Genomic DNA, 144,179 nt, shown 5'->3' with positions numbered 1-144,179 from the left:
TACTTCACTATGCCTAGTGTTTATACCATCTCATTCTGTTTGTTACTACAATCTAATCTACTCTCCCTAGTACATTGCAAAATTCATTCTCTTTAAGGTTGACCTTTTATTTCAACATTCTTTTTGAATACTCCAAATGCATTTGGTTCATTCCAAATGGACCAAAGTGTGTTTTTCTGAGAACAGAGATGACATGATTAAAATAAATTAAAAATAAATATTTCTTCTAGTATAAAGACATAAAAATATAGGATTAATTAATATTTATCTTCTAACTACTTGCATTAACATATAAACATAACATGTTAATGGTTTGAATGTTTTCCTACACATTTAAGGGCATTAAAAAAACTAATAAATTTTTAACAAAGTTAAAATATGTGCAGCACCATAGCAAGTATTTAGAAAGTTTTGTGTTGCTAATTTTTAAATCATCACACTGAATTAAAATATGTAAAATATTTATGAAAATACAACTATTTTTAATATAGATTAGGAGAAAATTTTTAGAATTTGTTTTCAATATTCAAAAAATGAATTATCTGCATACAGAACAAGGGTCTCTGCTTGAAATTTCCCCTTTCTTGTCACTTATTGATATTTTATAGAAAATATCATTTTTGTAATAATGGTTGTCTCATAGGTAACATTCTATTTGGTTCTGTCTTTTCCTAAAATATATTTAGAAGTTGACAAGCAATTAAGATCAGAAAATTGGAGATAAGTTATTTCATGAGTGATTTCTTCTTATGGAAACATATATTGAAATGGTGTTCATCAAAAAGGTAAAGAAAACTCAGAATAAATTGGGTGAGGATTGCAATGCTGTACTTGGTGCATTTGTTTTTCTCAGTAAAATGTTTCAAACTGTAAGGTAGATTAAATTAGTAACTGCACTTCTTTCTGTAGTAACTTGTACTTAGAAATCTATTCAATCATGGTATCTATTTGCATTTGACTAACCCATAAAATTAATCTATAACTAAGAACTCTTTTATACATTGCAGTGAAAGTCTTTCCGTTATTTACACTGCTTGTTTTAATGTATGGGTGGGGTAGAAAAGTCTGACTCCATTTCTGATGTCTGCCAACAGATTTAGAGCCTCTCTCCCTGTTCTCCATCTTCCTCTCATTTGGGACAGTCAGTAAGTCTGTTGCTCTTTCCTTTGACACCGCAGGAAGTTCAACCCATACAAATCTGGCCAGTGGAGGAACACTCTTCCTGCCCTATTCTGTAACTGCAAAAAAGGTCAAAGCCAGTTGTTCTCCCTGGCTCTCTCCAATCATTTTAGACCGTGTGGGATGTTGCCCTGTTCTTTCCAGGACATTTCATGATAGGAGTCATACCAATTTTTCTTACTTTCTTGGAGTGGATGTATTGTCATTGGGCTCAAATCCAGCCTACTAAGTGGGAGGGGCTCCATCCTATATCCATGAGGTGATCACAAAACAACGTATTTTTATGTTACCTATAAAGATGTGTCTCCAATACCTAAAGTAGTCCCCAGATTTATTGTACCCTGTGGATACCAGCATATATGGCATCCCTAAATCTCCCTATTCTCATTTTTCTTGCTGTCTTAGTAACATCGAACTTTATTAACCAGCTTGTACAACACAAGTAAACCATAACTTCAGAAAAATCATAACAGCAGGACTAAGCATAATATTTAACTCTTACCATTGTGTCTAATAAATATCAAATTTAAAAGTATGTTAAAAATGACTGTTGCCCACATATACTGCTACTTCCTTCACCAAAGTTGGATTATACTTCATCTATCATAGAAAAATTTTTTTCTAAATTTTTCTAACTCAGTCTGCCAACAGGTCCTAGAGGCAATGCTATTCCAGTAGCAGTGAGCATTTCCTATGCCCTGATCTTGGTTGTAAATACTATTCTCTCATTAAAGGAATTCAACCTTCTTGGAGAAACAACTGATTTTAGAGCTGGAACAGGAAAAATACAAGATGAGCCTGGAACATCTTCTAGGGCCAAAAATCAAGGAAGTGGTCAAAAAACAAAATGGGGAATGCCAAAGGGGCACAGGTGCCAATTGAAATAGCTTCAAATGGTCAATTTGGAAATAATTTGAGCCACGATCTCTTCTAGAAAGCTAGTCAAATTCACCACACATGTGATGCCTGTCCTCCATCCTTTCTTCCAGCATGAGCAATGGACATGACATCTAAGACGGCCATTTGAGGATTTGATTTAAGAAATAAAATTATGGTTTTCTAAGAAGCCACAACTCTATTGGTTGGAAAGAGACTATATAACATAGAATGCAGAGACAAAGCTCAAAGGTAGGTGGAAATTGATTTTGTAACCTAGTCGTGAGCTTGCCTTTGCTGAGCGACTTCAAAACTACTTGTAATTTTTGCGTCTGATAATTTGCACTTAATTTTTCCCATCTGAGAATAACATTGATCACCTGGTGAACTAGATGAAGCTCTAACATAACTTCATCTGTTAATATTTCCAAACCTTAGCTGAGTGGATCCTCCATCTTTTTTGCTTCTACAAGACCTAAAGTAGTTGGTGTGTTATAATTATTCATGTTTTCAACTAATATCTGGAATCTTTGAGAGAAGGATTTGTGACATATTCACCTTTATAATCCAACTCAATATGTGGAACATAGAAGCCTATTGATGAGTGCTGAAAAAAATCAAATTACAGCTTTTTCTTAATGAACATATGTCTGCCACGGATCCAGATCAAAGATTTTATGTACATTTCAATCAGTAGATCATAGTAAAATGAGCTAGTTAGTCTCAGACCAGGACCAGAATTGAGCTTCAGAATTACTGGTAATTTGCTGTAGGAAATTCTCCTTAAGTAAACTGTCAACTGGCTGTCAGTGTTTATATCATTTTGTAACTTACAGTTTTGTTGCTCTAGATAATATTCCACATGAAAGAAATTGTTTGAGTACTGCTAAAAACAAGATCCACGATGCTCAGACAAGACAACCAAGAAAGCGTTTTCTATGAAAGAAGAATGAGTGGCTTCTTTGTATGTATGTACATCTTTAGAGTTTCAGGAAACCGTCCTTCTACTTCATAATAACCTCACAAATAGAGCATATTCTAAATTTCAGTTATCTTTTTAAATGTTGAAAGTGATTTTAAATAATATATCTTACTTTACAAGTGTCGAAAATGAAGTCAAGAACCACTGAAATCTGCCCCAAATCGCATATTAAATAGATTTAGCTGAGATTAAGAACAAAGGTGACTGACTTTAATTTGGTTGTTTTCATCTCAAATATGTAGCATTACTTATATTTCTTTAATACAATAAGTATAACTATGTATAAGACAGATAATCCCCGAGTACTTACAACTAAATAAAAACATTACTAATAAAATATATATTGAGCAAGTGCCACATTATAAACAGTGCACATACATTCATATATATATATATGCAATTTAAACAATAGCTAACATCAGCTGCTGTTTTCTGAGTTACTGATTTTTTTTTCAATTCATGAGAGCTAGAATCTTAATAAAACTTAGGCATTGTATTTAGCACAGGGTCTAATTTCTAATTTCATGATTTTATTTATTGAAAATGAAGAGCATAGGTTAGGGACTTATTTGATCACCGGTCGGTGTTAAGGCGATGCGGATGTGTAATTTGGAGGTTAGGTATCACTTTTATTTTTGGACTTTCAGCCAGCATGACCTCTGAGCATAAGAAGCACAGGGCTATGTGTAAGGATCATCAACAGAAGGCAATTAAGTCACATGAAGCCAAATAGAAGTCTAGAGATCTTGCTAATGTTTTCCTGTGTAAGTACATTCCCTATGGCTAATTACCATAGTATCCTTGCCTTAGAGTGCAATAATTCCTCCTTTTTCTATAGGAGAGGATCATTATAGCATCTATTTTGTCTACACGCTTTACTTATGCACAAATTTGTGCTGTTTCAGGTTGAGGTTGCTCAAATAGGAGAAAAGGAAAGCTCGCAGGAGCTGCAGTGTTATATTCCTGCTGATAAGGCAAGAAGTTTCTTGACTATAGCTCAGCTGGGATTTTTACAGTTTCCACAGCATAGGTTAAGTAACTGAGTGTAGAAAACGGCTACAGAATTTGCTTTGCTTAACATATACATTTTTTGATAAGTGAACTTAAATGTGTGTAAAGCAAACCTAATAGTATGTAAAATGGGCATCATCATTAACATTAGGTTTTTAAAGAAGATAGCAAAAACATTTAAAGTTATATACTCTTGGAATATCTACTCTTATATTTTAGTAAATATTAATTTTTCTTCCATATAGTACATTGGTATTCATCTTGATATTCATGTGTTGTAAGGCTAAAATGTGTATTTATGTAATTTTCATAATGTAATTTTAGAACCAGCTTACTGAACTCTCAAGAAAAATAGCACCCTTTCATCACCATCAATTACTATAAATTACATATAAATCATTCAAATATTCTCTTACCTCAGCTTCTTAGATCTTAAGCCTTCCTGTGAGAAGCTCTGAAACTAAAATAGCAGCACTTCCGGGTTTTCAAAATTGAGGCAAGGTGGTTGGTCTTTGTATCACAGATTAGATAATCATTGGATTCAGGACACCTGAGACCAAGTTCAACCTTGATTGAGACAATTGCCTGCAGACAAGAGCAATTCTCTGAAATAGATGCAGCTGTGAAGTACTGGCAGCTAATACACCCAGCAACTAAGACAGCCCAGAGGAAGAGATCTGGACAGAACCTGACATTATGTACTATATTCTCCACTTTGTCCCACTCACACCCATTTGTTTATTCTTATCTTTGAATAAAATTCTAGTTGGTCTTGTTACTGCGAAACTTACAAGGAAACAGTTTATGGGAAAAACCATAGCCAATATTGCAATTGATTTCAAGGTAATAATTACAATTTACTATCCCCTTATTCCATCATCTATTCTAGATTTCTCTCCCTCTTGGCTAGCACTTATATGGTCTAGGTGGAATGCTTTGTGACAGGATTCAGGCACATATCCTTAAGGATTCAGCCTCTGGCTACCTTCATTTCCTCATGCCATGATGACTGCATTTCTGTGTGAATTCACAGTTAAAATTGGCCATGTGAACCCAAAATATGCCCTAGTAGATCACCTGAGCACCCATAACATTCCTCCCTTCCCCTGTTGTGTAGCAGCAGCCCTGCTTTCCCTAGTGATGAGAAACACTTACCCTTCCTGTTATGGTGACTCTGTTAGAGTAGGTAGCTAGGCAGACATGAGCAGGGCGGGAGAGGCCCCAGCCTAAGAATGTCAGGCATCAGGTGATGGTCTGGCGTTTGTTAAACTATCCCTTTAAAATAATGATTGGTTGCAGCTGATGCCGAGGAAAGACAGGCTCACAAAAGATAGAAAACACCTGAAGCTGGTGATCAGCAGCTTCTTGATCAAATCTCAAGAGTTGGGTGAGCGGGCTCAAGCATGTGCACTAAGAGACAAAATGTCAGAGTTTAACTGATATATGATCTTCCTCTAGGAACACTCGACTTGTAAGGGAAAATCACCTTAAATAAACATGCGCACAATTTCAATAAACACACTGCACATGCAGCCCTTCCTGCATGCTGGAAGACCACTGCGCATGCGGACAACCTGCCCCAAGAAAAAATCAAGGGAAAAGAAATGCAAACTTCAGAACAATGCCAATGTATAAAACCCCAAATCAAAGGTCAGACAGAGCACTTGGATCTTTCAATTTGCCTGTTTGGCCCTCTTCCAAATGTATTTTACTTCCTTTTGTTCCTGCTCTAAAACTTTTAAATAAACTTTCACTTCTGCTCTAAATCGTGCCTCGGTCTCTCACTCTGTCTTATGCTCCTTGGCCAAATTCACTCCTTCTAGGAGGCAAGAATCGAGCTGCTGCAGACCCGTACAGACTTGCCACTGGTAACATCACTATACCTCCCATTAAAAGCATTTCCCCTTTGGGAAGTAGGACAACTAGAAGTATATTGCTTTAAGCTTGGGGAATGGAAAGTACAATCCTCAATGGGTCACCAGAAGGATGGTGCATGATTAATCCTATTTCTACTCCCACTCCATTGGTTCTCAGACACATGGAGAGGCAAATGAAAAGTTGAATTCCATCCTGCCCACAGCTCAGACAAAATCAGTCCATCAAGGCCATGACATTGCAGTAAAGAAAGTTTAATTGACAAGAGGCTGTCCAAGCCATGCAAGAGAGGGAGTTAAGCCTCAAATCAATCTCATGGAAGGCTCAAAGGTTAGGAGTTTTTCAAAGACAGTTTTCTGAGCAGGGAGATAGGCTATGAGTGCTGATGATTGGTTGAGGATGCAATCTTGGGGGTGGAAAATGGTCCTTCTGCACTGAATCTGTTCTTGGGTGGGATTGACAGGACTGGTTGAATCACAGTTCTCGGTGGGGCCACCAATTGAGGGAACTGAAAAAGCCTGAAAAGACATCTCAAAGGCCAATCTTTGTTTTTACAATAGTGATGTTATCTATAGGAGTAATTGGGGAAGTTGCAGATCTTGTGACCTCCAGAATAGCGGCTGGTAATCATTTAACTATGCCTGCATCTTAGTAGAATTCAGGCCCTTCTCATTCTCGTAACCTGGTGGCATTTCATTAGTTTTTCAAGACTGGTATAGTTTTGTGGAAGGGCTATTATCATTTAAACTATAAACTACATTTCACTCGAAATTAGCTTGGCCCATACCCAGGAATGACTAAGGGCGGTTTGGAGGTTAAAAGCAAGATGGGGTTGGTTAGGTCACATCTCTTACACTGTCATAATTTTCTTCGTGTTATCATTTTTGCAAAGGTGGTTTCATCCTCATCAGCATCAGATATTTAATAAAGATGAATGGGATCTTAAGACTCAGAGCTTAAGATAACTCTGCAGAGATGCAAAGAAATAGGCCCTTTTGTTAATTGAGAAAATGTGACCCAAATTGAGAAAGGGGGCGATTCCTTTGCATCTGTGCATGAAAAAGTTATTGTTCACCACCAACTCCAGAAGCTGATAGGTGGGTATTTAAGCTCTTAGGATATTTCAATAGAGCATCACAGCACCCTTAGAGTAGTAATATTTAATTGTGATTTTTAGTTTGCATTTCCTTATTGACATAAATTTCAGCATCTTATTAAAAATTTCATTGTATTTTTAAGATTCTCTACATGCTTACTTATTGTTTGTAATTTTTTAGCTATTTTACTGATATATGAATGATTAAACTAGGATTGTGAATTTGTATTTTTATTCCTTAATTCTGTTGAATTTTGCTTTGTACAATTTTAAACTATGTTTTGAAAGCAAATAGTCTCAGAATTGTTAATATTCTTGTTGAATTGATGCCATTTAAATATATTAATGTCATATGACTATACTTATCTATGTAGTTTTGAACTTTGTTTTATAATGTAGAGCTGTAGTGCATATGCAGAGGGAAACGAAGCTAGACAGATTTTATATTAATTTGAACAGGGAGCTATAATTTTGGAATTGTAAATGTAAATTTTATATCTAGGTCAAGTAATTCAAATGCTAAGTAGGACAGTAAAAAAAAAAAAGTAGTAGGGCAAAATGCAATTTCAACAGTTAAATTTCAGTGATTTAAAAAATATCCCCCTCCCTCCCCTCCAAAGCACAACTACTCTATTTTGCTTCCTGCCAGCAGCTAAGCTTCTTAAATTGACACCAGATTTTTTTTTTTGAAAATGCAGAAAGGAGAATAAAAATTTTCCTGAAGAGGAAGTAAATAGAAAATAATTCTACACTTTAATTTAGAAATCATTTAAACACTTTTATCTGTGTTTTTGCGATGTGTACATACTGGTTCAAAGTAGGTAATTGTGTATTCTGTGAGTAATCAGTGAGAGAAAATATAGGATAGAAATGTTTGTTCAGTGCTCAAATTAAAATTATGGAGATGGAACTATGGTTTTCATCAGTGTTCATTTTAATTACCATCTCCTTAAAAAAATCATTACCACACTACAAACTTCAAATGTTCCATCTTTCTCCTATTAGAGACATTATAAAATATTTTCTGTGCTTTCAATATTTTTATGTGATTAGATTCCACGTATAAACACCAGGTTTAACAATGAGAAAGAAACCATTGGCATTAATTAAGTTAGAATTCCAAATAGCTGGTTGTATATCATTTGTTTCATGGAAATTAATATCAAATTAACAATATATCCACCACTTTTTTTATTTTGATACAATTGATACATCAAGTTTACTGTTTACTGTTTTCTTGTTAAAAGAGTAATAGAAGAAAATTATAAAATATTAAATAATTAGCTCTGCCTGAAAGTCATGTCAACAATCTGTAACATTTGAAGGATTTCTGAAATGCATTGTGGCAGAGACCTGGAAGTACACTGCTCAGATCTCTCTTGCAGAAAAAAAGCTGCTGTGTGGAGTGGAATCAGCTGACAGCCCCAGCTCCTGTGCCTTCATATGTAAAATTTACTTCAAAAAGGTAAACTGAGGTACAATAAAAATTTTAAAAAGTTTATTTGAACAAGTAGCAATTCATGAATTGAGCAGCTTTGAACTGGAAGTGGTTTAGGACCTCTGCCAAGGGAAGGCAAGTGGAAAGCTTTTGTAGCGGAAAAAATGAAAAAAAAAATTAAAAAAAAAGTATACAGTTTTTTTATTTGGTCTACTCCGCTAGAAAGTTCCTAGTTATATATGGTGGTGTCTCATAAACTTTTTTTTTTTTTTAGTTTGTTTTCTGTTGCTTATACAGAATACCTGAGACTGAGTAATTTATTAAGAAAATAAATTTATTTCTTACAATTAGGGAGACTGAGAAGTCCCAGGTCAACGGTCCACATCTGGCCAGAGACTTCTTGCTCTGGTGGGATGGGGACTTTCTGCAGAGTCCCAAGGCAGCTCAGGGCATCACATGTGAGGAGGCTGACTATGATAGCTCAGGTCTCTCTTCCTGACTTCTTATAAAGCCACTAGTCTCCCTCCCATGATAACCTATTAATTCATTAACCCATTGATATATTAATCCATTAAAGAATAATCGACTCATCAAGGCAGAGTTCTAATAACCCAATCACCTCTTAAAGGCCCACCTCCCAATACTGCCACAAGGGAGATTAAGTTTCAACATGAGTTCCGGAGGGGACAAACATCCAAACCATAGCACCATTCAAACAGACAAGAGGCCTGTAAAGTCAGTAAAGGTGCACCTCATATATCTCCACTAATTCATAAGCATAAAGTTTCTAATAACTCCATAATGGAATGAACTTCAATAAGACCTACAGAAAACTCAGAATGTTTAAGAAATTTGTATTACTGGGAACACAATTACTTGGACTACAAAGGAAGAGATAGCACAACATAAAAAATGCTTTGGACCCCCAAACTACTACTTGCAGGAAGGAAGCTGAGAAAATTATTTGGCTGCAAACATGGGCACATTTTATGTTAAAGGAAGGTGAATTTAAAGGCTAGAACCCAAAGCCCAGAGAGTAGAGTAAAGATTAAAGGGGAACATCCCCAGAAAAGAGTGAGTACAAATTAAGAGATTGCCAACACGTGCCCAGCTGGCTTTCAGAATTGCTAACAGACAGTGACTGCTTTGTGCCTCTTTTCCCCCTTTTAGAATGCTAGGGTCCGAGGTGGTTTCTTTATATTGATGGCATTATTGGATGTTGAGATCACCAGCAGTAGATACCTTGACAGGACTTCCAATGAAGAAAAATGACATTCGAGAAACAGTATCCCAAAAATAGTACCCAAGAAGCATCTTCTGTCCCTAAATCTGAAATACATGACAGGATCCTGAAGCTCAAACCTAAGATTAATGATGTAATAGACAATAAATTATCTATTACATTATACCAATGATGTAATACATAATACTTCTGAGGATCTTGGGAGGGTCTGAGTCTATTGAGCATGTGGATAAATGTAAATAATTTGTGGTCAGAAAGCAAACTGTGATTGTTTAAAAATAATTGGTAAATCTACTGATGTTCTTTCTCTCAAGATGGGGTTTATCTCCCCTTGAAAATAAGCTGGCCTAGTGACTCACTTTACCCGATGGCAGGTAGCAGAACTGACATGGTGTGACTTGCAAGTCTGTGTTGGAAAGAGTGAAACAGTTTCCATCTTTCTGTTGAGAGAGTTTTCCTTTCTTTATTTTCAAGTGGCCACATATTATTCATCTAATTATCCTTATTTTATACCACAATAAACATTTCAATAAATTCTAACAGTTCAAAATAGCAGATATCACATTCTCTGAGGTTCAATGAATTAAAACCAAAAATGTATATTTTGAAAATATACATAGATTGCTTACAATTAATTGATATAATATGAATGTGGTAAAGGTGACATTAGATATGAATCCTTACCTAAGTATAGAGACTAATGTGCCTGCTACTTTGGAGGCAAATAGTCAATAAAGATTTGCTGAATAAATCAATGCATGCGTGCTTGATGGAGATATGAAGGCATCTGAGGTGGTATAAACTTAAATAAATAAGAAATGAGCTGGGAATGCCTATGCCATTACCATGCCGAAATATAAAGAAGTTCATATTCTGAAAAGAAACATTTTTAAAGAGTTTTCTTCTTTTTTGACCATATTAATTAACAAATCAAAGCACAGATATGGAAGCAGAATGTGCTATTAACTGACCTAATATAACATTTATTTGACTGACCAATTTTAACTTACTGAAATTTGTAAGAGTGTGCACAATTTTGGGTCTAATACAACCAAGTATGAGTAAATAAATGTTATTTAACCCAACGCCCTAAACAAGTACAAAATAAAAAAAAAAAAATACTTTGGACCCCCAAACTCCTATGGTCAGAAAGTAAAGTTTCACAAATCTATCTTTTTACATATTCTTCCCACCCCATTTTCTAACAAAAGGGATAATACATCCTAATTCAGAAGAGCCAGCACATTTACATGTTGTGTAAGTATCTTTCGTAAGTCTTCATATTCATATCTGGAGATACTTCAAACAAATTATTTCAAATAAAGTGTAAGTAACATCTCCACACAAAAAGAATATATAATCTAATTGTTTTGCTCACAAGCTTCCTATTTAAAGAAATACTCTATTTAAACAAAACAAGAACCTCTTTTCCTGTTTCAGATTACATAAAAATAAAATAAAATGGGCAAAACTGTACACATGTTCATTTTATCTGTTAATGTTCTCAAATAGAAACTGGTTTCTCCAGTTTTGATTGTTTCCCCGTCTGTGGAGACATAATGCTTCAAAGAAATGAAAAGATTTCTAGCACAAAATACACAGCATGAATCCATTCAACTGACCACAGGATGCTGCTACATCTCTGCTGGATTGAAATTTCAAACCCATTAAATAGAGTGGAAGCATTATAACTTCTGAAGTCCAAAGTTCAGCAGGGAGTGTTTCAAGATGCTTCCTACCTCTAATTTTCTCTAATAACACAGAGGCCGTTGTCATCTCGTAGGGCACAGTGGTCAATAACTGCCGAGATTCTCTGCCTGTAGTCAGTCAGATAAGAACCTATTTGCTTCATTAATTGGTGAAACAGCAGCGGCTCTTAGGGGGGATGGAAAAAGAAAGAAATATTGCTTTGAAATATAAAGTTATATGTTTTTATTTTGAAGTCAGAAAAGATTATGTTAGGAAGTTTTGTGTGATAGTGTCACCTTTCAACCCCTGCTTTTCCCTGAAGATTGTAGATAGCTCTAAGGTGGGACAAAATAAATAAGTCACATTTTGTGTAACTGACCCTTTCTTCTCTTGCCACAGAGGATAACTGAAGTAACGAGGGAGTGCTTTCTTTCCAGTTTTCCAGCTGTGTTTCTAGCAAGCACCCTTCCAAATGCATTCATATTTGAAGATGTTAGAATGATCACATTTTCTGAATAATCTGAATTACAAAGGCAATGGTTTAAAAAAATGTTTTTTTCTATCTCTGTCCCCAATTTCAATGTCTATATATTATTAATTTATATGTATGTATATATGTTTCTGTGTGTATATATGTGCATGTGCGTTCTATCTGCCCAGTGAAAACACTGATTTTTAATTGCTGGTAAGGCCACTGCATAGGCCCTAAGTACCTGATAGTTGAATTACTTAAGCAGATTAATATTGCCGCTTTTATTCGGCACTAGATTTAGAGATAGACAGTGTATAAAGATATATACTTTTTGGTGAATACTCAATCCAAAGTCAAACAATACTTCCTTGTTCTGATTTGGATAAAAAATATTCACCTGTGAAAATAAGTTCAAAGGGTATATCTATCTATCTATATATATATATCTCCATATATATCTATCTCCATATATATATATCTCCATATATATATCTCCATATATATATCTACATATATATGTCCATATATATATATATCTCCATATATATCTCCATATATATATATATCTCCATATATATATATCTCCATATATATATATAGTCAGGCCTCTGAGCCTAAGCTAAGCCATGGCATCCCCTGTGACCTGCATGTATACGCCCAGATGGCCTGAAGTCACTGAAGAATCACAAAAGAAGTGAAAATGGCCTGTTCCTGCCTTGACTGATGACATTCCACCACAAAAGAAGTGAAAATGGCCGGTCCTTGCCTTAACTGATGACATTACCTCGTGAAATTCCTTTTCCTGTCTCATCCTGGCTCAAAAAAGCTCCCCCACTCCTGCCCACCAGAGAACAACTCCCCTTTGACTGTAATTTTCCTTTACCTACCCAAATCTTATAAGACGGCCCCACCCCTATCTCCCTTCGCTGACTCTCTTTTCGGACTCAGCCCGCTTGCACCCAGGTGAAATAAACAGCCTTGTTGCTCACACAAAGCCTGTTTGGTGGTCTCTTCACGTGGACGCGAGTGAAATACATATATATGGATATATATAAAACCACTTGTATATTTTTGTTAGTTTTTTTCTAATTATATTCTTGTTTGCTTTTTTATCATGACAAAATACATATAATAGGAAATTTACCATATTATTTATTTCTAACTATATTCCTAATTGTTACAATAAGACCCTCAGAAACAGAAGGTGTGATCTTTGGAAAGGCATCTTTTCTTTGCACAGTGAAAGTATTCACTAATAAAACCAAATTAATCTTATGGAGTAGTATGCAACTTTTAAAAGCAAAGTGTTGGAGGGTAGTAAAATAATACATGTTCTTGAATTTTAAATTTAGGTTAAAAATTAAGTTTTTCTCAATTTACATATATAGATAAGATACGAAATATAACTAAAGGCATTAATAAAAATTTGATTCCCATCTACTCCTCCCTCATATCATTCAAACATTTGCCAGAGACAAATTAAACTCTTCTTTATTTATAAATATATAAACTTGCAAAACCATTTATTGGTTTATAAATTTTAGATTATTTTCTAAGGAACATCTCCAATGAAAGTTGAAAATTTACTTCTGAAATCCCTACTCTCTACTTCCTCCCGATCCCCTCCCCCAAAAATATTTTATTAAATAGTCAGACTTCACATTATTTAGGCTGAGCAGTCAACTATGATCTGAGAGCCTTCATGAGTAATGTTTTGTTTTTCCTGAAGTTAATAATTATTAGGTTTACATTTTTTCTAGTTTTGTATTCAATTATTACTCATTTTCTCAAATGCACCAACATTTAATCGTAAGGTAATACAAATATTTTCATATTCACACACATTAGTTGTGTGATTCTCCAGTGAGAATACACTGTGGAGCCTTTCGGTTTCCCTGTTCTGCAGATTGTTTCCCCTCTTATTCTTTTATGCAAAAGTTGTCCTGGGATTTCACTTTCCTGCTTTTCATTGACCTATTCTCTGTTTTGTTGATCACTTATTTATCTTTCTTGAATACATGTGAATATAATATCTGCAATAACTTCCTAACTAAGGGTGTTTGCAAGGCACAGTTTTTTGCGTGCTAATTCAACAATATTTTCATTCTCCTCTTACACTTATTATACGGTAGTCCCTGCTGTATTTGAAATGAATTTATTCCAAAACCCCCAGTGGATGCCTGAAACTACAAATTGATTTTCATCAATGGGAACATGCTTCTATTTATGTCTTCCATCCACAAATTTAATGTCTTTTCTGTCTTAACTAAGCAGTTATCATACACCATAGCCATAATTTTTGCAGTTTGAGGTATGATAGAAAAACTGGCATGAATTTCTTTTTCTCTTCTTCACAAATTAATGGATAGAAGTTTCATTCTTACTGTAGATCTTGGCAAACTCAGCATATTTTTTTTTCTTTCTTAAGTAGAGAACTTTCCCCTTTTCAGTTAACATAAGCACTTGATGGCTTCTCTTTGGTATAAATGAATTGCCAGCATTACTACTCTTGCTGCTTTAAGCCATTATTAAGTAAAATAAAGGTCACCTGAACACCAGCACTGCATACTGTGACAATCTGAGAACCAACGTGGCCACTCAATGACTAACAGGGTTTAATACGCTGGACAAAGGGATGATTCCTATCCTGGGTGAAAGGAAGCAAAGCGATGTGAGATTTATCATGCTATTCAAAACAACAGGCAATTTAAAATGTATGAATTGTTTATTTCTGGATTTTTTCATTTAATATTTTCAGACCACAGTTGACCAAGGGTAACTGAAACTGCAGAAATGGAAACTGTGGATAAAGACTACTACTCTGTATACTTAGCATAGATTACTAACATAAAAATCATTTTCACCCAAGAATTTTACCACATTTGAGTTATCTTCTAGCTTGTGATGTTAAGAAATTTTACTATATTTTGATTTTTGGTGTTTTGTATGTGGCTCAGAAAATATCGAGATCTAAATACTTTCCTTCTCTCCATATTTTTGGCCCCTCTGTCTTCTTTGATTACCCTCGTTTCTAATTGTTTGTCTCCCCAACCTCATGACATTTACTAAAGCTTTATTGACTTCTTTGACCCTTGATTAACAGCTCGCTACTTTTATTTACACCAAGAAAAACTAAATGTCCCGAGTGAAAACCCAACTGAGATGCTCTCTCCTGTGTCTTTTCTCTACCTGATCTTGGCCTCTAATGTTCTGACTATCTTAACATATCTCTAAACCTTCAAATAGATATACATATTTTTAAACATGTTTTTATACTTTCTAGATCTTTTTTGTCAGAAACTAGTTTGTTAAAAGCTGTACCAGCAAACCTTTAGGCACTGATTAATGCTGGAATGAGGCAACAAGAACGAATTCATGCACTCTGATCCAGGTTAAGATTATTCCTCTTGCAGGATTCATTTATTTAATAATTGTTTTTAAAAAATGCTCCAAGTAGCAGCAGGGAGTTTCAATTATATCTTACAAACCTTTTCCTTTCATCCTATTATTTACTTAGTTTTTCTAAATACTTACAGTACAAAAAATATGCACATGGATTTTTTTTTAACTCTGTTAAGCTGTGTTTTTGTATTTATAAAACCAGAAAATGTACAATTTGGATTATGCATACAGGTTAGTCATTGAGACTCTCTGGCTAAATTTACCTAAGTTGTGACAGAAGACACATGACAAAAAATTAAAATGCATTTTTCCTGGTCACATTAATCAGGGTACAAAGGACAATATCATTTTAAAGATATAAAATGGCAGATAATTCAGTCATCCCATCATTTAGAAATATTTTAATAATTTGCCTCTAAAATATTTCAGACTATATTAAGTATATTATCACATATATTAAATATATTTTATGTGATTCTGTCACTGTTTATATAGACTGAATAAAATGACAAGCACACAGGAGTGAAAAACATATTGTAAGTAATTATATTTTTTATTTATGGAGAAAATACTTTTTAATAATTCAACTTTGTTGATAATGCTTAATATCATCAGCATCCAATTTTATAACAAAATTTTACAATTTGACAACATTTCAAATATTATACCATTGACATTTCAAATGGTATATATATATGTATGTATATATATTTCAATTCACAATGTCAACAAATGTACCTTTATAATAGAGCAAGCAAATAGAAGTCTTTAAATGGAAATTGGCTCTACTGAATAAATTCCACTTATAGAGTCATTCAGAAGAGTATTTCTATTATAATTTCCCATATGATTCTCACCTCAAGAAGAATAATGAATTGTAATATTAATGTATTAAAAAATAAAATTCTAGTTTTAAGTATTTAAGCCATAGCTGTATTAATCCATTCTCATACTGCTATAAATAAATACCTGAAACTAAGTAATTTATAAAGAAAAGAGGTGTAATTGACTCATGGTGCCACAGTTACAGGAAGCATGGGTGGAGAGACCTCAGGAAACTTACAATCATGGTGGAAGGTGATGGGGAAGCTGTCACATGGCCATTTTCACATGGCCACAGCAGGAGAGAGAGAGAAGGGGGAGATGTTACACATTTTTAAAAAACCAGATCTCCTGAGAACTCATTTACTATCATGAGAGCAGCAAGGGCAAAGTCCACCCCTATGATCCAATCACCTCTCACCAGGCCTCTCCTCCAACACTGGGGATTACAATTCAGCATGAGATTTGGGCAGGAACACACATCCAAATCATATCAATAGCAATGTAACACACTTTCAAATTTTGTTCAAGTTTCACATAAATAATTCTCCAGATATCACCATTTCCAAATCCTGATAACCTGATGATACTTAGTTCCTCACCTTCAAGAGAAACGAACACTGCTACACAGGATCTTCATCAGTCAACATATTAAAAATGTGTGTATGTGAGATTTAGAGAAAACACTAATAATGGTACAGAGGTGCAAAAAAATTACCAGTGGAGCTTTGTAAAATAATAATAAAGTTTCATGTTAAACATTTGAACCCATGTGTGTATTTTCATACCTTCTAGAAACCCACTAAAGTTGTATTAAGGGATAGGAAAAAATATGTACAAGGACATACAGAGACACAGTGAAGAAAAAACAATGATGGACTAGTGATACTGACCACTTTTTGAAGGATGAAAATAAGGAAGGGAAGTAAATCACCCCACAAAATCTAGAACCCTGTAAGTTTCATGGCTAGGAAGCCCAAGGAAGCATAAATCATGATTTTAAAGTTTGGATAGGAATAGAGTTAATGCTGTATGATGAGCAGCTTGGATCCTCATGTTCCTTCTCCATCCTTATGCTGGAGATAAAAGAGTATGTGTCATGAGCAACTTAAAGAGCCTTCCACCTACATACAGTGTATGTAGCAGAGAAAGTGGGTGAACTGCATGTCGCTTCATGGAAATCCTCCATCTCATTCTGTATTCCACTGCAATCTGGAATTCTGGCAGTTGAGTTTACATGAGCATTTATGCATGTACACACATTTGGGAATAAACAAATTGGCATTCCCCTCACTCACCTCCCTCAGAGAATCAGAATTGCCCATGAAAAAAGACCTATATCTATTGTCATTTGGGAATTTCCTTAATGAAAGCAATTTTCTGCCCAGTCATTTTGCTGAGTCACACCACTCTATAATTCTCAATATTATGCAATACACTCCAATTTCTTTTTAATGAATTTCCTTGAATGTCTGCCAGCAGCAGAGAAACACCGAATGTTAGAGTAAAGATTAACACATGAAAAAGAGACCAAAATAAATGAAACAGAAATTTGGCATAAACATAGACAATTCAGGAAGCCAACAAAACAAACAATCCAAAAACACCTTTAACAGTTTTATCAGTATACCAGAGATACGAGAGAAGGTGCATATATAAAACAAGAGCATATGCCTATTTTTGTTATTTTTTTAAGGCAATGCTAGAATGCCATTTGGATAATGGAAAAAAAAAAATGATTAAAATGAGGGTCAAAAGGAAGTCCGGAAAATTTCTTTCTCCTAGAAACTAGACCAAAATGTCAAAAAAGCTAGAAGGCTAGAAGGGTATACAAAAGAAAAGTAGAGAATTTATTCAGAAAGTTTACAAAATAGAGAACAGAAAATTCAGAGTAATATATCATTCAGATAAGTCAATTAAAAATATTTTTCTTAGGTGAAGACATGAGTTTCAGAACTCAACCGATACACTGAGTTTCCAGCATATTGAAAGAAAATAGACATGAAATAAGGTATGTAATGGGGCATTGCCCAGGTCAGCAATCTCTTCAAGACTGAATTGGACATTTCTCCCAGTGGCTATGTGCCTTGACAGCTCACAGCTTGTGGAATTCCAATATCTGACAATTACCTTTGGCCAAAGGGGGCCACCTTACTGAAATGTCCACTACCTCCATCCCACCCTGCTTCCTGGAGACAGCGCTCACTTAATGCTGGTCAATACAGAAGTTATAAAGAATTTTTCCTCTTGTCACAGTTGGAAAACACTGTGCAGGTCTAATTGCCTTGAAGGTAGTATTTTTCCATTTTTTTCTCTTTCATTTGCTCCCCACAATGTGTTAATCCAGAAAGCATTCCTCAATATACTTTATGCAAATAAATTCTGATGTTACAGTCTGCTTTCTAGAGCTCTTGCCTTGCAACTAACACAGTATAATTTTAGCAACAAATGGTAGAGATCCTGATATTTTTATTGCCAAATGCAATATTAATTCTTACTCAATAATAAGAGCAAGAACACTAGGAACTAGAAAACAATTTAAAATGACCCTGGAGTTCCTCGTGAACTTGACTTTCAAGCTGGAGATCAATACCCAGTTTATATATCAATTCAACGAGAGAGTAAAAATACTTTCAAATCAAGATTCAAAATTGTGTCTTCCACACATTGATATTAGAAACTTATTTGTATGCATACACACACAGATAAATAAAAAATAGAGAGGGAGATAGAGAATCAGCATAACAAAGAATCTACCACAGAATAATTGAAAATAGATTTCCATAGATTTCCATATTCAGTGATTTTTTTTCCCTAAAGGCAATTGCTGAATTTTTAAGGGTATGACATCCAGCTAGAGAAAAACCAAAACAAAGAACTAAAAAAACAAACCTCAATAGATAAGTAGCTTTCATAAACTCTTGTTTATTATGAAAATGAAAAGATAAGACTCAGAATAGGAGAAAAATATTTTAGATCAAGTTGTAACAAGAAATGGAATGCATACTGTATATAAAGAATACTGCAGTCTCTGCAGTAAGAGAAAAAAATAACAAAACTGAAAATGGGCAAAAGAAACAGAAGCTTCACTAAAGAAAGTACATGTATAGTAAATAAGTGCATAAAAGATTTTTCAACATTAGTCATATGACATATGCAAATTAAAATCATGAGATACTACTACATATCTATCAGCATGGCTAAAATCAAAATAATGACCATGCTAAATTATGGCAACAGTGTGGTGCAACTGAATTTCTCATGTATTGCTGGCATGAATATAAAAATGTGCAACTACTCATAAAACAGTTTGACATTTCCTTACAAATTAAATATATAATTAAAATTACCGTCTAGTCTAAAAATTCCACTCCTGATTGTTTACCCTAGAGAAACACAAATTTATGTTAATCAACAACCTATACTAAAATATTTAAAAGAAAACATTTCTTCATAATCTCACCAAACTGGAAACAAATCAAAAACAAACGTGGTCATCCATTTAATCCAATACATTTAATGCAATACTGTTCAGCAATAATAAGGAATGAATGGTTGATACACACAATAACTTAAATGCATCATAAAGATATTAGATAGCGTAAAATATGTCGGTAGAAAAGGGTTATAATTTGTATGATTCCATATATGTGACATTCTCAATCTTCCCCAGAAGATAAAACCAGGGTGATGGAGAAAAGAGCAGTGGTTATTTCTGGGGATTAGGGATGAGGAGGGGTGTTACTATAAAAGGGTGACATGAGACATGGGGGTGGTTTGTGGAGTAATAAAATTGTTCTCTATTCTAATTGTGGCGGTCGTTACACAAATCTATTGATATGTAAAATGTATAGAACTCTATACCAAAAAGTCAATTTTATTAGTGTGATACAAAAAAGTTAAATTAATGGCAACGAAAATAAAGAATAAAAGAGGAACAAAAGTAAAGAAAAGAAGGAGATAAACAAAATAGATACTAAATAGCAAGGTGGAAGATTGAATCCAAACTACTAATGTTATGTTGCAAAAAATGAAATACTGTCATTTTTTTGAAGAGATTAATTATATACACTTTATAAAGGAGACCTTGGAATAGAAGAAAACTAAAAAGTGTAATTAATATCATGAAACACTAAAGAAAAGAAAGCTGAAATATCTTTTTAAATATCATATGTGGCACACTGACCAAGGCTAGAAACATAGAGGGATATTTCATAATGATAAAAAAAAGTAATTCAACCAGAAAATTGTACTGATAACTTCAATATATATGAAACAAAGTTTAGCAAAAATAAAAATAGAAATACATGTATTTACAACCACATTGGCAAAATTTAAATATCTCTGTCAATCGTTGATTGATCAAGCTGACAAAAGATCAATGGAAATATAGATCTGAATGATTTAATTAATAACAACTGTTAGATTCAATCAATAAATTTTCCTGATTGACACAAAGTCAACACTACAGCAAATGAAAAAGTATACAATGTTTCAAGTTTACCTAGACAATTTATAAATATCAGTATGAAGAAGTCCTAGCTAGAGCAATCAGGTAAGAGAAAGAAATAAAGGGGATCCCAGTTGGAAATGTAGAATTCAAATTATCCTTTTATGTAGATGATACAATCTTACATTTGAAAACAACTAAAGACTATACCAACAAAGTGTTAGAACTGATAAACAAATTCAGTAAAATTGCAAAGTCCAAAATTAACATACAAAATTTAGTAGAATTTTTTGATGCCAACAGCAAACAGCTATTTGCAATAGCTACAAATAAAATTAAATATATGGGAATTAACAACCAAAGATGTAAAAGATCTCTACAATAAAAACTATAAAATATTGATGCAAGAAATTGAAGAACATACCAAAAAATGAAAAGATATTCCATGTTCATGGATTGGAAGAATCAATATTGTTAAAATGTCCATAAGACAAAAACAATCTAAAGAATCAATGCAATTCCTATCAAAATAGCAATGACATACTTCACAGAAATAGAACAAAAAATTAAATGTATATGCAAGCAAAAAAGACCCAGAATGGCCAAAGCTATCCTAGGCAAAAAGAACAAAACTGTAGCAATCACAATATCTGACCTCAAATTATACTACAGAGCTTTAGTAATCAAAATAGCATGGTACTGGCATAAAAACAGATATGTAGACCAATGGAACAGAATAGAGAGCCCAGAAATAAATACAGATATCTATAGGGAATTAATTTTCAATAAAGGTGGCAAAAACCTACACTGGGGAAAGGACAGTCTCTTTAATAAGTGGTGCTGTGAAAACTGGATATCCACATGAAGAACAATGAAACTAGACCCCTATCTCTTGTCATGTAAAACAATAAAATCAAATGGATTAAAGCTTAAACCTAAGACCTCAAGCTATAAAACTACTAAAACAAAACACTGGGAAACTCTCCAGGACATTGGTCTGGGCAAAAATTCCCCACAGACACAGGCAACCTAAGCCAAAATAGACAAGTGGGATACATCAAGTTTAAAAGCTTCTGCACAGCAAATGACACAATCATTAATGTAAAGAGACAACCTACAGAACAGGAGAAAATATTTGCTAACTATTCATCTGACAAGAGATTAGTAACCAGAATATATAAAGAGCACACACAACTCAATAGGAAAAAAATCCAATTAGAAATAGGCAAATAATCCAATTTAGTAATAGGCAAAAGTTCTGAACAGACATTTCTCAAAGGAAGACATACCAGTGGCATACAGGTATATGAAAAGGTATTCGACATCATTGATCATCAGAGAAATGCAAATCAAGACTACAATGAGCTATCATGTCATCCCAGTTAAAATGGCTTTCGCTCAAAATACAGGCAATAACAAATGCTGGTGAAATGTGGAGAAAAGGGGAACTTCGTACACTGTTGGTGAGAATGTTAGTATAACCACTATGGAGAACAATTTAGAAAACGATTGTCTTCAAAAAAACTAAAACTAGAACAACTATATAATACAGCAATCTCACTGTTAGGTACATACCCAAAAGAAAGAAAATCAGTATATGGAAGAGAGATCTATACTCCCACGTGTATTACAGCACTGTTCACAACAGCCAAGGTTTGGAAGCAACCTAAATGTCCATCAACAGACAAATGGATAAAGAAAATGTGGTACATATATACATTTTTTACTATTCAGCCATAAAAAAAATGATATCCCGTCTTTTGCAAAAACATGGATGGAACTGGAAGTCATTATGTTAAATGAAATAAAGCAGACACAGAAAGACAAACTTCACATGTTCTCACTTATTTGTGGGATGTAAAAATCAAAACAATTGAACTCATGGATATAGAGTAGAAGGATGATTACCAGATGCTGGGAAGGGTAGTTGGTGGGAGTGGGAGGGATCGGTATGGTTTATGGGCACAAAAATGTAGTTAGATACAATGATTAGGATCTAGTATTTCAGAACACAACAGGGCAACTATAGTCAACAATAACTTATTGTACATTTTAAAACTAAAAGAGTATAATTGGATTGTTTGTAACACAAGGAAAGGATAAATGCTTGAGGGAATGGATTCCCCATTTACACTAGTGCTATTATTTCATGTTGTATTTCTGTATCAAAATATCTCATGCATGCCATAAATGTATACATCTATTACATACCCACTAATTGCTTTTTTAAAAAAGTATGAGCATGACAGGGCATAGAAAGTAAATCTCAGCAAATTACGAAATATGGTAATCGATTAGAAAATATCCATCCACAGTGGAATTAGCCTGTTCATCAAAACAGGCAAACAACATAAAAAATCATCAATGATTAGAGTAAAGCAATATACTTCAAAATATACTAAGTGGCAAAGAAACCACAATAGGAGAGAGAATATTTTGAATTGAAAAATAAAGAAAATCCAGTGTTTTAAAATTTGTTAATTAATTATTAGAGGAAAATTTTTGCCTTGAATGCCTATCACAGAAAAGAAGAAAGACTGAAAATCATTACTATAAATAAGTAACTTACGATGCTATAAAAGTTAAACAGAAAAAAGTGTTAGGAAAACAAAGATATATAGAAATATGTTCATAACCACCTTACTATATGCTTCTCATAACCATTAGCAGAAACAAAGACCAAATGGCCATTAAGGCTACATTAATATGTTGTAGTGTATTCTTTTTTTCTTTTCTTTTCTTTCTTTTTTTTCTTTTTTTTTTTTTTTTTTTTTTTTCTGAGGCAGAGTTTCACTCTTGTCACCCAGGCTGGAATACAAAGGCACAATCTCAGCTCACTGCAACTCCCACCTCCCAGGTTCAAGCAATTCTCCTGCCTCAGCCTCCCAATTAGCTGGGATTACAGGCGCCCGCAACCACGCCCAGCTAATTTTTGTATTTTAAGTAGAGACGAGGTTTCACCATGTTGGCCAGGCTGGTCTTGTACTCCTCACCTCAGGTAATCCACCCACCTCAGCCTCCCAAAGTGCTCAGATTACAGGCATGAGCCACCGTGCCTGGCCTGTTGTGGTGTGTTCTTGCAATGAATTGTAGAAAGAAATGGGAATTAATATACTGATGCTATACATAACAACTGGATGAATCATGCAAATGATAAAGGTGAATGAAACACAAAAGCACACTCAAATTGCTCTAATTCAGCTTACGTCGTGTTAAATGTAGCCAAAACTAATGTGTGGTAACAAATCAGTTTATTAACTAGCTCCGAAGCCTTAATAACTGAGGAGCTGGGCTTCTGTTATGTTTGGAAATATTCTTGATCTTTCTGTTTACATAAAATACTTCTGAAGTTGTCCAATTACAGTTTACTCGTGCATTATTTTGCATATATTTTACACTTCAAACAAACATATACATACTATAATTCAATAAAAATGCTTCCTTAAAGCAAAAACTAATAATTTTCACTATTCTCATGGACCTGTATTTCAAATACTGCATTTTAAGGCAGATAATGTGAAATGGACTCTCTAAATCTGGGAAAAAATCTCTGTAGCTCTTTGTTGGTTACACGATAGGACATGAAAAGAAACTTATTTGTGTTATATAGTCTACTCATGTAGTTGTATAATAAATAAGGACTATATAATTTACTGAATTACTTTGAAATCAAGTTAATGATTATCCCAATGTGGTCTGTTTACAATGAGGTTCAATATTTCCAATTAGGTTGAGTAGCTCTCATGATGTGAAAAAAAGCACTGAAACTTTCAGACATTCAGTTTGCTTCTCTATCCTTTAACAATTAGTATTGTTTTGAGGGTGAGAAAGCGCTTAACAATTCTGTAACCTTCTACACCAAAGAATATATACATAAAATATTTTTCTATATAGGAGCAAGCACCATTTCAAGGGACACAAAACAGGCTACTTCAGCATCGCCTCTGCCTTCACAGCCCTTGCCGATCAAGTAAGTGGAGCATGCTGTTTACATTGGTTTATTCACTACAGGGAGGGGTGGTTTCCAGTTGATGTGTGTGATTGCTTTTCTGTATACAATTTAAACCCTGGAATTTTGTAGCTTTTAAACGGCAACCTAAGGTAGATTATGTCTTCCCCAGTAAGCCTGCCAATTTCAGTCTTTTTGAGAGGATAAGAGATAAGACACAGGGGTGAGAATCAGGGGGAAATCATCAAAGAAGAGTAAAGAGAGCCAGGGCAGAAAAAAGAGGAGTGAAAAATAGAGATCACAGGGAAAATATTCTTGTTATGCATCAGCTCTTTCTTAAGTGGGTAAGTATGTTTTCAACTTCAAATCCTGTGTTGAATCAAATACTCTTCTCAGAGATGTTTCCTGCTGATGATATTCTTGTTCCAGACTCCTGTTCCTGCTGAGTGAGTTTTGCATTTTTATAAGGGCTGATTATAAAATGAGTGGCCTTAAATCTGTTGCTACCAAGGGATGCCTGCTAACGGGTTTAGTCTGAATTATTGTAATAGCAGGATAAATAGGTCCACTCAACCATGTGTTTATACCTTTCTTCGTTTCATTTTATATCTTATTGACAAAATGGTGCCAGATTGTCAGGATTCACAGCAAATTATTTGGCATTCAGGATTCTCTAGTCCTACCTGTTAATACCCAAAATTTCAGGAGCATGTTATTTTTCTGAAAAGTGAAAATATATCTAAAAACATGAGGTATTTCAGAAAATGTGGAATTATTTTTTTTCCTTTAAAGCGCTCAGCTAAAATGATTTAATGTTCTTTGTGGTTGATGTACTCTCTTAAATCTGCCTTTTATTTCTATGGAAGGTGTCACATAGCAAAGTGATAAATACAGTTACTGAGTTTGTTAACTGTACAGTAATTCACAACTTGAAGAAAATAATTAGTTAAAATAATAAAGCATGAACTATGGAGCAGGTAGGCTTTAAGATGGGTAATGAGTACAATTCGCATTGATTTTCAAATTGGCGGCCACGTACACCAATCTCTGCAACAATCGTTAGTGGTAATAAGATTAGCCGCCCCTCTTTTTTTTTTCTGCATGATAGTGTTTGCCACAGTGCTTATTTCAATTGGAATGTGGAGAAACATTAAAGTCCTGCTACGTTACTGCCAAGGCAAATGTGAAAAATGGGCAGAAGATTCTTGTCCCCTTCCTCTCTTCTTATATCAGCAGGTAAAATTTCACATAGCACATTGCAGAATTCATGATCTTACTAACATTTTAAAATTAAAACCTTAATGTGAAAAAAATCACTTTCTTAAAATGTGTTAGTATTTCTTACTCTGTGATATAGTGTATATCCCTTACCATGTTAGGACACATTCATTTGTCTCTCTGTATTTTATTCTCATCTCATCACCTGCTGCAAAGCCAGAATATTCCACAGGTTCCAACTTCTCCATGTTCTTGAAAATGGCGTAACTGCCACTTTTCTCCTATGTTGAGTACCACTAAACACTTCTAAAAACTTGGCTTAACTGTATTCTCCCATTTAACAAAGCCAAAATATTTCCATTTACTGTTTCTATTCACTCTAACCATGGAATTGAATTCATTAGTTTCCATTCTATCATTCATTTTTTCAATGTCCTGTAATGTAATTTTTGTCATAAATCAGTTGTTCATCTATGTGAGGAACTACATCTCAAATATCTTTATTGTTCCCTTGCTATATTTCCTTGGACTTTTATTAACATTCTATCTTTAACTTTTATTTGAGAAAAAAAAAAACCTTTTATTTGAAAATTAGAATAAAATTTCCAACTGTTGTTCTTCATGACTCTCATGGCTCTTGCTGGCTGGCTTATACTTTGCATTCTATATGTTTCAGAAACAATGTGTGTATTTGTTGATATATTCAGATTTTCTTTGAGATTAAATTGACACTCTAGGTCAATTTGAGGAAGATTGATGTCTTTATAGTATTGTGTCTTTCAAATAATTAATGTAGAAAATCTATGTATTTTTCTTAATAAAGGAATTAGATTGTGTATTTTGTGTAAGTATACTACAAAGGTTTTGCACATTTATTAGGTGTATTTTATTAAATGATTTTTTCTAGCAATATTTCTTGCTTTAAAGCCTTCTCATATACTATGATAGCTACATCAACTTTAGTCAGTGTGGGTGTGCCATACTTTTCAATTTATCAATAAAATTTTTGACATTCTTGCATGTAAAATATGTTTCTTGTAAGTGAAAATTTTTAATGTAAGATGAAAGCCTTTGTCCTTGAATACTTAATACTTATGCATGATTTGTATTTCTGACATATTTATATTCAAATCTATTATTTCAGTATATTATTTTTATTTCTTTATGTCCTGTGTACTTTTATTTCTTACCTTTCCTGATTTCATTATTTTTTATTCCATCTATCCCTCATAGTTTTTTGTTTCGTGACTATTTAATTGATACTATTTACTTGCTTTATATATTAAAATATAATTAGTACTTTTGCCACTTCTCTATTTTTTTTTACAACCCCTCAACTTACATACTTCTTCTAACACATATTTTCTGTGTGTTATAACCCAAAACATATTATTGTTTCAATTATTACACGTTTTTGTTGTCACTGATACAATTTTTATTTAGATATACCCACACATTTATATTTCCTCTTGCTCTACATCCCTTTATCTCACACCCAAAATTCTATCTGGATTATTTTCCTTCTGATTAAAAAATAAAAAAAACGCTTTGAAATTTCCTTCAGCATAGATCTATTGAAGAAAAAGTTATTGCTCTTATCTGTGTGGAAATGTCTTTTATTTATTTCATCTCCTTGTCTTTTTAAGCATATTTTCTCAATATATTGCATTCTGTTAGTGGTTATTTTCATTCAGCATTGAAAAATTTTCATTATATGGTCTTCCAGCTTCCATTGTTTCTGCTGAGAGATCAGATCAGACGTTGTTCTTATTACAGGCCATAGGTAGACCATTGATCCTGTGAAGGCATTATATGTTTTCTATTTGGCTAATCCTAACACTTTATATTCTCTTTGTTTTTGTGTGCTTATAATTTGATATGCCAAGGTGTGATTTTTTTCTTTAATTTGTTTCGGATTTATGGTTACACTTGATTCTCGATTATCTTCAGTGTATTTTAAAATATTTTCAGCTACTGTTTTTGTTTCAAAAAGTCGAGACACTGTCCCATTGTCTCTCAGGTTTCATTATGGCAATGCAGTTACAGATATTTTAAATTTAACTGTAGTATACACCAGTTTCGAACATGCAAGCTTCATTGTGGATATTCCTTCCAGCCTATCTTCCAAGTCACTAATCATCTCTTCCATTGTTTAATCTCTTATTCCAGTTTTTATTTTTTCTTCATTTGCTTCTTATATTTTTCAGTTCCAAAATTTATGTGATTCTTCACCCTAATTGTCATCTTTCCAAAATACTCCCCTAACACTTAATTTTTTGACCGTATCCATTAGAAATATAATAATTTTTATATATTTTATATATATATATATATATTTTTTTTTTGAGATGGAGTCTCACTCTGTCGTCCAGGCTTGAGTGCAGTGGCGCGATCTCAGCTCACTGCAACCTCCATCTCCCAAATTCCAGCGATTCTCCTGTCTCACCCTCCACAGTAGCTGGGAATAGAGGTGAGTGCCACCGCACCTGGCTAATTTTTTGTATTTTTAGTAGAGACAGGGTTTCACCATGTTAGGCTGGATGGTCTCCATCTCTTGATCTCGTGATCCTGCCGCCTCGACCTCCCAAAATGCTGGGATTACAGGCGTGAGCCACGGCGCCCGGCAAATATTTATATTTAATACCTGTATTATCTGCTTTTACGTGTATATCTTCTATTGTTTGGTATGTGTTCTTGTTTCTTTTTCAATTATACCTTGTCATTACACAATTCTACTTATTTTTAAAGCAGTACCAGATATACAATCTGACACATTATGAAGATGTTTTAAGACTCTGAATAATGCCATCTCCCTTCAAAAAGGATTTTTGTTTTGGGCAGGAAGCTGGGCTCCAGTTGGTTCACTTCAGGGGTGTTCAGTCTTTTGGCTTTCCTGGGCCACATTGGAAGAAGAATTGTCTTGGGCCACATATAAAATACACTAACACTAATGACAGTTTATGAGCTTAAAAAAAAGTTGCAAAAAAAAATCTCATAGGTGCTTTAAGAAAGTTTACAGATTTGTGTTGGGCCACATTCAAAGGCTTCCTGATGCACATGTGGCCCGCAGGCTGCAGGTTGGATGAGTTTGCTTTAAATCAATAAATGATTGAGTGTTTTAAGCTAGGTTATTTACAGTTCACCTTATTAGTAGGCTTTACCCCTTTAAGGTTCTAACTAAAATCATGGATTCTTACCAGTTCCTTACTTTTCTTAAATCCTGTGAACGTCAGGGTTTTTTATTTTTTAATTTTCTTAGTTCTTTGAAATTGATAAAATTCAAATGAATTTTTATAAAACAATTTTTTAAATACATAGTACTATAGAGTGAAAAATGCAATGATTTCTCGGTTCCTTACTATTGTTATACCTTCACTTCTAAATCTGAGCCCTGCCAGTTCTCTCTGCCTTGGTATCCTTTCCAATAACTTTTAAAAAGTGCATACACACAAAGAGACACATTTTATTCATTTAAGCCTATTGTCCTCAGTTTAGTGGGGTTTTCAAAAAGAACATAGTCCAACATTACCAAAAGTGAAATCTTATCAAATGTGATCAATATGTTACTTCATGATTTTGCTTTTGACTTTCATCAAATTCTAGTGTTTTTTAATTAATTAATTTCTTTACTTATTTTATTGTTAGCTGATCTTCAGAGATGACTTTTAAATTTTTATTTCATTTTTAAAAAGAGTATTATATGTCGTGGCATGGTTTTAGAAGCTTTATTAGTATGTTTAATAATTTTTAATAATAAATCATTATTAATTACCAAAGTGATGTATTTTTTCCTGTCATGCTTTCCAAGTGTACAATCAATCTCAAAGGAATATTTACATTCATTTATGGCCTGTGGATTCTGATCTACTGTGAATGGGTCTAATCTAACTCTTAATAGTTAAAAGAGACTGTGGAATGGGATTTTGATATCCCTCAGAAGACATTAACCCATCAAAACAGAGACTTTGCTTCCTTGCTCTTTCTCTGAAATGGCGGTAGAGTTGTAAGTCTGTTAAACTGAGAATTAAGATCTCTGATTTTCTAAGTTTTCTCAAGCGCTACGTTTCCACTGCCAATAGGAAACTAATAGATAATTTAATAGAGCTGCGTTGGGAGATGTCCCAAAAGTTCATATAACCTGAACTGAGTAAGGGTTAATAGTTTTGGCTTTGATAGGCTGTTGCCTGAAGCATGGCAACTGTCTAAACTCCACAACCTGTGAAATTAAAATTTAACTGAGAAAACTGTTCTATCATGAGATTAATTTTTAATTTTCTGAAAATGAACTGTTATTACTTAAGTAACAAGAAAATATTTTAAGAACAATTTTAAAGGTTAGTTTTTATACTAAGTTGCAGTACCTTGACACAAGAAGCTATTATGTAAACCTTTTTTTCTTTTTGAATGTGGCATTTAAGTGTTCTGTTTTCTGCATATTTTGAACATTTTAGGCTTGTCACTTCTAAATATTAGACATTTCTGAATGGACACTCTCTTCTTTAGTGTACATTTTCTATATTTGAAACTTCTGGTTCTTTTTCCATTCATCTTCTTTTCTTAGTAATACAATCCTAAATTGAATATGTGCTTATCCAGTATATCACTCAAGGTTTCTTCCAAACAGAACCCTAGAGGATTAAAAAAAAAACGATAACCAAACAATCAAGTGAGCAATGTTTATGCTTCTGTACTGCCATTCTTTTGTCTTTGTGGTTTTTTTAATTGCCACCAGATCTCTAGATTACTTAGCTGCAAGGATTGGCTAGTAACGGTGCTATCCAAGTTTCTTTCTCAGAATCCCAATGAAAAATAATATATTATCTCTCTATGCACATCCAAGTGTCCTCTACTTTTTGCAGTTTTTAAATATGGCAAACACAAGTATCCCTTTCTGCCACCGGCTTTCCTGCTCCATGTAGGAATGGTTCTTTCATCTGGATTAATATGCTAGTCACTCAGCTCCAGATGAGAAACATGATAAATTGGAAGTGCCCCTGGAAGAACAAATTCAATACTATTCACGAGTTCAAAAGCCTTCATGTTAGTGCTCTATCTAGTTTAAGGCGAGCTTGATCTTCTTCCAAAAATGTCCCCAATAAAACCAGTTCCTCCTTGCTTCATTCTGCCCAACAGGCCTATAAATTCATCTGTGTTATGTGGTCTTAAACAAGACCAATTATGATTGTCCTGCATGAACTTGCCTCACATATGCCATCCTCTTTTAAAAGACTTCCTTTTCTGCAAAATAAAATGAAGTGCTAGATATAATGGATTTAAACAAATTTAAAGCATTATTCTGAATTCTTAAAGTAAATGTTGCTAACGAGCTAGCCACATAGCACCAGAAAAAATAGCAGCAAGGGATAATGGTTTCCAGGAAATAATGCAATTTAAAATAATACATACAGTACAAAATTTAGAACTCTGTGTATTTATAGTTTTCAAATTTAGAACTTAGAGAACTCAATGTCTAGAAATAAAACTGATTTTCTATTAATAATTATTTTATTTCTTGATGTTGAGTACAAGATAATAATCATGTATAGTGAAAGTAACTGATTTTCTGTTTATTTTTAATTTCTCTATTTTCTTTTACTGGTAACTAGAAAGTGTCAAATGCATTCACACAGAAGATAAAATCTATGTGGAAATAAATGAAGTCATTTTAAAACAGTATGCTCTAGGGCTGATTTATGGCAATTTAAGATGTTTATCACTCTTCCTTAGTTCTTATTCTCTTTTCATTTTTATATTGTGATAATACTGACCACACAGCTTCTAGGTAGGCATGTCAAATTGCTGGAAGCCCAGATAATATTAGTAATTTATCCTTGGTAATCAGCTTCACACATTCTGCTGAATTCAGTTCACTATAGACTGGCTGGTACACAGTGTACCTTGTTATTGCATGTGCAAGTTGAAAAATTACTTAGCAGAAATAAGCTTTCGCTTGCTGAAAATGTTGGTTTAATTTGCACTATAAGGCATAGTCTATTTGGTTGAAGGAGCATTATTTAATTTTCCTATAATTAGAATTTATGAAAACCTAAATTTACTGGCATACTATATGTAAATTATCCAAGTGATGTATAGATTGTTGTCAGGTAGCTGACTGGCTAGCTGCCCTGAACCCAACATGGCTAGGCTAACACTACCTTTCCTGCTGGACTTCAGGCAAAACCACTCAATATTAATAGCTCAACAGTTCTACAGATCTGTATTTGATTTTGTGCTTTATGAGTCCAGCTGGTTGTTAAAAGTCGAAATAAATAACTTTGCCTAAATTAACGGCATTCTTGACAATCTGTTTTACGATATTTACCCTTGAATCCCACTATGCCTTATAAATTGGAGAGGGTTGATTTACTCTGACAGGGGAAGGGAGAGAAGGAAGTAGTAAGAAGATAACTCACTAGCTCCAAGTAAAGGAGCATGACTAATCAAAGCCCAAAGTTGATGTTATTGGCCATGTTTTCAGAAACCCTTGATTTACCTAACTACTTATTTCAGGATTTCTTATCTATTTTATGCTTCATAATATGTACTCAAGATAAAACAAATGTCGTGAAGTACAGATATATCTGTGTGGAAGGAGATAAAATGAAGAAAGGAACTTAAACAAAAAGGAGCCAGAACTTAATGGTTTTGAGAATTCTATCCTCCTCAGAGAACGAATTATGCTAAAATTAAGTAATGGCTTTAGAATAAAGATCAAATCCAGAATACTGCCAGGAGAATGTGGTTTAAAAAGAAATCTATATCCAGGTGTGGCAGCTTATGTCTGTAATCTCAGCACTTTGGGAGGCCGAGGCAGGAGGATCGCTTGAGGCCAGGAGTACCAGACCAGCCTGGGCAACAAAACAAGACACTGTCTCTACAAATTCTTTTTTCTTTTAAATTAGCCAGATATTGTGATGCACACCTGTAGCCCTAGCTACTGGGGAGGCTAAGATGGGAGGATCTCTTCAGTCCAGAAGTTGAGACTGCTGTGAGCTATGATTGCACCACAGTTCTCTAGCCTGAAAGAGACCCTGTCTCAAAAAAAAAGAAAGAAAGACAGACAGACAGACAGACAGACAGACAGAAAGAGAGAAAGAAAGAGAGGCAAGCAAGCTAGCTAAGTGTGTAAGTGCAACTCTACTTTTTTTCAAATACCTCAAAATGATTACAGGTGGAATCTTGTGCCTCAGGATCTTCTCAAAACATGAAACTTGAGAATGGTTTACCCTGAAGAGATTTGGAGGATGGGGAAGCAGGATTTTGTATAATGGGTGGAATCCCAAGCTCATGTTCAAGAAACTTAGTGCTTAAAAGTACTATATATTCAGGTACATTCCCAGTTCAGGCTGAAGAATAACAGTCAGTGTGGAATAAGGAAAGGTCTTTGGACCCCATAATGCTACATGCAGGAAGCCAGCCTGTCTCACCACTATATTTTTGATGTCTAGAGGCAGGTAATATACTCCTTAGTTTTACAAGTACAGACTAAAAGGATCTGTACTTACCGTGTTATAATTCAGGAACTAGAATAGAGGCAAATTATTCACACTGGGATCTGACGGATGGAAATATTCTCAGCTTTGAGATGATGGTATAATGAGAAGAGGTTTTGGTGGACCTGAAGTACAGGAGTGTATAGTTTCTTTGTGGAAGGAATGTGTCATTTGGGGTCAGAGGGATGACTATGGTAGGTAGCTTCTAACACAGCCCTATGATCATTGCCTCCTAGTATTCATGCCTTTGAGAGCCCTGGATTCTATGCCTCTGTCTAACAAATAAAATAAGGCAGAAATGATGAGTGTCGCTCTTAAGATTAGATTATCAAAAGACTGTGGATTCTGTCTTTGGCACTCTTAAATTTTCTTGAGTTGCTTGCCCTGAGAGAAACCAGTTTCAATGACACATGAAGAAGTTGATGTGAAGGACAGAGACCTGAATAATTAATAAAACAATTAATATTGCTGAATGTTCATATAAGCCAAAATGATCTATAGATTAACTGTGGTCCCTAACAAAATCCAGTGTAATTTTACACAATAATGGAAAAAACAATCCTACAGTTTGTATGAAACCAGAAAATACCCCAAGTAGCAAAAGCAATCTTGAGCAAAAAGAAGAAAGCTAGAGGTATCACATTCCCTGATGTCAAAATATATTATAAAGCTAATGTAATAGAAACAGCATGGTACTAGCATTAACAAGAGACACATCAACAAATGAAATGGAATAGAAAGCCCAGAAATAAACCTAGGTATCTTCTATCAATTGATTTTCAACAAAGATATCAGAAACACTGACTGGCAAAATGACAGTCTCTTCAATAAGTGATGTTGGGAAAACTGGATATGCACATGAAAAATAATTGGACCTTTATCTTTTTTTTTTTTTTGAGACAAAGTCTCACTTTGTTACCCATGCTGCAGTGCAGTGGTGTGATCTTGGTTCATTTCAATCTCCACCTCCCAGATTCAAGAGATTCTCCTACCTCAGCCTCCTGAGTAGCTGGGATTACAGGCGCCCGCAATCATGCTCACGTAATTTGTGTGTGTGTGTGTGTGTGTGTGTGTGTGTTTAGTGGAGGCAGGGTTTCACCATGTTGGCCAGGCTGGTCTTGAACTCCTAACCTCATTGCATCTGCTGTCTACCTTGGCCTCCCAAAGTGCTGGGATTACAGGCGTGAGCCACCTTGCCCAGCCGGGACCTTTATCTTATGCCATAGACAAAAATCAAATAAAAATGGATAAAATACTTGTGATAGCTTGAATGTTTATCCTCCTTAAACCTCATATTGAAATTTGACTTATTTATTACCACTGAACTGTACACTTAAAAATGGCAAAGATGGTACATTTTATTTTTTTTAATAGCATGTTGCCTTCACTAACACAAATTATTTTTAAAAAGAAATTTGATCCCCAATTTTGGAGGTGGGACCTAATGGAAAGTATTTGGGTCACAGAGATGGATCCCTCATGAATGCCTTGGTGCAGTCCCCTTGATAATGAATGAGTTCTTCATCTTTTAGTTCCTGTGAGAGCTGGTTGTTAAAAAAAGCCTGGCAGCTCTGCCCTTGCTCTCTTGCCAGCTCTTTTACCATAAGAACTCTGCACACTTTGGCTCCCCTTTGCCTTCTGCCAAGTGGAAGCAGCCTGAAATTCTCACCAGGAGCAGATGCTGGTGCCATTCTTCTTGTACAGCCTGCAGAACTATGAGCCAAATAAACATCTTTTGTTTATAAATTACCCAGTTTCAGATATTCCTTTATATCAACACAAATTGACTAAGAAAACACTTAAATGTAATACTTGAAACTTTAAAGCTGGTAGTAGGAAACATAGAGGGGAAGTTCACAACATTGGTCTGGGCAATGATTTCTTGAATAGAACTCCAAAAGTACAGGCAACAAAAGCAAAAATAAATAAGAGTGCATCAAACCAAAAAGCTTCCGCACAGAAAAGGTAACAAAAGACTGAAGAGACAACCTACAGATAGGGAGAAAATATTGACAAACCATGATTCTGTTAATGAGCTAATATCCAAAATGTATAAGAAATTTCAACTCAATAGAAAGAAAACAAATAACCCTATTAAAAATGGGCAAAGGATTTGAACAGACATTTCTCAAAAGAGGAGATATGAATAGCCAATGGATATTTGAAAAATCCTCAACACTTCTAATCATAAAGCAAATGTAAATTAAAACAAAATGAAATATTGCCTCATACCTGTTAGAATGGCTATGATAAAAAAGGAATAGTGACACATTGGTGAGGATGTGGAGAAAGAGAATTTTTGTATACTGTTGGTGAGAATGAAAATTAATTTATTTTGGAAAATAGCATAGAAGTTCTTCAAAAAACTAGAAATAGAATTACTATATGATTCAGCAATCCCACTTCTGGATATATATTCAAATGAACTGAAGTCAGTATGTTGAAGAGAAATCTGCACTCTCTAGCCGAGTGTGGCAGTGCGTGACTGGAGTCCCAGATGCTTGAGAAGCTGTTGTAGGAAGATCACTTGAGCCAAGGAGTTTGAGGTTGCTGTGAACTGTGATCATGCCACTGCTCTCCAGCCTGGGCAAAAGAGCGAGTGAGACCCTTTCTCAAAAAAGAAAAAAAAAAAAAAATATATATATATATATATATATATATATATATATATATGTACTCTCATGTTTATTTTAGCATTATTCACAACACGAATACGTGGAACCCACCAGAGTGTCCCTCATTTCTTTCATGTATTCATGTCCAGCAATGAATAAATGAATGAAAAAATGATATGTATATATATACATACACATGATAAAATTCTATATAGTCTTAAAATGTAAGAAAATCTGTCATTCATGATAATATAGATAAAACTGTAAGACATTAAATTAAATGAAATATGCCAGGCACAGAAAGACAAATACCATGTGATTTTACTTATATGTGGAATCTAAAAAAAAGTCAGCCTCATAAAACCAAAGAGTAGAAAGATGGTTACCAGAGGTTGGGGTGGGGCAGGGGAAGAAATGGGGAAAGGGGATATGTTGTTCAAAGGGGGCAAAGTTTCAGTTATACTGGAGGAATAAGTTCTACTGATCTATTGCACTGCATGGTGATCACTATTAATAATAATAGTTTGTATATTTCAAAATTGCAAAAAGAATATATTTTTAACTTTCTCACACATAAAAATAATTTGATGGAGTGATAGATACGCTAGTTAGCTTAAGTGAATCTTTCTACAGTGTATATATAGATCCAAACATCACATTGTACCCCATACATATGCATAATATTTGTCAATTAAAAAATAAAAATAGATAGGTAAGTAAATTAAAAGAAAAATGTTATATTTATTTACTACCTAAAATATATTATAAAATTAATTTTGCATGTTTATTTGTGCTTCTTTTAAATATGGCCACTATAGTGTGCTAAATTATAATTGTTTCTTGTTTAATATTTCTACTGAACTACCTTGGTCTAAAGCATAAATTTCCATAAAGTTTAAAAGGGAAAGAATGGAAGTGATGACTTAGTAACAGAAGCTTGCACTTTGTTTAGAAAGCAAGAAAGAAATAGAAGACTAGGGCTCTGGCAAAGAGAGGCTAATACAGTGCTTCCTGATGCTAATTCATCTTGGCTGTATAAATAACATACAGGTTCCTAGATCTCATGCTAGACCTATGAAATCAGCTTATATAAACTCTTCCCTGTTATTCAACTGATTATATTATATTAATCTGCAAGCTTTAATAATTAGCAATCTGCAAGCTTTAATAATTAGCAGAGTGTTCCAAATCCAATATTCTATGAACCAAATCTTTTTGAGGTGCTTCAGTGCATATTAGTCTGCGAAACCTGTTATAACAAAATACCACAGATCAGGTGGCTTATACAACAGACATTTATTTTATCACAGTTCTGGATGTTGAGTATCCAAGATCACAACTGTCTTCAGGTTAGGTTTCTCTTAGGATCTCTTTTCTTGGCTTGCATATGTCCGCCTGCTTGCTGTGTTCTTACGGTGCCTTTCCTCTGTGTGAGAGCAGCCCTGGTGTTTCTTGATCGTCTTAGAGTGATATCAGTGATATTAATTTAGAATTTCACCTTTATGACACCACTTAAACCTATTAGGTTGGTGCAAAATAATTGTGGTTTTGGCCATTAAAGGTAATGACAAAACCACAGTCATGTTTGCACCAACTTAATAATTATCTGTTTAATAGTTTTGTCTCCAAATACAATTGTATTGGGGCTTAGGTCTTCAGCATGTGAATTTTGAGGGAACAGAATTCGATCCATAACCACATGTATTTAAAAAGATGTCTTACAAATAACAAACCAAACCAAAAAAGCAAACAAACAAAATCTAACTCTCTCTTCTAATTATTCCATCTATATAGTGCTTATCATTTACTAAATTTTGCACTAGCTCCGTTGTCAATAAGGAAAGACACATTCACTTTTCTATTTACCAGTCATAACTATACTTACTGAATTTTCAATTAATAAGGCCTAGTCTCAGGCCGTAAAATGTAGAGTCAAATGAACTAGTCCTACAACCAGCTAATACCTGAGGTTTCTAATCTTTAAATTAACATATTTTCTTTCCTTTTTCTTAAATCAAATGAAATAATACTAGTAAAAGTGCCTTGGAAATATTGCTTCACCTGGAAATAATTATTGCTAAAATAAATAAATAAAAAATTTCAGAAAATGGTTTTGTCATAAGTATATTGCTGTACTTACTCTTAGAATTGTGTATTAGACTCTGCTATGCATTGCTATGAAGAAATATCTAAAGCTGGGTAATTTATTTAAAAAAAATGGTTTAATTGCATCACAGTTCTGAAGGCTACACAGGTAGCATAGCTCCAGCCTGTACTCAGCTTCTGGTGAGGCCTTCGGCTGCTTACAGTCATGGCAAAATGTGAATGGGGAGCTGGCATCTCATACATCGAGAGTGGAATCAAGGGAGGGGAAGATGCCACACTCTTTTAAACAACCAGATCTTGAAAGAACTCACTATCACGAGTACAGCACCAAGTCATGGGAAATCTGCCCTCATGACCCAAACACCTCCCTCCAGGTCCCACCTCCAACATTAGAAATTACAATGCAACATGACATTTGGCAGAGGCACATATTCAAACTATATCACATTGTACTGCTATGTGTGTGCATGCATGCATGCATGTGCCCATGATTGCTTGTGAAATGAAGAAGCGTCTTAGGTTGAGTTCTCCAAAAGCATGTCCCAAATAAGAATTTGCCTTTAAAGGACTTCTTAAGAAACTGCTGGAGGCAAAACTGATAAGGAGGTGAAGGAAATAGGACAGAAAATAAGAAATAGCTGAGCAAATTTGTGGTTTGGCAAAGTCCCAACCTCAGGTACTTCCTGCTCCTTGCACTTGCAGGCACAGCAGATTAGTAGTTAATGGGTAATCCAGAGAGAAGGATAGAGACAATTAGTAGCAAAATACTTAGAAACCAGAGGATGAGTACACAAAAAGAAAAAGAAGGATTAATGTGGATGTGGGTGGAGGACTGAGGTTGGCTTAACTTTGTAGATGACCGTGGAGAATATCTTTATTGACTTGAAATGGCATTAACTAATCATGGCCTTCCCACTCAGCAATGCAGCATTGTTCTTTACTCAAATCTAGATGAAAAGGTTTAAATACAAATATTCTCAAAGAAAGATGAGAAGTTGACTAGAATATTCGCGCAAATTTTCCTTCTACCAGATTCATTTAGATTCTTTCTTCACATACACAAAAGATGGAGACAGAAAAAGAGAGGAACATTAAAGGAGTAAGGCTTTCACAAGCAGCAGTGTCTTCACAATTTGCCTGGAATTTTTTGGTCTCATTTATCATTAATTATAGATATGGAAGTATTTTATATTTGTTGTTGGTTGTCTTTGCTGTTTCATACAACAGTTGGCATTTAGTGTGCATTTTGCACTAAAATTCTTTGCTAAGAAGCAATTCAGAGGAAGTTTAAAATGCACACTCTAATTAAGTCATATTATTCATGATAGAGTCAATAATTAAAGGAATTGCAAGGTAGATTATAGTCTTAGGTTTTCTTTAAAATCTAAATGCTAAATTCAATAAAATGTCTTCATTTTGATGTGATCTGTTTTCCACAAAGTATCCATAGTCTGCTAAGCATAGAATGTTAGTGTTGAGGCTTTTTCGTTTCCATAATTCGGCAAGTGGGAGGGACTGGTGCCCAGCAGTTTCTTCACTCCTGTAGCTCGGCGAGTGGACAAGAGTGTTACAGCTCTTTTACTCCCACCGCCTGCAGCTCAGTGAGTGAGAGCATTACAGCTCTTTTACTCTTGCAGTTTGGCAAGTTCCAGGTTCTTGTCCTGCAACCAGTAGGAATAAGGTACGTGGACACCAGAGAGTGAGTAAGGCAGAGTAGAATTTTATTGAGTGACAGAAAGAAAGCTCTCAGCAGCGAGAGGGGGCCCAAAAGTGGATTGTCGTCTGTGAGGCTGAGTCCAGGATTTTGATGGGCTTGGGATGGGGGAATGTGTGCTGATTGGTCCATGGGTGGGCTTGGATAAGGCATCATTTAACTGGTTAAAAGGCATCATTCAGAAGGAACCAACTGAAGGAGAGTGATTAAGACAAGTATGAAAGTTCTCACTCTGGTCATGGACTTTATCTGAAACTAGCAGCTTGGCTTTCAGGCTTTCGTCTTTGGCCTGAAGGTCAAGTTTCTGGACCCGTCCCTGTCTGCCTAGGAATTTGTCTGTCTCCTGTCACTATCATTAGTCAACTAATAAATGGACAAAATGGCTGAGTTTTTGTAAAGTCAAGAATAACCCACAATGGACTAAATAGGTTTCTGCCAAATTCATTGGTTGAAATCCTAACTCCTGCTGTGATGGTATTAGGAGGTAGGGCATTTGGGAGGTAATTAGATGATGAGTATGGAACTCTCATGAATGGGATTAGTAGTTCTTATACAACAGGGCCCAGAGTTCTCTCTAGCTCTTTTGTTTGTTTGTTTGTTTTTTTGTTGTTGTTTTGTTTTTTTGGCCTTGTGAGGACACAACAAGAATGCACCAGCTGGCATCTTGGAAGAAGGTCCTTACTAGATCATGACCATGCTGGTGCCCTGATCTCCAACTTCCAGCCTCCAGAATGTAAGAAATAAATTTCTGTTGTTCATAAGCCACCCAGTCTATAGTTACTTTGTTATAGCTGCAGGAGCTTACTAAGACAATATGATAAGCTTATTTTTAAACATTATCTTAGTTACACATTCAACTAATAAAGTCAGTATTTTTCTTTTACCCTCCAGACACTTTTTCAGTGGGAGAACTTTTAAAATATAAAACAATGGGCTCAACTGTTAACCTGCAAAGAACTAAACTTTTTTATTGTGTGTCCAAGATTTTTGTAATTTCCATGTTCAAATTTAGTTGAAATGGTATTGTGATTTATTAACTAAAATAATTTAATTTATAAAATTAGAAAAATATATTAAAGAATATTCTAGTTGGGTATGTTGGTTGATAAATGGAAACCCACTGAAATCTTTCTTAAAAAAAGAAAGATTTGATGTATATGAAAACTCATCTCCTGAACTTCAAAGTACAGGTCTCAGAGATTAGAACTGGAAAGTAGGAACTGAGTGACTCCAACTTTCAGTGTCTAAGTGTTTTCTCTTATTTTCTTTTTTCTATCTTCATTAGCCTTGTATATTGCCCAATATTGTCCCCATCCTGACTTTACATAATCATTGTTTCCCTTGAATAGTCATTTTCTATCAGCAGTCATTGCTGTGTCTCAGTACAAATACTAAAGAATGAGGAATTTTACATCTTGACTATGAATCAAATGTCCATCATTTGTTCTATCAGGTAAGCTGGAGGCATAGATTTGGCCACATAGCCCTAATACTCCTTAATTTATTTTTTATTTCCCCTTGATACAAAAAAATGTGAAAGATTACCCTGGATCAACAGTCACACAAAGCTATAGATTCATTTCTGACCCAGAGAGACCTGAAAGACATATCTAAATACAGGAAGGTTACAGAGCCAATTCTTTCTTAAGTAAAAGCCTAATTGCAGTTGTCCTTAATGTACTTTTTTATATTTCACTTTTTAAATAATTTGGAAAATATAATTTTAATTCCTATGTCAAGTACCCAGCAGTTATTATTATTGGTACATTATTCTCTTAAAGTGCATTGAAAGCCAGTGAACTAATATCTGCCCCAGCTTTCTGTAATACCTGCTCCATTTCAGTCTGATGGAATGTAAAGCTACAACCTGAATTTTTATAGCATAAGCCTCAATTGATATAAATATCAATAACATATAACTGAAATATAGATAATGAAGATTTTTTCTTTTTATATTTTCTCTTATAATGTCAAAAGACACATGAATTGATATATTCTTACAACAACAAAAAGATCTATTTCATTATCTCCTAGAAACATGTTAATATCTTTGTCTGTTGTTTCAAATATAAAGAAAGAAGTTTAGCTTTGGTGAACAGCTTTCCTTATAGAGTGCTTTAAATCATACAGTGTTAATTAAATGTATATTTGCTATTTTATTTAAAGAACTCCATAGCAGTAGTAAAGGGTATTTGGATTTTTATACTTTTTTTTTTAACTGGCCTCAAAACTTTCTTGAGAAGATGGTGAGCTATTATCAGGACTTTTTAAAGAAGATGTATAATTTATTTTCCTACTTTTGATTATATTGACTAATATAATACAAGCCTGTAAAATAAGAGTATTTGGGCTTCTTGGTAAAATGGAATAGAATTATATTACTTTTCTATAGTACAGCATGAGATTTAATTGTGTTCACTTCGTAAAGGTTTGCAATTTGAAGATAAAATCAAGGACAAAGACGTAGTAAGTTTCAGAAAATACATTTTATTTAATTTATTTAATTCACTGAGCTACATAGTCATGTATTCTCTGATAATCTTAACAAAATTTAAACTGCCTCTTCTATAATGGCCTAAAAAACTTTCAAGAACAGTATTTCAAAAAATGGATATTTGGATAAATGCCCATTTTAAACAGTCAACATCTTGTGTTTGAGATCATAAATTATTTATATGACTGATGGCTTACTTCTTCCTTGTAAATTTATACTCAGCTGTTACTTTATTGATTTGCTTAAGGAATACTTAAATATTAATCCCTTTATGTTCAATTCTGATAGAACTTGCAATGCTTTTGTATCTATTTCAAATTAACAAGGAACTTTTTCCCCAAATTTCACACAAATAGCCTAAGCGACTACTTTCTATTTTCTCTGAAAGAATAACTGCTAATTAAATGGGGGGAAAATCCTCACAACTTATCCCAGTTAAAACCATTTCTTTTTAAATTTAAATATTTACTTACTAGGCAGGTTTTACAAGATGGTGAAGCTATATCAAGCCATATGCCTGGGAGAACTATACAGTTGGGTATTTCTCATATTGGTTTGATACTGGGAAATAAATACAGACTATATTGGATTCTCTGAAAGTCATGATGCGGCTTAGATGAACATTACATGATACTACTATTCTTTTTTCCCCTAAGTCAGCCTCTCCTGAAATTTCAACAAGCTGTTCTACTGGCCTCTATACAGAACTTGGCAGGGGTTACAGCTAGCAGTATGCAGCAGCGGAAGTCATTTCTCTTAGAATCCATAAAGCCAAACACTGTAATAGCTTTCCTGATGGAATTTTAGTGGGAAGCTCTTTGTCTTGTTACCATTGCCATTTGCACTCAAGCTGGACCTTCACCTGTGGGGAATGATCATGATGCTCTGTGGTCTCTGTTTCCACCTGTGACCCCTGATCAACTGCAGAGTGGCAATTTTTCCTCAAAATGAATTTGATACTGGGCAAAAATGCTGTCAGAGAAAGTTCTTATTCTCTAAGGACCTCTCTGAATTGTAGCAGTGGCCTTCGAAAGTAACAAAAGGCAAGCTCCTGAGTTACTGGATGCTTTTTTCCCCGCTCTAACCTTTAGAGTAGGCCATTGGAATGTGTGTATAATCTACAGTGGCCACCTACAACTTCAGAATAACATGCTAGAGAAGAAAAGAATGTAACATTGGAATAATTTGGATCTTCTCTTTCCTTCCTAGGCTTGATTTTAGCTTTATATATGTTCTTCTTGTAATTGAACCATAGGTAATGTTCAGCAGTGATTTGGGAAGTTTTATTCTGAAAATTTAAAATTGTTCCCTGAGAAATCCTTGTGACTACTTTAAATTCAGAAGCATTCAAAAAACATTAGCTTAGACTACATTCCATTTGAATAATTGATTACCACAAATGTAAAATAAAATTAAGTACAATAGTATTTAATCTTCAAGGCATGTATTTCTAAGCTCACAATGTTGTTTTGAGGCTTTAAATCACATCTGATATTGCAATGATGCCCAGGTCCAAGAAGCTCTGTGAACTGGGCCATGCCAAACCACATTAAAAAAAAAAAAATGGTTTAAGGAGAACATGCTTTATGTTCTAAAAGGTTTACATATAATTATATATAATATTTAAATGTATATAATAAATTATATGTGTGTGTATGTGTTTGCATACTTTTTTAAAAAAGAATGTTTATTCCTGGTCACCATGAAATCAGTTTTAATGTTACCACATTTCACTTAGTATTTTATTAGGGCAAATTCAATGAGCAAAGTTTAGATCTGGCAATGCTGTTTGATATTATAAATATTGGCTTGACTTAATTGAAAGTTATATGTACATATCCAAAAAAGTAGAATTCAACCCAGTTTTATTACATCGGCAATATAGTAATGGATCAAATATAATAGCATAAAATCTAAGTCTTGTGTGGGTGGCAAATTGGCTATGCAATTAATGGATAAAAGTTCTAAAATACAACAAAATTGATCAATATGATAACTGACCATTGGACCAGCTATTCTATTTATAAAGTTAAATGAAGAAATATTGATAACATGTCACAGAAGTGCAGGAAAAGTTAGTATACTTACATAATTTTAGAAGAAAAATAAAGCTGAAGTTTCCTGTTAAATCTAAATAATTGAAAATCGATTAAATTATTCAAATCAAAGACAACTGATAATAAAACTGAAATATCGGCCGTGGGCAGTGACTCACGCTTGTAATCCTAGCACTTTGGGAAGCCGAGGCGGGCGGATCACGAGATCAGGAGATCGAGGCCATCCTGGCAAACACGGTGAAACCCCATCTTTACTAAAAATACAAAAAAATTAGCCGGGCATGGTGGCGGGTGCCTGTAGTCACAGCTACGCAGGAGGCTGAGGCAGGCGAATATAGTGAACCCAGGAGGCGGAGCTTGCAGTGAGCGGAGATCTCCCCACTGCACTCCAGCCTGGGGCTACAGAGCAGGACTCCGTCTCAAAAACAAAACAAAACAAAACAAAACTCTGAAATATCAGCATGAGAGATAAGTCTATTTTATGTTTTAAACAAAAATCCCAAAATTAAAAATTTTAAATATGGACCTGAACATTTACTAGTTCATTTTATAAATATTAAAGTTACTAATTATTATAATTATTGAAATTAAATATAAGTTAAACTTATGCCTGAGTATTATATTGTAGGTTTACCAAAAAAAGTTCTACCACTACTTAGAATAAATATAGAACTATAACAATGATGCTATGTTGTGAAACAGCAAGTAATAGTAAAACATAAATTACTTTAAAAATGTGTAAAAACTTATTGTTCGAGGTTTAACCCAACTTTACCTTACTTTAAGCTGCTTGTCACTAGGGGAGAATGATAATTTGAGGGAAATATTATTAAAATAATTTTAATAATATTAGTGAATGTAGTAACAATAAAAGTCTGTCTCCCAAATGACTATGTCTATATTCTTTTTTTCATCACCTCCAATCACCCTTCTTTTATCTCACAGAAAATGACAACACTGCAAAAGCTTAAAATCCTTCTTTTGAATTACTTAGAGCTGTATTCTCAATCTCTCAGTCTTTCCAAATCCCAAAGACATATTTCTACCCTCATATGCATTTCAGTAACTACTTGCTAAAGTCCCATCTTTCATAATTTAATAATCTATGCCAGGAATTACATTGAATATAGAAAATGCTCTCATCTCTCCCTTCTTCAATATTTTGAGTTTTAAAGAATGGGAAAAGCTAGAATTTTCCCCTAATCCACAGAAATATCATATAATAATATTCTTCCATTCAATTTGTATCCTCTGAATCCTTTCCTGAGTAAAAGCGGGTGTATATGGTAGCTTCATAGCATTTGTGAAGTTATTCTTTTTAAATTTCATTTACTTTGAACGTTAAATATCGAGAAAAAATGTTTATATTGCTAGCTTGAGGAAGGCGTGGGAAGAGTCCAGGGAAATCACATTATTTATTTTTATCTTGTTTCTTTCAAGATAAACTCTTAAGCTTTAGTTTGAAGCCTGTGGGCTATCATACACCTGACCATACTTACCTCTGAATTTACCCTGTTTCAGATTCCCTAAGGTTCTTGAATCTATAAATGTAAGTCCTTCACTAAATATGGAAAAATTTCAGCTATTATTCCTTACATGTGTTTTTTTTCTGCCCCATTCTCTTTCTTCCCCTCTGAAACTCAAATTCCATGGATGTTAGATATTTTGAAATTATTTCATCCATCTTTGAGGTTCTGTTGCTTATTTTTCTTCAATCATGTTTCTCCGTTTTCTTTATATTGGATGTTTTCTGTTGACTTATCTGGAAGTTAACTTTCTTCAGTCATGTCCATTCTACTACTAGGCATGCCCAGTGATTTTTTTGTTTTTTAATTTCAAGTGTTTTATTTTTTGGTGTAGAATTTCATTTTTTTTTTTTTTTTTTGAGACGGAGTCTCGCTCTGTCACCCAGGCAGGAGTGCAGTGGTGCAATCTCGGCTCACTGCAAGCTCCGCCTCCCGGGTTCACGCCATTCTCCTGCCTCAGCCTCTCTGAGTAGCTGGGACTACAGGCGCCCACCACCACGCCCGGCTAATTTTTTTTTGTATTTTTAATAGAGACGGGGTTTCACCGTGGTCTCGATCTCCTGACCTCGTGATCCGCCCGCCTCAGCCTCCCAAAGTGCTGGGATTACAAGTGTGAGCCACCGCGCCCGGCCCATAAGTTTTAACATACATAAAAATGATATGTTCCCAAAGTTTTTATCAATTAACATTTTATATTATTTTTGTTAATGACAACAGTATCTATAGACATTTGACAAGTAATATATAGATCTGATAATTCCTTACCTAGATGATATGGTTTGGCTGTGTCCCCACCCATATATCACCTTAACTGTAACTCCCATATTTCCCACATACTGTGGGAGGAACCCAGTGGGAAATGATTGAATTATGAGGGCAGGTCTTTCCTGCACTGCTCTTACGATAGTGAATGAGACTTACAAGATCTGATGGTTATAAAAACAGAAGTTTTCCTGCCCAATCTCTCTCTTTACCTGCTGCCATCCATGTAAGATATGATTTGCTCCTCCTTGTCTTCTCCCATGATTGTGAGGCTTCCCCAGCCACGTGGAACTGTAAGTCCAATAAACTTTCATTTGTAAATTTCCCAGTCTTGGGTATGTCTTTATCAGGAGCATGAAAATGGACTAATACAATAAAATATTATTTTATGTTTTCCAGTTTCATATGTATATCTATTCTACTTTGTTTAATAAATTATAAATTCAACTAGTTTAAATGCAAAACTGTTTATTGAAAACAATTCATGATGGGTATTTGTGCTTAACTGGCATATGGACACTTGGAGGTCTTATAGATCAATTTAATGGGAATTGTGGTCTCCCAAAAATCATTTGCAAAGTTTATTGTATATGTGGATTTGTCTGTGGAGATATTTTTTACGTTTATATTACATTGTTAAAAAGTATATTACATTTTTCAAAAAGTATTGGAACAATTGTTAGCTCAACTTTCTTTAACCGCTACCCCAAGTTAGTTTTTTTCCTGGTACAATGGAAAAACCTTATTTTTGTCATTATACTTTGCACACTCTCTATGTAAATTTACTATGCATCACAACACACGCATGTGTTTGTATGTCTATGTTAGTTTGGTTCTTTTCATCCTTAAGATCATATCTCTGGTGTTGTTATTTCTTTCTAACTCATTGTGTTAGGCTGTTCTTGCATTGCTGTAAAGAAATATCTGAGGCTGGGTAATTTATAAACAAAGAGTTTTAACTGGCCCACAGTTTTGCAGGTTGCACAGGAAGCATGACACTGACATCTGCTTGGGTTCTGGGGAGGCCTCAGGAAGGTTTTACTCATGGAAGAAAGCAGAGTTGGAGCTTACACATCACTTGGCAAAGGCAGGAGCAAGAGGGAGTTGTGAGGGAGGTGACACACACTTTTAAGCAACTGGATCTCAGGTGAACTCACTCATCACGAAGAGGGTGGAGGTTAGCCATTCATGAGGGATACACCTCCATAATCCAAACACCTCCCACCAGGCCCCACCTCCAACACTGCAGATTACATTTTCAACATGAAATTTGGCAAGGACATAGATCCAAATCACGTCACTCACCAATACCTATTTTTTAACAATAAACTTGTATCATCAAAACTCACAAGTTTGTACCACCAGTTGATATTTCAGCTATTGACTTTGAGAATTACGCATTGTAAGGAAGGAGATATTGAGATGAATACCCATGTAGTAGCATATACAATATTGTATTTTAGATCAGCTCTGTGCTTGTGGAATATACAGACGCATTAAAACAAAAGATGTGATAGCACTGCAAAAACTTTTTTTACTTTAATATTCCTAATTTGGGCCAATTATACTGTAAAACAAAAATCCATTTGCATTTTATCTTGTTAACTGTTAATACAAAATATTCTCTTTGTGTCAATTTTTAAATTTAAAATAGTGCACATAGGCAAGGCATAGCGGCTCATGCCTGTAATTCCAGCATTTGGGAGGCCAAAGTGGGTGGATCATTTGAGCTCAGGAGTTAGAGACCAGCCTGGGCAACATGGCGAAACCTCATCTCTACAAAAAAAAAGCCAGGAGTGGTGCTGTGCCCCTGTAGTCCCAGCTCCTTGGGAGGTTGAGGTGGGAGGATATTTGAGCCTGGGAAGTTGAGTCTGCAGTGAGCCATGATCGCACCACTGTGCTCCAGCCTGGGCAACAGAGTGAGAACCTGTCTCAAAAAAATAAATGAATAAATAAAAATAAAGTAGTGCACATAGCAGCTGGTTCTCCACACAAACTCTGAAAAGTAGGTTTTGTGAAATATTCGTGGAAAGATAAATCATCTACTAGATAAAAACTACATTGCAAGCATTAAAACAAAACGTATATTCTGAAAAAATTTAGAATGTTATTTTATGTAAATTACTTTTTACATTTTAAAAAATGTAAAAAAATGTAATTCTAAGCACATAGTAAGTATGCAGAAACATCTATTCGTTGACTGTTCATTTATGGTTTGGTGGAGTTCTAGTAAATATAGAATACATGCTTTTCAACTCATATTTTCAACTAATCTTTTAAAAGTATTTCCATTGCATATTAAGGATAGTATATCAATTCAGAAAATATCATTTCAATCCAATTAAATAATAATGGCATTAATATATAAAATAAATGATCATTTCAATCACTTTAAAATATTTCAAAATGCTAATCTATTATCTGAAAAGAGCAGTGCACGAACATTAGTTTCATATATTTATATTAATATAAGAGATCTAAAAATGTGGTTTGTGTTTAATTAAAGATATTGACTATCTCCGTGTGTATTTGTGTCTTTGTATGTGTGTAAGCTTTTCCTCTATGCTTTTTTGCTCTAAGTGTTCAACCTGCAAGTTAAAATGTTTAATATAATTAATGTTATATTAATTAATATTTAATAATGTTAATTAACTCTCACTTTAATAAATAGCTTTCCTTGTTTGTTATTCCTCTAATTTTCCATTAAAATCTAAATTTTCATAAAGAACATTATGCATAGTTTCAATGCTACTAACAAGTTGGGACAGCTTATGTTCGTGATAACCTGCCTTGTTATTTTCATTAAGTGAAGTTCTGTAAGAATGTGATCATCGACAATCTCCAGTAACTGGGCAAATAGCATAGCTTACTGGAAGAATGCATAAAATGTGGTGGAATCATAGCCATTATTGTTTTGCCAAACAAAATATTAACAGCATTTATCTTACTACCTTGAAACATGCAGATAAATATTTCTTTTATCTACTGTATCATCTTTCTTTTTTCCTCCATTCCTCCCTGTCCTCTACTTTTTATTATTTATGGAAACAAATTACTGACATTTTCAAGATACACTGGTTCTGATTAATAATTTGATCAATATCAGATGAAATGCTACATGCAAGAGAAATACATTTTGATTTAATCTCTGCCTTTTTTTTTTTTTTTGGTACAGCAGCTTAGCCTTTCGCCTAACATATAAGTATCCTAATTTTATAAGTTGGAAAATGACAGGCATGTAGAATAACTTTGGCAATATTTTCCAGCAACTAGTAGGTTGTTACTACTTACTAGTGGTGCTTTGAACACATCTGTCTGGCTGAAATCCCATGTTGTGAGACACTGCCTCTCATGTGATATCTATGAAAACAATTAGAAAGGTAAGTTCACACCTCGTCAAACTCTTGGGCTGCCTCCTATCCTATTTTTGTGATATGATAGTAATGTATGAAAAGAAAAACTGAGGCTTGTATGAGTAGTTCACTTATGCTATTGCAAGGTATCAAGTTGCAAAGAATTCTTATCTTTCACTCTTCTCTACTTATTATTCAGAACTACAAATCTATTTCAAAAAGAAATGCTGAGTGACCACTCTTCTTTGGTAGTAGTTTTAATATCTTTGCTTATTCCTAGTACTCCATAGTAATACCTCAAACCCACAATGGCTTGCAAGAATTTCTGAGTACCAGGCAACATTGAGATCCTTGTCTAACCCTGCTGAGAAAATTTACATGTAAAAGCCTGAATGTCAGTTAGCTGAGAGGCAAATTGTATCTTTTTATCCATTTTTATATTATCTACTTAACAACCAATTCATACTCAATTTTAGCTTAATAGAAATGTTTAATATGAGCCAAATGTGAAAAAAAATTTATATTTAAGGTATGATAATCTTTACCACTCTCCAAATTAAAACAACAACTAAAAAACCAATTTCCCCGCCAGGCGCAGTGGCTCACGCCTATAATCCCAGCACTTTGGGAGGCCAAGGCGGGCAGATCACAAGGTCAGGAGATCGAGACCATCCTGGCCAACACGATGAAACCCCGTCTCTACTAAAAATACAAAAAAAATTAGCCAGGCGTGGTGGCGGGCGCCTGTAGTCCCAGCTACTCGGGAGGCTGAGGCAGGAGAATGGCGTGAACCCGGGAGGTGGAGGTTGCAGTGGGCCGAGATTGTGCCACTGCACTCCAGCCTGGGCGACAGAGCGAGACTCCATCACAAAAAAAAAAAAAAAAAAAAAAAAAAAAAAACCAATTTCCTCAAAGAAGATGCTATAGTAAAATTATATATATTTAATTTATCAATGAAAATAACAAATAATATATTTCAGAAAACATTATCTTCTCAAATTTGTCAACAAATTTAATTTATAGTTCCTGTATAAAAGAATTACATGGGTTCAACTTCTTCTTTTTTTTTTTTTATTTTTGAGACAGAGTCTCGCTCTGTCGCCCAGGCTGGAGTGCAGTGGCGCAATCTCGGCTCACTGCAAGCTCCGCCTCCCGGGTTCTGCCTCAGCCTCTCCGAGTAGCTGGGACTACAGGCGCCCGCGACCACGCCCGGCTAATTTTTTGTATTTTTAGTAGAGACGGGGTTTCACCGTGGTCTCAGTCTCCTGACCTCGTGATCTGCCCGCCTCGGCCTCCCAAAGTGGTGGGATTACAAGCGTGAGCCACCGCGCCTGGCAACTTCTTTTTATTTCACTGTAAAAAATGACCTTCAGAGTGTAATGAATAATGGATTACTTTTTAAGAAATTGTTCAATGATTACCTATTTTCCTTCTATAGGCCATTATACATTGACTAATTTATTTTGACAATAATTTAAAATATTTAATATATGCTACAACTGATTATATATATAAAATAAATAAATATATAAAAAGAATATATACACATTCTTCCCCAAAACTCACATTAGCAATTTTAATGTTTGAGAAAATTAAAGCTATCATTTGCCTTAGTTTTAGTTTAAAAATGATACAATGCTTTCTTTTTTTTTTTTTTTTTAAGACGAAGTCTTGTTCTGTCGCCAGGCTGGAGTGCAGTGGCTCCATCTCGGCTCACTGCAAACTCCGCCTCCCGGGTTCAAGCGAGTCTCCTGCCTCAGCCTCCCGAGTAGCTGGGATTACAGGCGCCCGCCACCACGTTCGGCTAAGTTTTGTATTTTTACTAGAGACGAGGGTTCACAGTGTTGGCCAGGACAGTCTGGAACTCTTGACCTCGTGATCCGCCCTCCTCGACCTCCCAAAGTGCTGGGATTACAGGCGTGAGCCACCGTGCCCGGCCGTTCAATTTTATAAATATCCCCAAATGTTTACTATTACTTCATGATTAATCATTTACGTAATTTTTCTTTCTCTCTTCCATATTGGTTTGTTAAATTAATTGAAAACAACAGAGGCGTCCTCCCGGGGATGGGTAGCCGGCGCCCACCTGCCCGCGGACAGGGGAGCAGGGGTGTCTGCGAGCGGGGGACGCCAGGCGGGGCCGGCGGCGGGACGAGGAGGAGGAGAGCGCGGGTCGGCGTTCGCTGGGGCGCAGCCGGCGGGCACCCAGTCGTACTTCCTGTGTGAGCGGCGGCCCAGCGCTAACCGCCACCCCTCCCTTTGTCTCCCTCTCTGAACCCGCCCGCGTGGGTAGGACACTCAGCCGTCACCGCCTGCTCTGCTGGACGCTACCTGCAGCAAGATAGGGCCGCCATCGCCTGGCGACGACAAGGAGGTGGTGGCCACCGGAGCCGGGGCCCCCACAGTTGCTGGAGCGACAGGTGCTTTGGCTTCTTCACAGTTAGGAGGAGCACCAAACCGATGGGAGGTTTTGTCAGCCACACCTACAACTATAAAAGATGAAGCTGGTAATCTAGTACAGATTCCAAGTGCTGCTATTTCAAGTGGGCAGTATGTTCTCCCACTTCAGAATTTGCAGGATCAGCAAACATTTTCAGACGCACCAGGATCAGATTCATCAAATGGTACATAGTCCCATCAACAGATGGTCAGCAGGTTCAAATTGGTTACACAGGCTCTTCAGATAATGGGGGTATAAATCAAAAAGACAGTCAAATTCAGGTCATTCCTGGCTCTAATCAAACCTTACTTGCCTCTGGAAAACCTGCTAACATCCAGAATCTCCTACCACGTACTGGTCAAGTCCAGGTTCAGGGAGTTGCAATTGGTGGTTCATCTTTTGCTGGTCCAACCCAAGTAGTTGCTAATGTGCCTCTTGGTCTGCCAGGAAATATTACGTTTGTACAAATTAATAGTGTCAATCTAGATTCTTCGGGACTCTCGGGCAGTTCTCAGACAATGACTGCAGGCATTAATGCCTATGGACATTCGATAAACACAGGACAACGTACGGATAGTTCAGACAATTCAGAAAAGACTGGTGAGAGAGTTTCTCCTGATATTAATTAAACTAATACTGATACAGATTTATTTGTGCCAACATCTTCATCACAGTTGGCTGTTAGGATACATAGTATAGGTATATTACAACAAAACACAAATAGCTTGACTACTTCTAGTGGGCAAGTTCATTCTAAACATCTTTAGGGAAATTATATCCAGTCACCTGTTTCTGAAGAGACACAGACACAGAATATTCAGGTTTCTCCAGCACAGCCGGTTGTACAACATCTACAACTTCAAGAGTCTCGGCCGCCAACCAGTGAAGCCCAAATTATGCAAGGTATTACACCACAGACAATCCATAGTGTGCAAGCCAGTGGTCAAAATACATCACAACAGGCTTCGCAAAATCTTCAGTTGCAGCTAAATCCTGGAAATTTTTTAATTCGGGCACAGACAGTGACCCCTTCTGGACAGATAACTTGGCTAACGTTTCAAATACAAGGGGTCCAGAACTTGCGGAATTTGCAAATACAGATAACTGCTGCCCAACAACTAACTTTGACGCCTGTTCAAACACTCGCACTTGGCCAATTTGTGGCAGGTGGGGCCTTCACTTCAACTCCAGTTAGTCTAAGCACTGGTCAGTTGTCAAATCTACAGTTACAATAAACTCTGTAGATTCTACTGGTATACAGCTACATCCAGGAGAGAATGCTGACAGTCCTGTAGATACTAGGATCAAGGAAGAAGAACTTGATCCTGAGGAGTGGCACAACTGTGTTGTGACCACAGTTAAGATGTACACATGGTAGATGAAGAAGGGGACCAACAACATCAAGAAGGAAAAGGACTTCAGAGGGTAGCTTGCACCTGCCCCAACTGTAAAGAAGGTTGTGGGAGAAGTACCAATCTTGGGAAAAAGAAGCAACACATTTGTTTTATACCGGGGTTTGGTAAAGTCTATGGGAAGACCTCACATCTGAGAGCTCATCTGCACTGGCATTCTGGAGAACGCCCTTTTGATTGTAACTGGATGTATTGGGGTAAAAGATTTACTCGAAGTGATGAATTACAGAGGCACAGAAGAACACATACAGGTGAGAAGAAATTTGTTTGTTAAGAATGTTCAAAATGCTTTGTGAGAAGCGACCATCTTGCCAAACATAAGAAAACGCAACAGAATAAAAAAGGTATTCACTCTAGCTGTACAGTGCTGGCATCTGTGGAAGCTGTGGGAGATGATACTTTGATTACTGCAGGAGGAGCAACACTTATCCTTGCAAATATTCAATTTGCAAGCTTCTGTTTCAGGAATAGGAACTGTTAATACCTCTGCCACCAGCAATCAAGATATCCTTACCAACACTGAAATATGTTTACAGCTTGTCACAGTTTCTGGAAATGAGACAATGGAGTAAATATTACACAAATACATATTCATTGTGGTTATTTTTATACAGTACTGAGAAGAATATTGTTCCTAAGTTCTTAGATACCTTTGTATTGATGTGCAAAAATTTTGGGATTGACAGTAACTTGGTTATATGTGACAGTGAAATGCCTTATTTTGTATGATATTCCATAGTATATTAAAATGGTAAAATTGCATGGGTTTTGTAGATACTTTTGGAATCTAGAAGAAATGAAATTTTACCATGTTATATAAAGGGAAAATTGAATTTAACAATGTGAATGGTAGTCTCACTAAATGCGTCAATCCTGTGTGGTTTAGTGTAAAAATGAGAACGTTAGTATTTATCTATTGTGAGATAAAGCTGGTGGGTGAAAGAAATCATGTTATGATAAAAGTTTTGTAATTTTCTTGATGACTGGAATTTTTATTATGCATAACTGACAAATCAAGTGTCCAGACAAATGTTACACAGTGTAAGTTTTACTTAGCTTATCAATTTGTCATTTTAAAGCTAATTATTTTAATTAGGTTAACTATGTACAAATATTAAGCATTACTCTGGTAAGATTTTGAAAACTACATTTTAACATGGAACTCTAGAGATAGTCACCTTTTAAATCCTGTTGAAAGGCCATGTTTAAGATTTAATTTGCCAAAACAATGTCTTGTTAATATTATTTCAATAACAAAATTGGGCAACATAACCAATGTTTAAGAAAGTTTAAAATGTATAGCTTGAGGCATTCGGATGGTAAGAAAATGTTATAGTGAATTATCCCTTTTCTTGAATATTGGAGGACCAAAACAATAAGGGGTATTGCACCTTAGCCGTGATTTTTATCCAATCTCGTTTTCAAAAACCATATGTCTGCCAGCACCTTAAAAGCCATCATGTAAATTACCAGTAAAGTATAACATATGCAAACATAACTTCCATAGTGACGATACTCCAACCATATGGATATTAGTCATAGAAAAACTAAAGGTTTTATCATTTTTTTAAGTCCTCTTTTTTTTTTTCTTCTGTCCAGGTAGTCAGTCTGCACTTAAATATCAATCATTTTCCTTTTTTGCTTCTTCCCTTAAAATTTATATGTATCCAGTACATTTAATTGAGAACGTATTTTTTATTATGCTGTATTTTCTTTTTATTTTTAAATTAGTGTATATTTTCAATTAATAAAATGTACAAAATAAAGTTACATTGCTGGTCTTGGAAGAGCTATACAATTTTCCTAAATGTATACCTATAACTGCAGCAGTTCACCTATTGCAAAAATTTGGAATTCCATTCATTTGTTATTCTTAAGACCATCTCAAATTTAAAGGCTACCTTAATGCATGTTTAAAGTGTATTATAACAGTGTGGTGTAGTTAACAAAACTATTATTTTATTCTTTTTTCTTTTGAAAAAAAATAACAGAGGGATACGGAGTCCAATATTTATTTTAATTGTGTACTTTTCTGGTATTCAGCAATAAGTATGTTTTATATAGGCCAAGGCAATTTGCAAAAACTACACCAGACATTCACTATATTAGAAAAAGGCAGGACAATTTTATGTTGTTGTAGAAATATACTTTATGGAATACCCTATTGAATCTAAGCATTAATGGCTATTGCTGCTTCTTAAATTTTCATGCCATACATTCAAAAATACCTTATATATTTCCTTTTTTTAGTGTTCCAGTAGTGGATAAAAGATCCAATGAAATGAAACTAGGTTGGGTATCAAAAATTTAAAAGTTTTATTGACAGAATGGTATTATTCTACAGTATATAATTTCCCCACTGAAACTGATAGTGATTTGTTAAAATCTCATTTGAAGTATTACAGTGTACAAATAAATTCTGGTGACTTTTTTCATTGAGAGTAAACTCATGCTATTTGAGAAATATAATTTTTTTTTTTAAGTGGAGTCTTGCTCTATCACCAGGCTGGAGTGCAAGGGTGCAATCTCAGCTCACTGCAAACTCCACCTCCTGGGTTCAAGCAATTCCCCTGCCTCAGCCTCCTGAGTAGCTGGGACTACAGGTGCACACCACCATGCCCAGCTAATTTTTTGTATTTTAGTAGAGACGGGGTTTCACCATGTTGTCCAGGATGGTCTTGATCTCCTGACCTTGTGCCTACCAGTTTTTATAATTATATAAGTGAATAAATTAAATTCAAGGATTTAAAAAAATTTGTAGATGCTCATATACACTTAGTTATGTATACATTTCTGTACATCAGTTCTGTATGTTACACCCCTCATTTGAGTCTCATATTTAATCTTTAGATGTTTCATTCTTTTAGATGTTTGAAATATGAAGGAGAGTAGATAACACTGTTAAATGATTAAATTAGCCATAACTACTGAGAGATTTGTGTATAACCTGAGTGTAATTTGCAACTCACATATGTCTTTTGCCAAAATCCCTTGGTAAAATAAATGTAAACTAAGATCAGAATAGAGGAATCAGGGCTTGGACAAGATGAGACCATTAAGGTGCAAAGTTTAAGGCACAAGATTCAACAGAATGCAAAAACATCTGTCATCAAAATAGTGACTTTTCAGAGGATGAGACGACCAGATGTCTCCAATCTGGAATTGACCTTAGCCTGTTGTGCAGATGTGGGTTGATTACATGGGATTGGGCAATAGCAGACGGGGCTTCATATTCAGTAAAGAGCCTGAGCATTAGAATCGATCTGGATACAGGCTTTTGAGGTGGTGCATCTGTGCAAGGTGGGAGAGTTGGTCAGGACCTTGAGGGGAGGTGGAAACAGAATGCCTGTACAATGTTTCTTATTGATACTGTTCTAAATAAAGAAAAATATGCTAACCTTACTGCCAAATCCTCGAGAAAGAAGTGTACTCTTTAGGTGAGGACTTCTCTGATAACAGAGAGTGTAAACCTAAGTTAATGATCAGCCCGCATGAAGTTCCTCTTGTCAAATTTTATGATTCATTACACCTGAAAAGAGAGTATTTAGATAGCAAAGAGAAAATGAAACTAAGTTGAATTATTGAACATATCTAATTAAGCAGTCAGCCAGTTGTTGGCCATTTAGGTCATTCCAGGTTTTCCTTGCTATAAACAGCCTAAGGATGAGAGAACCAAAAGCTTAACTCAAATACAGTCAGAAGGAAAATTCTTTCAGTTGAAGGAATGAACATTTTTATCCCCATCATAATGTGTAACAAATTTTAGTTCTATATCAAAAATGGAAAATTGGAGTTCTTTACTGATGATGGGAAAGAACAAAAAGACAACGTCCCCTTGTGGTTCAGAGTGATACTGAAACCTGAAAAGGAAAGGAGAATCCCCTAAACATGGGTGCAGGAATTCCTACTTTCCCTTTCTCTCCTCTTATTCATTTTCCTTCTTGCCCTGCTCTGCCTAAGCCAGAGTCATGGACTTGTGTGTTCCCCACGCAGACTTGCCCCAGGCTGCCATCTGGCCCTGGCCCTGGCCCAGTGGGCACCTAACTCTCCTCAGCAGATCTGGCAAGTCCTTCTTGGCATGTGTCCTCCCAGTCCATGCGTGGTATTTAATGATGTGAACCTCACTTTTCTGAAATTGCACCCTCCTCTTCTGGCTTCTAGGATAACTCTAAGACCACTCTCTGTTCTTCCCATCATCAAATGCTGCTGTTCACCACGGTGCTTTCTCTAACTTTCTTGACAAATTCTGTCTTTAATAGGGCCAAACCTTAGCCACGTGATGATGACTCCAACTGAATTCTCTATAGAGTTCCAGGACAAAATTTTCAGTTTCTAATTGTATGTTCTCTATCTTGCATTTTAAAAATTTAAATACATTCCTTTCTCTCCTGATTCAACTAAAAAGAAAAAAAAATTATCCCTTTGCCAAGTTCTTTCAATTAATGTTATCCCATTCATTCAGGTTTGAAATCTCATAGCCGTCTTTAACTCTTCTTTATTCCTATATCTGATCAGCCATCATCTCCTGTCAGTTCTATTTCCCAAAAAGGCTTACATTTTGGTTATTTGAGGTTGAATTTACGTGGTTGAGGCTGAGCAGCGAGCTGGGACCCCTTTACCTCTCCAGCTGAGAGCATTTACTGGCCGACTGTCAAGCGGAGAAGCAAGAACCCAGGAAGCAGAAGAGCTGCCTTTGATGTAAGCAGAGAAGAGAAATCAGAACTCTCAGCCTCCTGCCTCCACCCCAAGTCACAAATACTCCCAAGGCTTGACCCATTCCCAAAGTGAATGATCAGCATTCATCCACTAACCAGAAGCATGTCCCAGCTCTCTTCTGTGTCCCACCATTAGAAAATCAAAAGCTGATGTTAGATTTGATTTAGTTGTATTTAGGAATTAATGACATCTTTGTCACTACCAATTTCTCCCAGTTAATGGAATATGAATGGTAATTCTAGAATCTTTTATCTCCTTTCTTACTATCATAGCCCCTATTAAAATCTTCAGATTCTCATATCTAGATGATTGTAGAAATAGCCTACTGGTCTTCTCTGCTTAGAGTCACATTCCAATTCAGCTCCCACCTTGCATTATTCTAACATACACCTTTCATCATACTGTCTCTCTACCAAAAGCTTCAATGGTCAAGTACTGAACATTGCTTCTGTATCATTTACATTGCTAGTATCCCTGCTATAACAAGTTCTTGCTTACTCAGAATCAGTTTAAAATGTAGTACAAAACACACACAAACTGACAGTAGCCTAAGTGCCCACCAATAAGGAATTGCTAAATAAATTCTAGTATATCCACGACATGGGATAATAGGGAGTCATCCATGATATGGAATAATAGGAAGTCATTTGAAAGAATGAGATGATGGCTTACAAATATATCTACCACATATCTTCCTTGTTTTTATGTTTTACAGGAAAACAAAAATTTAGGAAGAGCACACACCAAACAGTTATAACCTGTAGCCACCTGAGGAGTGAGACTGAGGAAAAGAAGGCTTCTATGTTAATTGTTTTATAAGCATCTGTGTTCTTAAAATGTTACAGCATGCAGGTATTATTTTTAAATATCTAAAGCCAATAAGGGTTTATAAATGCATTTGTTATCTGAGAGCTTCATTTAGAAATTATCATTATATTTTTATTTGGGATACATTAACATACGTGTATGTATAAACCTAAGATTTAATAATATGATGTGCTCACTAGACTGTGCTCATTAAAGGCAGAGTTTATATAATCAAAAAAAATAAAAGGGGACAATAATATTGCAAGGGTTTGGGATGTCTAAAGAGGTCTGCAGAAATACTTAGATTTGAATCTCAAGTTTAGAAAGTCCTGAACCCCATATTGAGATCATCTGGGGACTTGCTCAATTAGGAGAGGCCATCTCACCGTGTGTGTCACTGAGGCAAAGATGGCCTCAAAAGCGTCCAGCCTGTGCAGTTGCCCTGGGTTCCATGCTCAGCAGCGCCACATGCTTGATTTAAAGCTCTGCTGTCACTATCTTGACATTCTTGTTGGATCTGAACAAGGAGCCCCACGTTTTGCTTTTGCACTGTGCACTACACATTACATAACTGGTCCTGAATAGAGACGGGATGTGGCCCTGTGCAGGAAGGTGAAATAGGAAGGATGATTTTCTACATATGCAGCAAACATGGAATCATACTAAGTGATACCTCATGTTATTGAAATTAATAATGTGAGAAAAATACACTTAAAGTTTTAAAGCTAATTTTTATTGTTTGAGAGCAACATCCTCTGAGATGTGGTGAAGGTGATAATGTAGTCAAGTGGATATAAATCCTGCATATTTACCTACAGATCATACATTAAGATATGAGGCCATGCAACATAGTTAAAAGGGAATATGGAATTAGATGATATTTCTCTAAAATACTAGCTCAAGCACTTACATGCTTCTTGACTTTAGGCAAGTTCTGTGTTTCCTCTTGCTCCACTGAAAAATTGAGTACTAACGCCCATTTATGAGGCAGCAAACAGGTAGCCAACAAAAATGTGTCCTATGATGTTGGCCTCATAAGTGTCTTAAATTATTTAATGCTTTTCTAACATTAAGCAGAAGTAGATTTTAATCCCAAATACAGATTACTGGCTTTACTGAAAAGAAAGAAATTTTGACAAAATTGGGCCAGCATGACAGGAATCCCCTGAAGCTAATGCCTGCTTGCTTTACAGAAGATTCTACTTTGAAACTTTTCCAACATTCCATGTTACTTCTCCTGTCCTCTTCATCCAGGTGCCGGATTATTGTAGACATCTATGTTCTATTCCTGACCCAGTTTAGAGGGTTTGGGAGAGAATTAACTAGATAGCAAAAGGGACATGCTCAGCATATATTTAATGCTAAACAAAGGAAAGCACAGAAAATTGTGAAGGCAATGCTGCTGCTGCTGCAGCTATTTGATAATGACATCCTGGTTGGCTAATATTATCTAATCTTCATAACAACTCTAAGAATTAGACACTAATAGTGTCACCTTTGTAACAATATGTAAAACGATTTTTAAAAGAGGTCATAAAAACGATTTTTAAAACAGGTCATATAACTTTCCCAAACCCACAGAGCTAGTAAGTGCCAGAGTTAAGATGAAAACTGAGGAAGTCTGATTTGAGAGTTTTTCATTCAAGTTCTGCTGTTACTACCCCTACTCTAATTTAGTAGTTATGGACATATAATTTCAAATTCTGCACAATGGTAGAATATTCTAATTTTAAATGAGTATTAAGCTGATTCTTATTAATTTAAAGCAAACAAATAAGTGCAAATGCAAGGGCATTTATTATTGAATACTTAATTTTTATTCCACATAACTTCTATGCAAATTATAGGCAAAAATGTGTGTTATTGAATAGAGGTGAGAGAATATCCAGTTTAAACCCCTGAAGTCTTAATATGATATATCTCAGATGATCATAATAGTTCCATAGAGCTTTTGCATATAATTGTGCATAAAAATGCAACAAGCAGCTTATTGCAGGTTCTGTTAAACTAATTTTCAATAATTGTTCTGTTCCTACTTCTAATATTTCTCTTGACTGCACCCCTTCCTCTGCTGTCTTTCATTATGATTAAAGAAATAGTTTTAATTATAATTTTAATCTGCTTTAATATAAGACTCCATGCCAACCTATTAAAAACTTGTTAACGAATACAGATAATAATGGAGAAAATATTGCAAAATTTAATGTAAAAAGTTTAAGAAGTAAAAGCTTAATAGCCTGATATAGAATGGAAACCATAGTATTTTTGTATGCGGCAATCTTAAAGTAATCCTCAAAATCATAACAGGCTGGTTTCTATGGTTTGCTCACTTCCTGTATGAGCCGATTGTTTTCATAAATGTCAATAGTGATATGGCTGAAATACTGTAGCAGTGCAAGTGTCTCAGTTTTCTCTGCATTGTCTTGATTTTTCTATTTGTTTTTTCCCTTTAGTATCCGATCATCAGATAGCAGGAATGATTCCTGTATAATACTCATTATTGGATTCTGACCGTATCCTGTGGTGCAGGTCAAAGTCAATCAATACATTGTATCTTGAATACCTCAAAGGATTTCAGCTTTAATTAGCACATTCATCATTTATAAAGAATTGAAGCATTAGCAAGTTCATAGTAGTGGTCAAGAAATATAGGCAAATAATTTGACCTTGATGATACCACAGAAAATTAAAATAATAACAAAGTTTAATCAAGGCCAAAGGAGAAAATTGGGCCTTCAGAGTTTAGTATAGTCTTATTTACAACATATCGCACTAATGATTGCACATACGGTAAAAGCGTTTTTTTCCCCCTTCATAAGGAAGATGTATTTTTTTCATGAATACATTTTGATGCAAAAATCCTGTTGTATACAATCTTGTAATTGATTACTTTACTTACTGAATTATTAGCACATAATTCTGGATTAACAGTGAAACTCCAAACTAGTTTTATATGTATTGACACATTAATGTAGTGTTTCTATTGTCTCTTTTTAACAACTAATGCCTTAATCAACCCAAGCTGTGAAAAATAAAAGACACTATGTTCACATGTAAGGAGTGTTGCTTACGTGCAAAAACAATAATTGGCTAATTCTTCAATGGGAAAACTTTTGATAGAGAAAAAGTATCAGAACCAACCATCCAAATAATAAACATGAAAACAACTGTGCTGTTTATTTTTCTGCCTAAAACTTTTGTTTTAGAAAGGTTTATTTCAGACTTTTCAGCCAGAATAAACTCGAATCAGCTCCCTAACCTTTCTTTTCTTCATTTTGTCCCATTAAATGCAATGGGGCCCACTACTCTCGTTATAGCTACTACTCTAGAATGAGAACACAAGAAACAAGAAGCAACCTTTAATGGGTTCTTGTGCCCTAGGAATTGATAAAAATAATCAGTCAGCTGCTGATTCTCTTACCTTTTTTTCTTCTGATGTTGGCAAGTTTGCTTTGATTTGGCCTTTTCTTGCATCAGAGACTCACATTTGAGCACTGGCAACGGAGAGCGGGAGGGCAAAGGTTGGCAATGGAGAGTGGGAGGGCAAAGGTTGGCAAAGAAGGCCCCAGTGTCTGCTGTAGTTTTAGACCAGCCAAGCCCCTTGGGATTAGAGAGCCTTTCTCATGGTGCTGACTGAGTTCCTACAGTTCTGGGTTGGACTGAGAAACAATGCCATGTTAAATAGTAAAGTAATATTATTTATTTTAGCATCTTTGGTTTCTGTTTTTTCCTTAGTTTTACTCCTGTTCAAGCGGTAAACATGCTTCTGAATTCCATGGCTAAATATCACTTCAGTATCTACTCTTCTTTCATTACTACTTTGTAATAGGTTAAATAAATTATGATATCTTGAAAATAACCAATTAAATGAGTACTTTTTGCATGCAATGGTCAAAATAAGATCCTTTGTTTTAATACTAGAGTGATACTAAATTACTCATCAGAATCACATGAAATAATAAGATCAAGTATTTTCCCTTATATACAGGCAAAAAATTTGGAAAACTGTTACAATTTAAATGCACTGTAATATATTCTAGTGTTGGGGGATATCTGAGTGATAGAAATACTACTTTATCCACAATATACAAAAATAAAAAACAGGTAAATTTTGTAGTAGTGAAAATTTACCTGTCATTCTGAAAGTAATTAAATCAACCAAGAGGAACATTTTTATTTGTTTCAAGGTCACAATTTTGATTTTGTCGATGAAAAGACAAACTCTCTCTAATATTTGAAAAGATTTATTCTGAGTGAAATGTGAGTGATCATGGCCTGTGACACCACCCTCAGGAGACTCTGAGAATGTGTGCCCAAGGTGGTCTGGGTGCAGCTTGGTTTTATACATTTAAGGAACACATGAGACTTCAATCAAATACATAAAAGGGATACATTGGTTAAGTCCAGAAAGGTGGGACAACTTGAAGTGGGCTTATAGGTACTCCAGCTTACAAGCAGTTCTAAAAATTTTCTGGTTGACAATTGGTTGAGTTTATCAAAAGACATGGGATTAATAGAAAGAAATGTCTGTGTTAAGATAAGAGATTATAGAGAAATTTTAATCATGCAGATGACACCTCCAGATAGCAGGCTTCAGAGAGAATAGATTGTAAATGTTTGTTAATGCTTCTTAAAGGTCTGTGTTGATGTTAGTGCTGGAGAGGTGTAATGAGGCATATCTGACCCCCCACTTCCTCTCATGACCTCAAAGTCTCTCAGGTTAGATTTTAAAAGAGTGCCCTGGCCAAGAGGAGAAAGTCCATTCAGATGGCTGGGGTGGGGTGGGGGCGCTTAGAATTTCATTTTTGGTTTACAATTTCCATACACCTTTGGCTTTTAAAAGTAATGAGCCATGTGTCAAAGAAATAAGAAAACATTGACTTGAAGAAGGGGTAACAACATAATTAGCTTCTAGATATCCAGAATTAAAATATTAAAATTTAAAAACTATATACGACTGTGTTACCTATGGGAGAGATCAGAGTTACTCTGAGTTACCAGCGGCATATCTGCATGGGTCTGCAGCAAACTTCAGTCCTTGTCTCCTCAGAAGAAAGAGTTTGACTGAGGTGCATCAAGCAGAAAAAGAGACCAAGACGAGTTTCATAGCAGGAGTGGATGTTTATTTAAAAAGCTTCAGAACAGGAAAGAAAGGAGACATCACTTGGAAGATATCCAAGAGGGTGCCTGAAGGTCAAAGAGAGAAACAAAAGGGTGTTTAACATTGATCATGGGGCTTTATAGGCTTGCCTGTTTCCCATGATTCTTCCCCTATGGTGGGCTTCCCGCATGCACAGTGCCTTCCTTAGCCTTGGGAAATGAGGGCGCTCAGTGTGTTTAGGATGTTTATGCACATCCATTTGAGGTTTTCTTCCCTTTTTTTGGTAAAGTTTACCCAGAAGCTCATATTTCACCATTTTGTCTCTTAGTGCACATGCTCAGTTTCTTCTCCCTGGCATCTGCATTCTATTAACACTTTCAATCTTAATAGCTGTTAATCATCAGGAGACAGCCTCTCCCTGGCACTCTGGGTGGGCTGCTGAATTATCATTTTTAGACAGGCAGTGTGATAATTGTCAAACAATCACCTGACATTCCTACTGAGTCGAGGGAGAGCCCTCTCTTACCCTGTTCATGCGTATCTAGCTACCTGTAACAACTGGGCTTTAAGTTGACTGTTAGGACCTTATTTATTCACTTACTTATTAGGACTTTATTATTCACTTATTTATTTAGATGTCACTTTTTTTTTTTTTTTTGAGACAGTCTTACTCTGTTGCCCAGGCTGGAGTACAGTGGTGTGATCTTGGCTAATGCAACCTCCACCTACCGAGTTCAAGTGATTCTCCTGCCTCAGCTTCCCCAGTAGCTGGGGTTATAGGTGTACACCACCATGCCTGGCTATATTTTACATATATATATATACACACACACACACACGTGTATATATATATATATATTATATATACACACATATGTGTATATACATATATTATATATACACACATGTGTATGTATATACATTATACACATATTATACACATGTGTATAATGTATATATGTATATACATGTATGTGTATATATGTACATACATGTATGTGTATATGTGTATATACATGTATGTGTATATGTTTATACATGTATGTGTATATGTGTTTATACATGTATGTGTATATGTGTTTATACATGTATGTGTATATGTGTATATACATGTATGTGTATATGTGTATATACATGTATGTGTATATGTGTATATACATGTATATATGTGTATATATGTACATATGTGTATATCTATGTATATATATCTGAATTTTATCTGTATTTATATATATTTTATATATATCTGTATTTTATCTGTCTATATCTATCTATATATCTATATATCTATATATCTATATATATCTATATATCTATATATCTGTACATATCTATATATCTATATATCTGTACATATCTATATATCTATATATCTATATATATCTACATATCTATATATCTATATATCTATATATCTATATATCTACATATCTATATATGTCTATATATCTATATATCTACATATCTATATATCTATATATCTACATATCTCTATATCTATATATCTCTATATATCTATATATCTCTATATCTATATATCTCTATATATCTATATATCTCTATATCTCTATATATCTATATATCTATATATCTATATATCTATATATATCTCTATATCTCTATATCTATATATCTCTATATCTCTATATATCTCTATATCTCTATATATCTCTATATCTCTATATATCTCTATATCTCTATATATCTCTATATCTATATATATCTATATATATCTGTATATCTATATATATCTATATATATCTATATATATCTATATATATATCTATATATATCTATATATCTATATATATCTATATATCTATATATATCTATATATCTATATATCTGTATTTTGGCAGAGATGGGGTTTCACCATGTTGGCCAGGCTGGTCTTGAACTCCTGACCTCAAGTGATCCACCTGCCTTGGCCTCCCAAAGTGCTGGGATTACAGGCATGAGCCACCCTACCTGGCCAGATGTTACTTTCTAAATCATATTATTAGGATTACATTGAGTTATTAGATTACATTTGTAAAATTAACTACTTAACAATATTGGATCTTTCAATCCATGATCATTGTATACATCTTCATTTTTAAGAGTGTCTTTGTTTCTTGCATCAACATTTTATAGTTTTCAGTGTGGTGATCCTGGCCATATTTTGTTAAATTAATTTCTAAGTATTTTAAAGTGATACTTGACGTTATTGTAATTGATTTTTATTTTTATTTTCAATTGTTTTCTGCTAGTAAGTAACTATGAAATTTAGGCCTGTATATGAATCTCATAGTCCATTACTTTGTCCAATTAACTTATTAGTTCTATAACTGTTTTGCAAATTTTTTAAGATTTTGTATGGACAGAATCATGTTATTTGCAAATACAGAGCGTTTTCCTTCTTCCTCTTTGATGTTTACATACTTTATTAATTAATTTATTTATTTATTATTTTTATTTTTATGTTCCTGACTAGAAACTGCAGAACAAACCTGAACAGAATTGGTGAGAGCCTACCAATATCTTGTGCTTGATCCGAGAGGGAAAGAAGTGAACCGTTTATTGTTGACTATGTGCTATAAATTGTTCATAGATCTTGCTAGATAAAGAAAGTTCTCTTCTATTCCTAGCTTGCTGATATTTTTAAAAATAATGAATGGATGATATTGTTTTCAAATTATTTGTATGCATCTATTAAAATGATTGTATGGGTTATACTTTATTTTGGTATCATGGTGAAATGCTCTGATTCCATTTCATTTGTCGAATTGATCCGAATTTCTAAGAAAAACCTTACTATGTTTTAATATAGGGCTCTTTTTATGTGTATCTGGGTTTGATTTGCTAATATCCTGTTCAGTATTTCCGAATCTGTATTCACAAGTGACATTGCTCTGCATTTTTGTCTCTATCAGATTTTGTTACTAGGGTTATGATGAACTAATAAAACAAGTTACAAAGTTATTCTATTTCCTGAAAAGTTTTATATAAGATATTTTTTCTGTATTTTCTAAAAGGAATTGTATAAGAATTATGACAATTCTCTATTAATGGTCTGACAGAATTTAAGCAGAAAGCCATGTAGTTCTGAAGTAATTTTTTTTAGAAAAAAATTTTGATAACAAATTTAATTTATATAATGTGTATATTTGTAGGAATGGTGTGCTTATGGGTGTGCACATTTATGCATATGTGTCGCTATACAGATGTTCCATGACTTACAAGGGTATGACTTCTGATTTTTCAGCTTTTTGATGGTGAGAAAGCAATATGCATTTAGTAGAAATTGTACTTTACCTTCTATATGACCATCCTGTTTTTCACTTTCAGTATAGTATTTAATAAGTTACATAAGATATTCAGCACTTTATTATAAGATAGGTTTTGTGGTAGATAATTTTACCCATCTGTAGGCTAATGTAAGTGTTCTAACCATGTTAAGGTAGGCTAGGCTAAGCTATGATGTTTGGTAGGTGATTGATACAGTCTGGCTGTCTGTCCCCACCCAAATCTCATTTTGAATTTGTAATCTGAATTGTAATCACCATGTGTTAGGGGAGGAACCTTGTGGGAGGTGATTAGATTATCGAGGTGTTTCTCCCATGCTGTTCTAGTGATATTGAGTGAGTTCTCATGAGATCTGATAGTTTCATAAGGAGCCTTTCCCCTCTTCACTCTGCACTTCTCTCCTGCCATGTGAAGAAGGACATGTTTGTTTCTCCTTCTACCATGACTGTAAGTTTCCTGAGGCCTCCCCAGCCATGCAGAAGTGTGAGTCAACTAAACCTCCTTCCTTTATAAATTACCCAGTCCTTGGTATTTATTCATAGCAACATGAGAAGAGACTAGTACAGTAGGTTAGGAATATTAAATACATTTTCAACTTGTGATATTTATAGTTTAGAATGGGTTTATGGATAAGTAGCAATATCATAAGCTGAGGACTATTTGTATAGAGATTTTTTTTTCTTCTTGCATGGTTTTTGATAAATTATATATTTTTAAAAGTATGTATGTCATCTAATTTGCTAGATTGCTGTCATAAATTTATTCATAATATTCTATCACTTTAAACTTCTGTAGAATCTGGAATGATAACCCTTCTTTCATTTCCAATATTGCTAATTATGTTGTTTGCTTTCTATTTATTTTTTAGTATATCGATTTTGTTAATTACTATAAAAATTGTTTTTGTTGTTTATAGATTATTTGCTTTTTTAAATATTTTGTTGATTTTCCCTTTTATGTTATACTTTACCTTTCTTTAACTTACTTTGCTGTTTCTTTTCATACCTTTTAAAGTGAAAGCTAGGATCACTGAAATTTAGATATATCATTATTTCTAAAACAGGCATTTAAAGCTATATTTTGTCCTTTATACAATTCTCTTGTTGCATGCCACAATTTTTATGTTATATTTCAATTAGCGTTTATTTCAATATAGTTCTATTTATCACTCAAATCATCTGCCTCTTTACTTTTTTGCAGTTTCTCTTTGACTTGATGACTAACTAGTTTTTCAGTCAATTTTTGCTTAATATATTTTGAAACATTATTATTAGGAGCATACTCATTTATAGTTGTCTTTTTCTTAAATTTACTTTGGTATCATTGTGAAATGTCCTTCTTTATTTCTGATAATACTTTTTTTGATATTAATATTCTACTCTACCTTTCTAATACTTATTGTTTGCATGTTTTATCTTTTTCTAACTAGTTATTTTTCAAATGTCTCTTTATATTAAATAGCATCTTTTATTGACAGCGTATAGTTGAGTTTCACTATTTTATCCATTCAGATAACATCAAACTTTTTATTCCAGTGTATAATGTAGTAATGAGACAGGAGGCAATTGGGGGCTGGTTAGGTAGATTGAGAAGGAGGGTCTCGGGAAAAGACAGAGATGGGCAATGTTCACAGGAACAACCGTGGGACAGTACCTACAGTACCTACCTTCCTCTTGTGCCAGGACGTTCCTCAGAAGAGATTGTCCCAACTTAGGCACAGGCACAATAAATGAACCTAAATGTCCTTAACTTAACCCAGCTTATTATAATGTCATTAACATGACAATAACATTGTGGTTTTAGCCCCCACCATGGGTTTTGCTTAGGCAAAATAACCAAGATGTAATCATTCTGGCCAACTCCTGGCTTGCACAAATACAACACCCCAAGGAGGGAATTTACCCCTCTGATTCTGGCAAAACCCACAGAAAACTAACTGGCTTTTGCCATATAAAAGACCCAGAAATCAGTCCCATTTCTGGCAACCTGCCTTCAGGCCCCTTCTATTTGCTGAGAATTTTCCTTTTGCTTAATAAATCCTACTCTACTCAGTCTCCAGTGTCCACGTGCTGTATTTTTCTTGGTTGTGGGAAAAGAACTTGGACCTAGGTAAACTAGGGACTAAGTAGACTGTAACAGTGATATTTACTGTATTTATTCATATAATTGGATTTAGTTATACTTAAAAATTCGTTTTGTCCCTTATGTTTTTATTCTTATATATCTCTTTTCCTGTGTCATCAGAAATTCCTTTAAAATTTTTTATTAGCTTTCAATCTATATGTCTTTGCATTGTTTTTAATATTTAGTCTGGAATTTGTATCATACAACCATTACTTTTCACATTTTAATTGGGGTTCATATTGTACAACTTTTAAAAAAGGGAGCAAATGAAATACACACAATCAAACACATGCATATGATGTATATACATTCTCTCTCTTGATATATATACACGTAAGAGATACACATAAGTATATCTATGTATAAGTATATATATACTTATATAGATACATAGGTCTACGTAGATCTATATGTTATTGATATAGATATCTACAGATACATCTATATAGACACATCTATAGATATATACAGATATACCTAGCTATAGATATCTATAGATACATCTACTTATAGATGAACCCAAGTGTCCTTAACTTAACCCAGCTTACTATAATGTCATTAACTTGACAATAACATTGTGGTTTTAGCCCCCATCGTGGGTTTATAGATGTATCTATAGATATATCTATCTATATATAATTTATTTCCCCCTTCAAGTAACACATCCATTCTTGAAAAACGTATATATCTATAAATCTCTATAGATATAGATATATATAGATTATAATTATAAACACACTATTAACAGAAGAAAAAATGCTACTCCAAATATATAATAATTTTACTTTGAAATCAGTTTCTATTTTAATTATATAATTTTTAAAATTTTACTCATATATTTAGAAACATAGCTATAGATCTATATGTTTTTCAAGAATGGGTGTGTTATTTGAAGGGGGATAACAAATTTTTCTGTAATATATTGACTTATTTTTATACGTGGATATGCAGTTTTGTGATTTATAGCAAGCTAGTAATATATGAGTAAAAATGTAAAAACTATCCAATTAAAATATAAATTGATTTCAAAGTAATAATATTATATATTTGGAGTAGCATTCTTTTCTTCTGTTAATAGTGTGTTTCTAAAATTATATTCTTTATTTGGGAGTATTTTACTTGCCTACATTTAATTATTTTAATCCTTTTATTAACCTTTATGAATATTTTATTTATTATCTTTAATTGTCCACATAATAGTGAATCAAGATTTTATAATATAACAGCATTGTAACAAAATTGGATATACGAATGACTATTTTCTGACAGTAGCACATTGATATAATTTTTATATACATTATTATACAATAAAAAGTCAAGTTAATTGCAAGTAGCAGAAGTTGAAAATCAAGTTTAAATTAATCAAACCTTTAATTAAACTAAATCATATTTGTCTAGCAGCAGTTTTCTTGGCTGAGTGTTAAAAAATAAAACCCTAATAGAGAATTATTTTTTTAAAATGGAATCTAGCTGTGTTGACCAGGCTGGAGGCAGTGGTGTGATTACAGCTCACTGCAGCCTCAACCTGCCAAGCAATCGTCCCACCTCAGCCTCTTGTATAGTTGGGACCACAGTTGCATGCCACCATGCCCAGCTAATTTTTATAGAAACTGAGTTTTGCCATGTTGCCCAGACTGGTCTCAAACTCCTGGGCTCAAACAATCACCTCGCCTTGGCCTCCCAAAGTGCTGGGATTACCGGTGTAGGCAATGATGCCTGGCCTAATAGAGAACATTTTTTTCTGGACTATATAGCTTTCAATATAGTGGGAGTAATAGACAAGTATAAAATAATCAATTTGATATAGGGAAGATTAGGTTACACATGAGAAGAATATGTAAATTAGACTGAAGGAATAAGTATATTTTGTATTATGTTTAAAACTTTGTGTAAGGAGACAGGAATAGTTGAATAAATTACTTGTACAAGTATTAATATCATGTCCTGCATAATGAATTCTCAACAGATGGAGACATATTCCAAAGTGCCTCTGTCTTAATCTTAATAAGTAGTGGAATTCTAGACTTCCACAGGTCAATTCTATAACTAGCCCATTATTTCTGCAGTCTTATTATTTTTTTAAATATAAACACATTAGACTTTTCTTTGTTGTGTAGATTATGAAAGAAAACTAGAGAAAATTAATTCAATACAAATAAAAACAACAAAATGCATTTCTGTATTTATATTTAACTTAGTAGTCATTTCAAAAAATCTGTTAAGATTTGTTTTAAAAATAAATTCAATGCGTGAACTAAAAGAGTGCTTATTAATATAGTATTAATATCCAACAACACTGACATAAAGGCATTTTTCCTTAGGGATTATATGTTATTATTCTGAGATCTAATTTCTAATTTTTTTTAGTGTTTAAGTTTTGAAATTGTGCTTGTGTTGCTTCTTGCTTTTCCTTGTTCATTTTGTTTTATTGATATTTGTTAACAAGCATATTAGACTGGCTACTTTAGCCTAACTTTTCTTCTTCTTACCTAGCAAACATCTTAAAATAACTTATATTCTCATCACTCAAATCAATATTAAAGTTATTTTATGAAATATACATGCTACAGACCCTTTTTGACCCTGGTCCTATTCATATAACATTTACAAGTCCTTTCTACAAAAAAATTGCTAGGCCTTTACCCTGAAAAGAAAGTGATATTTTTAGCAGCTGAAAATAACAGGCTTTGCCTTATGATTTGATTTCATCTTTTGTTTCTTAAATAAAACTGTACTATTTTCATAATGTTTTGATCAACCTGTATAGAACAATGAGCACCAACTGACTAATTTTGTCTTCAGGACTTCCGTTATTATATGCTCAACAGAGACTATTTTATAGATAATTTCAGCTCCAACAGTTTTTTTTTTTTTTAAAAAAACCTCTGCTTTATACCTCCTATACCAGTAGATCTCAGTCCTTCTAAATAATGTCTCCTTGTAATTATAAAAACTGTGTAGTTTTATTTAGTGACATGAAATCCATGTGTTCTAATGAAGGGATAATGAAAAAAAAGGCCCTCATTTAATAATACCACAAGGCTAGCACTCTTGCAATATTTGTTATTATAATATATGGTATATATTAGTTTACAATATATTAATGATATCAGTGTTTCAGGTATCAGGTATCTGCATCTCCCACTGCATTCTTTGATCATCTTGAAACAGATATGTTATGAATAAATTGACTTCAGTTCTCAGAACATGACAGATAACTTTGTCATTACTCATAGTTTTGGTGTTCCCCACCTACTTTTTTGTCTAGTGCATATCTACTCATGGTTTAATATTATGCTCAAGGGCAGCCCCCTTTATATTTTATTTAAATCCCAGATAGATTTTACTGCCACATTATTTTTTATTTCTCCTGGATTTTACACAATGGGGTTCTGAATGGCCAGTAACTATCACCCTTTAATTTCTTTCTCATTCACAAATATCCGAGAACAAACACATGAAAAAGATACAGAAGAGAGAAGATAAGTTGTAATACTAATTGAGCAGATTAGAGTCATAGCTTTGGATATAGAGATGGCTAATATTTCCATCCCTTCTCTCAAAGGGTTGCTGACACAGCTGGACATACACGATGCCCTTGCGAGGGAGAGTCACCAAGGTGAAATTGACACAAAGGGTGAACCAATATATTCTATGCCAAACACACACCTTTTCGTTTCCAAACTCAACAATCAGGTAAGTCAAAATGGAGAAAGAAATGCTAAGTCAAAAAGACACCAGTGAAAAATAAAAAAAGTGAGGAATGAGGAATATATGTTCATGGTAAAATTTCATGCCATCGATAAGGCGGAGAGAGAATTTAGATAAAGAGAGGGTTATGATCAACTTTCTCCAAGATATACAGCTTAAACATGCAGCAGTCCTTCAGCCAATAGAAGAACAGAGTAGAGCTGACCTTGGCCAGCTGACCTGGGCAGAATGAGGCATCTCCTGCCATAGAATATCATTTCATCCTTGCATCCTACATTGGGGCCATCATGTGCTTTTGATGAAAGCCAAGACTAAATCCTAATCCCAGCTCACACAAGACATCAGAAGTGCCTTTTTCTGCTATTCCTACTCCCATTTAATTGTGTCTTTTGACATTTGGCTGGGGGCTTTGGCCTGGATCCCTGTGGAATTTGCCTGATTCGTTCACTGTATCATCCAAAGCTAGACACACACACCACACACACAGAGATACACAGACACACACATGTACACAGACACACACACACACAGAAAGACTCTAAGCACACACTCTGTTTATTCCACAGGTGGTTGTGCCTGCCCTGCCTGGGTGTTTTTTCAAAATCTTGTGGATATGAAACTATAGATGCTGTTGTGACCTCTGCTGTAGTGGCTTGGAAATTCACTGGCAGTGGGCACAGATGAGGTTGTGGGAGGGAAAAAGCAGCTTACAGATTAGAGTATCCTGAGTAGCATATTTGGACATCTGGAATTATTTCATAAACTATTTTTTTTGGTGAAGTCCATATTACTGAAATCAAAACAAATTAATTAATAGTTGGCCCTAGTAAATTATTTGGTAGAGAAGTAGAAGTTTGGGTGTATGTAACACTGACAAACTGGATGTTCTGCATTCAGGCATTTTTGAGCACAAAATATGAAATCCCAATGGCACGTGCATGTGTATAAATAATATACTCCAATGCATTTGTGGTATAAATATTTGTAAACCATTTACATTGTTAAAATATTAGATATGTGTGACTAAATTATAAAGATCTTTGCCAAACTTGAAGAATTTTAGGGTACAAAAGAGTTAAAGATTATTTCCTCAATAATATTTGAGTTTAGGCATGCTTGTTTTCGGAATATGTTCTTCAAAAAGAAAGAAAACATTTGTTCAATTGTTTGTATCAATTATTTTCAGTAATTGTCTTTGAACACTGTGTATAATTCAGCTCTGTGATAGACATGGATACACTATAGAAAAGAAAATAGTGCCTTTAGGGATTTATAGTCAAGTGAGGGAAATCAATATTAAAAGTAATCTCTCTCTGTCTCTGTTTCTCTCTTGCATATCCACACTCACTCTCACTGGTGTCAATTTCATGAAAAATATAAAGTGATGCAGAGAAAATATTGAAGGGGACCAATTCAGTGTGGAAGTCAGAGAAGGCCACTCTGGAAAATTACTTCGTATGCTAATATACGAGGTGTGAATGGAGGTCCGTCAGTCTATGATAGAGAGAGCTTCATCACTCTGGAACAACTCTCTTCTGGAGATGAAAAATAGGAGGTTCAATAATGCAGTTATGGAAGGGACATAGGCAAATGTCAGTTATCTTGGTAGATTTCTTTAAATAATTATTGGTCAAAAAACTCCAGTTCTACTTCACAGACTATAGATTGCTCCAAAGGTCTGTGTAAGCAGAGACAGGGAGACTGTGTAATGGAGAGTAGGAGAGCCAAAGACAATGAGGTGTCCCAGAATAGAAATGGAAAGAAATTAGACGCTTTGGTGTAATCTTGATTGTAAAATATAAAAGAAAAAGACATTATTATCGAATAAGAATTTGAAAGAAATGAATAAAAAGAGTTAAATATGTGTGATATAAAGCAAATTCATAATTTTAAAAATGCTTCTGGGTGTAAGATACATTGAATATTGACAAGGAATTAATAGATGTTAGGTCAAAACTTTCAAATCATTAATTTTATACTTTAGGCAAATTCTTTCTTCTGAAAAGTTCTCCAAAAAATAGTAATATGACATTTGGAGAATTATGTTTAAGATATTATTGTAGAAATGATAAACTGAGATTTCAGTCAGCAAAACAATTGCAAGGGTAGCAAAAATATAATAAGTCTTCTGAAGAAGACAATGTTCCTAAAATAATTGGTCTTCATATTGAATTCTCATAAAGTAGATCTATCAATTACTTACATAAACTTTGACAGTTTTTCAATGTACATTTACAGAGAAATGAAATATAAATCTCTATTAAATAAGTGAATTTGTTTGAAATTACTCCATTGTTTTGGTAGCATAATTTTAAAAAATTGACAACTAGAATATAACACATTTCTAAATTTCTTAGATTTACTTTGTAAACTTAACAGTATACAGAAACATTATTGATTATTAATCATTAAACTTGGGAAAATTTTTGAGAAAATAAATCATCTTTTTTTGATCTTTTTGAGACCATTGGCTTACAAAACAAATCTAATTTTGCTTACATAGAAAATAAAAAAGGGAACAAGCTTTCAATGCCATAGGTTTTGGTTTTAGAGCTTTTTAAACAGAGGTGATTGCAGACACAGGGAAACGTAAAACGTCTGAGGCTGGCTCCAGCACTTCTCATTGGAGGATTGTGATATTAAGATTTTAGAACTCTATGTGATTGACATGAAATTATCAGGTAGAAAACATGAATTTATAGCATGTCATGATTAGCAACAGAGGCAAATAAAAACGGCAATATTATCTTTTTGAAGGAGAATTTTTTTCTGTTTTTCTTAAGTTTTAGAATAAGAAAAATAAAACTTGTGGCCTGTAAATTGGCACAGTATTCAGAACTATAGTAATCCCTGCTGGTTAAGATTGTTTAGCTGCCCCAAATTCTTCCCTTCTGGTCTCAATGAGATGACAAAGTAATTGAATATGCACTTCATTACCCTTCTTCAGGTAGGAAATTGATGAGCAATAGATGGAATATGCTCCATTTCAGAAGTAAATGTATCAGTTAAGCTTGTTCAGAAATGTTCATGTTTGAGAAACAATTCCATATAAGCAATATGAAAATATGAATTTGCATGTATAAAATATACATATATATGTATATTGTGTGTGTGTGTGTGTGTGTAGTTTAACCTCATTATTCATGAATTCTGTATTAGTGAATTTGCCTATGTAGTAAAATTTATCTGTAATCCCAAAATCAATACTTGCAGTGTTTTCATGGTCATTTGTGGACATGTGCTAAACAGAAAAAAATTGTCTCAGAAGACACACAAGTCTTGTAACATTGCTGAGAAGAGGCTAAATTGGTACAAATACTGTGGCAAGCTTCTTGGCAACATTTATTGAATTTGTATATATGCATATTCCTGCAATATGCTCCTCAAAGATACTCAGCAGGCATGCATATCTGTATATAATAAATGACATTGATAAGAATTTCCATATATGCATTAATTATAAAAGTCTCAAATTAGAAAAAAACCCATCCACCAATAGATGAATAAATACATATAGTTAGGTATAATATATTAGTAATGAAGAATAAAATATAGCAGTGAAAAATAAACTGCTACTGCACAAATTTTCTCTGCTATGTTTTATTCCATATTATTAATATACCAAGATGTCACAGGTACACTTGGGAGTGTCTTTTGATGAATATCAAATGTTCTTAATTTTATGATAACCCACATTATCAATCTGTTTTTTTAGGATAGGTTCATTTGTACCCCATTTAAGTGTTTTATGATGCCAGTGTCCTGACAATATTCTATGTTTTCCTATAGAAACTTTAATGTTTTATATTTTACAACTAGATAATATTGCATCTTAGGTTGACGGAAGTAAGACTAATTTTCACTCATGGTCCTATTGACCTGGCTGTATTCACTGAAGGCTTGTTTATTCCCGTGACTGTTCAATATCCATTTGTTCTAGTCAAGACTCTGTATGTCTGGGCTTGTTATTGATCCTATATTATATTGTGTTGGCCTATTTTTTTATATTTCTGCAAAAAGTGATTTGTTAATTAAAGTAGGTTTTCATGGGTCTTGTTATCTGGAACTTTAATTTCTCCTGCTTAATTTCTTTGTGTTAAATTTTCTAGGCCTTTTAATTCTCAAATAAATTTTGGACTCACCCTCTCAGTTTTCACATACATAAAACTATTGAGATTATATTCAATATATGGATCAAATCATAGAGAATTAACATTATAATATGATGTCTTATAATCCATAATTTTTATATATCTCTCAATTGTTTTGCCCTTTTAATAGTTTTAATAATATAAGTTTTCCATGTAGAAGTCTCATACATTTTTATTGGATTTATTTTCAAGCATTTTATATTTTATGTTGTCATTTCAACTTAATTGAATTTAATTTTTGAATTGTTTATTATGTACAATGGATTTCTGTATATTGAACTTTAACCAACGGATGTTGCTGATCTCACTTTTAATTCTTCTTTTTTATGTACAAAATTATGCCTGCAAATCATAGCAGTTTTATTTGTTACTTTTAACTTCTTATAAATTATATTTACTTTAATGTATTATTGAAATAGCTAAAATCTCTGGAAAAATGTCAACATTGAATAGTAATTGCAGTCACTATTTTCTCCTTTTTTATTCCTAATATCAGTAATTTCTACTTTCTCACATTTTAAATCTTCCTCAAAATTTGGGCTTAGTTAACTTTTATTCTTTGGTTCCTGGTATACACACACCTTTCCCAAGCATTCAATGAAACACTAATTTTCTGCTGTTGTGAAGGAATTTTGCATTTGTAAGTAAAGTCCAAAGTCAGCTGATTTAAGACAGAGAGGTTATCCTCAGTCTCTCTGATCTAGTCAGTGATCATTTTAAGAGTACCCTATTTTTCCCAGAAAAAAGATATGAATGATGAGAGAGATTTGATGTGAGATTCTCCACTGCTGGTTTTGAAAATGGAAGAGGCCTCACATGGCAAGGACCTGAAGTAGCCTCTGGGAGCTAAGACTGACTGACCATTGTCCTGTGGCCCCAAGAGTATCAGGAGTTCAGTCTGCAACCACAAGGAGCTGAGCTCTGCCAACAACCTCAGGGACACTGGAAGAACACACTGAACTCCAGAGAACACAGGCCCGGCCAATACATTGATTTTAGCCTTGGGAAACCTATCGTAGATAACCCAGTCGTGCTGTGCTTAGACTTTTTTTTTTTTTTTTTTTTTTTTTGAGACGAGGTATTGCTCTGTCGCCTAGGCCGGAGTGCAGGCAGTGGCGCAATCTCAGCTCACTGCAACCTCTGCCTCCTGGGTTCAAACGATCATCCTGCCTCAGCCTCCTTTGTAGCTGGGATTACAGGCGCCCACCACCATGCCTGGCTAACTTTTGTATTTTTAGTAGAGACAGGGTTTCGCCATGTTGGCCAGGCTGGTCTTGAACTCCTGACCTCAAGTGATCGCCTGCCTTGGCCTCCCAAAGTGCTGGGATTACAGGCGGGCGTGAGCCACTGCGTTCTGCCACTGTGCTTAGACTTCTGACATAGAGAACTGCGAACTAATAAATGGCTTTTACAGCACTAATTTTGTGTTAGTTTATTACACAGCAATATAGAAGACTAATAAAGATCAAGTGATAATGAATTGTTTGCTTCTAAACACTTGATTTAGATAAATCCTACAGGTTTGTTCATGTAATTAAAACTGTGCGTAATTTCCATTGTAAGTTCTTTATTCTTTTTTAGTGATTACTCAAGAGATGATAGTATGCATTTTTAAACTGATATTGATAACATTCTTTACTATTCCCTTGATAATGCTAAGCTCTTAAAACAGTAACTGCATTCCACATCCTTTGTCTGTATGCCACTGTTGACATGCATTGTAATTCTGTATATATTTTAAATACAATAGCTATAATTATTATTTTTATTTCACCAATTAGCATTCATTTAGATATTTCCAAATCTTTAAGCATTATCTTAGTCTTCAGTCATTTCTGCCTTTCTATTATTTGTTCAGTACCAGCTTTCTTAGGATAGGTTCTTATTTATTAGTACTTATTAGTATTTTTTTTCTGTTAACATATTCTCTCTAATATTGTTTGGATGGAATACATTTTTTTACCTTCACTTTGAAAATATATTTATTTTCTATATAATGAATTGTCATTTGATATATTCTCTGTCAATACTTTTAAAATGTTATTGCACTCTTATTTTTTCCAACATATCTGTTGACAGCTCCCAGTCTTCCTGCTTCTCCTTTAAAGGTACCTATGTGTTTTCTCTGGCTCCTTTTAAGATCCTTCCCTCCCCTCTTTCTTGAAATTATTAGCTTTTTTTTTTTCAACAATCTATCCCTCCTTCTTGGAATTATTAGTTTTAAACTGTTCTTTAATAACTCTAATGAATTTTGAAAAATTCCTGCCCCAAATCCGTCTCAATATTGCCTCTGCATCATTCTTCCTTTCTTTTCTTCTATGGCAAAAATAATTAAACAAATGCTATATATATATATTTTTTTTAGACGGAGTCTCGCTCGCTCTGTCGCCCAGGCTTGAGTACAGTGGCGCCATCTCGGCTCACTGCAAGCTCTGCCTCCCGGGTTCACGCCATTCTCCTGCCTCAGCCTCCCGATTAGCTGGGACTACAGGTGCCCACCACCATGCCCGGCTAATTTTTTGAATTTTTAGTAGAGATGGGGTTTCACTGTGTTAGCCAGGAAGGTCACGATCTCCTGACCTAGGGATCCACCCACCTCGGCTTCCCAAAGTGCTAGGAGTAGAGGTGTGAGCCACTGCGCCCGGTCAACAAATGCTATTTTTGCTTTGACCCTTTTCCCACTTATATTCATTTTTGCTTTTTACTTTCCACCTTTTGTTTTGAACTTATCTACAAATTCACTCTCTCTTCTGCATTCCTAGTCTACTGTTCAACCTATTTGTTATTTATTTTACTCATTTTACTTTTCATTTATTTATGTTTTAAAATAAATTCATAATAAATTCATGTATTAAATAAAAATTGTCTATGAAAGTTTATATCCTATATTTCTTTTTTTCTTTTAATAGCTAAACTTTATTTTGTAAAGTTACAACCCCTGTCCTTATAGACAAATACAACCTCCCCCACTATCAACATCCCATACCACAGTGGTACACTTTTTACTATTGATGAGCCTACCTTGACACATCATTATTACCCAAAGTCTGTAGTTCATATTAGGACTCACTCTTGGAGATGTACATTCTGTGGGTTTTGACAAATGCATAATGACATATGTCACCATCACAGTATCATACAAAATAGTTTTCTTGGTCTAAAAATCCCCCATGCTCTTCTTATTCACCTATTCCACCCTCTACCAGCACCTGCAACCCAACATCTGCAACCATTGATCTTTCACTGTCTCCTTTGCTGTCCTTTTTCCAGGATGTGATATAGTTGGAATCACACTATGTACTCTTTTCAGACTGGCTTCTTTCCCTTAGTAATGTACATTTAATTTCCTTCCATGTCTTTTCATGGCTTTTAGCTCATTCTTTTCAGCACCAAATAATATTCCACTGTCCATTTGTACCATTCGTCTACTGAAAATAGAAAAACATATTTTCTTCCAAGTTTGGCAATTGTGAACAAAGGTGCTATAAACTTCTATGTGCAAGTTTTTAAGTAGACATAAGTTTTTGACTTCTCTGGGTAAGTACTAAGGAGCATGACTGCTGCATTCTTTTTCTTTTTTTTATTTGTTTTTCTACAGAGTCTCTCTCTGTCCCCCAGGCTGGAGTGCAGTGGCGCCATCTTGGCTCACTGCAACCTCTGCCTCCTGGGTTCAAGCGATTCTCCTGCCTCAGCCTCCCAAGTAGCTGGGATTACAGGCGCCCGTTAGCACGCCTGGCTAATTTTTTTGTATTTTTAGTACAGATGGGGTTTCACCTTGTTAGCCAGGATGGCCTCCCTCTTCTGACCTTGTGATCCACCCACCTCGGCCTCCCAAAGTGCTGGGATTACAGGTGTGAGCCACCGCGCCTGGCCGACTGCTGCATTCTGTAGTAAGTGTATGTTTAGTTTTATGAGAAAATATGAAACTGTCTCCCAAAGTGGCTGTACCATATTGCGTTCTCACAAGCAATGAACGAGAGTTTCTGTTGCTCTGCATCCTTGTCAGCCTGAAGTGTCAGCGTTCTGGATTTTAGCTGTTCTAATATGTGTGCTGTAGTATCTTGTTTAATTTGTGGTCAAAGACAATCCCCCAGTAGTGGTGTGACATTCTTATATCATCCACATTGGTGTCATGGTCTTCTTTTTCTTTGTTTTAAAGTGCTATTTGGGGTTCAGGGGTACATGTGCATGTTTGTTATATAGGTAAACTCATGTCAAGTGGGTTTTGTATACAGATTATTCCATTGTGTGATCAATTCAATATCTGGACCACCTGTCCATCTTTTTCTGTAGTCCATATGACTTATTACTTTCTGTTCATTAATTTCTAATTCTAGGTGTCAAGTAACAATTGCTTAGACTAGATGGTGTGTTTGAAAAACTGGTAATTTAAGGTTTTCTCTGGTATGTTCTTTCTCCAGAGAAAATTTATTTTTACTCTCTACAATATACTTAGGCCATTTTATTCAAACTTGATAATGAGCTTGTTTGATGTTACCTATCATTTGTTCCTAAGTGGTCACACATTTCTAGTATTCTATTTCACTGAGAGCCTCAACTCTTTAGCCTGAGCTTTCTATTAAGACTCTACCTCATTGATAGGCACTGTATGCTCATTCTTGTCCTCCCACATCGTAACGCCGTTGCAATATTATATAGGATTTCTAACTTCTTATTTTCCCTATTTTCTCTTTGCATTCTTACAGTTCTGTCTTCCATTAGTGAAACAAACAAGCAAACAAACTGCAAACATTTCAAAGAATAAAGCACCAAAGATGACACCTACTCTCAAATGACTTTTATTTTTTTCTGAAATCTTTGGTTGCCCTGTTTACTCTCTGGTGCATTCAAATAGATATTTATGCTGCTGGTCTTCAGTTTATTTCTCAAAGAAATATTGATATGAAATAAGCATAATTTTCTTTTTTAAAGAATTGATTCTCTTTTCTCCCCCCACCATCCATCTCTGATTTCTGGGGAAAGGTGATACACAAGACCTACTTCAGGTGAAATACTTTTGGATAAAGCTGATCAGGGTTCACTCAGAAGTATCTGAGTTATAAATTTCTTGTGTTATCTTTTGTATACTGGAAGGGAAAAAAGAGAACATTGATGGGAATAAAATTAAAATACAGGCTTTTTATCTACGTCAAAGAAAATGGTCTAATTATAACATGAAAGAAAAAAACTTGATAGAAACATTCAGAAGGGGAAGGTTGATCAACCAATCAATATTAAAATGACATCCAACTTAAAAAGCCAAATCTACTGTCAGTTAATTGTCCTTTTCTTTCATTTGAAAGCGTTATTTAAAATGGTCTGATTCCATATAAAATTCTTCGCTGCTGTTTAGAATCTGGGAATCTCACGCATGGTATTTGTTTCTATAAATAACATTTATTATAACAAACATTTCTAGTTTGTATTTATATTAAACAAATGTATTGGATTAGAAGCTAAGTCAACAGTTTACCCAAGTTTGATAATGGAGAATACCTATACTCTGAAAATATTGTCAATAGGATCCTGAATGCATAGACTGAAACATGCAAGAAAAGAATCTAAAAGTTCTATTATTTATACTGACAGTGTTTATACCTGAGTAGTTTTCATTTGGGTCAGTCATTTCATTTTTCTGGGCCACATATTTTCACAACTATTTTATAATAAAAAAATACTGAACCAGATAATTGTACAGTCTCATTCAGTTCACACATTCCATTGCTTCCTGGATTGATGCCTAATTCAATAATATATTAATCACCACACCCCAAGCCATCAGGGAGTGCTAACTGATGGATGAAGGAGAAGCTGAAAAGTGTAGGTTCCAAAAGCATAATTTTATACAGTAAAGAATTCACTGTCTCCTTAGCTTTGGTCTAGAAAATGAAAAGCCCACATTGAAGGGCTGCCAAAACATTTATACATAAAAACAAAACCCAGACACTTTGATTCTGTACCTACACAGAATCTGTTATAAGCTAATATGGAATGTAGCTATTTCTTGATACAAAATACTAAAAAAATCTATTTTAATCAGAATTCTTGGTTATGTGATAAATGCCATGAAACTTCATGGTACTCCATATAAAATTATATTTAATCTCTTTTTAATAGTGTGACTTTTACTTTCTCATATTTCTTTTAGCATCCCCTTTAAAATATTCTTATTTATATTTTATGACTGATAATGTGTTGTTGCTAAAGTTGGGTTCTTATTAGGAGACTCATTCAACATTTTCGTTATCTACTCAAATGATGTTTTGGTGACTTTCTATCAAAATATTGGCATACACTACAACAGCATCAATGGAAATACCTAATGAAAAAATCATTATGCACAGCTTTATATGTTTTATTCAGATTAGATATTTTGGAACAAATAATATATATTATCTAATGATTCATATATGTGAAATTATAGTTACTTTTTCAACTAAACATTTGTCAATATTTTAAGGTCTATGATCAAAATTAATATTTATTATAAAAGGGTTGTATAATAGTTACAATTTTTGCTCTTAATATCATCTAATAATTAAAATATCTGCATATTTTTGGTGACTTAGTCATTGGAGATATATTGTTATTTTTAAATAATAGCATTCTCCTTCTTTCCCTTAATTAAAACATTCATGGTTTCCTCTGATTAAATCCACCTTTTATATACTTAAACATAGAAGGCATAGCTCTTTGGGGAAATAAATAAACAAGGTTGATTAATATTGTTTTCATCTAGATTCTCAAGCACATTCCTTCTTTGCCCAGTGAACTGACTTTTTAAAGACTCTAGGAGAAGATACAGGATGACTTTTTTTGTATTTTGCATTTTGAGGCAGTATATTTATATAAACATGAGCATATATATGTAGAGCCTGATTGTTTCAAACTGAACACATCCAGTACCTAGATAAAAAACAAGACATAATTAGCATTGAAGGAACCTGGCATTACATCCAAGGGTTAACTTTATGTTGCTGACATAGACTAGACTTTTGTTTCCTTGTTTATGCTTTACATAAACAGAGCCACATGCTATGTACAGTTTTGTGTGTCCCTTTTGTGCTCAATATTATGTTTCTAATCATGTATTTGTAATTTACATTTTCATTGAATCCCATTATGAAAATATATCACAACTTATCCATTCTACTGTTGATGTGTATTTGGGTCATTTTAAAGTTTCGGTTACTATAGTAGTAGTACTATGAGCATTTTAGAGCACTTGTTTTGGTGAAAGCAAGTCACATGGCCAAAATTAGAGTTGATGTTACAAATTAAATACTGAGAGGCATGATTCACTGAAAGCCATCCAGACATCAATCAACAATATATCATGCTTTTTTTTTCTTTTTTCTTTTTAGAGACAGGGTCTCACTCTGTTACCCAGGCTGGAGTGCAGTGGCACAATCATAACTCACTGTAACCTTGAACTCCTGGGTTCATGGGATTCTCCCACCTTGACCTCCCAAAGTGGTAGGATTACAGACATGAGACATCACGTTCAGACCTACAGTGCTTTTGATTGACAAGAGTGAGAAAATAGCATTTCTGAAACTGGTCATCTAAATATCTATATTCCAAGATTTTTCTATTACAAAATATAATGAGAAACATATTTAGAATAGCAACAAGAATATTTAAATAACTTAGAATTATTCTAAAATGCAAAGCAAAATGCAATGCAAAATATAAATTTATAAAAGGCAATGAATATGTATACATATATCCATGCAGTGTATGTATGTGTCTGTATGTGTATATATATACATATCATATATGTATATTATATATCTGTGATACATATGATATATACATCGCATACATATATATCACACACATATATATCACACACATATATAATATATATACATATATACATATATATACATATATATGTATATATATTATATATGTGTGTGATATATATGTATGCGTATATACATATACATATACGTATATACATATATACACACATATATATGATATGGTTTGGATCTGTGTTCCCACCCAAATCTCATGTTCAATTTTAATCCCTAGTGTTGGAGGTGAGGCCTGATGGAAGATGATTGGATCATGGGGACAGGGTTCTTGTGAATGGTTTAGCACCATCCCCTTGATAGCTGTCCTTGAGACAGTGAGTGAGTTTTCATGAGATCTGGTTGTTTTAAAGTGTGTAGCACCTCCCACCTCCTTCTCTCTCTTGCTGCTGCTCCTGCCGTGTAAGATGCTTGCTCCTGTTTTGCCTTACATTGTGAGTAAAAGCTCCCTGAGGCCTCACTAGAAGCAGATGCTGCCATGCTTCCTGTAGAGCCTGCAGAACCATGAGCCAATTAAACCTCTTTTCTTATAAGTTACCCAGACTCAAATATTTATTTATAGCAATGAAAGAACAGACAAATACTATATCCAACTTTAAAACTCAAGTTAAAGATAATTTCTAAGTTGAGTATCGCATAGGTATCCAATACTGATGGTTTCTTTTCCATATATATATATACACACACACACATATATGTGCGTGTTCATATATTTGATTTTATTCTTATTGTATTGAATAGGATGTTAATTACAGTTATGTGCATATGTATGTGTGCACATACACAATCCCAAAGACTAATTTTAAAAATAATTGTATTTTGTTTTTTCATAAATACTCAGGTCATCATATTATCTTTATATTTTCTATTTTTATGCTTGCTTCCTTTGTTTTTTATACAAAGAATTCTCCACCTAAACAAATGATGTGGAAAACATACCACTATTTTTCTTTAGTCTGAAACAAATAATTCCCAAACAATCAATCCTTCATGGTTTGATAAATACTCTTTGACTTCTCAGCCTGAGTCATTTTTATGTGATTATTTTTATTCTATTTAAATTCATACCTTGACTACATCTATACTCAAGTTACTTGTTTTGAATTCTCTTTCAGTAAGTGAATTATCCATGGAAATTCTTAATTTCACCGGATTTCAAATTGATTGTTAAAGATCCATATATACATTCACAAATCATTTTAATCCTCCACTCAATCTTATGCATGTCTCCTACTCCTTAAAAATGTGATAATTGTGTTTTCTTTCATTTGTTTTTGGTAATATTTAACTATATTAATAATCTTTTAAAAATATTTATGCTATTGGTAATATATATTATTTACGTTTTCTATAGGGTGACCTCAGTAGAGGGAGTTTAAATAATCAAATGGATAGAATGACCTGCTCTGTGGATACCGGTCATCCTCTTTCCCCAGCCACCCCTCTCATCGCCCAGTGAGCTCATGAACATGGTGATCATCGTAGCAAGGATGGTAGTTACGTGTGGGCTAAGCAACATGGACTTCTACTCACTAAGGCTGATGTGGTGCAGCCACTGCTGAGTGCCCCGGTTGCCAGCAGCAGAGACCAACACTGAGTCCCTGATATAGCACCATTCCATGACAGGCTGATTACATTAGACTAATTAATCATGGAAGAAGCAACATTTTGTTTTTATCAGAATAGATACTTGCTCTCAATATGGACTTACCTTCCCTTCATGTAATGCTTCTGCCAAAACAACCATAACATATTATGATAATTCATAAATACTCAGGTCGTCATATTTTAGGCATTGCCTCTGATCAAGGAACATAAATAACCCCATGGTTGTTGAATTTATTCATTTTACTATGTTCCCCACAGTCCTGATAGTGTTTGATAGAAAAGTGGCATGGCTTTTCAATACTAAGTTACAATGTGAGCTAGCTGGCAATATCTTGGAGGGCTAGGATAAAGTTATCCAAAAGGCTTATATGCTCTAAATCTACATCCAACATAGAGTACTTTTCTTCCCCATAGCCAAGATTCACTGGTCCATGAAAGGAGGGCTAGAAATGGGAGTGGCGGGGGTGGAGCCAAGATGGCCGAATAGGAACAGCTCCGGTCTCCAGCTCCCAGCCCGAGCGACACAGAAGACTGGTGATTTCTGCATTTCTGCTTGAGGTACCGGTTTCATCTCACTAGGGAGTGCCAAACAGTGGGTGCAGGACAGTCAGTGAAGTGCACCGTGCGTGAGCCGAAGCAGGGCGAGGCACTGCCTCACTCGGGAAGCGCAAGGGGTCAGGGAGTTCCCTTTCCTAGTCAAAGAAAGGGGTAACAGACGGCACCTGGATAATCGGGTCAGTCCCACCCTCATACTGCGCTTTCCCAATGGGCCTGGAAAACGGGACACTAGGAGATTGTGTCCCGCATCTGGCTCAGAGGGTCCTATGCCCACGGAGTCTCGCTGATTGCTAGCACAGCAGTCTGAGATCAAGCTGCAAGGTGGCAGTGAGGCTGGGGGAGGGGCGCCCGCCATTGCCCAGGCTTGCTTAGGTAAACAAAGCAGCCAGGAAGCTCGAACTGGGTGGAGCCCACCACAGCTCAAGGAGGCCTGTCTGCCTCTGTAGGCTCCACTTCTGGGGGCAGGGCACAGACAAACAAAAAGTCAGCAGGAAATTCCAGAGACTTAAATGTCCCTGTCGGACTGACAGCTTTGAAGAGAGTAGTGGTTCTCCCAGCACACAGCTGGAGAACTGAGAACAGACAGACTGCCTCCTAAAGTGGGTCCCTCACCCCTGAGCAGCCTAACTGGGAGGCACCCCCCCAGTAGGGACAGACTGACACCTCACTCGGCCGGGTACTCCTCTGAGACAAAACTTCCAGAGGAACTATCAGGCAGCTGAATTTGTGGTCTCATGAAAATCCGCTGTTCTGCAGCCACCGCTGCTGACACCCAGCCAAACAGGGTCTGGAGTGGACCTCTAGTAAACTCCAATAGACCTGCAGCTGAGGGTCCTGTCTGGTAGAAGGAAAACTAACAAACAGAAAGGACATCCACACCAAAAACCCATCTGTACATCACCATCATCAAAGACCAAAAGTAGATAAAACCGCAAAGATGGGGAAAAAACAGAGCAGAAAAACTGGAAACTCTAAAAAGCAGAGCACCTCTCCTCCTCCAAAGGAACGCAGTTCCTCACCAGCAACGGAACAAAGCTGGATGGAGGATGACTTTGACGAGTTGAGAGAAGAAGGCGTCAGACGATCAAACTACTCTGAGCTACGGGAGGAAATTCAAAACAATAGCAAAGAAGTTAAAAACTTTGAAAAAAAATTAGAAGAATGGATAACTAGAATAACCAATGGAGAGAAGGGCTTAAAGGAGATGATGAAGCTGAAAGCCAAGTTTCGAGAACTACGTGAAGATTGCAGAAGCCTCAGTAGCAGATGCGATCAACTGGAAGAAAGGGTATCGCTGATGGAAGATGAAATGAATGAAATGAAGTGAGAAGGGAAGTCTAGAGAAAAAAGAATAAAAAGAAATGAACAAAGCCTCCAAGAAATTTGGGACTACGTGAAATGACCAAACCTACATCTGATTGGTGTACCTGAAAATGACGGGGAGAATGGAACCAAGTTGGAAAACACTCTGCAAGATATTATACAGGAGAACTTCCCCAATCTAGCAAGGCAGGCCAACATTCAGATTCAGGAAATACAGAGAACGCCACAAAGATACTCCTCGAGAAGGGCAACTCCAAGACACATAATTGTCAGATTCACCAAAGTTGAAATGAAGGAAAAAATGTTAAGGGCAGCCAGACAGAAAGGTCGGGTTACCCACAAAGGGAAGCCCATCAGACTAACAGCTGATCTCTTGGCAGAAACTCTACAAGCCAGAAGAGAGTGGGGGCCGATATTCAACATTCTTAAAGAAAAGAATTTTCAACCCAGAATTTCCTATCCAGCCAAACTAAGCTTCATAAGTGAAGGAGAAATAAAATACTTTACAGACAAACAAACGCCGAGTGATTTTGTCACCACCAGGCCTGCCCTAAAAGAGCTCCTGAAGGAAGCACTAAACACGGAAAGGAACAACCGGTACCAGCCACTGCAAAAACATGCCAAATTGTAAAGACCATCGAGGCTAGGAGGAAACTACATCAACTAATGAGCAAAATAACCAACTAACATCATAATGACAGGATCAGATTCACACATAACAATATTAACGTTAAATGTAAATGGGCTAAATGCTCCAATTAAAAGACACAGACTGGCAAACTGGATAAGGAGTCAAGACCCATCAGTGTGCTGTATTCAGGAAACCCATCTCACGTGCAGAGACACACATAGACTCAAAATAAAGGGATGGAGGAAGATCTATCAAGCAAATGGAAAACAAAAAAAGGCAGGGGTTGCAATCCTAGTCTCTGATAAAATAGACTTTAAACCAACAAAGATCAAAAGAGACAAAGAAGGCCATTACATAATGGTAAAGGGATCAATTCAACAAGAAGAGCTAACTATCCTAAATATATATGCACCCAACACAGGAGCACCCCGATTCATAAAGCAAGTCCTGAGTGACCTACAAAGGGACTTAAACTCCCACACAATAATAATGGGAGATTTTAACACCCCACTGTCAACATTAGACAGATCATCGAGACAGAAAGTTAACAAGGATATCCAGGAATTGAACTCAGCTCTAAACAAAGTGGACCTAATAGACATCTACAGAACTCTCCACCCCAAATCATCAGAATATACATTTTTTTCAGCACCACACCACACCTATTCCAAAATCGACCACATAGTTGGAAGTAAAGCTCTCCTCAGCAAATGTAAAAGAACAGAAATTATAACAAACTGTCTTTCAGACCACAGTGCAATCAAACTAGAACTCAGGATTAAAAAACTCACTCAAAACCGCTCAACTACATGGAAACTGAACAACCTGCTCCTGAATGACTATTGGGTACATAATGAAATGAAGGCAGAAATAAAGATGTTCTTTGAAACCAACGAGAACAAAGACACAACATACCAGAATCTCTGGGACACATTCAAAGCAGTGTGTAGAGGGAAATTTATAGCACTAAATGCCCACAAGAGAAAGCAGGAAAGTTCCAAAATTGACACCCTAACATCACAATTAAAAGAACTAGAAAAGCAAGAGCAAACACATTCAAAAGCTAGCAGAAGGCTAGAAATAACTAAAATCAGAGCAGAACTGAAGGAAATAGAGACACAAAAAACCCTTCAAAAAATTAATGAATCCAGGAGCTGGTTTTTTGAGAAGATCAACAAAATTGATAGACCGCTAGCAAGACTAATAAAGAAGAAAAGAGAGAAGAATCAAATAGATGCAATAAAAAATGGTAAAGGGGATATCACCACCGATCCCACAGAAATACAATCTACCATCAGAGAATACTACAAACACCTCTATGCAAATAAACTAGAAAATCTAGAAGAGATGGATAAATTCCTCGACAAATACACCCTCCCAAGACTAAATCAGGAAGAAGTCGAATCTCTGAATAGACCAATAACAGGTTCTGAAATTGTGGCAATAATCAATAGCTTACCAACCAAAAAGAGTCCAGGACCTGATGGATTCACAGCTGAATTCTACCAGAGGTACAAGGAGGAACTGGTACCATTCCTTCTGAAACTATTCCAATCCATAGAAAAAGAGGGAATCCTCCCTAACACATTTTATGAAGCCAGCATCGTCCTGATACCAAAGCCAGGCAGAGACACAACCAAAAAAGAGAATTTTAGACCAATATCCTTGATGAACATTGATGCAAAAATCCTCAATAAAATACTGGCAAACCAAATCCAGCAGCACATCAAAAAGCTTATACACCATGATCAAGTGGGCTTCATCCCTGGGATGCAAGGCTGATTAAACATACGCAAATCAATAAATGTAATCCAGCATATAAACAGAACCAAAGACAAAAACCACATGATTATCTCAATAGATGCAGAAAAGGCCTTTGATAAAATTCAACAACCCTTCATGCTAAAAACTCTCAATAAATTAGGTATTGATGGGACGTATCTCAAAATAATAAGAGCTATATACGACAAACCGACAGCCAATATCATACTGAATGGGCAAAAACTGGAAGCATTCCCTCTGAAAACTGGCACAAGACAGGGATGCCCTCTCTCACCACTCCTATTCAACATAGTGCTGGAAGTTCTGGCCAGAGCAATCAGGCAGGAGAAGGAAATAAAAGGTATTCAATTAGGAAAAGAGGAAGTCAAACTGTCCCTGTTTACAGATGACATGATTGTATATCTAGAAAACCCCATTGTCTCAGCCCAAAATCTCCTTAAGCTGATAAGAAACTTCAGCAAAGTCTCAGGATACAAAATCAGTGTACAAAAATCACAAGCATTCTTGTACACCAATCACAGACAAACAGAGAGCCAAATCATGAGTGAACTCCCATTCACAATTGCTTCAAAGAGAATAAAATACCTAGGAATCCAACTTACAAAGGATGTGAAGGACCTCTTCAAGGAGAACTACAAACCACTGCTCAATGAAATAAAAGAGGATACAAACAAATGGAAGAACATTCCATGCTCATGGGTTGGAAGAATCAATATCGTGATTCTTCTATAAAAGTAATTTATAGATTCAATGCCATCCCCATCAAGCTACCAGTGACTTTCTTCACAGAATTGGAAAAAACTACTTTAAAGTTCATATGGAACCAAAAAAGAGCCCGCATCTCCAAGTCAATCCTAAGCCAAAAGAACAAAGCTGGAGGCATCATGCTACCTGACTTCAAACTATACTACAAGGCTACAGTAACCAAAACAGCATGGTACTGGTACCACAACAGAGATATAGATCAATGGAACAGAACAGAGCCCTCAGAAATGATGCCGCATATCTACAACTATCTGATCTTTGACAAACCTGACAAAAACAAGAAATGGGGAAAGGATTCCTTATTTAATAAATGGTGCTGGGAAAACTGGCTAGCCATATGTAGAAAGCTGAAACTGGATCCCTTCCTTACACCTTATACAAAAATTAATTCAAGATGGATTAAAGACTTACATGTTAGACCTAAAACCATTAAAATCCTACAAGAAAACCTAGGCAATACCATTCAGGACATAGGCATGGCCAAGAACTTCATGTCTAAAACACCAAAAGCAATGGCAACAAAAGCCAAAATTGACAAATGGGATCTAATTAAACTAAAGAGCTTCTGCACAGCAAAAGAAACTACCATCAGAGTGAACAGGCAACCTACAGAATGGGAGAAAATTTTTGCAACCTACTCATCTGACAAAGGGCTAATATCCAGAATCTACAATGAACTCAAACAAATTTACAAGAAAAAAACAAACAACCCCAGCAAAAGGTGGGCGAAGGACATGAACAGACACTTCTCAAAAGAAGACATTTATGCAGCCAAAAAACACATGAAGAAATGCTCATCATCACTGGCCATCAGAGAAATGCAAATCAAAACCACAGTGAGATACCATCTCACACCAGTTAGAATGGCCGTCATTAAAAAAAACAGGAAACAACAGGTGCTGGAGAGGATGTGGAGAAATAGGAACACTTTTACACTGTTGGTGGGACTGTAAACTAGTTCAACCATTGTGGAAGTCAGTGTGGCGATTCCTCAGGGATCTAGAACTAGAAATACCATTTGACCCAGCCATCCCATTACTGGGTATATACCCAAAGGACTATAAATCATGCTGCTATAAAGACACATGCACACGTGTGTTTATTGCGGCACTATTCACAATAGCAAAGAGTTGGAACCAACCCAAATGTCCAACAACAATAGACTGGATTAAGAAAATGTGGCACATATACACCATGGAATACTATGCAGCCATAAAAAATGATGAGTTCGTGTCCTTTGTAGGGACATGGATGAAACTGGAAAACATCATTCTCAGTCAACTATCGCAAGGACAAAAAACCAAACACCACATGTTCTCACTCATAGGTGGGAATTGAACAATGAGAACTCATGGACACAGGAAGGGAAACATCACATTCCAGGGACTGTTGTGGGGTGGGGGGGAGGGGGGATGGACAACATTAGGAGATATACCTAATGCTAAATGATGAGTTAATGGGTGCAGGAAATCGACATGGCACATGGATACATATGTAACAAACCTGCACATTGTGTACATGTACCCTAAAACCTAAAGTATAATAAAAAAAAAAAAAATTAGAAATGGGAGTGGCACTACTCACTATTTTACCCAGTGACCAAGTATCAAAAGTTTTGCTTCTTGTGAAATTTTATGTTCTGCTGGAGTAGAGGTCTTAGTTCCAAAGGGAGAAATGATTTCACCAGGAAACACAAAAATAATTCCATTAAATTAAAAGAAAGGACTATATGTAGACACTTTGGCCTCTTCATGCCTCTGAATCAACAGGCAAGGAAGGGAGTTATAGTGCTGACTGAAGTGACTGATCCTCACTGCCAATGGTAAATTAGACTTACTGAACAAAGGAGGAAAGAAGTGTATGTCTGGAATACAGGAATTTTTATTTTTTATTTATTTTTATTTTTATTTTTGAGACGGAGTCTCGCTCTGCCGCTCAGGCTGGAGTGCAGTGGCGAGATCTCGACTCACTGCAAGCTCCACCTCCTGGGTTCACACCATTCTCCTGCCTCAGCCTCCTGAGTAGCTGGGACTACAGGCGCCTGCGACCACGCCTGGCCGGAATGCAGGAATTTACAAAATTTACAAAAATTTTTTTGTATTTTTAGTAGAGACGGGGTTTCACTGTGTTAGTCAGGATGATCTCGATCTCCTGACCTCGTGATCTGCCCGCCTCGGCCTCCTAAAGTGCTGGGATTACAGGCGTGAGCCACCGCACCCGGCCGGAATGCAGGATTTTTTTATCCTGTCTATTAGTATTACCTTGCCTTATGATTAACATCAATGGAAAACTAGAGCAATATTATCCAGGCAGGACGACTAATGGCACAGACTCTCAAGAATGAAGGTTTGGGTCACCCCACTAGGTAAAGAACTGTGACCAGCTAAAGTGTTGCTGAAGGAGAAGGGAATACATAATGTTTAGCAGAAAATGTAGTTAAAAATACCAGGTATGACCATCTGACTAGTTAGAGAAATGAGGACTTTAATTCTCATGAGTACTTTTTCCTTATTTCGTTATGAATACGTGTGTGTATGTATATATGTAGATGTGTGTGTATATGTATTTTATTTCCTCTCTTAATCCTTTATCAGATGATTTAAGATGTATTGACTTTATGCCACAGTAATTAAATATTGTTAATTTTACATCACAGAATTTAAGTTATAGATATCAAAGAAAATCAGGAAATTTACCTCCTCTTCTGGGGAAGGACTAGTGCATTTTTGTTATATGAAGAATATTTTGATTATGTTAGGAAGAACTGTGATCTTGTTATTGGCTTTATTTGAAGATTAGGCAGGGTATAAAGAGATATGTATAGGTGCCAAATTGACAAAGGGTGGACTTATATTGGTTAATCTTATCTGCCAACTTGACTCGGCCATGGGAAACCAGATGTCTTGTTGAACATTATTTCATCCTGTCTCTGTGTGTTTCCAGAATAGATTAACATGTGAGTTGATGTACTGAGTAAAGGAGAGGCCCTCTTCGATGTGAGTGGATGTCATTCAATCTGGGGAGGGCCTGAAAAGGCCAGAAATGAGGCATATGTTCAAATAAACTCTGCCTGATTCTTTAAGCTAGGACATCAATCTTCTCCTATCCTCAGGGATTCTGCTTCTCAGTTCTCAGTCCTTCAGACTTGAACTGGAAACTACACCATTGGGTCTCTGGCTCTTAAGCAGTCAAACTAAACCACCGGCTTTCCCAGATCTCCAAGTTACAGATGGCAGAATACATGACTTCTAAGTCTCCATAATTCCTTGAGTACATCCATACACACAGATGCACACACACACTATATATATTTGTATAATCTCTTACTGGTTTTCTTCTCTAGAGAACCCTGACTAATACGGCTACCCTAATGAACAGGAAAAAAAAAATGGAACAATCATAATTGTTTCACTCACAAGAGACAAAAAGTTAGTTGGTAACAACTTGTTTATGGTTTCCATAGTACTGAAGTACATGAGCAGGCAAAATTTTAATGGCCAGGTCCAAAGAACCCTAAATTGAGGACTACAGTGGAATCCCAGATCCTCTTCCAATTGGAAACCAGAGCCAGTCCATGGGCCCTTTTAAATAAAGAGAAGGCTGAATTTTCTTAAGAAAGAACTCAGTGGAAATTGCAAAAGTAATATTGCAGATGGCCTTTTCCAAAGGAACTTCAGATATTTTCACAGTGGAAAAGCATTGGAAAAAAAAAAAAAAAGCATGTACATGTTATCTCAAAGAGATGCTGATGCTTAGGGACCCAAAACACCACAATAGTGCACCAACCAAAATGAGGATTTTTCACTAAGATGATAATTGAAATATTTGCCTGAGTTTATCTCATGATGGGCCAGCTATTCTGTAATCCCATCCTGTTATTGAGTGATATGCTCCATATGCATACTTGCTAACTTGTAGAACTCCACATTATTCCTTTACCTTTGGAGTGAAGTTCATTATAATAGGATCAATCAAGTGAACTTCCTTCTTTACTAAGGCAGTACAGCGAAAGTAATATCACATTCATGGAGAAATTGTAGAAAGAAATGTCACAATCAGAGACTTGAAAGGTATAAGGCTACTGATTTTTCTAAAATGTGTATTACACTTCTTTGGCTAATGCAAAACTGTTTGAAATTATTTTAAGTTTAATCAGGTGCTGTCCCTAATTGAATCTGCAGCTCCAGATGTACTACAGAAAACTGACATAATCTCTGGAAACTTGTTTGAGGCTATCCATCTGTCAAATACATTTTTTTAAAAAATTTTAACGGTAAATATCATCAGGCATTCTTTTTGTTCACCTAGCAAGAATAACAATAGACCTTTATTGTTTTAATTCACAACAACAATACCTTTTAGGGACTAAAAATTTCACAAGATATTAAATTGTTTCACTGTATTGATGAAATTAAGCTACCTGGATTTTATGAGTGGGGGTTGCAGGCAACTTAGATAAACACTAAGACATGTAATTTCCAGAGCATGAGAAAATTCCCAATAATATTCCAGGGTCTGGCACCCCATTTAATTTCCTGGATCTCAGAGGTTTGCAACAGCTGAGATATAACCTTTAAATAATAGGATAAACAGCTCTGACTTGGACATCTTACTACTATGAAACAGAAATATTGTGTATATCATGGCAAGGTAAGGTAAGAAATCACAGTGTAGACCCTAAAATCATTGAATGCCCAATTTTAAACAGTAATTCTTCAGAGAAACTGATTCTGTCTTATAGCTAGATTCTCTTAGGTATTGAATGCCTGATTTTGGCTTGCTATGAGACCCAATAACCTTAGCTGCACATAATAATCATCATTTTAGATGTTGTATGATCAAAATCGCCATTAAACTGGGTATGGTCATCAGCTCCCCATCTTTAAGTGGAAGTGCTATATATGAGGTACTTCCTTCTGTTGTATTGTCAAATTTCCCTGTATTCATCCATATGTCCTCCTGGGCAGTTCCTTATAACTAGAAAAGCTAACATTTGGTTTACAGATATTCCTATGAGATATTCTATCTCTTACTGAAAATGGAGAAACTGAAGTCACTGTAGAAATAGCTTGAATGACAGTAGAGAAAGTAAAATTTCCCATCAGCCAGAAATTCAAGTCATTCATGAGGTTGTCCACTTTGAATAAAAAGAGAGATTGCCATAGATAGAAATCTACGCTTGTTATGGTTGAGGGTCTCCAGGTTCTTGGTGTATTGAACAAAGAATTGGACAAAATGCACAAACAAAGCAAGAAAAGAATGAAGCAACAAAAGCAGATATTTATTGAAAACGAAAGTACTCTCCACAGAGTGGAAGCAGGCCCGAGCATAGGGGCTCGCGAGCCCTCGTTACAGAATTTTCTGCAGTTTCAATACCTTCTAGAGGTTTCCCATTGGCTACTTGGTGTATGCCCCATGTAAATGAAGAGGATAAAGTGAAGTTACAAAGTCATTTACTCAGTATGCACTCTAAGTAAATGGAGAGGATGTTAGTCAGTGTGTATTGTCCATGTAAAAGGAGAGGATAAAGTGATGTTGCAAAACCATTCACATTCCTGTCATTGCTGAAGTGTTTCCATTTGATTTAGTTCTAGGAAGTCATTGTAAATTGGCCTTATGTTCCCTGCCTCCAGACCCTATTCTCCTGCCTCACCCTCGTTAATAGGCAAAAGTGATCTGACCAAGATGGCCTGACTACTTCCCTCAGCTTGACGAATTGTAGAGAGGTGTCTTTTTGCCTTTACAGCACTTACAAAATCTAGATGACCTAATCACAGAGATCTCTCACCTCATTTTTTTCAAAGCATTTAGTTTAGAAAACTTGTAATTGCAATTTTTTTCTGTTTTTTTGAAATATAAATTTTTTTGTTTTGTTTTGTTTTTCAAAAAGCCTTTTGCCAGTTTACAACCCAGTACTTTCTTTCTCAAGGATCTCAAAGCCATCCCTTTGAAACGTAACCCTTAAAAAGACAGTGTTCCTATACTAGTCTCTGAAGGAAGGTAGGGGCCTAACTCCAGAGGGCCCCTTGTTCTGAGTTGTAAAACTATCTCCTGTCATGAAGATAAAAGAAAGTTTACTTTACCTTTGGGTAAGACCAATTACCAAATATGAATGACATATAATACCCCCATACCAGCTTTTAAAAATTCTCCCATTATTTGTGTCAATTGACTTCAGTTCAGACTGCTTTTTTGTTTTTCTCTTTCATTGCAATAGCCTTAAATAGTTTTCCTTAAATGTTTAACTTTGTCCAGTAACATTTTTACTTCCACAGGTCAGACTTGGAACATTATAAAATTTAATAACAGAAAGTCTGAAAAATGCGGTCTGTGGAAGAAACTCTGTGAATGGCCGTATATTTTCAGAATATTTTTGCCTATGTTAAAGTACACACACAAACACACACACACACACATCTTCAGAAAATGCTTTTAATAACTAGTTGAAGAAGACTCCATTATTTGAATGTCAGTCAGCTTTTTTTTTTTTTCTACCTGATACTGGGCTTAGTCAACTGGCTCATAAACAAAATGATCATGTTGATAGTGATGGATCTTATTCACAAGATTAACCACATGGATTACCTTTTACAAAAGCTTATCTAGTTATCACCAGTGACATTCCTGACTATCCAAATGCAAAGGCTAATGCTGACCCTCAACATAACACCATCCTCTGAAAAACATTTTGTCATCTCTTGGCAAGTTGATGAGTTTGGGATCTTTCAACATGGAGAAGTGTGAGTTTTCCTTTTTTTTTTTTTTTAATACTTTCCTCCTGGAAGCCTTTTTCACTTAAAACCAATATTCACATGCCTTATTCTCAGTTATTTTGCTTTACTGGAAAATGCTTCAAATCATTTACAACAAAGGAAGTGAGGCAATGTACTGACACCGGTCATAAGTGATTGCCGAAAGACGTATAAAAGAAGCAATTATGTTGTCAGGTGGTGGTTGGAGTGCTATACTACAAGATAATACTCTTTGAATAACGGTATGGGTCTGAGAACAATGCGGTGGAAATACAAGCCGTAGAACTCTAAAAGCATTATAATGCAAATACGAGGGTGTACACATGCCCATGAACTCGCAGACAAAAAATAGTTGGGAAATATATCAAGTTATGTCTCCATGAGTGTGTCTGTGTGTATAGAAAACATTTGGACCTCTATATAAGTGTGTAACTATCCATTTTTATTAGATATGTATTTATTTTAAATTAGAACCTGCGTGTGTTAAAATGCAGGTGGGTTTGGTAGCCATTAACACCAAATCCACTATGTGCCAAGTTTCTTTTGTTCTAGCGTGTCACTTCATACACATTAGATGCTCATTCACTGTTTCTGGAAATAAGATTAAAGGTGGCATATAAGAGAATAAATTATAGCAAATCAGTAGTTATTTTAGAACACTTTGTTTATTAATTATTTTATATATTGTTTTGGTTAAAAAATCTATACTAATCATACTCTGCAGTGACTCAAAGGCAAGATAATCACATACAAAAATACTTACTGTGAACCATATGATTCTTTTACCCCCTGCGTACCTAACAGTTTTCCCCACTTTGCAAACCTAATCGTTAATCAGCATGGATCTTTTTGAAATTACTTGTTTACACTAGTGGCTATTGAGCTACAGAGTGCGCATTCTATTAAAGTGACCCAAAGCCCTCACAGCCAAAGCTGAAAAATCAGTGCAAAATTGCATGAGAGGGAACTGATAAATGCCTGTCTAGACACCCTGGGAACATTGGCATCATAATGTTACTTATTAGTTAGACCCCATGACATCAATGATGACACTAATAATAGCTCTGGCCTATATAGAACTATGTCTTTTTAAAGGTGATATGAATACATCATACAAAGAATAACTAGCTTCATATTTAAGTACAGTGACAACTGTATCTTGAAGAATGATCCGTGATTTTCTCCTCTGTTTTCCTGTGGCTCTCTATTCTATCACTACAACTCCTAGCCTTGTGTATTTTCTTCTCCTAACACATAATGAGATGCCAAATCTAAGATTCAAAGAAAAGACAGGGAACTGAACTTTTGAGAGAGAAATATTTGCATAATTGCAATAAGTAGGTTTTTTCCTTGATACTAGATGTGACTTTGCTTGGAGAAAGAAGAGGTCTCATTTGAGGAATCGGGTAAACTGAAGAGAAAAGATATGAGAGGGACAGAAAACTGCAGGGAGCTGATACACAGTGCGGCTGTTTTCTATCAATGAGCTCCATTTAGCCAGAGACAAGCCTTGAAACCACCAGATACCTGATGGGTTTCCTGTGGATAGCCCCCTATGTGATAGTCTTGCACATTGCAAGCAGCATCCTTTTCCCATAGCAAATGGTAGTCTTAGGAAACGGGAGTATGGTTGCTACTCTAGGAAGAAGCAAGAGAAATGTTCCCTATGAGTTAAAAAACAGAATACCCAAAGTAATAATGAATAAAATCATAACCAGATTATTTGAAACAATTGGCAGGAGTGAGGAACCCTGGTTAATGCCATGAAAGACAAATAGAACATAAATAGGCAAAATTTAAAAATCAAGGTGAAAATAACTCTGGACAAAAAAGAAATTCTTAAAAATCCCAAGTAACAGTTTTGTACAACTTAAAGCAATTAAAATGAAAATGTGAATTTAAAAGATTTTCAGAACAAATATATAATTCTAACCACTAAATTGAAAACAGATAACTTTGCACTCTATGAAAGTTAAAAATAAAAGAATAAGTATTTGTAGGCATTCAAATTTAAAGATAAAGAAAGCAAAGTTGATTGGTTAACTGATTTATCATATTAGGTAGAATTAATGCCTAAAACATTTCATGAGGTAAAGACTGAACTTTATTCTACTAAATGTTACAATTCACAATTAAAAAAATTATACCTAACTATGCAACAAAGGCAACACTTAATTCCTATTAGAATGGATTAATTGAATCCATTAATTAAGGAATTAAGTGGTCAACAACAAAAAAACTGAAAAGAAGAAAAACTGAAAATTTAAGAAATGTAACCAATAAGGTAGATTGATGAGATGCTATCTGTGCATACGTAATATGTGTATGTCTATGTATACACAATAATTACCAAAAAAACAAGAAAAATAAGTGTTATATAATAATTATAATACAGCAATATCTTCTTAACTAATTATAATAGAATTAGAAATCAATAATGAATCAGAAATCAAATACAAGCTTCTATCTGAAATTTAACACAAATCTTTCTTTTTCAATGGCTGTTATGTCAAAGGAGGAATACAAACCTAGAAAGAATGATAATTGAAATACTAGTTACAGGACATTTGGGTTGAATGCACAGAAATACTCACAGAAAATTCTGTACCTTGTATAGTTCTTTCAATAAAAATAAATTATGAAATCATACAGATGAGGCGTGCAACTCAGATTATTGAAAAGAGAGCACACACAGAAAGAAAAAAGAATGACAAAACGATAAATAGAAATGCAGAAATTAAGAGTTACAAAGGAGAAAAAAAATACATAATTAGTTGAGAACCAAAAATCCAGATTATTTGAAAAATAAAATTAGATAAATTCTAGCTAACCTAATCATGCAAAAGGGAAAATGCACTAATATACAAATGTAGAAAATATTCTGACAAAAAAAAAAGAACTGAACTAACTTTAAAGATGACATTCCAGTTGACACAAGAATGAATCACATTCAGAATTTATCAAAATGAAGTAAAAACAATCATCCTATCAGTTTGCATCACTAGACATTGTCATCTTTGGCATTTATTTGCCAGGGAACTCTAGCAGCACCATCATTTATTTTCTTTCTTTCTTTTCTTTCTTTCTCTTCCTTTTTCTTTTTCTTTCTTTCTCTCTCTTTCTTTTTTCTTTTTCTTTCTTTCCTTCTTTCTTTTTTTTTTTTTTTTTTTTTTTTTGAGACGGAGTTTCGCTCTTTGTTGCCCAGTCTGGAGTGCAATGGTGCGATCTCGGCTCACCACAACCTCTGCCTCCCCGGGTTCAAGAGATTCTCCTGCCTCAGCCTCTTGAGTAGCTGGGATTACAGATGTGCACCACCACGCCCAGATAATTTTGCATTTTTAGTAGAGACAGGGTTTCTCCATGTTGGTCAGGCTGGTCTAAAACTCCTGACTTCAGGTGATTAGCCCGCTTAGGCCTCCTAAAGTGCTAGGATTACAGGCGTGAGCCACTGTGCCAGCCAGCACTGTCATTTTCATAGTGTTATATGAAATATGCTTCCCATTGGTAAAGTGACTATAAAAATTCCTATGCATATTGTCCACGAGAGCAAACTGGAAGTCATCTCTGGTTGTGATACACCAATTACTGATGGCTTAAGAAATGTGCTGAGACATATGATGGCCGGTTGCAATACAACACTGGAAATTACTTCTCGAGAATATGGCTGTGTTCAGAATGGAACTATTTACAATTGGCAACGGAGTAATTTCTATCACTATAGTGGCAAAATAGTAAGTAACTATATCCACAGTTAGATTTTTTCAATGTTCGATAATCATTTGTATCCTTAGGGGCTCTTTTAAAGCATATGCCCTTAATCATGTAATTCAAAATATGGAATGGAGCCTTCAAAAAACTTGTTTTTTAGAAAAGGTAATATAGTGTTAAAACATTTAAAAGGTTCAAAATAAGACAATATAAAATATTATAAACTGAAAACCATCTTATACACATTTCTGTCTATCTCATATCTACTTCCTTGACCATGGAGAAAAAAAAAAAAAGTAAGTTTCAGAAATTTTCTTCTAATATTTCTTTATGCAAATAAAACATATTTTTTATTTCCTCTCTTTGTAGTGTATAATATATGCCGTTCTCTACCATCTATATGCCCTTTATTAATGTATCTTGATAATTTCCATACAACTATAGTGATCTTCATTTTTTGGCGTGTAGCTATTAAGCATTCTTTTTTTTTTTGAAATGGAGTCTTGCTCTGTTGCCCAGGCTGGAGTACAGTGGAACGATCTTGGCTCACTGCAACCTCAGCCTCCCAGGTTCAAGTGATTTTCCTGCATGAGCCTCCTGAGCAGCTGAGATTACAGGCACCTGCCACCATGCCCAGCTAATATTTGTGTTTTTAATAGAGATGGTGTTTCTCCACGTTGGCCAGGCTGGTCTCTAACTCCTGGCCTCAAGTGATCCACCTGCCTTGGCCTCCCAAAGTGGGATTACTTGAATATTCTAATTAGTGGTTATAGTGTAGTATATTTTAAAATACCCTTAAAGAGAAGCACTTTAATTTTTGACATTTTGTTACTTCAAAGAATATAGCAATAAATAGTGATGTAAAAATATAATTTTGTGTGCATATGGGTCTAATCATAGAATAATTTTTAGAGGAAAAACTACAAAATAAAAAGGAAAATTTAATTTTAATTATAATAGAAGTTGGCAAATTCACCTCATTGAGAGTTATATCATTTTCCATTCTCAAAAGCCATATTTGAGAGTGCCTGTTTCTCCACAACTTCATGAATAGAATGTGCTGTAAACGTGTCAACTTTTGGATACCTACTAATCAGATGGAGGAGAAATAATTTCTCTTTGTAGCTTTAATTTTCATATATTTTATTATGAGTGAGGTTGAGGACCTTTTCATGTTTTCCTGTGATTCATATATTTTAATAATGGTCAGTTTATTCCTCTTGTATACATTTTATTAATGAGCTATTTGTTCTGTTGTTATTGATGCCTAAGAGCTATTTACATTACAAAAACCAATCCTTCATGGCATGGGTTTCAATTTTTTTTAGGTTGCTGCTTATTGTTCATGATTTCATTTTTTTAAATATGTAACTTTAATTAGTCAAATATATCAATATTTTGTTGTTCCTGTTTTTTTTGTTGTTGTTGTTGATTTTTATTGAGACAAGTTCCTGCACAAGACATGATCTAGTTCTTTTTTATGGTTGCATAGTATTCTATATTATGTATGTACCACATTTTCTTTATCAGTCTATTACTGATTGGCATTTAGTTTGATTCCATGTCTTTGCTATTGTGAATACTGCTGCAATGACCGTATGTGTGCCACCGTAATTTCTTTTGTGTGTGTGTGTGTGTGTGTATATGTACAGACATACGTATATGCATGTAAATATACACAAGCACATACATACATCATACAAAGAAATATTTACTAATACTAGTCTGTTTAAGAGCTTTATGTTTTAATTAAGAATTATTCTGTTTTGCCCAATGATTGCAAAAAACTACATTTTCAATCTTTAGATCCACTAGTATCATAAATTGTGTTTAAATATCTCTAATATTTAATGATATGAAAATACACAGTATTCATGTAATTTTATGCTACTTACACATATATTTATATATGTATTTACATATATATTTATAGCTGGTACTGGTACTGATTCACGGTCTCTATCTCTCTAACAACCTTTGTCAGGTTTTGGCATGATAGTAAGGGCTCTAATTTTTCCTTGAAGCCCTCATTCTCTTAATTCCTTTGAGCAATATACGTCTCTTCATCCCTCCTTCATCTTGGACCTACTAATTTTTTGTTTATTTCTATGGTATTGAGTGCTCCAATATAACTATGCTTTTTAAATAGACTTAAAAAATAAATGATTAGTCCAGATACTATTAGAGTTTTCAAAACATGTGTTGTAACTCTGTAATATAATTATCAATTCTGTCTAGTTCTGTTTTAAAATGTGTAATTTTAAATTTTAAATTAAGGCAAATGATTCTGTTGACAGCTATTCTTTAAAACGTTACACACATTTTTCAAATGCTTAAGGTATGGGGGAAAAAAGCTTGTAGCTTCCATGAATAATCAAGAGTGCAGAAAACATACTTTCTTGCCTTCCAAGCAGTCTTTCCAAGACTTCTTCCTGTTTTAAGATACAAAAAAAATTCCTAATTTTAGAATTCCAGTAAATCTATCTCAGGGCTTTCATTTTAAATACTGGTTGGTTAAGTTTGGTATAAAGTTATGCTCATAATATTTGCATCCCTGTGGTATTTGAAAGTAAATATGATTTCCTACTTCATCTGTTTTAATATTACATTACATAAAAAACGTGCACATCTACAAAATTATAGAGAATAGTTTGGAAGGAAGGCAACTGGACATGATCAGAGCAATGCCATTTTGTTTCTGTTTGCCATTTTACAACTGCCTGACCTCAGAATGTACTTGATGCTGCAGATGAAAATTGCTGACACTGATAAAAAGACTTTATGCTGAGAACTGAATTTTTCTAAACCTCAGATTCAAGGAATTTTTGTCTAGAAGCCAATGAACTGTTATGGTAACACTTTACCACCAATCAAAATAGTAGGTTTTGAATGAGCTGTTGAATACTAACTTCTTACTTCCTTTAAAAGTCTGACTAAAAAATAGCTGGTCAGGACACAATTTCAGATACCTCTGGAATCTGTGTTTCTCAGTTGCCATTCTAAGACCAACAATAAACCCCTTTATTTGGATTTCAGTCTCTGTTACTCTTTGGTTCAGAATAGTGTAATGTGGCACCATTTATAGACTCCCCAGTTCAAAAATCATTAATCATAGCCAATCATCAGTATCTTTGCTCACATTCTTCCATTATTTTATGTTAAAGTAAATCCTAGATATATGTTTTAAACTATGGATAATGCAACAATTATCTCTAAATTTAAGGACTATTAAAAAATAACCAGAATGTCATTATCACCCCTAAAATATTTAATAATAATTAATTGATATTTCTTAATACATTTCAAGTAGTGTTCAATATTCAATTGCATGATTGCCATTAGTATATTAAATATAGTTCATTTATCTTTACAAAACTCAGATTCTTATAATCACTCCATAGAAGAATATAAAAATATTGCTTATTCGTCCTACGGCTGCAGAACCTATTGTTGTGTATAGGTTTGTTCAACCAACTCTCTTCGAGATAAAGATTTAAGTTGATTCCATCCTTTTCTATGAAAAATAGTCCTGTAATGAAGAGATTTGTGCATTTGCCTTTCTATATATTTAGATTTTATATTTACATAATCCCTTGAGGTAAGATTGTTGCAACAAATGGTAAAGGATATGTAAGATTGGTAAATGTTAACACATTCCCTTCATTAGATATTTATAGTATTTCAAGAAAGAGCTGTTTTCTCACCTCACCAGTAGAGGATGAGTTCAAACTTCTGACTTTGCCAATCCAGTATGTAAAATTTGGTATCACAATATTTTTTAATATTTATTTTTCTTACTGTAGAATGTGGAACAAGTTTAGATTTTGGTGAAGAACGACTCACATTGCATTTCTTTTCCTGTGAATTGTCTCCTTCCTCTTTCCTTCCTTTCTTTCCCCTCCTTCCTTCCTTTTTCTTTCTTTCTTTCTTTTTCTTTCTATTTCTTTTCCCTCCCTCCCTCCCTCCTTCCCTTCCTTCCTCTCTCTCTCTCTCTTTATTTCTCCTTTTCTTTTTTTTTGGAGTCTTGCTCTGTCTCTCAGGCTGGAGTGCAGCGGCAAGATCTCGGCTCACTGCAACCTCTGCCTCGCGTGTTCAAGCAATTATCCTGCCCCAGCCTCCTGAGTAGCTGGGACTACAGGTCATGCGCTACCATGCCTGGCTAGTTTTTGTATTTTTACTAGAGACACAGTTTCACCATATTGGCCAGGCTGGTCTCGAACTCCTGACCTCAAGTGATCCTCCTGCCTTGGCCTCCCAAGGTGCTGGGATTACAGGCATGAACCACCAAACCCTCTGTCTCTTTATTTCTACAGCTCTTGTTCCCCCTCAACTCCCCACTGGGTTGATGGTTTTCTGTGTTTATTTTTAGAAGCATTTCTAGGTAGGACTATAACTGTTTGTCTGTGATATATTTTACAATTGTGTCTTTCCCCAGTTTGTTCTCTCTTTACTCTGCATATTCCTTTTTCATAATTTAAAAACTTTAATTTATCAAATTTATTTATAATTACCCTTAGTGCTCCAGAGTTTTAATACGTAGTTATGAAGGATTATATTTCATTTTCAGGTTTGGTAGGTTATAAAAATGATCAGGAATTTGCACTCCTTTCATACAAAGATAAATCTGTTTCTCATTCCTTCTGTCTGAAACAACAAAGTGACTTGCAATAATTGTCAATGAGGCATTAGTGAAGGTGAGTGATAGAAGCAAGAGCAAAACAATCCTCATATCCTGGAGGACCATCTTCTTGCTGTAGGAACCCAGACAAACCTGGGTTAGCTGGCTTGTTGCTGAGAGACTATTACCCTTGCTGACACTGAGTCAGCCTCCAGATACAGGGTTGAGTCCATCTGGAACCAGCCTGTCCCTAACAGACCCACCAACTGTCTGAAGATACTTGATCAAGCCACATTGAGAGCAGCTAAGCCCAGCCCAGATACGAAAAACTGCCCAGCAGAAGCAAGAGCAAAGCATGATTGCTATTTTATTATTACAATTTGAGGTTCTTTAATATTCAGTGATATAAAATTGCTACTTCTTGCATGTTATAGAGGAAATAAATTTGCAATTTATCCCAGGTTTTTTATGGGTGCCTTCTTTTTTTTTTACATTTAATTCTGATCCGTCTGAAATTTGGCCCTGCATAGAAATGGGTTTAATTGGTAACATTTTGTCTGTATGTGTACATCAATACCTCACTGATCCGAAGTGTAAACTCTGTGGTGGTGAGATACACAAAATTGGGAAATTTTATGAATTTTGTGTTCTGTTTCACTGATTATGTCTATTCATTGCCAATGCCATACTTCTGTAATTATATAGGTTTTAAAATATGTTTTAATATCTGACAGCACTTACTCCGCTTCTCACTCTGCTTTTGCAGTATGTTTCTGTTCACTCTTTTGTGTTTGTTCTTCCAAATAAACTTTATAACAAAGTTACTTAGATCCAGAACAAAACAACTCTCAGCATTTTAAACAGGTAACACTCAATTACAGATTACTTAAGGGAGAATTACTATTTCTTCAGACTTTATATTCAAGAAAATAAGCTGATTTTGTATTTGTTTATGTCTCTTGTGTCAGATAGTTATCTGGATAAGATAATTTTATGATTTTTCTTGTTAAAATTTTGAATGTTGTATTAGTCTTTTCTCACACTGTTAATAAAGACATACCAAAGACTGAGTAATTGATAAAAGAAAAAGGTTTAATCAACTCACAGTTCCACATGGCTGGGGAGACCTCACAATCATGGCTGAAGGAGAATGAGGAGCAAAGTCACGTCTTACATGGCAGTAGGCAAGAGAGCTTGTGTAGAGGAATTCCCCTTTATAAAACTATCAGATCCTGAGACTTATTCACTTTACAAGAGCAGCATGGGAAAGATATGGCCCTATGATTTAATTACCTCCCACTGAGTCCCACCCACAACACTTGGGAATTATGGGAGCTACAGTTCAAGGTGAGATTTGAGAGGGAACACAGCCAAACCACTGAACCATATAAGATGTCCCATTCTATTCTGCTTTCTTTTTAATATATGACTCCTTCTTAACCCTAATATAAACTTCTGCAGGATGTAGGACTTTGAAAATTTTTTATGAAGATGAGGGGATAATATAATTATTGAAGCTCATAAACATGAACCAAAAGCAACACTTGGGTTAATAAATATTATCTAAATCAACTCTTATTTAACTTTAGGGCATTCTGATATTCACAATGGTGTAAATATATTTCGGACATTCAGTACAGTCAATAAATATTTTGAAGACAACCTATAGATACATAGGAATGTTTACTGTTTTCTGGGTGAGAAGAACACTATTTTAGCAAACATAATATTTTCTGGAATTTTTCTAGCCTCAACTGTGTTTATGCTCATTAGTCTGTGCTCATATAATGAAGAAGTTATTAGATAAAATGAATGTCTTTACAATAATGGTTCAGAACATATATTCTGCTCTAGGAAGCTTGGATACAAACATTTTTATTCCACACCAGATGGTACAGGCTCAGCCCCATGACAGTAATTATAGATGCATTTTTGCACCATTATGGGTAAGCAAACAAGTATTAAACAGCCTCAACAATAGATTTGTGACAAAAAAGAAGCATTTCTGTACTAATGTGTCAGCTATTACACACAGAGCTCATTGCCATTAACAATAAAATTTTGGATTGATAGGCCTCTGTAATGTGACAATGCATGTAGGAATTACACTACTCATTCATCATGTGTAATGCTAGAATACAGCAATTTCATGCTAAGAGTTAGTTCTGGATAACATGTTTCCAAGGGCCTAACAGAGAAGACAGCTGTATTTTCCATCATTTCCCTTAACCACATGTTTGATCTGAAAAACCAATAATAAATTATCTACAAGGATATGCTGATGAAAAACAATAGCATTATCACAAAAATCTCACAGTATCAAGAATATATGAGAAATCATATGAAAATAATTTACAGTTGAGTTTAAATTTTAAATAAACAATGACTGAGTTTGCTTTCTTTCATGATTAATACATTGAAAAAACCATTAATTGAATAGCAATGCATCCATATATTTTGATAGGTTTGTTGAATTTTAGAAAGATAAATATATGATTTCTCTCAGAATTTTTGGTCTAGTAAGGTATATTTTTAAATGTTTATATATTATGTGTTAATGTAATATTTATAAAAGAATATTTTGTTTCATAATAAAATGTTTCCTTCAATTTTTATCTATTGGTTATCTACTACGTAATACTTTAAACTGTAGTTCTTATTAAACTAGAAAGCATTCTGAATGAGTGAACTGAAATTTACAAACATTAGTAAGCAAACACAAGCACGAAGAAAGAAGAGAGAATTGAGTGAAACAAAATATTTTTAGTTATAAATTCTATTACAAATTTCAAATATTGATGCTTTCATAGCCAAAAAACCTTGATTAATTTTCTTTGAATAGTGTAGTTTTTATACAATAAAACATACAAACAATCCTATGACATCTTTGCAGGTTAAATATTTGAACTTGCTAGAAACTAGAACATCCCCTCAGAGAAATCACTCACACATACACACACACACACACACACACACACACACACACATACGGTCAGTCTTCTCTCAAAATTATTTTAGTTCTAAAGCCAGATAAAATGTGAGATAGAACTTGCCAATCTAGAACAAATATACAGTCAAATCTCAAAATACTACAAACATGTGTTTTCTTATTTTGAGAAGAACCCACATTATATATTTGTGCATGCAAGTGCTTGGACAAATGGGATAGTGAGATTTTGACCAAGTCATCTTCTGAGTGCTACGATTTTCCTAGTGAAATAGGAGGCTACATTAGTTAAATAAGATGGAGTCGGGGGTGAAGTTAGAGGTTGAGAAGAATGTAAAAGGTATGAACTAAGTACCCAGGAGAGATGTGGAGTGAATAATGACGAAACAAAAGTAAGATTTTGGGGCAGCTGAAAGCAAGATGCCAGATTGCATTCAGGATAAACTTTCACTTTTGTAGTTATAAATTATAGTGAACAATGAGCATAGCTATGAATAACTTTTCAGCAGGTTCTGTGGCAGAGTTTTGGATGTTTATTATGGAGAAATTTGTATGTAATCAAAATTTTGTATGTAATCAAAATAAACAGAGAAATGGAGTTTAGGATACATGAAAGCACTTGATAAAAATGTCTGACTATGGAATTTCACCTTTAAAAAGCAAAATGTTAAAACAAAGTGTTTTTTTAAAGGTAAAACAAAGTGTTTTTTTAAAGGTGAAACAAAGTATATGAGGGTAGATAGGAATAGGGCAAAGGCAATATAATTAATGAAACTTTAATATTCATTAGTCAAAAGATTTTGGTGTGAGGAAGCTGGACAGAATACACTCAAACTACAAAGGCCAGTGGACAGCAAGCAGATTGTATGCTTTTGTAATTATAGACAATGTGCGGCCATTGATAAAGACAAACAGTTTGGTTATGACCAAGGGAATAATTGGTCACAATAGAATGAAGGAAAAACTTATAGAGGAAGACAAATTCCAAAAGCTGAGAGTCCAGACTATTGGAAGGACCTCCTATATCGATATAAAATTGACCAAGATTCAAGATCAAGTTAGATTTGGAGATATTGGAGTTAGTTAAAACATTCATTAAAAAAATGAGAGGCTCTTGGCTGCCATAATGAGAGCACATAAGATTCAAGGCTTGATGGTTTTAGGCTAGTTGGAGGCAAAATGTTAGGTAACTCTCAGAAAGAGAGCATTTTTCCATCCAGTGTTACTAGAGCTGTGGTGGAAAACTCACATACTGTCCTACATGAGTCTTCATTAAATTAAACTTATAAAAACAGTCAGTGCCAGTTGTGGGTTGAGTTGTGTCCCTCTAAATCATATGTGAAACCGAACCCCAAGTAGCTGTGAAGGTGAACTTATTTGGAAATAGGGTCTTTGGAGATGTAACCATATTAATACAAGGTCATTAGAATGGGCCTTGATCAAATATAATCAAAGATACTTTATAATAGAAGAGAAGCAGACATATAGACACACAGAGAGAAGGCCATGAGATGACAGGGCAGAGAGTGGCGTGATGGAGAGAATCCAAGGAATGACACAATTACTGCCAACTACCAGAAGCTGGAAGAGACAAGGAAGAATTCTTCCATAGAGCTTTCAGAGAGAAGCACCTGCCGACACCTTGATTGTGGGCTTCTCATCTCCAGTCTTTGAGAATAAATTTCTGTTGTTTTAATCCGCCTGGTTTATGGCAATGGATTACCAAAGACTTAGAAAACAATGCCTAAGACATTTGCAGGGAAATAGATGCTTTCAGGGAAAAATCACGTTTTCTGTCAGAGTAAGAAGGGAAATCTAAGGGACAGGGTTGTGATTTTGGTGATTATTGGACTAAATTCTGAAGGGCAGAGTGAAAGCGTGTTAGAAATATTTTCTTGCAGTACAGATATTGACTTAATGCTTAAAAATAGATGCTCACATTATAAATATACATATTGTCTTATCTAAAAATACAAAAGACAAAGTTTATAAATTAAATTTAATTGTTGTTTATCTTAGTATTGTGAATGGAATCAGTCTGTTATTTCCAATACAATTAAAAGCTGGAAGGATATAATCATTTTTCTTTTAATAGGTTTATAATAACCTCAATATATTGATTTCTTTGTTAATAATTAAGCAATTTCAAAGAAATATTCTTCATATGGAAAACAAAAACAATTATAATAAAAATGAAAAGAAGAACATACATATATTCTATTAAACATGTATAATAGAAATGAAGGACTAATACCCTAATTTCTTTGTCATGGATAATTTTTCACCTTTTAATGTAAATTTGTTGATGAAAACAAACATAATTTCATCATAAATCTCAAAGAGGAATGGTAATAAAAGTATGTCCATCTTCCTTTGTTCATTATAAGCTAAATTTATCTATGGGAGATAAGGCTGTTGTTTCAATTCAATTAAACTTGGACATAAACGAAGTATTTCTTTTCCAGAAAATATGAAATAATCAAAGCAAGTTTTAAAATGGTAAGATCCATGTCTCTATGGTTTAAATACATCTGTGGCACATGCTGAAAAAATTTTTGCTGCTATAATGAAGCAAAGGTTCTGGTTACTGTATTTCTAAAATATGTCACATGCTAGTCCGTTCACTATATATACTGTTTGTTATGCTTTGGAGCAATCTTGGTAAATGCCATCATTGACATTTAATTAAAAGGTGGTAGATACTAGCACTGTAAAAAAATTCTCCTCTAGGCTTCAAGTGTATCAATTTATCTAATTTATCATTTTTACTTAATTTAAACTACAGATAGATAGATATAGCTATATAGAGATATACATAGATACATAGATATTCAAGAGAGGGATGTGAAAGCTGTTAAACAAGTGATACAAATACAATATACTGACCTTTGAGCACTTGACCCTATCTCTCTCCCTTTCTGTATCAGTTCCTTTTGGGACCTTGTCCATAACCCGATGATATTCAGTTTTGCTTGTATACACTAAAGAGTTTCTACTTCCAGAACCTGTGATTCCCCGTGAAGTCTTCATCTGTAGGGATCAGTTGAGCCTAAGTACAGGCCAGGTCAGAAGCACTGCATAGTTAATGATCCCAGTAGTGCCCTCACTCAATGATAGAAAGGAATTGGTAAGTAAATCACTGCAACTCTTGTTCTTTGAGAGATAAAACCCTGAATGTATTTCATGTGGTCTTTCAGAGGTCTCGGTGTTACTAAACACCAATTCCCCACAGTGGTCATCTCATAGCACACACTTATTGGCTTCCTTTCTTCCTTTCCTCTCATTCCCTCATTCTTTTATCATTCAAATAAACTATTAATATTTGAATTCATTCTTGTTATAAGACCTATTTGACATTTAGCAAAGAACACCAACACAGATACTCTCATCTTTTTGATCACTATCAATCCCTACTCGCTTCATTCTCCTTTGCAGCAAAACTCCTTGGACCTATTGCTTAAATTTAGCTGTAACTGACAGAACACACTCTTATTTTTTGCTTGTGTTTGTCAGAATAATGACCGCTGAAAGATATTAACTCCTTATCCCTGGGACCTGTGGATATTAACTTGTAAATAAAAAAGATGTGTTTATGTCAGGGATCTTGTCATGGAAAGATCACTATTAATTATTGAAGTAGGTCCTCAATTTGATCAGAAATGTCATTATAGGAGAGAGGCAGAGGGAGATCTGACACATACAAAAGAGAAAATGTGATGTGAGACTGAAGGTGAGATTGGAGTGATGTGAACACAAGCAAAGAAAACCTGGCAGGAGCTGGAGGAAGCAAGGAAAGCTTCTCCCCAGAGCCTCTGGAGGGATCATGTCCCAGTAAAACTGGGTTGAAAGTCCGATCTCCACTATTGTGAAAGAATAAATTTCTGTTGTTTTATATCACCAAGTTTGTGATAATTCGTTAAGGCAGCTGCTGGAAACTAGCACAATGCCTATCTCAAAATTTGTTCGTCAATAACTTTGCCGATATTTCATCTATTAATGTCGACTATTCCACATTTCACAGCTCCTGATACTCATCTATTTCCTGTCTAGAATCTTTCCTTTTATAATCTCATCAAATTTTATCTTTAAAAATTATATTTTTGCCAATAATTTTCATTTTTTTCTAGATTGCAGCTTTCAATTACAAATTCATCTAATCAGTTGACATACAGGCCTAATAGAGATATATCAATGTCAAATCAAACTCTGGTCTTTCTTCCGTGAAACTATTCCCTATGCCCCACCTCATCCTCCTTTACTCAAAGTGTCCCCCTTGTGCTTATTTAAATATAATAATTTGGGGTCATACTGTTTTTCTTTCTCTTTCTTTTCTCTTTCTTTTTTCTTTCTTTCTTTCCTTTTTTTTTTTTTTTTTTTTCAAACATGATCAATACCTCAGCAAATCTGCTTGGCACCACCGTAGAAATACACCTAAACTGTAACCACTGATCATCACTCTGATTATCTTGGTTCAAGCAAATAGCAATGTTTCTCCAGATTATTAGCCTTCTTCTCCTATCCTTAGAAGGGTACATTCTATACTCTAGACAGCCTCTAGAGTGATAACTTGAAAATGCGAGCCAGCTGATTTTAAGCCTTGTAATGATTCCCCATTTTATGCAAAGAAACAGCCAAAGTCACTGTAAGGGACTAACGAGTCAGTTAGGCTCCCATTACCTCTCACAGTTCATCCCCCACCATTTTTCTACCGATTACCCCTTTCAAGGTCACCTGGGCCACCTTAATGTTTTGTTTTGTTTTAATAATCCAAGTGTAATCCTTTCTTATCTCCTCTTGCTCTGACTGTTCCTTTTATCAGGGATGCTCCTCTAGATATTCACCTGCCTAACTCACTTCAAGTATTTGCTTAAATTCCACCCTATTAATAAAATCTACCATTTTCATCCTATTTAAAAGGAAATAACAACCTATTTCACATCCTATCCACTCATTTAAGCATTCATGATACAATTCATCCTCAAGTTTTCCAAAACATTAAAAAAATTAACATATTATTTACGCATGATATTTACTTTTTGTTTTCTCCTCACACCACAGAATGTATGCAGACCAGTAACATATACGTAGCATTTTCTCTTGAAACTCCTGATATACTTAGGTTCCTAGCACAGTGTCTTTCACGGAACAGATACACAGCCAATATTTGACTGACTGAGGCAATTAACAAAGAATAGCTATTAACATTTTTATTTCTATATATCAAGAGCACAGGAATTTCAGTCTATTTCTGAAGTGCAAGAAACATTTTTATTTACATTTCCATAGTTTTTATTGTTAACACTATTGCATTTTAAGACTTAAAAACCTAATTGATGAACACACTTAAAGTCATCAAAAAATAGACATAAATACTCATAGTTGCTGGGTAAAATTATTAAAAATTTATCAAACCAAAGGCTTAATTATCGAGATTTATGTTCTGAAACAAATCTCTTAGTTTGTGGCTCTCATTCATTTAATCCAAATGCTCATTCTTCTTATCTCTGTCCACCTCCTTTATATTGTTAAATCAGTTTCACTGAAAGTTATAGGCTCAAAGTAAGTTATTAGTTCTTAGTGACCCTATCATTAGATAATTATTGAATTGAACCCTGATTGTTAATTTTCAAAATGAATGACGCTCATTACCTCTCAAATTGTTTATTCTCCATAATAAAATATGAAAATATGCACTTGCCCAGAAGATAAGAAAAATAAATAAAGCCAGTTGAGTATGAGCATAAAAATGTAAGATGTGGAGACTCTTCTATAATGAAGCATTTATACCCTTTGAAATAAATGCAGGTGCTCTCCACCTAAATGTTATCTTTGAAAAACCTTGTGGTTTTTGAAGAAAAAGTGGGTAAGCATATTTTTAGAATGTAGAACAATACTTTGTTTGTTCCTTTGTTTAAAAATATTGTTTGAGCTACAACCATCCAAGCCAAACCAAACTCATATGTGAAATGGATTTAGCCTGCAGGCTACCTATATGTGACTGCATTACTCCATCATCCCCAGAAAAATGACAACCCATTAATCACTGCAATTTTCTAGGTTAGCAAACATTTAATACGATTAAAAAGTGTTTTCAGTATTCCTTAATCTTTAAAACCTAGTGCACACTTTATTTTCCACATACCTAGTCCCAACCCTTAATAGAGAATTGTCAAGGAGAGTGATTTTCTGATAGTTTATGATTAAATCATGGTCATATTTCCTCTGCATTTTATTAATTCATGTTTTGATTTAAACAATGTACCTGTTTACCTACCTGAGTTTGTAATCTAGATGTATATGTATGAATGAGTACCTGCTTCATTTCCATTCTAAAGTGTCACATCAATACAAAACAATAGTAACATCAAAGGCATAGGCAACAAAAAAAGTAGACAAAATGGACTTCAGGAAAATTAAAAATATTTGTCCATCAAAAGGCATTATCAAGAGAGGAAAAAGATAATTCACAGAAGGGGAGAAACTATTTGCAAATCATGGATCTGATAAGGGATTGATAAACAGAATATATAGAGAACTACTAAAATTCAACAACAGAAAAACAGCCAGATTCAAAAGTAGGCAAATGACTTGAGTAGATGTTTCTCCAAAGAATATGTAAAAATGGCCAATAAGTATACAAAAAGATGTTCAACATCACTAATCATTAGATAAATGAAAATCAAAGCTACAATGAAATATCTTTTAGGATGACAACTATCAAAAAAAAGAAAATAGAATATAATGAAGATGTGGAGAAATTGGATTCCTTGGGCACTGTGAGTAGGAACATAGAATGGAACAGATTCTATGGAAAAGAGTATGGTAGTTCCACTTATGGTTTTGTACCCCCCTCAATTAAAAGCAGAATCCTGAAGAGATACTTGTACACTCATGTTTTTAGCAACATTATTTACAATAGGTAAATGTGGAAGCAACCCAAGTGCCCAACGACAGATACATGGATAAGCAAAATATGGTACATATATACTGTAAAATATTATTCAGGCTAAAAAGGAAGGGAATTTTGACAGATGCTATAACATGAATGAGTATTGAAGACAATATGCCAAGTGAAATAAGCCAGTCACAAAAAAGACAAAGACTGTATGATTCCATTTACATGATATACTTAAAGTAGTCAAAACTACAGAAACAGAAAGTAGAAGAGTGGTTGCTAGATGCTGAGTGACAGAGTTTATAAGAATTTATTGTTTAATAGATACAGACTTTCAGTTTTATAGGATGAGAAGAATTATGGAGATGAGTAGTGGTAATGTTTGCACATTATGAATTTATAGAAGACCATTTTAAGTGGATAAGGTTGCAAATTTTATGATACATATATTTAATCACAATAAAATACAAATAAATAAATAAAACATAAAACAAACACCGCAAGTCATTTACTGCAAACTGGTGGCTTTACACTGTGGTTTAAAGGTATTCAAGGAAAAATATGAGGCATCATTACCATCCTTGGCTTCCTGCTTAAATAATTGTTGATAGAATAACACTAAAAACAACACTGAAAATGAAGCAGTTTAACACAAAAAAATATTTTGTATTGATCACACTCCATGTTCAATGAGGGTTGTTATAAAAAAAATAAAGGTACCCTACAATGGCACTCAGGGACTCAGTTGAATCAGTCTCCCCTTCTAGAATGTTCCTGGGTATCATAGTAAGAGAAGGAATAGGATTTGCTCACAATATGTTGTTCAAAATGAGATACTTGGCCATGCCTACCATCAAGGGGGCGGAATATGTTAGACTGTAGATTAACTGGTGAGACCCACTCTCTGTGCCAGACTGGAACTAAGGCATTTTTTTGGTTGTAAATTTATTCCTTTCAGAATATTTTGTTTTCAATGAAGCATATTGACCTGAAAACAGTCAATTTTTCTCAAAATTAAAATTTTTGTAAATATTGTATTATTCTTAAATGTCAACTTAGAAATGTAAGTTTTCATATTCCAAATCATACTGTATTGATAGGAAGTACATTTTTGTTTCATTATCTGTCTAGTGACTTCAGCGTGTATGCATGCAGCTTCAGATAATACAGTTCTTCAAGAAACTTAAAGACAACCAGAAATTTTAGAGGATAAATTATAATAACTTAGACCTTGCCTGTGAAATGTGCGTGTCTCTCTCTCTGTATATATATGGATGTATTAATATTTAAGTATGTGCACATATATGTGTGTAACATTCTATTTGGTCATTAAAATCCTATGCAGTGCATTGCTTAATAAAATTATCTAGAAATGTTTCAGATTTTAATTAAATATGCGGCTTTTTATTTATGTGACAAGTAAAATTGTATGCATTTATTGCATGCAACATGCTGTTTGAAATATATACATATATAGCAAAATGGTTAAATCTAGTTAATTCATGTATTCATTGCTGCACAAAGTTATTTTGTGATGAGGACATGGAAAATTCCTTTCTTAGTATTTTTTTCAGAAGAGAAAATATGTTATTAACTATAGTCACTATGTTGTGATCTAGATCTCTTGAACTTATTTCTCCTAGCTAACTGAAATTTTGTATTCTTTGACCAATGTCTCCCCAACACACTCACCACTCCATTGTCTCAGTCCCTGGTTACCACATTTTATTCCCCAAAATTGTAGTTTAATGTATGTTAGAAAATTGTATGTTAAATACTTTTATGAATCACATCTAATTATACCATGTGGCCTAAAATGTAAAAAAATTATAAACGCATCATTAAATTTTAAGATCAACACAGCCTTGAAATATGAAATGAAATGAATGGTGAAATGTGATTTAAAGCAGTGTTTAATCATCTTTAAGTTTTTAATAAATGCAAAATAATGGATGCTTAAAAAGAGACATGATCTACCATGACTTCTAAGGGTAATGGATTGATGATGATGATAATGATGATAATAATAATGAAGAGGAAAAGGAAAAGAAAGAAGAGCAAAAATAAAAGGGAGAGAAGGAAGAGGAGAAGAAGGAACATTTTTGGGAGGTGGGTTAAAATTCCTTTCATAATTTTTTGATTTACCAACCCCAAATATGTGACTTGGAAAAAGCATTAGTTTCTCTGAAATACCATGGAGCGTTGCATAAATAAAAAATTACATACTAAACAAATTAAATGAACATTTGGAAATAGCACAGTTAATGTATTACTACCATCTTAAAAGTTAATGTGATCCATGACATTCACAATTTGATCTATTGTATATCTTTCTCATTAATTCCAATGTTAGTTATGCATAGTTAATTTCATTCATAAATGGCAAGCAGAATTTGTATGAATAGTGCTTTCTTACATATAGGATTTGAGGGGTAAAAAATTTTCTTCTAATCTATGTCCAGATATAAATCTTACTGGACCACTTTATTGATCACACCACCCATCAAATGAAAGGCCACCATGTATCATTATGACTTATCTCCCTCATCACTAATGATTCTTTAGATAAAACAATTTATTACACAAATAATTTCCGGAGAGTGCTTATTAAGTATGACACCCCAGACTGGTACATTCTGCCACATAAATAAAACTGCTGCCTGCTTTGAGAACATATCTTTTCATACCTAAAGAAAAGAAAAATCAATTTAAGCTAGACAAGCCTTCTCTGGGCATGTAGAAGCACTGTTACTTCCTGGCCAATTATCTTGTTCAGTTTTTCACATCTTGCAATTCATTACATATCAAGTGCTGTGCTGAGCCAAGTGCTGTGATGCCAAGTGCTGTTCTGAGCACTAGCCATGTAGAAATGAAAATGCATCCCCCATGCCCTGTTCCCAGTAAAGTTAATATTTGACTTTGAACAAATATGATAATATATTTAATACAATGATGATATTTATTTAACATAGTGAGTCCAAAGGAAATGGCACTCCAAAGTCAGTGAGAGATTTGGGAACAAACTTTATAAGGAATATAGCATTGGATTAAGATTTACAAATGATGAAAGGGACAGATTTACAGGCAGATGGAACAACATGAAGTGAAGTGTGTGACAGAAAAGAACCTAGCAAGTTCATCAAGAAAACAGTCAACTGTGATTTAAAAAAAAAAAATTAATGAGAGAAGACATAATTGCAGAAGATGAAGGGCCAGATCCTGGAAGTCTTTCTATGCAAAAGCCCAGTTACTGGAAATTCTTGATACATAGAAGAGGAAGAATTTGACATTTCCTTCAAGATTGTCTGTAGTTACTGGGTTCTAGATATTAACATTGTCTGAAGTAGATTGAAATACTAAGTAGATTGAAAATGTTTAGTTTAATATGTGTAGAAGTTAAATGTTATGGTATATTCAGTTGGAGATGTAGAGTAAATTATCACGTACATGGGTAGCCAAGTAGCAAATTGTGACCTGAAGGCTAAAATCAGGGTCTCAGCTTATGCATGGTGGTAGAATAAATCATTATGGGTATAAAAAATGATTAGGAGGAATATATGTGATAGTGTTTCTCCACCTATATTTTTAAAACATGTATTGAGATGTAATTGACAAATAATATACTCTCTTAAAGTATAAAATTGAGTATGTTTTACATGTGTTTAATATTGTCATCTGTACATCAGTGGAGCCATCAGCGTGATATAAGCAATGAATGTATTCATCACACCCAAAAGTTCCTTTGTGTCCTTTGTAACCTTTCTCACCAGCCTTTTAGGATGCCTCCTCTCCATCCCCAGGCAAACACCAATTTGCTTCCTGTCACTATATATTAGTGTATACTTTCTAGAATTTTACATAGAGCCAAATAGAATGTATTCATTCTTTTTCTCTAGCTTCTTCATGATTCATTTATGTTGTAGTATAAGTATTCATGATTCATTTATGTTGTAGCTTGTATCAGTAATTCATTTTTACTCCTGAGTAGCATTTCATTTAATTGTGTTTAAGTCAGGATTCTCCAGAGAGACATAACCAATAGAATATATGTGAAAGGTGATTTATGAGGGAGTATTGGCTTACATGATCACAGAGGTAAAGAAGTTCCACCACAAGCCACCTGCAAGCTAGAGCACCAAAGAAGCAGGCAGCATGGCTTAGTCTGGAAGCCCCAGAACTAGAGAAGCTGATGATGCAGGTGTCAGTTTGAAGCCAAAAGACCTATTACCCCTGGGAAGCCACTGGTGTAAATCCAATGCATCTGGTGTAAAAAGCCAATGCATCCGGGGTCTGAGTTCAAGGGCAGGAAGAGAAAAAGCATCCTGCCACGGAATGGAGAGAGAGAGTCCTCTTCTTTGTTTATCTTAGGCAGGCCCCCAAACAACTGGGTGGAGTCTGCCTGCATTAAGGACGGGTCTTGTTATGCTCAGTCCACTGGCACATGTCAATCTCCTCTGGAAACACCCTCACAGATACACTGAGAAACAATGCTTCCCCAGACATCCTGGCATCCTTCAATTCAGTCAAGTTAACACCTAAAATAAAATAAACTGTCACATATGTATATACCATATTTTGTTTATCCATGCAACTGATAGTGGGTGTTTTAGTCCATTTTGTGATGTTATAACAGATTACCACTGACTGGGTAACTTATATACAATTTAAAGATTTATTTCTCACTGTTCTGCAGGATGGGTAGTCCAAGATCAAGTTGCTAGAATCTAGCAATGGCTGCTCTATGCTTCTGAAATAACACTTGGAATGCTGTGTCCTCCAGAGGGAAGGAATACTGTGATCTCACATAGCGGAGCAAAAAAAAGCAAAAGGGGAACTGGCTCCCTCAAGCACTTTTATAATGGCATTAATTCATTTATGATGAGAGAGTCCTCGTGACCTAAACACCTCACCTGCCTCGCAACATCATTGCATTGGGAATTAAGTATCAATATGAATTTTTGGAAGGGACAAAAGCATTCAAACTATAGCATTCTTCCCCGACCCCTCAAAATTTATGTCCTCCTCACCAAATATGTTTATTCCATTTCAATAGCCCTAAGTCTGAACTTGTTCCAACATCAACTCAAAAGTCTAAAATTTACCATCTCATTTAAATCATATATGCATTAAACTCAAGGTATAATTCATCCAGAAGAAAATTTTCCTCCAACCAAGAGTCAAAATCAAGATATGTCCTTTCAAAATACAATGGTGACACAGTCATAAAATAGGCAATTCCATTCCAAAAGGGAGAAATAGGCAAGAAAAAAGGAGTAACATCTCCCAAGTAAGTCCAAAACCCAACAAGGCAAACAACCTTAAGGCTGAAGAACAATCTTCTTTGATTACATGTCCTGTCTTTGGGACACACTAGGCTAAGGGTTGGGCCATCAAGGCCCCAGGCAGCCCCACCCCATGGCTTTGCTGGGGGTAAGCCATGCTTCAGCAGTCACATGCTTGCAGTTTTTCCAGGCTATCAGTGCACACAGATGGCTCTACACTTCTGGGGCATTTTGGGCGGTCCTGTCCCCATGGCTCCACTAAATATCCTCCTGGTGGGAGCTCTCTGTAGTGAAACTTCTTCTGCACCCTGAGGCTCATTGACGCATCAGCTGAAGTCTAGGTAGGGGAAGCCATGATTTCACAGCTCTTGCACTCTGTGTGAAAGCATAATTAGCACCACGTAGACACTGCCAAGGTACAATGCTTGCATCCTCAGGAGCCGTGGCCCAAGACACACCTGAGCCTACATGAATTGTATCTGGAGAAGCTGAAATTCACTGGATCAAAATGTGGGGAACAGAGACCAATGACAGTCCTGTGTAGTGAGTCTCAATGTCCTAAAGGGGCCCTGGGCCCCTCTCCAAAAACCATTCTGCACCCAAGGCCCTAGCACTCAAGGGCCTATCATGGACATGGCATCCCTGAAAATATGGGAAAATCTGTGGGGTCATTCTTCCATTATCTCAGTGAATAATGCCTGGCTTCCTTGTATCCTAATCTCCTTATCAAACTACCCTTTAGTCGCACCCTTGGTTTTCTATCCTAAGCATGCCTTCTATTTTTTGCATGGACAGTCTGAGAATTTTCCAAATATTTTCCTTCTGCTTCCATTTTAATTAAAAATCCTATGTTTAAATAGTTTCCCTCTTCTTGTGTTTTACAAAAGTCAAGAGAAACAACACACTATACCCTTAATGCTTTCCTGCTTAAAGATTTTGTCGACCCCTGTATCTTAGTTCATCACTACTAAGTTCTGCCTTCCACAAAGTCTTAGGACATAAACACAAGTCACTCAAGTTATTTGCCACTTTAAAACAAGGATGGCGTTTTCTCCAGTTTCTAATATCTTGTTTCTCATTTCCATCTAAGACCTTATGAGAATGGCCTTTACTGTCCATATTTCTACCAACATTCCATTCACAACCACACAAGTAATCTGTAAGAATGGGGCTTCTTTTATTTGCCTTTTCTTCTCAAGCCTCACCAGAATCATACTTAATGCTCCATTAATGGCAATCCAGGCTTTATCAAGCATTTAATTCTAAACTAGTCCAGTCTCTACCCATTACCCACTTCCAAAGCCATATCCACATTTGTAGATATTTGTTTCAGCAACATTCCACTTTTTTGATACTGACTTCTCTTTCATTTTGTTTTGTGCTACTAAAGCAAAATACCCATAAACTGGGTAATTCATTAAAAATGAAGATTTATTTCTAGCAGTTTTAGAGGCTGAGAAGTCCAAGGTCATGGTGCTGGCATCTGGTAAGGTCTGCTTTCTGCTTCCAAGATGGAACTGTGAAGACTTCATCTTTCAGTGGAGAGGAACACTGTGTCCTCAAATGGTAGAAGATGAAAGAGCAAGAGGGAGAAATTTTCTCTATCAAGGCCTTTTATAACATCATTAATGCATTCATGATGGCAGAGTCCTAAAAATCTATAGGCCTCCCAAAAGGCCCTATTTCCCAACACTGTAGCATTGGGAATTAATATTCAATGTAGATTTCTGGAGGGGACAAACTATTCAAGCCATGTTAATGGACATTTCAGTTTTGGATGATTTTAAGTAAAACTTCTGTGGATATTCACATACAAGTATTTGTATGGACATCTATTTTCATTTCTCTTATATAAATTCATAGGAGTAGAATGGATAGATCATACAGTAGGGGTATGTTTAATTCAGACTAACTTTATTAAGATAAACTTAACTTTATAAAAATAATCAAGAAAGTGTGATGTTGTTATAAAAATAGATAAATAAATAAGGATAAGAGAGTTCTGAAATAAATAATAGAAACACATCTATATATAGACAACTCACTGCAAGCTCCGTCTCCTGAGTTCACACCATTCTCCTGCCTCAGCCACCCAAGTAGCTGGGACTACAGGCGTCCATCACTATGCCCGGCTAATTTTATTTATTTTTAGTAGAGACGGGGTTTCACTGTGTTAGCCAAGATGGTCTCAATCTCCTGACCTCGTGATCCGCCCGCCTCAGTCTCCCAAAGTGCTGAGATTACAGGCGTGAGCCACCACGCCTGGCTGACAACTAATTCTTAACAAAGGCACAAAGGCAATTTATGCAGAAAAGATAGTATTAACAATAAACAATTCTTGACAAATTGGATAATCTGTTTTTTAGAAAGTTTTTATGCCTTATATTATATTTTTTAAAATCTCAAATATATAGTAGATTTAAATGCAAAACCTGAATTTATTAAACTTTCAGAAGAAAATTCACTGGAGTAAAACTTTTCAACTTTGGGATTGCAAATATTTCTTAAGTACTACGCCAAAAATACAATCTATAAATAATCTGCTGATGACTCTAACATTATCAAAATTAAGAATGCCTGCTCTTCTAAAGACAATGTTAAGATAATAAAAAGAAAAAAATGCAGACTGAGAAAATAGTTACAAATAAATTAGTTGATAATGGTACTTTACCTGGAATATATAAAGAATTCTTAAAACACAATAAAAGAATATTTTCCAATATAAAATGTGCAAAATTTAAACAAATACTTCAATGAAGAAGATATAGAAAACGAAGAAGCACAAGAAAAGACACTCAAAACTATCAGTTATTAAGAAAATACAAATTGAAACCACAATATGATACTACTATGTACTTATTAGACGGACTAAAATGTAAAAACCTGACAATGGCAATTGTTCAAGAGAATGCAGAGCAACTGATATTCCTCTATACTGCTGGTAAGAAATGTAAAATGCCTTATCCATTGAAAGAAACAGCATGGCAATTTTTATCTTTTCAAAACTTCAAACTCTTTTTTGATAAGTGTGAAATGTTTTTGGCATTTTTAATGTGATTTAATTTTAATATAATTGATGTTATGATAAAAAGCATGAAGATAATGATTTATAGTTTTTCTTTGCTTGGAAACTTTCTACAAGTTCCCTGTGAAATAACCCAATTATTAGAGAAAGCATCTGTCACTCACTAGAGTAAAGACAGAAGTATACAAGATGATTTGTTAAATGGCATTTACCAGCTGGAGTGAGAAGAAGACATTCTCAAGTCGGCACAAATATTTGATATATTAAAATACGATTGACTTTGAAATTACAAGTACAGAAAACAAGGTTATACCTGTTAGGTGGAAGTATCAACTGCAGGTTTCCCATATTCAGTGAACTCAGTCAAGTTTCTTAAGAGCATTGTGCTCTCCTCCCTTCATTTGCAAAATAGAAAGAGTGAACCTAACTCACTGGTTTATTTTGAAGATTAAATGATTTAATACACAAAAAATGTTTATACTCTAACTTTCCTACAAGAATTCAAAAGATATTAGTGCTCGTTCGTTATTTTAGACAGATAAAAGTTACTAGAAAGCTCTTTGTGGTGAGAGGGGCAAAGCAAAATAGCAGAATAGAAGGCTCCACGAATCATCCTCCCTGCAAGAGCAGCAATTAACAACTACATAGACATAAAAAGCACCTTCCTGAGAAGCAAAAATCAGGTGAGCACTTACAATACCTGGTTTTAACTTAATATCACTGAAAGAGGCACTGAAGACATCAGAAAAACAATCTTGAATTGCTGATGCAACCCCTCCCCCACCTCATGGCAGTAGCAGCGTGGTACAGTGAGTGATTCTGCACTGGAGAGATGGAGAGTTCAGCAATTGCGAGGCACTGAACTCAGTGCTGCCCTGTTACAGCAGAAAGAAAAGCTGGACCAAACACAGCTGATGCCCACCCACAAAGGGGCCATTTAAACCAGTGCTAGCCAGATGGGAATTGCCAATTCCAGAGGTTGGAACTTGATTTCCCACAAGCCTCATCACCATGAGCTAAAGTGCTCTGGGGCTCTGAATAAACTTGAAAGGCAGTCTAGGCCACAAGGACTAAAAATCCTAAGAAAATACGAGTGCTGAACTGGGCCCACAGCCAGTGGGCTGGTGGGGGCCGGATGTGACCTACTGAGACACTGGATAGAGGGTGGGCTAAGGGATCGCTGGCTTTGGGTCTGACCTAGCATAGTCCCAGGGGTGGTGGCCACAGGGGTGCTTGTGTTACTCCACCCCCAATCCAGGTGGCACAGGAGAGAGAGAGAGAGAGAGAGAGAGAGAGAGAGATTCTGTTTGGGAGAAAATAAGGGAAGAGAAAGTTTCTAGCTGGTAATCCAGAGAATTCTTCTGGATCTTATGAAGGGTCATCAGGGCAGTACCTTTATGAGCCTGTAAGAATCACAGAATTACTGGGGGCTTGGGTGCCCCCTAAAGCAGATACAACTTAGATCAAAACACAAAAGTCCTTTCAAACAGCTGGAAAGCCTTTCCAAGAAGGATGAGTACAAACAAGCCCAGAATATGAAGACTACAATAAGTACCTAACTCTTCAGTGCCCAGACACAGAAGAATATCTATGAGTATCAATCCCATTCAGGAAATCATGATCTCACCAAATGAACTAAATAAGGCACCAGAGAATAATTCTGGAAAACAGAGATATGTGACCTTTCAGCCATAGCATTCAAAACAGCTGTTTTGAGGCAACTCAAATTCAAGATAACACAGAGAAGGAATTCAGAGTTCTGTCAGATAAATTTAACAAGGAGATTGAAATAATTAAAAAGAATCAAGTAGAAATTCTGGAGTTTAAAAATGCAATTGACATATGGAAGAATGCATGAGTCTTTTTATAGCAGAACTGATCAAGGAGAAGTAAAACTTGGTGAGTTTGAAGATGGGCTATATGAAAATAAAGAGTCAGGAGATAAAAGAAAAAGGAATCAAAAGCAATGAAGCATACCTATAGGATCTAGAAAATGGCCTCTAATCTAAGATGTATTGGCCATAAAGAGGAGGTAGAGGAAGGGTGTAGAGAGTTTATTCAAAAGGATAATAACATAAAACTTCCCAAACCTAGAGAAAGCTATCAATATCCATGTCCAAGAAGGTTATAGAACACCAGGCAGATTTAACTCAAAGAAGACTACCTCAAGGCGTTTAATAATTAAGCTCCCCCAAGGTCAAGGATAAAGAAAAGATGCTAAAAGCAGCAAAAGAAAACACACACACACACACACACAATGGAGTTCCAATTGTATTGTATGCTTGGCAGCAGACTGTTCAGTGGAAACCTTGCAGGTCAGGAGAGAGTGGCATGACATATACAAGGTGCTGAAGGGAAAATAAATAAAACAACAAAAAACACCTTTTACCTTAAAATAATATATCGGGTGAAAATGTCCTTCAAACACGGAGAAATTGAGGCTTTCCCAGACAAACAAAAATTGAGGGATTTCATCAGTACCAGAACCGTCCAACAAGAAATACTAACGAGAGTACTTCAATCAGAAAGAAAAAGACAATAATCAATAAGAAATCGTTTGAAGATCCAAAACTCACTGGTAATAGTGATTATATAGAAAAACACAGAATATTATAATACTGTAACTGTGGTATGTAAACTATTCTTAAGTAGAAACAGTAAATGATGAACTAATAAAAAATAATAACTACAACAAATTTTCAAGACATAGCCAGTACAAGAAGACACACATAGAAACAATAAAATAACAAGCAGGAAAATGAAGTTAAGGCATAGAGTCTTTTATTCTAGTTTTCCTTTTCCTTGTTTATGAAAATAATGTTAAGTTGTTATCAGCTTAAAATGATGGGTTATAAGATAGTATTTGTAAGCCCCTTGGGAATCTCAAACTAAAAAATATACACCAAATATAAAAAAAATTAAAAGCAAGAAACTAAATGATATCCTTAGATAAAATCACCTTCACTAAAAGGAAGATAAAAGGAAAGAAGGAAGAGAAGATTATAAAACACAACTGGAAAATCTAACAAATGACAGGAGTAAGTCATTACTTACCAATAATTACATTGAATGTAAATAGGCTAAACTCTCCAATCAAAAGACACACAGTAGCTGAATGGATTAAAAAGCAAACAAAAACAAAACAAAACAAAACAAGAATCAATAATCTGTTGCCTGCAAGGAACACACTTTGTCTAGAAAGAAACAGATTGAAAATAACGGTATGGGGACAAAATAGATTTCCAGACAAGAAGTATAAGAAGAGACAAACAAGTTCACTATATAATGATAAAGGAGTCAATTAAGCAAGAAAATGTAACTATTTTAAATATATTTGAACCTAACATTGAAACACCCAGCTATATAAAGCCAATATTATTAGAGCTAAAGAGAGAAATATGCCCCCAATAAAATAATAGCTAGAGAATTCAACACCTTACTTTCAACATCAGACAGATCTTCCAGACAGAAAATCAACAAAGAAACATCGGGCTTAATCTCCAATATAGATCCAATGAACCTAGCAGACATTTGCAGAATGTTTCATTCAGTGCTTGCAGAATACACATTCTTTTCCTCAGCACATAAATTATTCTCAAGGATAGACCATATGTTAAGTTACAAAACTAGTCTTAAAACATTCCAAAAAATTGGAATAATATCAAGCATTTCCTCTGACGACAATGGAATAAAACTAGAAATTGATAATGAGAAATTTTGGAAATTATAAAAATACATGGAAATTAAACAATATGTGCCTGAATGACCAGTGGGTCAATGAAGAAATTAAGAAGGAAATTTAAAAAATTTCTTGAGACAAATGATGAAGAAAACACAACATACCAAAAGCTATGAGTTACAACAAGTGCAATACTAACACAGAAGGTTATAGCAATAAGTGTCTACATCAAAAAAGCAGAAAAACTTCAAATACACAAAATAACAATGCATCTTAACAAACTAGAGAATCAGGAGCAAACCAAAGCTGAGATTAGCATAAAAAAGAAATAATAAATATCAGAGAAGAAATAAATGAAATTCAAATGAAGCAAACAATACAAAAGACCAATATAACAAAAAAGTTGCTTTTGAAAAGTTAAACAAAATAGCCAAATCTTTAGCCAGACTAAGAAAAAAAAGAGAAGACCCAACTAAATAAAACAAAAGGTGAAAAAGGAGACATTGCAACTGATACCACAGAAATTCAAATAATATTAGTGTTTACTATGAGCAACTACATATCAATAAATTGGAAAATCTAGAAGAAATGAACAAATTCCTAGGCACATACAACCTGCCAAGACTGAATCATGAAGAAATATAAAACCAAAGCAGATCAATAACAAATAATGAGATTGAAGCCATAGTAAAAATGTCCCAGTAAAGAAAAGCCTGGGATGGGCTGACTCTCTTTTTGGACTCAGCCCACCTGCACCCAAGTGAAATAAACAGCCATGTTGCTCACACAAAGCCTGTTTGGTGGTCTCTTCACAGGGACACACATTAAATTTGGTGCCATGACTCAGATTGGGGGACCTCCCTTGGGAGATCAATCCCCTGTCCTCCTGCTCTTTGCTCCATGAGAAAGATCCACCTACAACCTCAGGTCCTTAGACCAACCAGCCCAAGAAACATCTCACCAATTTCGAATCCAGTAAGTGGCCTCTTTTTACTCTCTTCTCCAACTTCCCTCACTATCCTTCAACCACTTTCTCCTTTCAATCTTGGCGCCACACTTCAATCTCTCCCTTCTCTTAATTTCAATTCCTTTCATTTTCTGGTAGAGACAAAGGAGACATGTTTTATCCGTGGACCCAAAACTCTGGCGCCAGTCACAGACTGGGAAGGCAGCCTCCCCTGGGTGTTTAATCATTGCAGGGATGCTTCTCTGATTATTCACCCACGTTTCAGAGGTGTCAGACCACACAGGGATGCCTGCCTTGGTCCTTCACCCTTAGCAGCAAGTCTTGCTTTTCTGGGGAGGGGGCAAGTACCCCAACCCCTTCTCTCCATGTCTCTACCCCTTCTCTGATTTTCTGGGGCAGGGGCAAGAACCCCTCAACCCCTTCTCCTTCACCCTTAGTGGCAAGTCCCGCTTTTCTAGGGGGCAAGAAACCCCCAATCACTTATTTCCGTACCCTGACCCCTTATTTCTGTGCCCCAACCTCATATCTCTGTGCCCCAATCCCTTATTTCTGTGCCCCAACCCCTTCTATGCTTTTCTGGAGGGCAAGAACCCTCCACCCCTTCTCCATGTCTCTACTCTTTTCTCTGGGCTTGCCTCCTTCACTATGGGCAAGCTTCCACCTTCCATTCCTCCTCCTTCTCCCTTAGCCTGTGTTCTTAACAACTTAAAACCTCTTCAACTCTCACCTGACCTAAAACCTAAGCATCTTATTTTCTTCTGCAATGCCACTTGACCCCAATACAAACTCGAGAGTAGTTCCAAATAGCAGGAAAACGGCACTTTCAATTTTTCCATCCTACAAGATCTAAATAATTCTTGTGGTAAAATGGGCAAATGGTCTGAGGTGCCTGACATCCAGGCATTCTTTTACACATCAGTTCCTTCCTAGTCTCTGTGCCCAATGCAACTCGTCCCAAATCTTCCTTCTTTCCCTCCCACCTGTCCCCTCAATCCCAACCCCAAGCATTGCTGAGTCTTTCTAATCTCCCTTTTCTACAGACCCATCTGACCTCTCCCCTCCTGGCCAGGCAGAGCTAGGTCCCAATTCTTCCTCAACCTCTGCTCCTCCACCCTATAATCCTTTTATCACCTCCCCTCCTCACACCTGGTCCGGCTTACAGTTTCGTTCCGTGAGTAGCCCTCCCCCACCTGCTCAGCAATTTATTCTTAAAAATGTGGCTGGAGCTAAAGGCATAGTCAAGGTTAATGCTCCTTTTTCTTTCTTCTAAATCAGATAGCATTTAGGCTCTTTTTCATCAAATATAAAAATCCAGCCCAGTTCATGGCTCATTTGGCAGCAACCCTGAGACACTTTACAGCCTTAGACCCTAAAAGGTCAAAAGGCCGTCTTATTCTCAATATACATTTTATTACCCAATCTGCTCCCGACATTAAATAAAACTCCAAAAATTAGAATCTGGCCTTCAGACCCCACAACAGGACTTAATTAACCTCATCTTCAAAGTGTACAATAATAGAAAAAAGTTGCAATTCTTTGCCTCCACTGTGAGACAAACCCCAGCCACATCTCCAGCACACAAGAACTTCCAAATGCCTGAATCGCAGCCACCAGGCGTTCCTCCAGAACCTCCTCCCCCAGGAGCTTGCTACAAGTGCCAGAAATCTGGCCACCAAGCCAAGGATTGCCTGCAGCCCAGGATTCCTCCTAAGCTGCATCCCACCTGTGTGGGACCTCACTGGAAATCGGACTGTCCAACTCACCTGGCAGCCACTCCCAGAGCCTCTGGAACTCTGGCCCAAGGCTCTCTGACTGCTTCCCAGATCTTCTTGGCTTAGTGGCTGAAGACTGACGCTGCCCAATCGCCTCAGAAGCCCCCTAGACCATCATGGACGCCGAGCTTCACATAACTCTCACAGTGAAAAGTAAGTCCATCCCCTTCTTAATCAATATGGAGGCTACCCATTCCACATTACCTTCTTTTCAAGGGCCTGTTTCCCTTGCCTCCATAACTGTTGTGGGTATTGACAGCCAGGCTTCTAAACCTCTTAAAACTCCCCAACTCTAGTGGCAACTTAGACAATACTCTTTTAAGCACTCCTTTTAGTTATCCCCACCTGCCCAGTTCCTTTATTAGGCCGAGACACTTTAACTAAATTATCTGCTTCCCTGACTATTCCTGGATTACAGCTACATCTCATTGCTGCCCTTCTTCCCAATCCAAAGCCTCCTTTGCGTCCTCCTCTTTTATTCCCCCACCTTAACCCACAAGTATAAGATACCTCTACTCCCTCCTTGGTGACTGATCATGCATGCCTTATCATCTCATTAAAACCTAATCACCCTTACCCCGATCAATGCCAATATCCCATCCCACAGCATGCTTTGAAAGGATTAAAGCCTATTATCCCTCCCCTGCTACAGCATGGCCTTTTAAAGCCTATAAACTCTCCTTACAATTCCCCCATTTTACCTGTCCTAAAACCAGGCAAGCCTTACAAGTTAGTTCAGGATCTACGCCTTATCAACCAAATTGTTTTGCCTATCCACCCCATGGTGCCAAACCCATATACTCTCCTATCCTCAATACCTCCCTCCACAATCCATTATTCTGTTTTGGATCTCAAACATGCTTTCTTTACTATTCCTTTGCACCCGTCATCCCAGCCTCTCTTTGCTTTCACTTGGACTGACCCTGACACCCATTAGGCTCAGCAAATTACCTGGGCTGTACTGCCGCAAGTCTTCACAGACAGCCCCCATTACTTCAGTCAAGCCCAAATTTCATCCTCATCTGTTACCTATCTCAGCATAATTCTCATAAAAACACAAGTGCTTTCCCTGCTGATTGTGTCCGATTAATCTCCCAAACCTCAATCCCTTACAAAACAACTCCTTTCCTTCCTAGGCATGGTTATTGTGGTCAGAATTCTTACACAAGAGCCAGGACCGCACCCTGTAGTCTTTCTGTGCAAACAACTTGACCTTACTGTTTTAGCCTAGCCATCCTGTCTGCGTGCAGTGGCTGCTGCTGCCCTAATACTTTTAGAGGCCCTCAAAATCACAAACTATGCTCAACTTACTCTCTACATTTCTCATGACTTCTAAAATCTATTTTCTTCCTCATACCTGATGCATATACTTTCTGCTCCCCAGCTCCTTCAGCTGTGTTCACTCTTTGTTAAGTCCCACAATTACCATTGTTCCTGGCCCGGACCTCAATCCGGCCTCCCACATTATTTCTGATACCACACCTGACCCCCATGACTGTATCTCTCTGATCCACCTGACATTCACCCCATTTCTCCATATTTCCTTCTTTCCTGTTCCTCACCCTGATCACGCTTGATTTATTGATGGCAATTCCACCAGGCCTAATCGCCACACACCAGCAAAGTCAGGCTATGCTATAGTACAAGCCACTAGCCCACCTCTTAGAACCTCTAATTTCCTTTCCATTGTGGAAATCTATCCTCAAGGAAATAACTTCTCAGTGTTCCATCCGCTATTCTACTACTCCTCAGGGATTATTCAGGCCCCCTCCCTTCACTACACATCAAGCTTGAAGATTTGCCCCCACCTGGGACTGGCAAATTAGCTTTACTCAACATGCCCCGAGTCAGATAACTAAAATACCTCTTAGTCTAAGTAGACACTTTTACTAGATAAGAAGAGGACTTTCCTACAGGGTCTGAGAAGGCCACGGCAGTCATTTCTTCCCTTCTGTCAGACACAATTCCTCAGTTTAGCCTTCCCACCTCTATACAGTCTGATAATGGACCAACCTTTATTAGTTAAATCAGCCAAGCATTTTTTCAGGCTCTTAGTATTCAGTGACAGACTAATGGTCTATTAAAAACACACCTCACCAAGCTCAGCCACCAACTTAAAAAGGACTGGGCAATACTTTTACCACTTTCACTTCTCAGAATTCAGGCCTGTCCTCGGAATGCTACAAGGTACAGCCCATTTAAGCTCCTGTATAGATGCTCCTTTTTATTAGGCCCCAGTCTCATTCCAGACGCCAGACCAACTTAGACTGTGCCCCCAAAAACTTGTCATCCCTACTATCTTCTGTCTAGTCATACTCCTATTTATCATTCTTAACTACTCATACATGCCCTGCTCTTGTTTATACTGCCGGTTTACACTGTTTCTCCAAGCCATCACAGCTGATATCTCCTGGTGCTATCCCCAAACTGCCACTCTTAGCTCTTGAAGTAAATAAATAGTCTTTGCTGGCAGGACTATGCTGAATCTCCTTAGGCACGCTCTAATCAGATGTCCTGGGTCCTCCCAATTTTTAGACCTTTTATACCTGTTTTTCTCCTTCTCTTATTCCATTTAGTTTTTCAATTCATACAAAACCATATCCAGGCAATCACCAATAATTCTACACGACAAGTGTTTCTTCTAACAACCCCACAATATCACTGCTTACCACAAAATCTTCCTTCAGCTTAATCTCTCCCACTCTAGGTTCCCACACCGCCCCCAATCCCGCTTGAAGCAGCACTGAGAAGGATCACCCATTCTCTCTCTCTCCATACCACCCCCCAAAAATTTTCACTGCCCCAACACTTCAACACTATTTTGTTTTATTTTTCTTATTACTATAAGAAGGCAGGAATGTCAGGCCTCTGAGCCCAAGCCAAGCCATTGCATCCCCTGTGACTTGCACGTATATGCCCAGATGGCCTGAAGTAACTGAAGAATCACCAAAGAATATGCCCTGCCCCACCTTAACTGATGACATTCCACCACAAAGGAAGTGTAAATGGCCGGTCCTTGCCTTAAGTGATGACATTACCTTGTGAAAGTCCTTTTCCTGGCTCTTCCTGGCTCAAAAAGCTCCCCCACTGAGCACCTTGCGACCCCCACTCCTGCCCGCCAGAGAACAAACCCCCTTTGACTGTAATTTTCCTTTACCTACCAAATCTTATAAAACAGCCCCACTCCTATCTCCCTTCACTGACTCTCTTTTCGGACTCAGCCCACCTGCACCCAGGTGAAATAAACAGCTTTATTGAGCCCACCTGCACCCAGGTGAAATAAACAGCTTTATTGCTCACAAAAAAAAAAAAAAAAAAAAAAGGAAAAGGAAAAGCCTGGGACATGATGATTTCGCTGCTGAATTCTACTAAAAATTTAAAGAACTAATATCAATTCTACTAAAAATATTCTGAGTAACAGGAGGATGAAATACTCTGAACTCATTCTATGAGGCCAGTCTTACTCTGATACCAAAACTAGATAAAGACACATCAAATAAAGAAAACTACAGGCCAATATGTCTGATGAATATTGGTGCAGAAACCCTCAGCCAAATACTAACAAACTGAACTCAACAAATCATTAGAAGAACATTCTTCATGTCCAAGTGGGATTTATCCCTGGGGTGCAAGGATCCTTGAATGTACATAAATCAATTCATGTAATAAGTCATATTAGCAGAATGAAGGACAAAAAATATGATCATTTCAACTGATGCCAAAAAAGCATTTGATAAAGTTTAGCATTGTTAATGATAAAATCCCTCAAAAAACAGGGTATAGAAAGAACATACCTCAACATAATAAAAATCATATATGACAGAACCACAGCTAGTATGATACTTAATGGGGAAAAATTGAAAGCCTTTCCTCCAAGATCTGGAACATGACAAGGATGTCACTGTTTCACCACTGTTATTCAACACAGTACTTACTGGAAGGCCTAGCTAGAGCAATCAGACAAGAGAAGTATATGAAAGGCATCTAAATAGGGTCAAATTATCATTTTTGCAGGTGATGTGATCTTACATTTGGAGAACCCTAAGGATTCCACAAGAAAACTATTGGAACTGATAAAAAAGATCAGAGGTTTGCAGGATACAAAATCAACATTAAAAAAACCCCAGTAGATTTCTACATGTCAACAGTGAACAATCTGAAAAATAAATAAAAAAATTCTATTTACAATAGTCTTACATAAAATAAAATACTTAAGAATTAAGCAAAGAAGTGAAAGATTTCTAAAATAAAAACTATAAGACACTGATGAAAGAAATTCAAATGGACAAACAAAAAAATGGAAAGATATTCCATGTTTGTGGATTGGAAAAATTAATATTGTTAAAATGTCGATACCACTCAAAGCAATCTACAAATTTAACGCAATTTCTATCAAAATATCAATGAAATTCTTCACTGAAATAGAAAAAAAAAATTAAATATTATATAATACCACAAAAGACTCAGAATAGTCAAAGCTATCCTAAGCAAAAAGAACAAAACTGGAGGAATCACACTAACTGACTTCAAATTATACTGCAGAGCTACAGCAACCAAAACAGCATGGTACTGGCATAAAAACAGACACATAGACCAATGGAACAGAGTAGAGAACCCTGGAACAATTTCACGCCCCTGCAGTGAACTCATTTCCACAAAGGTGCCAAGAACATACACAGGAGAAAAGACACTCTCTTCAATAAATGGTCTGGAGATGACTGGATAGCCATATGCAGAAGAATGAAACTAGACCCCTATTTCTTGTCCTATACAAAAGTAAAATCAAAATGGATTAAGGACTTAAATCTAAGACCTCAAACTATAAAACTGCTAAAACAAATTGGATAAACTCTCTAGGACATTGGTCTGTGCAGAAACTTTTGAGTAATGCCCTACAAGTGCAGGCAACCAAAGCAAAAATACACAAATGGGATCACGTCAAGTTAAAAAGCTTCTTCACAGCAAGGAACTCACAGAATGGGAGAAAATATTTGAAAAAATACTTATTTGACAGGGTATTAATAACCAGAATATATAAGGAGCTTAAACAACTATATAGGAAAAAACAACGGGCAAAATATTTGAATAGATATTTCTCAAAAGAAGACATGCAAATGGCAACAGGTATATGAAAAGATGCTCAACAACCTTGATCATCAAAGAAATATAAATCAAAATTACAATGAGATATCATCTTACCCCAGTTAAAATGGTTTATATTCCAAAGACAGGCAATAAATCTCAGAGAGGATTTGCAGAAAAGAAAACCCTCATATGCTGTTGGTGGGAATGTAAATTAGAACAACCATTATGGAGAACAGTTTGGAAGTTTCTCAAAAAATTAAAATGGAACTTCCATATGATCTGGCAATCCCACTGTTGGATATATACCCAGAAGAACAAAAAAAGGAAATCAATATATCAAAGAGATATCTGCACTCCTATGTTTGTTGCAGCACTGTTCACAGTAACCAAAATTTGCAAGCAAACTACGTGTTCATCAACGGATGAATGGACAAAGAAAATGTGGTACTTATTCACAATGGAATACTATTCAGCCACAAAAAACAATGAGATGCTGTCATTTGCAAAAACATGGATGGAACTGGAGGTCATTATGCATGTTACCTGAAATAAGCAAGGCACAGAAAGACAAACATCACATTTTCTCACTTATTTGTAGGACTTTAAAATCCAAACAATTGAACTCATTGAGATGCAGATTAGAAGGATGTTTACCAATGGCTGGAAAGGGTAGTGGGTTTGTATTGGTGGGGAGGTGGGGATGGTGAAAGGATACCAAAAAAATAGAAAGAATGAGTAAGACCTAGTATTTGACAGCACAACAGGGTACAATTGATGGCAGTGGCCTCTCCAGATGGCCTGGGGTTGCCATCATACCTGCTGTAGCAGGGAGGCCTGGCCAGGGCTGCACTCTCCATGGAGCCAATGGGCGCCAGGGACAAAAGTGATCCCTGACACTCCTAAGTACGGATGGGAGCTCCCTGGGTGCTGCTGCAGCCACCCAAACCATGGCAGCAGACCTGGGCCTCTCACTCCACAAAGCAGGCAGGAAACCCACCCTCCCAGGTGGGGCTGCAGTCACCCAAGTCGTGACTGAGGATCCAAGGGATCCAAGACTCCCTGTGCTCTTGGGGGCCAGGAGCAGGCAGGATTACCACCACCTGCCCCCCTACCTCACCCGCAACAGGACAGCTGCACCGCCCAACCCATGGCTGCAGACTCAGGCATCCCTGCATTCTTTGGAGCCTGGGAAGAGCCCCCGCCCCTCCAGCCCTTGCCGGCTCGGAAGTGCCTGCTCCCACTGCCTGACTTCTCCCTGCTGCTGCCGCCTGCTCCAACCTTGGAGCAAAGTCCAGGCTGGCCCCGGGCACCATGAAGGGCAGCAGGAGACAGACATATTCCTAATGGAAGGGAGTGGATCCCCGGTGAGGCCTCGCCTGAAGGCTGGGAGCTGGGCTGCCAGACCCACGGACTAGAGTGGGAACTTGTGGTGAATTTTTTGGGCCTTCCCATGGCTGTCCATGGACCAAGCCGCAAACACTTCCTCCCCTCCGAGGCCCATAAAAGTGCCGGGTTTAACCAGAGCAGAGATGATGGAACAACCAGCTGCAGAGAGGAGCTACCCTCTAGACATCAGGACTACCAGCTGCAGAGAGGAGCAACCCACTCCAGGGCTTCCTCTCTGCTAGGAGCTGGGCAGACATCGGGATGAGCAGCTGCAGAGAGGAACTACCCTCTCCAGGGACTCGTTAGGATAACCTACTGGCACAGAAGAGCCACCCACTCCAATCTCTCTGCTGAGAGCTGCAGAGATGATGGGATGACCTGGCTGCAGAGAGGAGCCACCCAGTCCAGGGCCTCCTCTTTGCTGAGAGTTGAACACTCAAGGGGACAACCTGCCTACAGAGAGGAGCTACCAACTGCAGGTCACCTCTGAGCTGTTCTAGCACTCCATAAAGCTCCTCCTCATCTAGCACACCTCCATTTGTCTGCATACCTCATTCTTCCTGGATGCTGGACAAGAACGCGGCCAAAGTCCCCACTGGACAAAGAGGTTTCCAGCCAGAAAAGCAACTCTCCAAAGATCTCGTAACACTATCTCATCAATAATAATTTTAACTGTACATTTAAAAATAACTACAAGAGTAATATTGGATTGTTTATAACACAAAGGATAAATGCTTGAGGAAATGGGTACCCCATTTTCAATAATATGATTATTACACATTGTATGCCTGTATCAAAACATCTCATGTACTCCACAAATATATACACATACCATGACCTATAACAATAATTAAAAATTCAGAAAAAGGAAAGCATTTTCTTTTATCAATTATCTCCTGGACTGTGAAAGAGAAAATTAACAACATTGGGACATGGTATTAGTTCTCTAGTGCTGCCATAACAAAATACCACAGACGGGGTGGCTTACCAGAAATTTGTGTCTCACATTTCTGGAGACTGGATGTTCAGGAGAAACGTGTTGGCACATTCAGTATTTGGTGAGGGTCCTCTTCCTGGCTTGCAGAACACCTCTTTGCTATGCCCTCACATGGCGTTTTCTCTGTGGGCACTTCCCTGGTGTCTCTCTCTTACAAGGACACCAGTCATATTAAATCTAGCCCCCAACGTTATGCCTTCATTTAACTTTAATTCATATTGAAAGAACTTATCTCCAAATTCAGGTACAATTGGGGGTTATGGCTTCAACATACAAGCTTTATAGGGACACAATTCAGTCGTAACGTGGCATATGATTTATATAAACATTTCTCAGACAGTTTGAATTTAAAATAAAATCTTCCCAAAATATGATAAACATTGAAATACTTTGCAACTATAATTTTAATAAGTCCTTTTTATTTAAAATATGTTACAATAATATTATGGTGTTTTTTCCTTTTTCCTTTCCCAAAGGGCAAGTGTTAAGGTAGGTCAACAAAAAAAAACTCACCATTTTTGGAAGCTTTTCACTTTTTATTTATACCAGTTTTGTATATTTTTTATCCATCATTGGGTTAAGTGATTACATAATATGCAAATAATTGTAAATAATCTTAAATATTTTTGAATATATAAATATATTGGAGAAAATAGCAGTATTTTGTAATAATTAGTACGGTTCATTGATAATTATGATTAAAGATAAATTAGAATTACATGTTTATACAAAATCAGCCCATTCTGATACTCTGAGACTCTATAACCATTTGAGGACTAAGAGGGAATTGTATGGTGCAATTTTAACAATCAGCCCAAAGAAAAGCAGTATTTTTATTTACTTCAACTATAAAACAAAGTGACACCTATATAAAAAAGGAAAAACTATATTTAGTGGCATATATTTCTAACCCAAGTTGATGCTATTCAACTGTGTCAGTGTAATATCTTTAGAAATGGTGGTATAGACTTACTTAGCTAGAGGAGATGATTTATTATATTTTTAATGCCCCTTTTCCTAAATGTGAGGATCTCTGAAAACTTTTACATTTATATTTTATGGCATTTATATTTTTCCTAGCATTACTTAGCACTCAGTTCTACATTACAACATGTAAAGGTGATGAAATTGTTATTTTGTGAAATGAGATAATGGTATATATTATTTTAGGATGAATGAACATTAATTCAAATGAAGACTGTGTGTGTGAATACAAGTAACTTATACAAATAACAAAACTAAACTTAAAAAAATAGAAAATGCAACATTTTGCCAAGTACAACGTATCTATTATAGTTAAGGTTGTTGTCAGCAGAAATGTACATATTTATTTCGTTTTGCATTGAGTCATGTTTGACTTCAGCCTTCATGAAATTCTAAGTAGCAAAATTTATGACTTTTCTGTAATAATTCTTGAGACTTATTTTGCTCAATATTAATCTCATAATACCATTGTGCATGTTCTCTGATCACTATTTGTTTTTGACCCTGTCAAACAAATGTCCTTCATATACCATTGAATTATTCTCATTAGTATTCTTATTTAAATAGAGAACTTACTGAAACCCATTTCATAATGAAACAATAGTTTCACAATGCTAAACCCACACTTTATTTAGTTTAAAATTATGTCTGATTTCTACCTCTTTCCAATGTAAAGAGATAATATATATTTTTTAGGTTTCCTCAGTGGAAAATATGTTGTCCAAGTTGCTCATGTTAATGTCAACAATAATACATTTAAACAAACAATGAATCATAATTTCTGTATTTTGTGCCTCTAGAATTTCTGGTTTAATTTGAGTCGGATATCAATATAAGTCTAGAGGCAGGACATGGGGGCATTTATGAACACGAAGTAGAGGCAATATATAGAAAATATAATGGAAAATATGATAAGCACTTTACTTAGTAAACAACACTTTAAAAGTCACAAAAAGAGAGGAAGAGAAAACAAAAAGTAAATCTAACTCTAGTTTCCAGAGGCTCCAAATGTGCTAGTTCAAGCCTGAGGCAACAATTTCTTTTCAAAATATTTACTGTTTTCACCTACACTTCAAAACTGAGAAAAAAAGATTTCTAAAATTATGTCAATATAATGCTCAAATCTTGATGAAATTATAAGACAGCAGAATATTGTGTATCTGAATAGTATATCATAGATTGTGTGAAAAATAATAGCAAGATATACATTAAATTTTTAATGAACATCATGGAAAACCTATATTTTATGATACTACTCACCCAAACGGGATTAATTCTTCAGAGTTTCACTCAACTTTGTGTAGATGTCTAAGACAAATCATAAAATCAATTAAATTGTGACAGGGAGTGAATAAATGAACAATGAGCTGATCTTCTCACCAGCAAAATTACATGTAACATATGGAAAAAAATTGACATATTCATAAAATCTAATTTAAAACAGGATCTGAGAGAAACCTTCAAGCATTTGCTGTTTGTACATAGGATTGTATGCTTGCTACTTTTCAGCAAGTCATATATCATAGGTTCATAGAGAAGTTTATGAAACTTAAACCAACAAATGAAACAAAAAATAAATTATGCATTGTGAGCTTCACATAGTTAAAGGCAGCACTGTATGGCCAAGCAAACACACAAATATAATTTCCTAGAAATAAAAGAAATTTAAGCATAAAAGCTGTGGAATTTCATGCATTATTTTCTCTTCTCCATGATTGGGTCAAATATTGCTAATTATTCAATAATGTAAACGAAATAGAAACTTTATTTCTAACTACATATAGTAGAAGCTGTTTTACAAGTGTGCAGAATGAGATACACACAAGATATTGATAACTTTAAGAGTAGAAAATGAAAGTTGGAAATTAGTAACAATTGTCCAACATCAGGAGAAAGAATAAACAAATTACATTTGACATATGAGATATAATACTGGGAATTGGTTAATATCAAGAGACATGAATCTCACAAATGTAAATGTAAGCAAAGAAATAGGTGGCATAATAATATATACTAGATAATGTCATTACACAAACACACAATGGAATACCATTCTGAATTAACAAGAAATTAATTATTGATACATGCTATAATATAGATAAATGACAGAACAATAACTAAGTGAAAGAAGCAGTATACTAAGGCAACATACTATGTGATTCCATTTGTGTGAAATTCTTAGTAAAGTAGATCAATAGCTGCCTTTATCATGTGGTGGAAATAGGAGACTGCAATCTCTCGTGAAGGAACTTAAAGGGATGATGGAAATGTTCTAAAACTGAATTTTTCTAATGGTTGAACGAATCTACATATTTACTAAAAATCCTTCCATTACATTGCATTAAACATGCATGAACTGGCCGGGCGCGGTGGATCACGCCTGTAATCCCAGCACTTTGGGAGGCCGAGGCGGGCGGATCACAAGGTCAGGACATCGAGACCATCCTGGCTAACATGGTGAAACCCCGTCTCTACTAAAAAATACAAAAACTTAGTCGGGCATGGTGGCAGTCGCCTGTAGTCCCAGCTACTTGGGAGGCTGAGGCAGGAGAATGGCGTGAACCTGGGAGGCGGAGCTTGCAGTGAGCAGAGATTGCGCCACAGCACTCCAGCCTGGGTGACAGAGTGAGACTTCTTCTCAAATAAAATAAAATGCATGAACTTGCATTACATATGAATCAAATCAACTACATGCAAGTTATACCTTACAAAAGCTGTTAAAGGTAAATAACAGGATATAAAAAAGTCCCTATATGTCCATGTAATTGACATGATATTGCTAAACCAATCAGTGGCATGTATCTTAACATTAAAAAAATTTCTAAACATACAAAAACATGATAATTGATTGGTCATTGTATTAGTTTCTTAGGTCTGCCATAGCAAGTTATTATAAATTTGGTGGGTTAAAATAAGAGAAATTCATTCTCTAATAGTTCTGGCAGTTAAAAGTCTGGAATCAAGGTGTTGGCAATCAAGGTTTTGGTAAGGCCATGCTCCCTCTAAAGTAAGTCTCTGGGGTGGAAGTCTTGTTGTCTGTTGCAGGTTCTGATGGCTCAGAGAGTCCTTGATTTATGGCAGCATAACTCAGTTCTCTGACCCCATCTTCACATGGCCTCCTTTCTGTGTTTCTCTGAGTGAAGTCTCCTCTTATAACCATACCAGTTATTGAATTTAGGGCCCTCCATAATCCAGTATGATCTCACCTTAACTAATTACATCTGCAAAACCCTATTTCCAAATAAGGTAACATTCTGAGATTCTAGACGCATGTGGATTTTGGGAGGACATTGTTCAACCCACTACAGCCCTGGTAAGAATATTGCCTCCTTTAAAATTCAAGAATTTTATATGAAATGCCCTAGGAAAACATTCAATAATCTTTGCAAAAATGTTATAAAAGAGTATGCTTTGGTTGTTTCAATAAAATTAATTTGTTGTAGTGGTTTTCACTGTGGCCACTATTATTTAATTATTTTTCCAGGAATGATTCATTTGCATTCTCACACATATTCAACTAAGTCAAAAATAAAATTTGGAAAGAAGAGTGTCAATGGATCAATGCCAACACAGTAAATTATTGACTTGTTTTGTTTTTTGACCGAAGAGTTTAATTTTCTCAGCAACTTGAGCCAATTTATCTCTGCTTATAGCCATGGCCTCATGCTCTGCTGTAGAAAAGCATTTCTCACTAGTTCCACAGGAAATTAATAGACACGCTGTGAATAATGGGTTCTTCAATTAAATACAGTCAGAGAAAAACTGCGTTCAACAAAGCAGGTTCGTTCCTGTCAAACTTCAAATAGCTTTAAATTTGCTAACCTGTATTATGACACACTGAGGGTGGAATCAGTTATGCAGTGTTTTATAAGTTTACTTGAAATGAAACTCCTGTTGGATGGAATATCACATACAACTATGAAAAATTATGTGCGTATGCCATCCCTTAGGTAAGAGACGATTATGTCATTACTGTGGCAAATCCACCTCCAAATTTGTGATCCAAGTTTAGTAAATGGTCTCCCC

The 144,179-nt window shown here is 35.4% G+C and overlaps 1 pseudogene; it reads left to right on the top strand.

Moving 5' to 3' along the window:
• Nucleotides 1–50,966: 50,966 nt before the first annotated feature.
• LOC100590237 lies at nucleotides 50,967–54,246 on the top strand (annotated as a pseudogene).
• Nucleotides 54,247–144,179: the final 89,933 nt, after the last annotated feature.

The sequence above is a fragment of the Nomascus leucogenys genome, chromosome 5 (genome assembly GCF_006542625.1).
Source record: "Nomascus leucogenys isolate Asia chromosome 5, Asia_NLE_v1, whole genome shotgun sequence".
In the NCBI taxonomy this organism is placed as follows: Eukaryota; Metazoa; Chordata; class Mammalia; order Primates; family Hylobatidae; genus Nomascus; species Nomascus leucogenys.
Note: the sequence above shows the minus strand (reverse complement) of the source record. Positions and strands in the feature narration are given on the sequence as shown.